The sequence below is a fragment of the Symphodus melops genome (genome assembly GCF_947650265.1).
Source record: "Symphodus melops genome assembly, chromosome: 16".
NCBI classification, from domain to species: Eukaryota; Metazoa; Chordata; class Actinopteri; order Labriformes; family Labridae; genus Symphodus; species Symphodus melops.
In genome coordinates, this window is record NC_136706.1 from 7263865 (window position 1) to 7385760 (window position 121896).

Sequence of the window (121896 nt, forward strand, 5' to 3'; positions counted from 1 at the left end):
ACCAAGGTGGTAAATCTGCACCATTAAAGAGAGTGGCTCAAACGTGAACACCAACATACCCTTTCATCTTTCATTTCTTTGGTTGAACAACTTGTACAATATCTGGCCTAGATTATAAACTCTTTCATACTTTTACCATTGTATAGTGCCACCCTGGAGTGGGTGTAACTAGTCTAGTACAAAGGCCAAGCTAACCTTGTATGTGCTTGTATAAAAATATTCGACAATCTTTTCTGAAAAGTACCAAGTTTACATGCACATACACTGTTTACAATGACTGTACTTTGAATAAAAGCTTACAAAAAAACCACATAATCGCTGACAGTAAAGCGCTGAGGTCAGTTATTATTGTGTTTTTTTCTGTAAGTCTGCATGCATGTGTGCACTCTGACATCTCATTGAACACAAATCAACAAGCAGAGTTATAGAAAAGGGAGAACAACAAATTCAGCTGGCATCATTATTGCTTTCCTGTCACAGTATCTATTCATATTTTAGAGCACATTTTGATTTTAAAGAAGCTTTTATGGATCTTTTAGAGTCCGTCCTTCCTCAAAAAGAATTAGGTTCTGAGAAGAATAAGTAAAAGACAACAATAAACCCTGATCCAACATGTCTCCCCAATCATCCACCACCTGCTGTCTGTACTCAAAGTAGGTTTCACAAAGTATAATAGATTTTAAAACACACACACACACCCACCCACACAAACAGAAAAGAATAGTACAACCTCAATACTAACATGCCCAGCTAACATCAAGAAGAGCAGACACAACCAGCTAGACCAATATCATTTTGTGGGGTCAAAGTTTCATAAAATAATTGAGTTGAATAAAGCTGCAAGCACTGTTTGGTCCTCACTCCTTTGGGCATGTCAAGATGTGTCATGTGGGGTTTGTGCTATATATGTATATATATATATATATATGATGTATTAAATGATGTGTTATTCATTAAGAGACTTTTAATCAGTCATTATTTTTAGAAACAAAGCCTATCTGAACATCAGTCTCTTGTGAATCAAACGCTTCACTGCAGAGATAAAGAGCTTATCTCCGGTAGCATAGTGTCAATCTGTTTTCAACACCTCTTGCTGTAAGCCATTATCATGTGTGATGTCATTAGTAATACAATTAAAAAGTTACATGCAGCCTGTCAGACAATTAGCGATGTGTGCATGCCTCCACATTATGCAGATCTTAGGATCATAAAGCCCTTTATGAAATCATCAAATGATGCCAGAAGAAACATCGTTGATAATCATTCAATGAGGCTGCTTCTTTGAATTGACCAAATCTGCCATTATTAGGGTTCTGACTGTCATCTGTACCACGCGAGTGTATATCTGGAAAGAACACTACACATGGTGTTGGCGAGGTTGGATCCTTTGTTGTACCATTCAATGACAACAAACAACACTGAGCCACCTGATTGGACAGGAGTTTTTTTTTTTTTTTAATACAGCCCTTGTATCCATGGAAAAAAGAACATATACTGAACAAAACTGCAGACAGATACAGAGGTCTTGTCTTTTTTTTTCTTTCCAGGGTGAATAATCCCCTCCTGTACCGGTCTCTTGATACTCCTCAGTAGTGATGTCTGTGACAGAAAGCCTGTGTGAGTGGGTCGTGTTAGCGTTCAGGTATCAGCAGTATATTTGCAGCTGAAGGTTGACTGCATGTAGGGATTAGCGGGAAGTGGTGTTTGAAGTGGGTTTTACCCTTTTTTTTTTTATTCACCTCAAGTGTATCTTTTCTTTACTTTCCTAGAGAGCCCAAGCAGTTGGAGAGAAGGGCATGGGGGGGGGGGGGGGGGGGGGTGTCAGAGGGAGAAAGAGGAAGGCCAAGTAAAAGCTGTTCATTCTGACACCTTGTTTCAACCCAACAAAGACACATACGAGCAATTCAATGTGCATGATGTGAAAAACCTGGGTTTGTATGTTCAGCAGCTGTATGTACAAGAGGGTTGTTAACCTTGTAAATGCTGTTGAACTCCCAAACCTGACAATGTTTGTTGAACGTTATCATCCTCTCTCTCTGCCAATGTTTCGTGACGCTCTCTGTTTTTTCAATCAAATAAAGGTCAAAATGTCCATTTACTATGCCATGGATTTGTCACTTAAGCCTACCCGTTTACAAAATACATGATGAGTGGATCAAATGTTTGTTTAAAGTTGTTGAAATGTCAGGAAGAAGTCAGTCTTCTGCAAATAATGTGTTGAGCTCCTAAGAAAACTTTGCCAACCAACATCCAGATTTGGAAAAAAAACAAAAAAAAGAAGAAGAAAGAAATCCATTCAAAGGAGCACAAATGTTAAAAGATGAAATATAACAAAATGTAGAACCAAATTGTGTGAATGTTGCATTACTGTGTAAGGAATCCGTTTATGGACCAGTCTCAAGTGAGAAACCAAAGAATGTAAATGAAACACTCCTTTTCATTTAAGATTTCGGATTTTATTTTTGTTGTATTTAATTGTTTGTTAGTTCAGTGAAAAAAAAGGTATCATCTTCCTGTCCCTGTATTATCTTTAATGATTGAGCTGTCCATTTGTCATAGCAATAAGCATTTAAGCTTATTCTACACCCTTCTTCCCCATACTGAATGATAAGGATTCTTTTTGTTCTTAAAGTATACTTATTAAAATAAAGATGAAAACATACAATACTTCTGAAAACTCTATGAAGTACAATGACACTGTTCCTCTTAGCTGAATAAAATACTGACTGAACCAGTTTGACTTTTGTCCGTTTTGACCTAAGAAATAAGTTTCTTCCATTTTTTGTAGTCTATTGTTTTTTTTTTTTTTATTACCTAACTCAATCTCAGAAAATGTGAAAGACATACTAGAGATCTTTGGGGACTTAAGACTGAATGCTGTTATTTCATGTTTTTCATTACGCAGTTATCCTTGAGATGGTTTTCTGAGCCTTTACAAACAGTCAAAATATAACTTCCATTAAACATGCTGAGTTCAAGTAGAAATATCACCACATGATGGCAGTGGATTATTCTCTCTGATAAAAACATGTCTACACTGATAGCTCTGAAAGGAACTTTTTTGTTTTCTAAGAACCAAGCTATCTGTGGGGGTAGATAAAATGTTTTCTAGTTCAGCAAATATATGTGGGAATATACCCTTATGCAAATATGGAATGGTATCATGTGAAGGACAAATTCCAGTCATGGTTCAGTCTGCAGTGCAGCACTGAGTCAGCTCTCCTCAGGGTGTCTAATGACCTGCTGATGTCTGTGAATTCTGCTCTTTGTTCAGTTTATTGTATTTGACCTTTCTTGTGATTGACACACAGCAGTCTCATGCAGGGCAGCAAAAATGTGTTATGGTTTCCCTGTGATTTAAGAGACATTTCCCCCCCTTAGATCTCCTCTTGTTGCTCTTGTCCATGCCTTAAGGAGGAGCATACAGCTAAATAGTAAGATGTCTAAATGAAAGAAAGATCAAGATGCTTTGTATTTATTGGCCCTTCAGATTCCATAGCACTCCTCCTGTGCATCTGACCTTCAAGCAGATATTTATTTCCAATACACTTCATGTTGGGTTTTATCTCATCTTGATATTTGACTAACAATATTTCTGGAAGTTGCAGCTTTATCTTAGATATGCTTTGAAGTTAGATTAAATTGTTAAGTTACAGATCGAGAGATAGTATTGAAAACCCTTCTCAATTCCTGCAAAACAGTTTGTCAGACTTGTGTTTCTTGCCTATAGAAAGGTATAGGCGGGATATTATATATATATATATATATATATATACAGTGTATATATTTCTGTATGCAGCCCAGTTTCATACCAACAAAGCGCCTGACTGTCTCTAAAAAAAAGGAGCATGTTGCTGATTCTGCCCAGTCCTGATGGGAACCAGTGAATTAAATGTATTTTCTTTCAGACTTATCCCTCGTAGCACAACTTGTTTAAATCTCTAAATTTATTTTTACCATATTCCACCAACATTGTTTTTTTCCTTTCCTATATCTTCGCCCTACATTATTGTTCTCATTCATTTTGAATTCTGTCAGAATTCCAGATAAATGTTTGATTGGCCAAGAATGTGTGAACCAGTGATGTAGACTTGGGTTTCGGATTCGGACTTGGGTTTCACTTAAGCCCCTGATATGACTCGAAACTGGTCTTGATCTTGCCCCTCAAAGACTTCAGACTGGACTCAGACTCGAGGTTTGGCGAAAAAAAGCATGCACAATATGCTTGTATCTTTGTCTGTACAAAATACATACATTGCTCTGGGCATCAGTTTGGTGGTGGCTAGGGTAAGTTAGGCTTAGATGGTTAGGGTTGGGTTAAAACAACCTGATGTTAAGTTACACTGGGTAAGGGATAGTGTTATGGGATTAAGGAATGGGTAGTGTTTGAAACACATCAGAGAGACAAAAAAGCCTTTCTTTATTTTGTAGCGTTGACACCCCAGAAACCTTGAAGAGTGGAAGGTATAATTTGGCAACAGAAAACTTTGAAAGGGATCATAAGAAACACAACTTTAGGCTGTATTTCATCGAAAAACGATTCTTCTTTTTTTAAAACCATGTGGATAAAAGAGCACCAGAGTTCATTTAAAAGATCTAAAAAGTCAAGAAAAAACAAAGATCTTTGTTTTACACGTTCCTTTTTCCTCCTGAACAAACCAGGTAACGGAAATTTACCTTGATCTATTTTAACCTGAGCTCAAAACAGTATCACAATATTGTTACCAGCTAAGTGTAATTCTGAATAAAACACAAACATGTACATCCCATGCACACATTTTCCCTATCATTTGCTAGCTTTCTATTATAACCTTTCATCTAGGGGAAATCATATTTGCAGATTGCATTTATAATTTGGACAAACAAGATACTGTTCAGCCTAAAAAGGAAACTTACTTAAAGAATTATCTTATCTACTGTATCATCCCATTTAATGAATGTAATTGGCCCCCAACTATGAGTCATCTCCCCCAGCAGGTGCTTTTGTCTCTTCAAATTTATTCTGGAGGACAGATAGTCCAACAGAGTGGGCTGATCATGACTAAAAAAAGCTGCGTCACCTATGAGACTTTCCAGAAACTTCAAGTCACTATCACGCAAGAGAATATTTTTTTCCAAGTGCAATTAGATTTGCATCACTGCTTTTGAAAAAACACTTTTTGTTGTGTGACATTCACCCCCCGTGAAGAAATCCAACAGAGCTCAAAGTGACTTCCATTTAAATTAATAAAAAATGCATGAGGGGAAATATGGGATGAGAGAAAAATACCAGCGATGAATCTGTAATACAGATGTATCTATCAAGACTACTGTTTGCACCTTTGCTTTATCATCTGTCTGCCTTGTTCAGGAGGTAAAATAATAAATATAAATAATAAATGAAATAATAGTCTGAGCCTATTTCCTAAAAAAAAAAAAAAGAATAACCAATCTAAGAATACTTTTTGTATTCTCCAAATGGGATCTTGCAGATGAGAACACAAAAAGTATGCCAGAGTCAGACACGCATCAACCTGACGGCTTTAAAGATAATCTGAGGAGCAAAGAAAAAGGTCTGAGAACAAAACAGGTAAAAAACTAATTTCAGATAATTGCAGTGAATCATTCCTTAAAGTAATGTGTGTTCTCTCAATTTTTCATACTTTGGATTTCGCAGAAAATATGCAAAAGATACTGCTTTAGGAGGAGGGAGAGACACCAAAACAACTCTTAATATAACTGATTTATTGACAAAAGTGATTTGTACAGGGATATTTAAACCTGTGAACATATTTAAGAATGGTCGGACATTTTTCTTCCCCACCTTGCTATGAGCGCATTTAATCTATTCACCCTGCTTAAAACATTGACTATGTCATACGAAAATATGTTTTTTGAGTGACATATGATGCACATAGTTTCAGCTTTCCCATCAGTCAACTCTTTGAACTTGTTTTATGGAGTTCCCTGTGGCACCACATGTTACTCATTGACCACGAAAGATTTTGTGCTGGTCTTAAAAATACAATAGATTTCCATAATCGGCCAATGCTTTTTAAGCATGTTCTACCGCACACACACACACACAAACACACACACACACACACACACACACACACACACACAAACAAACACGGTTTATCAGTGTTCAACAACACCGTTCATAGTTCACTAAGGCTCCTCATAACAGTTTCCAACAGGCCCCTCTGTAAGTTCTTTTTTTCCAGGGGAAATACAACAGGACTAGAGGCACGAGGTGTGATTGTGAATGAGGTTACATTTATTTCATCATGCAAAACCCCTTTTCTTTATAGTTTTAACTTGAATGATTCCACTTGTTGAAATTCAGGAAGCAGATCTGTTATTAATCTTGTCACGACTCCAGCTTCTCTTCCATCAGCACAGCCATGCACAGAGCAACTCAAATACATCAAATTAGCATATTAAAGGTATTAGAGTCATGATGCTGACAATCTGGGTTTTTTTTTGTCACTTTGCTTTGGGTTAAAGAGGACAGGTATTGGAATGTTTTAAAGTGGTTTTGAGCAGCAGAAGATAATTAAACATGGGTGATTTTTGTAGCACGTGTCGTGAACAGATTCTTGTAAGTAAACCTCAAAATTAAGAATAATTGATACTGTAATATTTAAACTGGAAATAATTCAAAATATACCATAATTCCTACTTAAATGGATACTTCACCCATTTGCATTAAGCTTTGTATCATTAGAAACATGGTAGTAGTGTTGAATGGTCATGAATCCAGCCCTCATTTTGCCCTGAGACGAGAAAAATATGTTTTTCTTTGCCTGAAAGTTTTCTTTATATGACGCAAAAATCATCATATTGTATCACGTAAAGAATGTTAGGGTGGCAGGGAAGAACTGCAATTCTAGTTTCTCATGTTTTCATCCACTGAAGCTACAGAAATATAGTCTTAACTAGAGTGTCGGTTTCCTCTGCTGCCGTATCCACCTGCAGCCAATGTAAACATCGAATTGCGTCCAAATGTCTAATCTGCAAGTGGTGAAAACTTACTTCTTGTCCTTGTTCATATTAAACAACCCGGTACAAAACAATAATTCACCATTTCAAAAGAAAAACAAACAACGTACGTTCAGAAGTCTTACTGGATCTGCAAACAAGTTAGCTTATAGCTTGTAGCCTGAAGGCTCGCTCTGGTGTTCAGTGGGATCAGTGAGAGTGGCCTGCGGCACTGTGCATTCTGGGATTTGTAGTATTTGATACAAATCAGTTTAAAATAGATTTTCAGCTTTTTCTCGGTCAAGAATAAAAAAAAAGACATTTCACATATCTACTACACATATGACCCAATTTCATTACAGATTAACGTTTCAATGGGTAAAGTATCGCTTTAAATATTACATTGTATTCATGACACTGCGAAGGATATTTGCATATGTTTTTTTCGTGATTTGAAGAGGGGAGTCAAGGCTACAATGCAAATCCCTGTTTGTACAGGGATATTTGAACCTGTGAACATATTTAAGAATGGTCTGACATTTTCCTTCCCTACCCTGCTATGAGCCTGTTTAATCTATTCACCCTTCTTACAGTGTTCTCACAGTTACACAAACATCTACTGTGTGACATCTCGACTCCAAAGCAAATAAAAAAGAATGAAGCAGGCAGCAGCTTTAATATTTGAATTGTATTTTTTCTGTGACGGTACATGAGGTCTGGCAGGGTGAATAGGTGAGAATTTTTCAGAGGGCACAACATTTTTCGTTTTCTTTTCTCAACTAATTTCATGACTGGCTGTGAAGTGGAAGTAGAGGCACAGTAGGGGGTTTGCCAAGAACTGTCTTTGATGTTAAGAACAGCAAAAAAACATATCTAGCCTGCTATGGGCTGGTTTATGTGCTACTTTTTGTGAATCTTATTAGGTTTTGGGATTGTGAAAATCCCTAATTGTGGTTAACGACAAGTTTCCTATATAAGAGATAATTAATAATAGTTTTTTTTTCCTAAAAGTACATCAGCGCATGGTTTTAGTGTGATCGACAACCAACATATAAATGGCAACGCTGACACACAAGGTGATAAATGTGAAAGTCAAGGAGTCCTACAGACAAATTGTTTAACAAGGTTTTACTAAAGACATGCTGAGGAATGTTCAATCGTGAAGTCCTACTGGTAAAAATGTGGGAAAGTTTATACTAAGCAATACTTAACATTAGAATTAAAAGACCCTATATAATCTTACTTTATAAAAACTCACAGGAAATTAAAACAGGCCTACTTGACCTGAGCATAAGGTTAGCCACTAGTGAATGCTAACTTAATGCTAACTCATCTGTCATCAGGTTTGAAACAAATGTAATATTAAACATTAAAGAGCTAATTCTACCTGGGTTTTATTAGTGGGATATTTTAGTTGGGATGGAACCCCCACCCCCCCAAAAAAAACAAAAAAACAGTGCTAACTGTTGACTGTCCAATGATTGACAGAAGAGTGCATGGCTGTTAAACCTAATAACCATGTAACCCTGCAACTTTTTTTGAATTGATTTGTCAGTTGGTAAAAGTAAAGTTGCCTGAAAGGATTAGATTTAAATGTAGAAGTATGAATTTAAACAACTACAACCTATTTTAATGAACACTGTTCTCAGACATTGCTTTTTAGCTAGCTAAGATTGTTAGTTTATTGCTAGCTGCAGTTGTCAAAATGATAGCTGCTCTCATTAACCTCCGTTTCTGTTTGACTTTTCCTTTTTCTGAAATCAAGAACACTTTAAAAGCAGGTTGATCTTAGGTAAGTGGGTTAAGTGGATAGTATTGTTTCATTTTTCTTCATTGGAAAATAATTATTGTACGATACGTACGATCATTTGAAAATATTTCAAGAATACAGTCGATGTTAAACCAAGCTTAACCATGTTTAGGCCTAACGTCTATTGGCCAAAGATAATTATAAGCAAGTGCAAATACACAAGAACCCTACATCTAAGTTGTAGCTAATTAAGGGAGAATAGTTATACATTCATTTGCCCTCTTAATGTTTGATGCTCTTATTTTTAGGCAGGTTATTTTCTGAGGCTGAAGTGTGGAAAAATGCACACAAAAATACACATATCACAAATACAAGACATTATGAGAAAGTTGAGCTTCAAACTGTTCTTGAACTTTCATTTCAAAGCCAAAAACGCTCTTGTCACATCGTTGTAATTCTCTCTGAAACATATTTTCCTTTGTTGGTTTCATGTTTTCCCTCTTTTTGGCTGCTTTACTGTGAAGTCAAAGTAACAGATCTGTTGTACAAAATGATAACACTTTTTGCTCGGGAGACAAAAACTCTCGATATAATGTTTTATTGTCCTCCTAATGATTCGAGTGCATGCAAATGTTCAAATAAATGTACTACAGCCTTTTTTCTGCACAACAACAACAGATCTATTGGTTATGCTGAAAGGCTGTCTCGAATGCGTCTTTTCTACTGCAGTACATACTCTTACATAGTCTATAGGGAACATGGTTTTCTCCACAGTGAAACTCTAAATCTCTAATGAAGTGTATGTGAGGATAAATAACTTCAATTTGAGACCCATCCCGAGTTAACTCAAATCCTAAACATTTGGTGCACTATACTAGAATCGGAAAAAATTGTATTGTTCAGTTTTTAATATACTGTAAATGTGAGCAGATGATGACTTAATCCCTCCCGTTTTCTCTCTTTTAAGGGAACCCAATGTTTTTCTGTGGTTCATGTGGAGGCTAAGAAGTTTAAAAGCTCATAATATTGACTCAATATTTTAAAAATGTTCTAATCATGATTTTTTCCCCATAAAATAATGACTTGAAGGACTCTTTAGTGTTGTAGTACTTGAAATTATTCTTGGTCTCTAGACTGGTCTTTACAACAACACTAGAGCGCCTCTCAATCTCAATGCCACTGCTCAACTATCCTGAATTTTCTTTTCATGTGAGAAATGTCATTCATCTCCATCTAGCTGCTAAAAGGATTAGAAATGACTAGTTTAATTTTCCCAAGATTCGGAGCTTCTATATTTACCTGATGGATTTTCATGGTTGTTCCTGTGTGTAATCATGATTTGGATGTACCAGCTGTTTTAGAAAGAGTTTAAATTACAACGTTAGCCTATATTGGAGGTGAGTGAAACAGTGACATGACTGTTTCTTTGATCTTATACTCTGAACAAAATTATTAGAATTGGCCATTCTCTTTTCGTAATAAAATAAAAAATAGTCCTAGAAAATGAGAATATTTCATCATGTCCATGAGATGTACCTTAGGTTCATCAACTACTGTATCTGGTGTTGTATTTATGTATTATGAGCTAACGGATCAAATATGCAAAACGAATAAAACTGAAAGAATACATGCACAGAGGAGTTGAAGAATTGGTATGACATAATACTCTGAATTTCTCTTTGCTACATTTAATTAAAGGAAATGAAGTTGTTTAATATGAGGAACAAATTCTGATGCCCTTTCGTTATACTGCTATTAAAATGCACACACCATATACACTTTTTCCAAGGATTTAATAGTTTGATTGTTATTCTTTTATTTCTTAGAGTTCCTATACCATCATCAGAAAATGTTTGGCCATGAGAAGCTTTTTAATTTCCATTTTGATTCTACAGTTTAACAATTGCGCAAATGAAACATTTTTTTATTTTTAAATGAAAAACTACCTTTTCCAGTATACTTTACTCTGAAATTGTTTCTATGAAGGTCTTACACAGGTCACAATATGGTAGTGTGCTGTAAACGCCTGACCTGAACCCCCAGCAAGGGCATGAGGACTAATTGTTAATTAAGCAGGTCTGATGAAAATGAGCTGAAGTGTAAATGAAAGTGTCAGAATGGAGGAGCTCTCAGACACTTTTTACACCTACTGAGGAACATCAGCATTCTTTTAAGCTTGACAGTGCACTCCAGCAGCTCAGATCGGCTGGTTATTATTCACGGTGAAATTAAACCTCTGATGCTGTTGATGAAAAAGAAAGTGGGAGAGAAAAATTGTAGAAAAATGCTGAGGGGGGATTAGGTTCAAATCATTGGAGACAGAGGATTTGTCTGTTGCTTTGGTTGGAAATGTGTAGAGGTAAAATAAATTGTGCCTGGGAGAAAAAGATGGAAAGAGAAATGATATTAAACCGCTCTTTTGAAGCAGAATCAAAAAATGACCACAGCGCCTTTTAATAGAAATAGAACCTCCTAGGCTTGTATGATGTTCAGCCGTCTTATCAGTGACTCTAATATCTAGCCTTTGCCTGCTCCTGTGGCCTGAGGACAGGACTGAGGCAGGTTTAAGGCAATGTCCCTCAGACTGTCTCTCTCCTCCCTGATCTCCTGTAAGTCCTGTTCAATAAGGGACAGCCGGCTGTGTTGCTCCTTAGCGGCAGACTGGAGCTTGTGGATCTTAGAGCCGAGCGCAGGGCTTTCAACACTGCCTCGGAGCATGCTCAGACGGCGTGCTGTCTCGTTCAAGATCCGGTCATATCTCTCCAGCGGCACGTTCCCATCTGGTCGGGACATGTGAGAGAGAGAGAGAGGACAGATGGAAGGAGAAAAAGGTCTGAGACTGAATTGTCTGAAGTTTTTTTTTTTTTCTTTCTTAAATAATGACTTCACTAACCTTTCAGCATTTTAACCCCTTGTGCATGTTCTCCGCCTTGCTATCTCTTTTTGTAGATTTTACAATACAATATTAAGGAAATTAGTTTAAATGAAAAGAGCAGGTCGGAAATAAACCACTTCATTATCTTAGTACCCTGAAATCAAACCACAAAGACAACACCACTCAGCTTAATGATCAGCAGTTATTCTTGCTTCACCATGGGGATAAAAATCTGGGAAATATTTCCACATTCAATGAGGTGTTAAAAAGCAGAGAGCTCTTTAGTGGTCTGACATTTGAGGTTTAATGAAGATTTATGAGTTTTAACAGTATGGAAGCCCACAAAGCAGGCACAGTGAAAATGATCTATGAGAGAGTAACTCACCAATTTTGCTGATAAGCTCAGTTAGTGTAACAGAAAAAGCCTTTAACTGGAGCTTGGCTGCTTCCATGTCTTCCTTCACCGTGGACAGAGAAACCTCAGGCTGGAGAGACAAAGATAATACTTTAAAAGCAGTCTTTAAAGTTGAAAATGATTAGAGGTATAAGTGCATGGATTCTGTTGTTCAAATTGGTGAGTCTTGTATTTTGTAAGGTACCTCTGAGGTGATCTTTGAGTTTGCTAAGTCAGTTAGCTTCTCCTGTTCTGCTAGATGGTGTAAAGCAGAGTCTAAATGGGAGCTCAGGTGGGCAGAGGAGGTCCTGGTATGCTTGGCCTGGGTCAGAATGGCTTTGGATTCCTGCAAACACATACACAAAGGACTACAATTAAAATGCTACCACAATATATCACATTGAAGATTGCAAAAGTGAAGTTATGGGGAGGACTTTAAAAAAGTATCCATGTGCTGTATAGAAAACTTGCAGTTTATCCTAATATCTCTCTTTTCTGTGGTTTTCAGGTGATGTTAATATGTACTGTTTTCAAGAGATGGATAATTAAAAAGCCGATGCTGCAGCTCTCCAGTTTTCCAAGCTCTTTATGCCCTCAAGGACTCCACGCCGGTCACGTAACTGAAAGCCACGAATACCGCGGCTCAACCAGTTGACCTCTACTGGGCAGAGTCATGCTCCAAAATGTAAAATACGTCTGTTTTTGCTTCATTTTGATGTGTTATCCATATTTGCATACACTACAGTCAATGACTGATCCAGATATTGGAAGGTGTTGGAAAACAGAAATGTCTCACATTTCCTAGACATCCAATCCAAACCTTTTTATATACAGTATTCTGCAGATTAAAAAAACACCAACCTTGACCATAATATGTACCCCACACACACACACCTTAGCCACAGCCTGTGCTGTTAGCTCCGCCTCCTTCGAGTTGTTCCTGGAGAGGCTGGAGCTCTCCAGAGCTGGTTTTATAATCTTCTCAATCTGGGCCACTTTTTTTCCGACATCAGCGAGAACTTTGTCCTCCAGGGGTTTTTCCTTTTTCACTGCAGCCCGGGTCTGGGCCTGCCGTTTTGGCCAATCCTTCACCATGTCTGAATTGAGTTGGTAGAAAGGAGGGTAGTAGATTTAAATCCCACTTGAAACTTTTTTTTGAAAGAACTCCTCTATAAAATGAGAGTGATCAATGAATCCAACATAGTTCATCTGCATCATTCTAAATGTCAGATGACTTGGTCAAATGCTGCTTCATTCGGATTGGTACATTGATTAATTTTCCAACTGAACCAACCCCTTTCAACCAGTTGAAAATGTTTTAAAAAGCTGATAAAGAAAACATGTTTTCAGACCCTCGAAGATAGTAAGATTGATAGATAGATTTAAGAATGTATTGAATTGTAAATACTCTAGCTCATACAGGTAGGAATTTCATACTGGCAGATTTTTCCCTCCACTAATACTTTGCTTATTCTTTAGAGTGATCAATTCAACAAACAATCCACTTCCTTAATTTTTTCAAACAATCTTCTGCTGCCGGTCCAAACATAACAATGCTGATCTTATTTTTAGTTTTTTATTTGAACCTTTTACTTTTAGTTTGGTCCATCCGTTTACCTCTGTTCCTCTCTCAATGCTGATGTATTTGTATTTATTTTTATATGTAAAGCACTTTGTAAACAGTTGTTGTTAAAGGTACTTATAAATAAAGTACTTATAATTATTATTTTTTATTATTATTTATTATAACAAATATGTTACTGTTACACTTGGGCATGTAGTCTCATCTTTGTTCATGTCAGCCTCAGCACTTGTCATTTCAATTTTTAAAAGAGTAACTGCGTTCAGCAACAACAACAACAATGCAGGGAGAAAGGACAATGAAATGAGTGAAAGAAGAAAATGATTAGAAAGAAGGAGACTCACTTTCTAGTTCCTTGTGCAGGGTGAGTGCGTCTGATTCCATCTCCTTCCCCGTCACCACCGACGACAAAGCCCTGACCTTGGCCCCTTCAGTGCGAGCTTGAAGCTTGAGAGGCACACAGGAGTAAACGTTACCTCAGGTGTATTCAAAGGTTACAATGACAAGATTGGCTTTAATGTAAACTGTTGAATGGACAGCTTTTAAAGAGTTTAGTTTATAGCACTGGCCTTCAGGTTTAAGTAGAGCTGAGCCAATGCTAACCACGTTCATAAAGAAACCATTGGACCTCAAACTTGCTGATTAAAAATAGTCACTAAATCGTAATCACTTTATCAAACAACTGATCATCTATTTATTTTATTTTATTGTAAAGCAATATGATCTAATAGATATAACTATTTCTATGGATTTCTGATGCATCTGGTAATATGGTATTTGTTGCATTAGCCCTGACACATGGAATCAATGTCAATGGCCAGATCAAATATGGTCTCTTCTGGATCTAGGGAAAATAAAGATGGCGATGGCCAAATTGTCAAACTTTAGATTTTGAAATGGTAATCCAAAAGACAACGGGGATCGCCTGAGTGCCTATAATCACTTTTTCAATTCAGAGATCATCTTTTCAGTCTCCAGAAATTTCCCTGGACATTTAAAAGAACACATGACGGCAACAAAAGGAAACACGTTGGACTAAGGGCTAATAAATAATTTAAAGGCAGGGTTGGTAGTATTTGGAGAACTAGCATGATTTTAAAAGTAACATTCCCTCAGTGCTTCATCTACACCAACCCCCTCCTCTGTGCTCCTTCACTTCTATGCACAAGCGCCATTGGTCCAGAAGCAGACCTCAGCTCGTTTTTAGGGGCTTGTGCTTTCAGCTTTCTTTGTTCCTTTTTCAGAGCACATAAATGATTACTTTCCTTCAGGACCTACAGACAATTTCAACCGAAATGATAAAAAGTGTATCTTGAGAAAATTACCAACCCCATTCTGCAGCGAGTGTACTTACCTTACTGATGTTATCCACCATCGTCTCTATTTTGTCACTGGTAGTCTGTTTTATAGGCTCTGTCTTCCCACTGAGCTTACTGATGACATCGTCTTGAGCCTGGATTTGTCGGTCGAGCTCCTCGGTCTGTTTTATTAGTTCTTCACCCCACTAAGCAGGAAACAGAAAACAAAAAAAAAAAAATCTGTAATCGAACTCTTAAAATGTTGGTGGATACTTGATTCTGCCATCATCGAGCCATTTCCAAAGGTAAACCAGCCTGGCGTGTCATGTGTCATTTTGTAGTGTTTGTTTGCTGCAGCAGTACATGGCCAACCACTGGAACAACATGCACCCCGATGAGCAGCAGATCCTGCCAGAATCGTCTCTCCTGTGCCTACTCAGTGCCCTCCTGTGCTTGCCAAATGTTAAATTAAGACATTTTCTTTTCCAGTGGAGTTAACTACCCACTTTTCAAAAACAAAAGAGGCACTTGTATCAGGACAAATGTCTCGTTAAATGACCTGATATGATTTTTTAACTATCATTAACACACGCAGCTATCAAACTAGCTGTAACTACACTAATTGATGCACCCTCGGGTCTGTTTTGTAACATAATAATACTTTAGATTGTGTCTGTAGCCTGCAGGTGCCGTCCACACTGACCTCTCCTGTGAGGTTTGTCGGATCCGAATGGGCCAGCTCTGGTGATGAGCTGGCGTGTGTCAGAGCCAGCTGATGAAAGGATGATGTGATGTTACCCAGGGCGAGCTGTAAACCTGCATCTTCCATTTCCAGGGCCAGATGTTTGGCTACAGTATCATTCACCTGTGCTGTTAGCGTCTCCTTCTGCTGCTGTATTTGTTTTAATCTGAAAGATGGAAGGAAGAAGAGAGCATGAAGTGGCAGTTAATTAACTATAAAAGCCACTTTAGAAAAAAATCATGTTTCTATTCATTTCAGGATCTGTTCACGTGATTTATTGGTGTTAAGATGATGAAAAGAGAGGCTGTGCTGCAGACTCATTAGAACGACACATACATTTCACATCATTCAGCAGAGTTCATTTGCTCACGCTGGAGGATTTTTAAAAGGATTGTTCGATGCCATATTGAAATCAATATAAATCTATGAAGGAGGCAATGCCGCTTGTTATAAGTGAGTGAAGAGAAAACGACATTGTGTAAACAGAGCATGATGGATTCATGAAAAGTGTTAGGCAGAGAGCGGTAGATGTTAAAGTACCATTTGTATCACCGACACAGCTGTAATGATATCCAATCTGTTACGCCTCAACAAAGCAGGAACGAAACTCCCAGTGTGCATCACATTTTGAATCCTGTGTGCAAATGAACGTGCAGTTCTCAATGTAAATAACTGATTATTGCATGAACAATTTCCAACACGCCATTGCAATGGGGAGGCTAGTGAATATCTTTCAAAACAACTAAATCTGGTAAAAATCTATTTAGGTGGAGCCGGAACAAAAAAATGCTTCAGTGGAAGAATTCTTTGCTAAATTCCAAAATGGAAAAACATCAAATACTAGATGAAGTATTAGTACTTATATAGTACTTAAAGTGTGCCCCATGTAGTGGAGGAGTAGCTGCTCTGCTCCGAGCTCCTCCCTGGTGGCCGAGCTCCTCACCCTATCTCTAAGGATGCGCCCAGCCACCCTACGGAGGAAGCTCAATTCAGCCGCTTGTATCTGGGATCGAGCTCTTTCGGTCGTGACCAAAAGCGCATGACCATAGGTGCAGCGTCTGCAGTCGGCCCGTCGTGGTGAAGAAGGAGCTAAGCCGAAAGGCGAGGCTCTCGATCTCCGTTCCTAACCTCACCAATGGTCATGAACTAAGATACAGTATCTTTAAAAAATAAACATCACCTTATGTAAATGCAGTTTAGCTTAGAAGTTAAGTCAATACACTTGCAACCCGTGGAATGTGAATCCTCTCTGTGGGTTCTTTCACTAACCTTTTGACAAGTTTTGGTGAGAAAATGACAATTTCACAATGATGACACAGACACATCTGAAACGTTAACTAAATATTTTTTTTTTTTTTTTTTTTTTTAAATTTGGAAGATGGTGGGCCTGAGCGGCCTGACGGGGAGAAGACACACCTTACTCACTTTCACTTTTACAGACGTCATGTTACTTATGCTGAGCAGCAGACGGTGGACGGAGGCTTCTATCAATGGAATAGAGGGAGGGCTACATTTCAAGGAAAGCGACATCATAATCACCCAGGTAAGAGTCAGTACATTTCTCAAGGATGCATGTACGTTCCCAGCCTCCGTTCATTCCTCTCCTTGTCAGCTGCTGAGACGCTCACCCATGCATTCATCACTTCCAGACTGGATTACAGCAAGAGTTTCATCTCAATTCATCATCCCAAAAGCTCAAGAAACCACAATATATCCAGAGTTTTGCTGCTCATCTTCTTGCACACTCATCGCCACCGTCCTTCATAACCTCTTCTGGCTCCCCATTTCCCAGAGTATCCACTTCAAAACTCCTTATCATCACCTACAAAAGCCCTCGACGACCTCGCTCCCCCCCCTAACTGTCTGAGCTCTTCCACCGGCACATTCCCACCCACACTGACACAAACCTCCTGTCCTTCTGTGCCCCATGCACGACTAACCACCAGTCCAGCTTCTGAAACTCACTCCCAAAAACCATCACGCTACCTACAGTTTCAATCAAAAAAAAAAAAAACCTTCATTTTTCTACCTTTAAAATGTGCTCTACATATTTGCACATCCGTGTTCACCTGTGTGGATGTGGATACAGATCTGTTTATATTTCTGTGGCTCTCTTGACACAAACATGCAGGAGTCTTTGTAATCCATTTCTACTGTTGATGAAGGGCTGAACACTTCTGCTGTTTCTGTTAATCCAGAAGTGTCCTCCCTATAAAACACATCTGATCAGTTTAAGTACTGGCACATGGGGAAAAATGTTCGTGAAATGCAATTTGATGGTGCCCATCTGTGCATAAACTGCTCAACACACGTCCCATAAAGTGACACATACACACAAACATTGTGCTACAGCAGTTCTCCAAAGATTAACAGAACCCTCCTGAACTGCTTTGACTACTGTTAGGAAGGCGTAATCAATTTTGAGTCGCTCGCTTCTTGCTCTCATCATGGCCACCGGAGGGCTTTTTGCATCATTCTGTCTGGCATTGGAGGATAATCCTCTGAGCAATCACACGCTAGGAGATGCAGTGAGCGTGCAGCAAATCCAAGAAAGCAATAGGCTTACAGCGGAGAGAAGCTGTCCCCCTGTGGCTAAATGTCTTACTCCTAAACTCCATCGTGCTGTGAAGAAGGGGGACCTTGAGCTGTAATACAGGGATAGGTACACTTTGTTAGAAATATACTGCAAAAGCACAATAATCCAGGGAATTTGGAAGAGAGGATGCTTTATGTGAATGGGAGACTTTTTTTTTTTTGGTGTGTGTGTGTTTTCTAGTTCTCGTCTACGTGGGCGTGTGTTTGGATTCATTGTTGTGCTCACTGCTCCGTTAGGCTCCTGATGTACTCCTCTGTGGAGTTGTCCTGCAGCAGATCCATCAGGAAACTGAAGGTCTGCTTTGAGGCGCCGACGGCCCTGCTGGCTACGGCCTCAATGTGCTCGGCGGTTTCTTTGTGACTAAAAAGGGGGAGGAGAAAAAAGGAGAAAGTGAGTAACATAAAATAACAGAGCCTTGCTGTTGCCTGAGGGGAGACTGAATGGATTTCAGCGATGTCGATGACATCCTTTCTCGCTGGCTCTCTCGTCCAGATTTCAGTAACTACCTCATAGTAGAGCTGCATGCAATGAAAGGCCAAGGTTTAACAACAATGGAAGTGACAAGCTCTGCGGAGGAAGCGGCATGTAGCTCCTTTCTTATGATTGGCCGCCGTGAGTTCACTGACCTGACTTACCTTCTCATGAGGACTTGTGACTCATTGACCATCGTGTTCCATTTGTTCGGACCCGCCTCTAACGCAAAAGGAATGATCTATGGAAAAAGTACAAGGGGAAAAAGTCAAGCCATGTTGACGTGTGTTAATGTGGGATTTTTTTTTTTCACACCATCGATGTCCGCACAGTTTTGTTTTCGGATCCGTTTGCGGTCAAGGCTACTCCTCAGAGTGCTGGTCTGTTTGAAAAACCTCTAGAAAATGTAAATGATATCAAAGAGGAAAGTCTCATCAAGCAATTACACACAACACAATATTTGATTCTGTCTCGCTCCATTCTAACAGCAGTGTGGGAGGCAACTGCATCCATTCCGTTTTGCTCATCTGTGTCAGAAACACAGGAGCATGCAGATGCTCTACTCGAACAGTTTCTCTACCTTTTTATTCACTGAATTGAATTAGCACTTAGCATACACATTCGGTGTTAGCTGAGATGCGCTATTTATTCTCACAGCTAGGAAAAAGATAGCTGATTAGTGTTAACTCGTGCCGCCTTGTGAATGAGCTAAACTCCCCGTCTCCACGTAACACATTCCTCGGAGAATATATTGACACTTACAGCGTTCGTATTTGCCCTGAGGTCAGCGCTACCGCTATGTGTAAAAAGGGGATAAGTGCCGTGTTACCAGGTGATTTAACCTCTAACCCAATCCAAAACCCTTTTGTTGATATGGACTTGATTGTTGAACATAAACTTTAAGTGACTCTGTATTACATTGTTAGAATGTCACTGTGGTATTGAGTTTCTGGGGGCTATAAATGTTCATACAGAAACTCATCCAACGAGTCTGTTGAAAAAGGTTCAAAGCAGGACCATGTCAAAAACAACCTCCTTGAAATGAAACCCCTCAAGTTTGTCCCAATAAACTTAATTTGCATCCATTTAAATGCTTCCCAGAGTGGCATTTAATTTGAAAAAATGCAAATAAAAATGCAAAATGAATCCACAATCCGCGCTTTTGCATTTTGTCGACATTTGGGCGACTCTGCTTATAAATATGAAATTAAATTGCTCCTGCTTCCAGCTAAGCCTGGTGATAAGAGAGGTACAGTGTGCCTGACTGCATACTCAGATAAAATGAAAGCTTTATACTGGCAAAACGAGCTCTCTGACATCTCCTGATACCGAGTAACATGGCAACAGCATTCATAATAGATTTCTGCGAGGTCGTGGAGAGACGGCATAAAGCCTCGCAGTGTTTGAAGAACAAGTTGTTAATTTCAGTGTCCGTCAAACATTTGCTGGATTTTCCTTTGTAGGCAGAATATGCCACTCAGAGGGAGGAAGGGGGCTGGGGTGTGTGAGAGGGGATATTGTTTTGCGGTGTTTTGTGGATCCACACAAAAGTAAGAGTAATAAGCTGGAGCAAACAGGGAGAAGAAATCAATTGCATTACAAACAACACCAGCACGTGTGCAAACAGGAGATACTTTCATTAACGGATACTTTATGTGCTCAGTAGCTGATATTTTAACAAGAGGTGTAGAGTGTGTGTTGGAGTAGCTTACCATGATGTCCAGGTCCAGTGTTGCCTGTTTTAGCTGTTTCTGAGACGCTCGGATCATGAAAAAGGTCTCGGTGAAGGTTTGACACACAGCCCTGCTTCCTCCATCCTTCCTGCTCTCCTCCCTCTCCTCCTCTGTCATGCTGATGCTGCAGTTCAAAGAAGATGTAATACCATAGAGCTGAGCCAGGAGTGTGCCTGTTGAAGCTTCCAGCAAGGAAAATTGTTTTATGAAGGCCTCCCGTGCTTCTGAAAGAACAAAGAGCACACAGCAAATATAAAAACCCCATTAAGTCCTTCACCGATTATTTCACCAAGAAAACAATGTCTCCAAGTCTTTGTGCCTAGAAAGCTGTTTTTTGACACAATCATTTTATTTCCTGTGTTTTTCTTAAACGTCCACCTCCTTTTTGCAATCTTACAACCTTAATGAAATAGTTCAGTTTGGGCTTTCTGCAGTTTAACAAACAAACAGACATGTACTTGGATGAAGAGTTATCATTATAGAAAGAAGTTGCACTTGACCACGGTCAGAGGATTCGCATCAAAGAATTAAAACGTTTGTATTTGTTCCCCATCACACAACATTATGGACTTTATTCAACCCCAATAAAGATCAAATTAATTTACAGTGGTTACAGGACAAAGGTTCTCCAGAGGCTGCTTCTTAAAACAAAAAACACAATTTAAGAATATCTGATAAAACTATACAAAGTTCAATCATATGAGAACAGACTTAGCTGTGATGCTAAATCTGCTGCAGAAAGTATTGATGAAAGTATTACAAACTTTGAATTTAGAGAGCATTCTCCTTCACAAACCTATGCTGACACCATTTTTAGCATTTATTTTTTACATGATTTGTTCTGGAAAAAAAGTGTTTTTTATAATATTGCAATTACAATACAAATGCTAGTATAGCTAGGTACCACCATGTGATGTTATTGGCCTGATAATATCCACTGATCCGTCTGTTTTTTTTATTTTTATTTTATTTTATATACTTTTGTGATTCGCACGATGTTATTGTACAGACATTCTTCACAGCGGCCTGAATCACACACATGCACAAGCAGAAACCAATGCATTAATAGAGAAATATCTAAGTGCAGCGCCCACTGGAAGCGCGTGGCTCAAGGGCACCTCGGCAGAGCTCGAGAAGTGGTCTGGCACCTTTCCAGCTGCAAGACCAACATCAGGACTTGATCCCGGTTCCCAACCCAAGTCACTACGGAATGAGTTACTTCCGCCCCCCAGGGGAATGACTGTTGGTCATCAGAAAACCTAAATTCTGCCTAAACGTTAACACATCTGGCGAATGTTCATTTTGTTGTCTGAGCTGTTTCTTGTCTAACTGGCTGCACAGACAGTTTGGGGAGACAATTAGCACAAGAGGTCCGGGTGTCTCCTGTGCCCTTTGGTGACATACTCTGCATGTCTCTTTGTCTCTGTGTCTCATAAAATGAGAGATAACAAGTGTGTGTGTGTGTGTGTGTGTGTGTGTGCGTGTGTGGGCCCCAGTGTGTCTCTCTATAAGCCTGTCACTCCCACACACTCATTAAATTATTATTGGGCCACCCAGTGCCTTAAAGAGCATTACAGGCAAATATGTGTGCATGTGTGTGTAAGTATGTCGGTGTCGGGAGGGTGGTTATTAGACAACTGTTATCGTGATTGCAACTACAACCATAATAAACCAGGGATTAGAGATGCACCGCCTGTCATATAAACAGGAATTAAGTTGGTCACACGGCGCCTTGTTCTATATTGTTATGATTTGTCTCCATTTGGCCTGTGCAGCTGAGCCTGTAAGCCATTTCCCCTCCAAAGATAATGAGGATATATCAGCATTGTGTTAAAGTAATAGGGATAGGTTTGCATTGTTGCCTGCTTCCAGATTTCACCGCTTTGTTGTGATGTTGCATGTAGAACAATGTCACACTGAAGAGACACAGACGGCGCAATGGCTCATCTGCAAAAACACCCAGGGCGGTTTTGTGTCAAATATCATAGCCGTGCTGGCTGGTCTTGTGTATACCGATTTGGCATGTTATCTCGCAGCCAAAATGTGACACAATAGTTACAAATGCACACAAGCAAGACCTCGTATTTCACAAAAGCAAAGGCTGCCAGGGGGATGACCATGAAGGAAACATTAAATGCGGTGACAGGCCAAGTGGAATTATCTCCGGCTTGTGGCTGCTGTTACCTTGGAAGGCGAGAAAATCCTCCAGAGCGTTTGGTAGAGTATCCTCCCCCTGGTGCTCATGCTCGTGAAGCTTTGCCATGTGATACTTCAGCAGGTGGTGCTGCTTCCCAGATCTGCCCCGGCAATCAAAGCGAGCCAGGAGCTTCTCCAAATCCTGCAGACGAGTCCTCAGCTTTTCCGCCTGTAATTGCGCCGAGATTTATCACTCACAGTGTCAATGAGAATACTGATTTTTAGAGAGTACAAAAACACAAGGCTGTGACAACAAATCTCCCCGACCAAAAAGTATCTATCCATCCCAATCTGTATTAATTTATTCCAACAAAGGGATTGAGATAGGACTCTTTTTCTTGGTGCACCATAACATCAAAATGTAGTATTTCAACAAAAGCAATGAATAAATGAATATCAACAGGATAAGGATGGAAGGCCTTTTTTTTTTTCTCCCCACAGCAGCATGCACTCACAACGTTCTCTGCACAGCATGTGGACGTAAATAAAGCATTAAAGGAGATAACTTTGGACTCCTTGGAAAATGAAAGTCTGGAGTTTTGAAAAGGAATCAGAGTGCCGTCTATGGCAGAAACTTGCTGTGACACACTGTTAAATTGTCTAAAAGTCAGAAGCAGTAATGTGGGCGTGCTCACACCTTCTACACCAGTACAGACGTTGCACATGTGCTTGATGACTTGGGTGCTATCCGTTTGCAGTTATATGTCAGCAAAATTTGTTAGCAAGGATAACACTAATGTGCCAGTGACATTTTAACACCACGCCTAACACATGCTGCATAAAAGATTCCCCGCAGTAATTAATTTCTGGATCTTTGCACAGTCTTCATTACTTTCTTCCATGCATTTTTTTCAGATTTCTTTTAAACATCTTCCTTGATCATGGACCGCACATGTCGACCTTGCTGTCGTTGAGCTTCATAGTGCTTCTCCTTCGTGAGGAAAATGTGAGCAGAAAGATACAGTGAGTGGGAGAGCTGGGGGAGGCTTAGGATTGAGGAGAGTAATTGCAGGTGTTCAGAGCAGACACGACTCGGGGATGTTCGCTGAATTGCTAACACTGCGGAAGTCACAGCGTGCATTCACACAGGTACTAAGGCAGTCAGGGAGGAACACAGAGCCACTTTAGTCGGAGCGAGAACATGTACAGAGAAAAACGACAGAACACGTCGCTGGGATTGGATTGGCCTTCCATGGATGCGGCACCTTAGCATACAGACGTGGGCTACAACAAATCTAAAGGGACAGAAAGAAGCAGCACAGGAGATCATTAGGGCAAATGTCGCTTTCCGTTCCACTGCACATCTTTTCTTTACTTGTAATTTACAAGTACAAAATGGGCCATGTTGTCATTATGAGGCTCTACCAAGGAAGGACGTGCTTGGTGGTGGTGGTGGTGGTGGTGGTGATGTGCTGTGCTATTTCAAGAACAAATTGCATCTCTTAGTGGTGAGAGATAAGACACATTCAGTGGGAAAAAAAACATCTCTAAGAATGTATGCAACAAACACATTATACTAAATGTAAACATGATTGATGGAAAATATAAAAGAGAATACTGATTCAAAGCAGCAACATAAGTGTATTCTCTCAGGTAATGTAGTTTTTCAATTTTCAAATACTTCATCTGAACATTCTTCTTTTACACTATTGTTGGCTTTATTATTCCAACAACTTACTTTTATGGAATTGGATATCAAGATTTTGTAAGTAAAACACTCTGAAAATTGCAAAATCACTTTTTTTTTCTTCATAAAAAGCATAGGTTTCATGAACTCTGTTTGATTATCTTGTAGTGCAGTGATGTGATATTATGGTATTCTTGATGCGTCGCTTTGGAGGTACATCTTGTGGTATCACTGTTTTTATAGTGTACTTTTTTTAAATGCTCATGCTCTATTCATGTTTTAAGATCCTTTGTGAATTTCACAGTGGATTCGTTTAATGTCATTGTTCTGTGGTCTTGTATTGTTGTGTAGATGTTGTTAGTATATTTTTTGTTTCTCATACAGAGACTGACAAGGGACTACAGATGTCATTTAGCTTATTGGTAACTCTGCTACAGATAATAGGCTGTACACTGTCTCTGTCAAAATAAAGTTAGTTCTGCCTTTTCATATTCTTATCATTAGGTTTAGACTTGAAGTTTCCGGTGTATGGACTGGACTTGTGGACTGCTGCTGTGTGCAGTCACTAGGTAAAACTTTAAGTTAATTCAGCAGATGGGGTCTGTCTGCTCCTTAAGAATCCAAATGGTAAATAAGTATTGGCTGAGTAAAAGGCTCTGAAGTTAAATGATAAAGCTAGGCTCTATCATGTATACACCTAGTGTCCTACTTATTTTAATAATAATATATAAAGTAAAGAAATATGTTCGCTTTTTTTACTTTTTAGTGGGTTTTGTTTCACCACATAACCTTGAATGGTAGAAAATGTTAAAAACTGAAATGTGTTGGGTTATAAAATTCAAGATTCCTCCTTTTCCCTTAAACTGAATAAAAAATAAATAAACATCCATTTGCTAACCTGTTTCTTGACCAGACCGTAGCAGACTGGGCATTCCTCGCACTGATGTGTGGCTCTGTTGTGGAAATAGTTCAACTCACATTGGTCACACTTATAACCTACGAAACCCTGGCGGCAGTGGCAGGTGCCGTTACTGTGACACTGCATGGAGACGGAGCCCATTGGGTCACAGTTGCATGCTGAAGGGAGGACAGGAGAGGGAAACATTTGACGGGTTAGAGAGGGCCGCATGTGTGATCTGTATTAAAGTGCATATTAAAGGATTTGACCAGTGTACACTGAAGAAAAGAAGCCTGAAGTTGTGTACCTCTGCAACCTCGTGAGGAGAATCCAAAGAAGCCTACACGGCAAGAATCACAAAGTCTTCCCTCCACTCCTGCATTACACACACACTGCCCTGTGATTGGATGACAGGCAATGGACGAGGAGCCAATCGGATTGCACTTGCACCTAAAGAAGGAAAAGAAAAATGTTCATAATTGATCAACAAATCAATCCGGCAGTCAACGAGGTACCTCTTTACCTTTCACATCCTATACGTGGTTGGAGGTTGAAGAAGCCAACTTCACAAAAACTGCAATCTTGACCAGTCACATGTCCGAGGCACTGACAGTCTCCCGTCTCAGGGTGGCATTCATTTACACGCCCAGATGTTCCGGCAGGGTTGCATCCACATGCTACAGGTGAGCAAATAACACAATAACATTATAGAGAAGTAACATTTTACTGCTAAAAGTTCTAATCATGGCAACACATCACTTTAATATCACAGTTTTTTCTACTTATTTGAACCAAGAGTGCTTAAGAGAAAAGTGGAAGAAAATAACAGACTGTACCAGGGAGACTTATCCCTTTCTGACAACGATCTGAACAGAACAGTAGTTCAACCTGAGGGTTAAAGTGGATGAGCACATCAAGCTATTACTCTTTGGGTTCACCATCTAATTCATAGAACTTTTCTTATTCTCCCAAACTTAAAGACTTTTTACACCTTTTTTTATACAGTTATCTGTTTGACTCTCACCCCTGTATTCAGCCTTTTCCCTTTCCACATTTTATTGCCCTATAGCCTACCTGTCAAATTTGAACTACCGAGCTGATTAGTCAAGTCTGTGTTGAATGCACTATTTTCTGCGTTCCTTTATAAAGTTAAACCCAAGGCCATGTAGACTTTAATGGGATTTGTTCAGAATGTTGTTCAGGCTTGAGTGAGGAGATTAAACCCAGATTTAAGGTGAGCACTGAGACACCTTCCCTCTACAACTGATGAATGAGAAAACAGTATTTCAAGCTTTCTACTCTGTACAGCGAAGGTCACAAAACCAGGTAAGTTAAGAATGACAAACTTAGAAAACACACTTTTTTAGTGTTTAAGTATCTCACAGAAAATGTATGTTTCTCTTTCTTCCATCTCTCAGTAAATAAAAAAAAAAAAGAAAAGAAAAAAGAATTGTCTGATTTAATTCAAAGTCCCCTTCCCTTCTCAGTTACTCACACTTGCACTTCTGCCTTGCTGTCTGGTTCAGGGCATTGCCGTAATAACCCCGCTGGCAGCGCTCACAGTTCTCTCCTTCGGTGTGTCCGAGACATTTAAGACATCGCCCCGTGACGTGGTCACATATCCCCAAAGCATTGAAGTCCACATTTCCGTTGCACTCGCATCTCACACACGCCCGAGCAGAGCCAGACTGTCCCAGGGGGTCTCCATAGTAACCATCTTCACACATCTGACAGCGAATCCCTACATATGGAGGAAATGGGCAGGAAGTAAATAAATGACTGAGATGGAAAACTGATGGAGGTCATATCTGTGTCACAGCAGAGTCTGTTTTGTGTATCTTAGGGCTTAATGTCATGACACAGACTCTTGCCTTTGAAAACATGATTGTGAAGGTAAATCGATTATATCCATAGCTGTGTGTAGCTGTATGTGGCTGCCTACTAAGTCAGGTGATCTTTAGTTTTTATTTATTTATTTCTAATCACATGTTCATCATTTTGGGCTGTGCTTCTTTTCTTCCCTTCCTTTAAAAATCAAAGTTAGTTGTGGATCCTACTTCATCCCATGTATTAAAGGGCACTGTAGAATGACAGTTCCTACAAATGTCCTGCTGTGCTTATAATAACAATGAATGAATACAAATAATATTTGAATAGCTCACTGCACACTAGAAATGCACCTGAAAGTGCTTTGCAGTAAGTTAAATTGCATTACTTCACAAAAAAAGTCAGACAGAAATTAGTAAAGAAAATAGAAATTAGTGTAGAAAAAATGTTACAATAATTAAAATAAGAATAACAAAATAATACAGAATACTTACCACTAAGGTAAAACATATCATTAGAAACTAAAATTACCATAAAGAACCAATTGATGCTTTAAAAAAAGGTTGACAAAACCCATTTTATAACCAAACGTTAAATTACAGTATTGAGAATTCGTTTATCATCAAGTCATTTCAAAAGACGAGCTGAAGTTTAACAGTGCAAAACATGTTTTAAAAAAACTCAGTTAAAAACACGAGTTGAACGAAAGCCAATTTTCTTGACTATGTGTGCTGTAAGGAGTGATTTCAAATAGCTGGTACTTGATCTCACCTGTCTGTCCTGTGGGGCAGTTGGTACAGACCACCTGCCCTGTCTGCGCAATTTGAGCACAGCTGGTTTGGTCCGGACAAGGGCAGGGCTGACAATCACCAGGTGTGCCAATCAAAGAGTTACCAAAGTAACCGTCCAGGCAGTGCTCACAGGTCTTTCCGGTGGTAAAGTCTGAGCACTCACACACACCTGTAACACAGAGTGGAAATAGAAAAAACAACATTTCTTTCTGTTCTAAAGACACCTGCTTAAATGTACGTCATGGTGTTTTTGGGCAGGTTGAACACAAAATATGCCACAGAGATGGTGTTGTTTTGTCCTCCGCCAGCAGAGTGCGCTGTCTCTCCTATCATAACTGCATCCCCTCCATACAAACGCTGCAGTCCACCGCTCACATTCAGCAAGAAAACATTCCCCACAGCCCACCGCAGAGAGAGGAAGACAACTAAATTCACCCTGACTATAATTGCTTTGGGAAATATAAGAGCCAAATGCAGTCGGAAAGACCTTCAAGAAGTAAAGCAATTCCCCCACCAAGAGAGGGAGAGATTACTAATTCTGTTATGTGCTCAAAACAAACTGTTGTTTCCAAGAGAAAAGCGCTAAAAGAACAACTGGCAGCTTTAAACCACTTGAAAGGATTTGTTCACGTGCAACATGTGTTGATTTACACATGAGCTAGCCGTACGCTCCAGGTCTCTGCTGAATTATTCTCTGTAATGTGAGCAGCATTCAGTCCGTTCTCTGCTTAATTTCAAATCCACAGGAAGCTCTGGGCAATATGAAAAGATAACACACAGAAGTGAAGGAACTGACTTCCCATAAACTAGCAAAACCTTTAATATTGTTGTGCAGTTCTGTGACCTGCAATGACGTTCAACGTCACAGTGAGTTGACTTTCACCCCTCAGAGGCTCCACTGTGCTTGCTAACTTTGTGCTACAGCAACTTCTGAAATGAACAAGCTGAAAGTTGACATAACACAATGTGGCATTTTAATTTAATAACTGACTGACTAAAGCTAGCAGAGGACAGCAAAGTAATAGGAGTTAACATTCTTGGAAAAACACAAAGGAAAAAAGCAACCACTGAGATGATTACAAAGCTAAATTTATCAAAAGATCATAATGAGCAGACATTCATTAAATTTGAATCAACGTCAATGCATTTAAAAACGACTATAATAGCACATTTTGTGCCACTGCAAAGTGCTACTTAGCATTCTTGCTTCACCGCATGCTATTTTAACATTCGCTGAGAGTCCTGATATCAGAACTTACAATAATTTGAATCACTTTTTTTTTCTTCTCTAAAACAGCTTCAGCTTGGTTTGATAACAATAATTATGTTGATTTTCCAGAGAACACCAATAACAGCTCGATGCATTGCAAATAATCCACAGGCGTTCACTCTTGCAGACTCCTCATTAAAATTTCCTATCACTCCCTGCATAGCCAACGGTGTGATTCAGTGTGAAGCTCTCCGCTGTGCATTTTTAAACTCAGCTCACACCACTGAATATCGGAGAAAAAAGAATTTCTCGCCTGGAGTTATGGGGGTCACTGCAACCACAACGTCTCCCGTCACAAAATAAAACCCTCGTAACATCCAACATGTAAGTCAAAAATGTGGAATAGAACAACGGCTGCAAAGCTAAATTGATCACAAAGCCATTAGGGGGAACAATTATCCTGTTGCCTGATGAAGTGTAGACCTCTGAGTAAAAATCATTAGTTCCTTGGCTGGATGGGGTGAATAATACATGACTTCCAAGCATGAAATACCAGTCATTTAAACAGAGCATTTAGTAATAATGATCATTCCTGGCATAAAGAAGTGAATCTTTCTTGAATTTCACAAGGCATTACAATGACACTGATAGTGTGCTGTGCCAATCCCCAATGAGCCGTCGTAAATTTAATGGTAGAAGAAATGTGCTGACTTTACTGGGTGTGAAGATGACTGAGCGTGATATGAGAAAGCAGAGCCACCGAGGGAGATCTTCGACAGTATTATCATTCTGATCTGCTCTTCGGAAAAGCTAACAGCACGGATCAAGAACTGTGCATGAGCTGCACGATCGGGCCTCATCGCCATGCTAATTATCATTACTTCAAAACATCCCAGCAGAATTATTCTATCAATGAATCAATGGGCTTTCAGGCTTAATGAATTGGGGATTTCTGTGAAGTTCCCTTATAGAGCTGTGTGCTCTGAATCCTTTGAGAAATTCACACAATAACGCTTTTCCTTCATTCTCTTCTTTTCAACTCCGTTTGTCTGCAGAGGTGGCAGGAATACACACTTTCTTCACTTGATTAGAAGTAGATACTTGAGTAAAAGTTGTTGGCTTAACATTAAAGGAAATACACAATGTAAAGGTATAAAGCATTCTCTTGAAGGACAATTCTACCCCGGAGTACTTTGTCAACTGAACTTAACATTGTTCACTGGACGCTAAGCGTAATTCAAACTTCAAAAATAGAAGTAAAAAGGATTTACTGAAAGAAATTAACATATGAAAAATCAGTCAGCTCTGGTTGTGAAAACGTGATTGTTGCACTAAATCTACTTTAGTGTCATTGATAAAGTTGGCTGGAAGTAGGGTTTTTCCTCTTGTCTCTTTCATCTTAATCTTTCTTTTATTTGTCATGTTTAATCAGTCAAGCCTGTTCTCATGCCCAAGACATCAAATACCAACGTTTAGACACAGCCCTTAGCGTCACATACAAACAAACATGCATCCAGTGTTTTTATGCGATGCACCAGACTTTAAAATAAGTTCAAGGTAAACCCATCAATGTCAGCTCTAGGCACTTCTAGGAAGTGCTGTCATAATGCAGTAAAAATAACCAAAATAAGTCCACCTTGGATGGAAAATTGTGACTCATGGATGTGCCATGTAAAACCCTTTGAAATCATTGTTATTGGATAAATATGGTTAAAATCTACCCCAACACTGACCTAATTGTTTTTTTGTTTTTTTGCCTTAAGCAAACAGACAGATTGAAGTAAACCACATGTTGGTCGCCCATATGAGAAACTACAGAGCATTCATTTTTGAAAATCTGGCATGTATGAAATGCACTCATGGTTACACAAGAAATAGCTTCTGATACAAGTTATTGCACCATCCAATGAGATTGGGGGGGGGGCAAAGTCCGAGTCATCCATATTTTCCTTCAAATTACAGTTGGTCTGATAACATTACATAACTACATCGGCTGCCAATAGTGGCCAGAAATTGTAAATGTAAGAGAGATGCAAAGGAAAGACACAGGAATTGAAATGAAGGTGGTAAAAGTTCAAAGTAATAGCAAAGAAGTACTCATGCACAGAAAGAAAAGTATTTCTTTTCTATGTTACTTCAAGCCTTTGCATGTCAAATAATATGACTGATGAATCCATTTTTTCTGTTTTCTTTTTACCCTCAAGTTCACCCCAGAAAAAGTGTATCTTTTTAATGGATGCCCTCCATCCCTCTCAAAAGAGCGCCTTGCTTATTGTATCTGCACCTCACCCCTCCACCGTGCTCTTCGTTGTACTCTAAATAAATACACACGTTCAAGCCTAATGCACTTCATTATTATGGAAGCACTTGTAAAGGATAGGAACACTGGAGCAGGGACAGGTACAGTTCTACACCATGAATAAAAGACTGGTGTCCTCCACCATTTTCGAACATTTCTCACTCTCACCGTGCGTCATCCAGTGTCCGCAATGAGTGGCCCTGTCAGACATAGTGATTATTTTGCGGCGGCTTATAATAGCTTTAACACGAGATGGAGAGAAAAAAAGGAATATGAGAAAGAAAATCCAAGGAGAAATGGATTTCGGCTAAGTATGTTTTTGTTTGGGCAAAGATCAGAGCGCGCCTCTCTTCTGTTATTACGTTCTTACCCCTGAAATCTAATTTATTTACCAAGATAATTGAGTTTCTAAAGGAGTTTTGCGTGACATTTCTTTGCCATCTTGGGAGGTCTTTGTGAAGGGGAAGGGCAATGTGTGGGGTCTTTGATGACTTGTGAGCTTGAAAATACAAGAAAAACAAGCGAGTGTATTCGTAGACACATGTGGCTGTGTTTAATTTGGGACACTTTTATCCCAGCTTCATATGAAAGCCTTTCAAAGGATGAGGAAGCATTTGCCAAAAGTGATAAAAAAAAAAGTTAAACTGAATGACGGCTGGTCACAATGATTCTGGATACTGCCTGTAAAGAGGATGTTTTTTGGTTTCTTTTCCATTCTGCTGTTTCCAAGTATTTGCTCATGACAGATGTTGAGTCTTTGTTATATTATTACTGTACGAAGACTACAGTCTAGACCTGCTCTTTTCAGACAGTATAAAAAAAAACATGATCATGTCATGTTAGGTTTCTTATATCTCCTCTTTGTGGGTCTCTGCACCTGTCATATCTTTATGTTATCATCAACAGAGAGCTCAAAATGAAACTTTTGCTTGGAAATCTTAGCGTGCTAATGTGGTAAAACAAGAGCTGCAGACCTACACATTTCCAGAAGGCCTTTCTACTAAGTCCAAGGGAACATTTAAAGCTTTAGGCAAAGGAAATCCATTTACTAATGCATGTGAACAACTTATTTTAATGAAGAACAGAGGAGAAGACCAAAACAATGTGACAGAAGAGAACATTTCTGTCTGCAGCTCAGAAGCCTCGAGGGTTACATTTTGGGGCAAATCTGCTGCAGGACTGTTTGACGGCTATGTGGATCTCTAATTTAACAATGATGTTGCGCCTGCTGCTGCAGATGTGATGCTTCAGCATGGTCTGAATGAGTTGCACATGAGAAAGACGAGGGTGCTAAAAGAAAAGAGGAGGGGCTGTATATATTCCGTCTTCCTCTGTATATTGTGTGCACAACAAGGATGGCATTTGGGATATGTAAGCTGGGTCTCGTAGTGGTTTCAGAAAAGCTGTATAAAAGATTGACTTTGTATAGTATTTTGATCAAATGTAAAAGAAAATTAATTATTGATTGTTTGAATATGTTGCAACTTTCTTTAACTAAATTATTAAGGGCGAAATTCCCCTTACATCAACAATGACTTGAGACATGTTATAGATCCAGACTATAGGATCTATAACATGTCTTTTAGACCTTTTTAAGTCATGGAACCAAATGGTGCATCTTCATGACTTTGTTGGACCCTGATTGCATCTCCACCATAAGAAAAACTGCTGGATTCCCATTTGATGTGGGAAAAAACACGTTCATTCAATTTACTTTACCAACTTTGGCAATCCCCCTGATTATTTGGCAAATACATGTGGTCAAAATTGTAATTTTTCAAATGCTTCACAAAATACCTGCAAATTAAAGCTAGCATGCTAAGCCGCTATACTTAGACAGTGAACATAGTTAACTTCATACCTGCTAGCATTGCATGAGTATGTTCTGAAGATACTAAGCACAGACTCACTGAGCTCCTGGCATGGCTCCCGACTCTCAGGCTGTGTTCAGACCAAAACATTATTTTCACCTCATGCTCCTGGCTCTTGGAAAAATAAACACTCTCATAGCTTGGTTCATATCACAGATAGCAAAAATGTACCTCTTTCAGGAACTGTGTCAGGATAAGCTATTTGATGTTGACTAGCTCAGAGTTTGATGACGAGCTTTAGGATGGCTGTTGCTAGTATTACTGTATATGTTGGCAGGTACAGTTTGCATCTGTTTCATGTCTTTGCTTTGACTGCGTGTGTAATTGGGCCACACAATAAACTAGCTTCCCTCGTGGTCTTAAAACACATTATGTCTTGTTTAATCTGCGAACCCGTCGGCCATCGTTTGACAAAGAATTAGCCTCATTGGACCGGCAGACTGTTAAATGCGGTTTCCACTGGAGCCAGTGATAATGGGTGGCCTGCCAAGACTTCCTTTATCATGAAGTGCCATTGTCTTCAGTCTGACTAGCAACATAAGCTAAAATGGAGTATGTGTCGAGTCATCTAAAGGGGGAATATATGCTGCACTTGCAGAGATTAATTACAGCACAATTTTCCAATAGAAGACGAGCAGTGTTCCAAGAATGTGATTTTGTTGATTGTGTTTTGTTTACCACATTTATCTATTATTCTGCGTAAAGCCAAAGCCTTTATAAACCCAAATGCAGGAGGCTACTTGGACTACATACAGTATTTGTAAGGAGACATTGCCTATGCCAAACCCTACTCCAAGCCGAAAGATTCTGATTTTTTATGTTGAATTTGTCATAAAGATTGTGTCTCGTCAGTGCTTAAAATGCAGTACTCCAACTCTAACAAAGTTTAAAGCTATTTTACAGTCACCATTTAATTGTACTCTCAGACACCTTCATTTTACATTGTACAAACAGCATCTATTACGAGTGTAAGAGTTCCTACCATGGCTCGAGCAGTGGTGGTTAAAGCTCAGCTGACCTCCTACTCTCAGTTCAAACAGGCTCTGCTTGACTCAGGGTACTTTGGGGATAACATTTCGTGTCACTTCCGTGCCAGTATGATTAGCGCTCTGGTTACCACGGCAGCATCCATGCCAGTGGACAATGTGAAAACCATGAGAGCTCTCGCTGTAGGATGCCGTGTGTAGTTAAGTTCTTTTTGGGAGATTTCTTTGGTTGTTTCTCAGGGAGGTAAACTTCTTCATGGTCATTCTGTTTATTTGTTTGTTTGATGCACCCCCCCCCCAAATTCAGTCTCTCTTTTCTAAACTTATTTGAATCAAAGGAAAGGTTGAAGCTTTTTCAAATCAGGGATTTCTAACGCTGTGACTGAAAACATGAGGCAGTCCGAGTATGCACATTGTTTATTTTTGTCTGAAATAAATGCACTGGTTTTGAGGAGATAAGTGAAGCATGCTGAATGGGATCAGCAGGAGAAATTACATGGTGAGATTCAGTCTAACTGACTACATCTGCCTTTTCCGCTCTTTCCCACTTCTCTTTTCCCTCTCACTGTCGCTGCTCATATCCCATCACGCTGGTTCAGACCCGGCATCTCAGGGCTTAGCCTGCAACAAATACAGCCCACCAGAGAGATTAGAGGGCTACATAAGCCAGGGCTAGAGCCAGCTTCCCTCTCTATCTGTTTGTTTGCCTCAACTTTCTTGCATAGATTTTTCTAACTAATGACCTTAGAGGGCTGAAGATGGCATTTAAGCAGGCATTTGGGAGATGCATGCCCTGGTATGCTCCGTCTTATTCAAAAACGGCCTTTTGCTGTTAAAAACTGACCAACAGAATACTCCTTTTTAACCTATGCATTTTAATGAGAATTGCATAAGCAGCATGTAAGGCCATTTCTTCATCTGTATCCTAATTAATGCAATGAGACAGGTACTCTGGATGATGGCCTACATCAGGCCGGCTTAAAAGAATTTCGCTGCAGGAGCCCCTGGTGGTTTATTCCTCTTCATGGAACAAGCCTGAAAAAAAAAAAGTTCCCATTTCCCAGCTTTTTCAAACTGCAGTGGGCGTGACATTTAGCTTTGCAAAACCACTGTGCTTTTTTTTCTTTTTTCTTTTTTTTCGGCCAAGAAGAAATGTCAAAGAGAGAAACCAGCACATGCTGTTGTGGAACAAAACAAGGCACAGAAAGACCTTATTTATTCCAGGGTTTGTTTAGCAGATGCATGTGCTGCACTCAGCGACTTGTGCGGTCAGCAGAAGTCAGCAAACTTAAGCTGGTCTTCTTAATAACAGCAGGGTTTAAAGTTCGATCCAAAGTAAGTTTTGACCGCGGACCGCAGCAATGAGCAGCTGTCTACACAATTCACAAGATCATAGGCCGACTACAAGATCATGTGGGAATCTAAAGAAAAATGAACAAACATGTTGCTTTGTCTTTCTAAAGATGACTTACAACCAATTCCTCGTTGTGAAGAAGCAAAAGTCAGAAGGATCACTAACGTAACTTAAACCGAAAAGTCCTTGAAATCCAAACAATAAATACTCAGGGTATTATTTTCTGGATACTCAAATTGGCGTATGTAGGACAGACAAATGTTGCCCTTGTGAAAGCCAGGTCACCTTTCCATGGCTGAAAAAGATCTGTCAAATAACAGAAGCAAAGCCTGAGGAATCCTGACTTTTAACACCCAACACATTGGAGCCCTTTAGACATTGCAATTATTCAGCGTCTTCATCTGATAACCCCAACAAAACCAACAACTTTGTCTTTAACAACCTAGTCCACCAGTTTGTAACTGAGAGTTTCTGTTGAAAAGGATAAACCCTCGCTTGCTTGAGAGAGCCAGACATAAGTGGGTAACATGTACATTGGATACACACAACTATAACAAACACTTTTTTTTTTCTCCCCTAACTATCCGCAATGCCCTCAATCTTTCATGGATATACAAGACACATCTTTGACTGACAATGTTCTCTGATTCGGTAAGTTCAAATGTGGTTCACCATGTAGAACCAACGTAGGTCTGTGAGGGAGCAGAGGAGCGCTAATACAGCGCCCTAATGTTCAATACTCAGCAGAGGCTATGCTGTTCAAGAGCATCATGTGTTTCATTAGTTTAGGTGATTAATGAGTGCTTCACTACAGTGTGGGCTGCAGAGAAAATTGAGTGTCTCCATTTTATCTACAATCATCTCTTTCCTCCCTCAACTCTCCCCCTCAAGCTTATAAATGATAGTGCGTGTATGCAATTAACACAGTGTACACACTGTATGTAAACATGAAACGTAAGTATGTCCAAATAACGCAAACACAAATCCTTTTATGAATCCAACGGACATGTGTTTAGTCTCATAAGCCCTGCAGCACAAGTGTTGGGGGAAGGGGTTGCAATTTGCGTGTTGCACCACAAATATTAACATTCCCAATCTGTTGTGTTGCGCTACAGCGGATAGAAGCGACACGACTTGGAGAGTGTTAATAAATCATGATTATGATGCACCATTGGCTGCAGTTTCCCTCGACAGCCAGTGAATAAACTCCATCCCAATTCTGTCTGTGGGCACACCCTGCATGATGATCCAAGTCGTTAAGTAATTATACAGCAATTAAGATTCTGATAGGAGAAACAGCAGGTTGGGCCGCCCCCCCTAGTGAAAAAATGCGAACAGGGTGTCTTTAATCGACTTACTTTGATAGTTCCCCTTGACCTGAACTTATGGATTTATAGAGAGCTTCCGCGGTTTGTTTGTTTGCCTCCTTCGTTTTTTTATTAAAGACAAGCCAGCAGGCCTTCAGAATTCGACATGCCATCATCATCCATTTGAAAAAGGAAACGCTAATTTTACCCAGCTAATGCTATTCAACCTGAGAGCGACACGCCAAGGGACACAACACACTGGAGATTTTTTATCCATGACTCAGAGGACACATCGGGCTTCCATATTTAACGCTCGTTCATCTTGTGCCATGTTGTATTTTTAAAACATCCTGAGAACAAGTACGTGTGTATGTGTGTGTGTGCGTTAAGAGATCCGTCACAGTCTGAGCAGATTCATCAGGGGTGAACAGGTTCGAAAATGCCTTCAATCTCAACCTGCTGAGTTTAAACTGAACTTAGCGTGATGTTTATCAGTAAACCAGGCTCATGAAGTGGGATGGGGGAATCCTACCAAAACAGCACACACAAGCACAACTGATTTCTCAAACAATGTCACCATTTTTCCACTGATTTCCGGCATGATTTTAATTTTAAATCCTGTCTTACAAAAAAAAAAAAAAAAAAAAAAAAAACTTTTACATGAAACACATCCTTTGGAAGAACTGTGGAACTTTCCAGGAATCTTTGGTAACCAGCGGCAGCATTACGTAGAGGTCACTAAGTGCATGTTGGTTCAGTTCATGCAGGACCAGGAGATGTGGAAGATCAGGATGCGACCTGTCATGGCTGACAAGAGCACACAGGCAACGACAGCCCAAAATATTCTCATGAGGAGGAAGCTGGCGCTACGTCAGATTTGAAGGTAAATGCATACACAAAAGGTCCAAACAACATACAACAACAAAAAATAAGTCAAAAACACAAACACTGGACTGTGGTTTATAGGCAAATGGAAAAGAGATGCACTGATTTTAAGGCTAAATTCAAAACCTATTTTCTCCCAAGCAAACAAATATTTACTCTTTTTGGATGTTATTGTGGTTGAATTTCTGTCATTACTTCACTAAATATGTATTGTTAACTCACTGTTCCTGATGTCAGTCAGACCTGTTACAGTTCAGCTTTGTTTAGAAACCAAGGACAGTTTGGAGTGTCAACAGCTCTTCCTGGTGTCTGCAAAGATGTTTGGGAATACTTGATGTTCACTCCAAGCTCCTAGACGCCACAGATTATTCTAGGTGGGTCAATGTGGCATGACCCTGATAATGATAATGTCTATAGAAGACCCTGATAATGATAATGTCTATAGAAGACCCGGATAATTATAATGTCTATAGAATACCTTCAGAGCCTTTGGAAGTGTCTGGCAGTTATCTTTGTGCTTGACACTGAACCGCACGTGTGACACTAAATCATGTCTCCTGCACTATTCATCTGACGTATAAACTTTCATCAACGTGAGCCATCTGAGTCTAAGGAGTCATTGTGTGGAGTCAAGTCTTGATAATTTCCTTGACAGCTATGTGCAGTCGCTCTTCAAGGTTGTATTTGATTTTCTTTCACGCTTTAAATGTTTGAGCATTGCTTTGTGGTGTGAATGGATTTACTGTATCTGGTCCATGACTGTGGAGACTATATGCTCGTGTTCCTGTTTTTACCTCAATGTAAAGCACCATGTACGACACCAATGGAATGTATATAGCTACTGTATATGCTTATTGCTAGAAAAAAATACTTTGTTTTAGTCTATGCTGTTTGACCTTTTAGAATACCAATATAGAAAATATAGGCCTATCTATGAAAGACAAGAGGACCCAAAAAAAAGAGTAGAAACAAGGAGTAGAAACTTTGTTTGACATGTCAAGGACATGTGAAAATCGCTGAGAGGAAGAAACTGAAGACTGTGAGAGGCTGACTAGGGAACCTGGGGAACAAGAAGGAGGACAAGTGTGTGTGTTTGAAAGAGAAACAGAGGGCCATCTAGATTGAGAAGAGACATAAAAGACACAGGAAATCTGTAAGCAAATTAGACATCATTAGCCAAGAGGCGGTTAACAAGCCTAATTAGAGGGGAGGCAGGCAGGCAGTGATACCAGACTCGCTTCCGGACCTCAGTCACACACACCCGCTCACACACAGAGTCCTGTAAACACACATATAGTCCCAAACATAACTCACACACTCACAGCCAAAGCTTCAGGCACCTTCTAACTAGGTCAGATCTCCGATACTTTAAGTCTGAGGGTAGGAGGGAGAGATAGAGAGGAAGAAAGAGATTGTGGAAAGATAAAAGATGGAAGGTGGGACCTTGGATTGGGGAGTCGTCTGCTCATGGTGAGATGGAGGGACTTGGTAAAAGCTGTCTGAATGAGATAGCGTGGAAAGGATTCAAGGAGAAAAAGTTACACACATACAGTACATATGAATAACGGCAAAGGTGTTGAATTGTTTACAATCCCAGCAGCTACTCTTTTATTTCTTTCAGTTACAGTACACTGCGTTAGGGATATGAATCTGGAGAGAAACTGCAGCTGCTGTTATCTCCCATAAAACGACACGTGTGCTAAATGCACTCCTCTGGTTTCCCTCTTATTATGGAGATTAGTTGCGTGAAATGAAGATATTGCCACATTAGTGCTGCCATCCACTTCTCAGTTTGAGTGATGGCAGGCCAATGCTCCTGAGGGATGACTGAGTTACATTCCCTTGAAGCGGTGATGACTGGATGGAGAGACACAGAGAAGTTTCAGTCAAACAGCCCGCATCTCTGTTTGTTCCTGCTGCTCTCTCAGAGGCACTGTGACAGAAAATATTGTCTCGGCAACCTCTGATGATCCTTCATCTTACGTAACGATGGCCGCTGAATTCAGATGAATGACTACATTGACTTAGAAGAGACTTAGATCAGTTGGATATTTTAGAATATTACAACTTTAAACGGTTGTGCTGCTTAAAAGAGAGGGCAGACATTGCTGGCACAGCAAATATCGTCTTGGTAAAAGTTTTGACTTGACTTGTAAATAGAGGTGTTTATATATATATATATATATATATAAAGAATCATTCTGATGTTTTAATTACAACCATTTTGACTCTATAACTTTAAATAGCATGAATACAAGGAAACATGTATCCTGTTATAGAGTGTAGTGCTTCCATTCAGGATAGGAAGAAGCAACCATCGTACCTGAAGCACATCAATCTAATGTGGAAATCAACAGAGATGTGCCCACCAAACCTGCAGCCGCTTAAATAACCACCTCAGGTTTGGCAACACAAGTGAGTCCCCCATAGTGCCTGTTATCTAAATACCTAACTAACTACTACACAGTGTGTTTATTAAGTTAGGTAAAGGAAACCATTTTGGCCTCAATCAGTAGTCATGACAACTGCAATGTCCTCAAATTTTTTACATGACTCACCTTTTCATTTTTACACTAGAACACTCAAGCTGCAAGTTTCATCAGTCCTACAAGCTCGTGACCTTGTTGGATGCATACAGTAAATGATCAAAAGCAGTCAGCTTGTGTGACCAAAATAAATAGAATCTCAATCTTAATCTCAACAAAGTGGTGCCAGACGCCTTTATTAGTTATCCTGTACAGTTCACGTCACTCCTTTTCGGTCAATGTACCTCTCCTTTATTTATTTTATCGATTTGATTTTCATTGTGAACTCTGTAATTTACTTGCTTCTTATCTTTGGGTTGCTGCAACGTCCAAATATCCACTCTGGAGATCAATCAAGTGCTATCTTATCTCATCTTATTTCATTTTTATGCAGCCTTTGGGCAAGTTCGATACAATCCTGAATCAAAGCAACACAAGGTGTTGGCTGGCCTGCAGCCAGTCAAAAGTGGCAGCAGTGTACATTTTCTTCTATCACCTTGAAAGCAGGGAAGCAGCTTGACGACTGCACTTTGCACTGATAGGGAAAAAAGAACATGCAATTAATGTTATTTAAAAATCATTAAAGGGGGCTGCAGGGCAAGCAGTCAGATCACGCCCCATGTACAGAGGCAATGGTCCTCCAATGGGGCCTCCTGGATTTGACTCCAATCCTATTACTTTCTCATTTTCACTATACACTGCCCTATCCAAATGATGGCATAAAACCCTAAAATCTATCTAAAAACCTCCCACAAAGTTTGTTGATTTTAGACCTAATTCACATTACCTTGTGAGCGCTGACTGATCTTTCATAAAGTATGCATCGATTGACTCTGGATACAGTGCGTTTCTTTCAGATTTAACTCTCAGTTGAATGTTTGAGGTTTCAAGCTCAAGCTGATATACTTTCTTTTTTTTCTTCATATTAATATTTTTTTTTAACTTCATCAAAGCCATAGAAGACTTTGTTCAGCTGTTTTAAGGGCAGTGGAGCACTCTTTGTGACGAGTAAATTGACTTTGGCAAAGCACCCGGATGGAGTTTAAATATAAAAAGTTCTGCACTTAATTTGTGAAATTACTTTTCAGGCTTTTTAGGTCAAACTTTGTCGAGTGGTTGCAGGAAGAAATTAAACCGTCAGTCAGTTAAACACAGTTTAGCATATGCAAAAGATACCTGTTTCTGGATGACATGTGCCATGCTGATGGCAGTTGCATGGCACACATGTAGAGAGTGGTCCCCTGCCAGGGATTTCCCGAGTGAATCCTGGGGAGCATTGCTCACAGAACTGGCCTGCAAAACCCAAAGGACAGGAACAAGATTCCACCCAATGGGCAGGAGGGCCAGCTGGACTAGATGAGATGACAGCAGAGGTCAGGGTTACCTTCGCAAGCTGCGATGTGTCTGGAGAGGATGGAAGAGAAAAAAAGCAGAAAAGTCTCTTTGTCATAAAACTGCTGCTCACAAAGGTCAGTGATAAACAGGTAATTGTTGCCTCAGGGGCCTTTTGAAGTGTTTGTGCTACCACCATTTCTCGAGAATTAGTATAACGTGTATGTGTGCTTTTGTGTAGGTGTATGTGTGAGTTTGTGGGTCTTTATCTTGTTAAGCAGCAGGTTATTAGCATTTGTTGCAGTGCTGTCCCTCCCTCCCTGTCTCATTACAGGTTCTGGCCTGTGTCTACCGTTTACAGTCACACACCTACACACACAATAACAGATTCATCCACCCACACGTGCCCATTAAATGTCACACATAAAGCTCACTAACACATGCACACGTGCACGCCCACACACACACACACACACACACACACACACACACACACACACACACACACACACACACACACACACACACACACACACACACACACACACACACACACACACACACACACACACACACACACACACACACACACACACACACACACACACACACACACACACACACACTCATCACCATGGGGAATTTTTCATAAAGCAAATGAGTAAATCACGGCAGCAGAGCAAGACGAGAAGAAAAGACATAATTCTTGCAGGAGACAAGTTACACATTGTTCCTGTGCAGTTTTCAAGATCCCCTTCTGCTCAATGAATAGCAGTGGTGGACAGTAACAAAGTAAAGTAATTGACAGTTTTTTTGAGGTTCTATATTTTACGTGAGTGTTGTTTTGTGTGCATTCATATTTTGGCTTCATCCTGTTCATTGGGTTGAGTATGACGTATGCTGTCTATTTGTATATACAGTTTATGCAACTGAGCAACACAGATAAACATTTAGCTCGCAAGTGTGATAGACATGACTCAGTTAGAGAGTTAGGTAGAGACAGCAACCTTTTCATCTATCCAGCTAGCTCGTTAGCTTTAAGCTAGCTCGGTAGGCAGCTCCAGAAAGACCATTTTCTAGACAGTCAGACAGACAGATAAACTAAATGCAAATGAATAGCTGCATAATGGGAGACATTTATGAGGACAAAACAGCGAGGACTTAGAAAGTGGAAGAACCAGGAGAGAGGATGGAGTCTTTCATTTTTACAAGTCATGATCCAGCCAATCCTTCAGCACTAATGAAACCCAGTTCATTTACACCTCTAAGGGATAATCGGTGGGCAAGACTCTCCTCTTTCCCTCTCCTTGATCCATCATAGCCTCTACCCCTTTACACTCCTCTGCCTCCTGAATTCTATTTTCTCATTCAGCGGGGGACAATGTGCAATTAAAACCGTTTTCCGACACTGTACCCTATATTTCAGTTAATTTAAAAAAAATCACTTAAAGTCAGGCAGTGCAAGTTCCCCCCATCAATCCTCGCTCCAGGAAACCTTGTCAGAAAAGTTGAGCTTTTAATACCATCGTTCACTTCCGCCCTTTGGACTATGACAATGAAGCTCTCTTTAAGTACCTGTACGTTAAGCCATTAGGCCGCAAAACTTCCAATATGCCTATATGTACCTTTAATGTCAATTCTTGAGGCAGACAAAAAGAAAGGCTATTACTATGACTGCTGTCAAAGCCTTGCCTTTATAGTCTAAAGACAATGCTGCCATTAACATAACACAGTCCTCTTGTAAAAGACTTTCTTTGCTGCAGAAGGAAATGTAACGAGTAAAGGAGAAAGATGAGAGGACAGCTTTATGGGATTTTGAAATTAAAGTTTGCCGTGCAGCCCGCAGCGATAAGACACTTCTAACACTGTTTGAGAATGTCTTTTCAAACCTAACACAAGTCATTAACAGAGTTTCTCTTCTGTGATGTGCAGTAGATGCAGTGTAAACTGTGTGTTTGACTTTGTTTGCTCAGTCGTGTGGGCGGGCGCTTACAGTAAACAGTTGGCTGGGATATGCATGGCTTTGTTTCTTTTTCTGGGTGCACAAACTTCTGTACAAGTCGTTTTTGCATGCACAGTCATAGTGTGTGTCACAATGCCTCTTCTGAGAATCTAATTAAAATGGTGTAAGTGAGTGTGAGAGAGCTGGTGATTTTGGCCAGCTGTTCCGTCTTCCCCGGGCTTTAATCTGCCTTAATGCCTCTCAGATCCCACCCGTAGTTTACAGTGACTATCAGATAGAAAGCAAGGAAGGACATGATGGAAAAATAAGAGGAGGATTTCAAGAACTAGTCCCTTACATCAGGGAATAAATGTCCTGTTTTATGCTGAGCTACATTTGGAACAGTCGAAATATTCCATGAATAACAACACTGACATTGTTTCAGGGGCAATCTCTGGTGCAGTTTTAATAATTCGTGCCTCGGTGTGATGATTTGAAGTTTTTAGAATTTTTCAGTGGCAAACTGGCTTGACATTCAGTAATATTAGAATGAGTTTTTCTCTAGCATAATGCACATGTGCTATATAGTCCCAAAGGCTGTTCAAGAAAAGAACGAGCAGGGTCTTGAGCTCCCCCGAAAAAGCTCCTCTTCCCTAAAACAAATTGTAAACATGGAGCAAAAACATGTAATATTTAACTTCACTTCATTCATAGCAAAGAATAATGCAGATGATGTCAGGGATTATCTACCGACGGTTAAGTCCAGCAGAGGGCAATGAGAAGGGGTTTGAGGAAAGGAATGTTTTGGACAAACCATGTGTTGATTTTGTACGTTTGCATCTCGAGCTGAAGGTCGGCTAATTCTCTCCTGTTCTGTGTGGCTTCAGCTAACTTTAGCTACAGCTGGCAGTCGGCTGCTAGATAGCAGCATATGTGTTTTTCCGTTTCCATTTAAAAGTAGGAAAATGCTGCTCTATATACAGTATGTGACTACAGCCAGTTCTACATTCATACTTTTAAATTTCATTAATGCTGTATTTGTTGTGTTGATGATGATTTTGGATTGTATTTGTTCTGGTTGTTGTATAAGTATTTATTTGACTGTTCTCCCTTTTGGGCCAGATTAATTATACTTGCATAACGTATCTATTTTTATGTTAATCTAGTTATACATTAACATATTATCTTTTCTTTTTATTGTAATGCCACTGCAGTGCCATCTTTCAAACAGCAGAATTTCCTGCTTTAATAATCCTGCCCTATCATAGCTCCCCACAAACACAATTTCCTGCCACTGCCGTGTCACAACCCATGGTGAAAAAAATCACTAAATGTATCGTCTAGGTTGGCAAACTGCACAGTGCAAAATATAAATGACACACAATATGAAGCCTAACAATATAAAGCCTTAGCTTATTGTCTTACATACATCAATTGAGGGCTATGTCAAGTCATTGCAGACAATAAAGGGGTGTGCAATGACACAATCATACAAACTTACAGTTGTGTCCTCCAGCGTTGCTAATGCTGAGAGCTGTCAGGTTGTGTAGGAGATGTTGGAACTCAAAGGCAGACACTGACGGTTTAAATCTTCTCTCATTTTCGTGAAGTCTAAAATGATGAGACAGAAAACACATCGTTAGCATTTTATTTGCACAGTGCTTTTGAATTCAAAAAGACTGTGACAAAACATCAACAGCATGACATTTCACAGGTAAAACAACCTCTAATAGTGTGGCTGATTTATGAACAACGGCAATAGTTTTTATAGCAATTTACTAACCGCCCCACAACTTGGAAGATAATAAATGCCCTGACACGTGCTTGACTTTTAATGGAAATTTATCTACAGCACTTCCTGCAGACACACACTGCTAAGAAAAATGTAAATGTGCTGACTTCAACACATATTCAGGGCCTTGATCATTGAGCTTTGCCATCTGCTGAAGGATGTTCTGCAAAGCCAGCCTGCATAGCTGACATCTGCCTGTTTTACTCGAGGTAGCATGAACTCTTTCCATCTTGATGAGAAGTGATGCGTCAACTCCACACAAGTGATGTTGTGTTACAATTTCATCCCCTGTACCCTTTGAACGTCCAAAAGGGGCGGAGCAGCACATGATACGTACTGTGAGCCTTATGACTACGTATAGGAAACAATTACTGTACACCTAGAACTTACTTGGCGTCTAAAAGGACTTATCACATTTCATTATTCTCCCTTTCAAATAAGCCATTTATGTGTGTTACATTTGCTGTCAAAATGTTAAAAGTAATGATTAAGGTTCAGGTTCCCTTTTGCTCTAAGAGTTAAAGGCCCATTAGGATCTAAATACCACTAGCATGGCAAAATGGATGATACTACCGTTGCCATTACTTTCATCCACACTAAAGTATATTATAACCCCTATTGAAATGTGTTCAGACATTCATGATCCACCCCTTTATATACACCTTTATACACCCTAGTTTGCTTCCAACTGTCAATGAATTTGGCTATGTAGCAGACATATGTTTCTGCTTATTTTCCTGAGCTTTAGTAAAAAATGTAAAATGATAGACTTTTCAATATGGTGAATCACAGGTGTTGGTATTCATTTTTTTTATTTTTTTTTTAAATGTCAATGTTTGAATGTCAGACGTTTTGCTCTTTGGCTTTTAAAAGTTGGAAAATGGTTTGCGTATAACCCCATAACAAGAGCAAAGAGATGTATATACAGTATCAGTGTTTAGTACTAAAGCTATTTTAACGTCTAACAAGCAGTTTGACAGAGCACATTTTCCCCTGGAGTAAAGCTTCATAGAGCTGCTACGGCTGTTGACTCTCAGTCTTTTTAATAAAGGCATTTGTTACAACTTATAAACCATAATTATGAAGGGCACCTTAGTTAAAAGAGATACGTTATTATAATAAATGAACCCTGTAATTACAAGAAAAAAAAAACTCAAAACCTTTAGTTTGTTGACCATATCAGTCAAAGTTAGACCTTCCATGTGTGAGTGTGATGGCCTCTATTTTATTAGGTCAACTGTTCTTAGTGAGACACCATCACTTTCTTGATGCTTCATTTGGTGCATGGCTTGCTTCTGTCTTAGCATTCACATTTAAACTGTGCACTCAAGTGTGCGTGTGTGCGTGTGTGTGTGTGTGTGTGTGCGTGTGCGTGTGTGTGTGTGTGTGTGTGTGTGCGTGAGTTCATCCCTGGCTTGCCACACAGAGTCACCATTTATGCGGCGGGTCCTTGTTCCCTGGCCTGACATGTAGGCACAGTAATAAAGAGAGGCAATTACAAACTGGGCCTCAAAGCCATGGTAATGGAGCTGGTCAGACAGCGATAAGCAGAGTGTGCATGAAAGTGAACAAACTCCCAGTCAGGCTTTCCCTATGGAGCGTCAGTGTCCCTTTTAATCAGCACCAAGCAGAGCGTGGAGAGCCACACTGTAATTAAGCCTGCTCCGCGGAGGATGAGGGGAGATCATCAGGAGAGAAAAGCCCAAAAGAACACAGGACACACATCCACATACAAGTATCCTTACTGAAAGCAGAGACAGAGATAAGTGGTGATCAAGAGAGAACGACATTAATGATGTGTTGAGAGAAACTTAGACATGATAGAATACAGGAGGATAATTAAACATGATAGTGAGAGTTAATCTGAAAAATATTTGAATTAAGGAATTAGAACATGTATGGGAGAATGTTATTAGCATGTTCTTAGTGTGCTAATCTTCTGTTGAAAAAACACAATTTAATTACCGTAAATTCCGTACTATTGAGCGCACCTGGATATAAGCCGCACCGGCTAAAAATAAGTAAATAAATGTATTTGTACATATATAAGCCGCACTTGATTATAAGCCGCAGGTGTCCACGCTATAACAAGAGCTATTTACACAGACGTAGGCTACCGGTAACATCCGCAAATACTGTAGCGTCCGTACGGACGTTAAAGGACGACGAGAGCGTTCAAATAATAATTTTTAATAACCCGATCACTGTCGGCCGTGACCACGCCGTTTACAGCAGAGAGCAACACATAACTTGCCGTAACAATCCAACTCTCTCCTCCAGCGTTCTCTCATACAGCCACTCAACACGTTCTCGGTGGTGCATTCACTGACTCTCCACATAATCGGAATTATGAACACATTATCAACTACTGACTTTACAACATGAACCGTTACAATACGAAGCCTAGCCGACGGTGTCTGTAACACGGCTGATGAAAAAGATGACCGTAATATATTTCACAAGAAAAAGTCCATCCATTCACTGCCTCAGAATGACTTCATTACTCACTTCCTCAGTCTCTGTTGTCGCTGTCAGTGTCATCTTAACGTGCAGCAGCTCTGTTAGCTTTTTTGACAGCCAGGTCGATCGCCTTTAACTTGAAAGCTGCATCATATGCATTTCTCCGTGTGTTTTCCATGATGAGGGTGCGTGCATGAAGCGCAAAATGACTGATATTAAGATCCGACGTGACGAAGTCAAATGTTTTTGCGGCAGAAGCTCATTGTCCCCCATAAAAAATCCATGCATTAGCCGCACCGGAGTAGAAGCCGCAGTGCTCGAAGTGTGAGAAAAAAGTAGCGGCTTATAGTCCGGAATTTACGGTAAAGTGTTTCTAAATGGAATGGCAGCTGTGAAACGCTGGCATCCTTCTCACTTTTTGAGAGTTGCTGTGTCTTGAAATTGGTCAATTTATCGTTGGCTCAGGTCCCTATCAACAAGATTTCCTCATCAGCCTTGGGGCAAAGCCCCTGTGCAGGACATGCAACTGGGAAAAAAAATGCTTTATTAAAAGTTATGGCTGACAGTTTGACAAGCATCCTGGAAATGACCAAGCTTGGATTCCTTTAAAGTAGATTGTTGATGTTTCAACCCTTACATACTGTTCATATTTGATCTTCTTATAAAGTACATCTAGCCTATCTAGCATTCATAAATGGTTAATCAATATTGAATGTTTAAGAGAGCAGGGAAAGTGTATTTTTTTAGGTTTTACACAATTAGTTTTTTTTTTATAATGACGATTTTAGGATGGTTTTGATGTTGATCAAAGCTCTCAAGAACAGATGTACTTTGCCTGAACTGTGCGTCTGATCAGACTAAAAGCTGTTTGTTCACACTTACTCACGGTTTGTATGTAATGTATTTGTATTGTAATGTATGTCACTTTAAAGTTGTAAAATTGTGGAAACATCCTACGCCCCATTCTACAAAAGACATGAAAACATTTCAAAAAGAATTATTCCACATACATTTTCCTGACAATGAAAATGGCAAGAACCATTCTGCAACTATTGGGGATTATTTTATCCATTAAAACCATGAAAACCATCGACCCCCTCAAAATCACTATTATATACTGATATCTATTTGTTGTTCATGTTACTAGAAGGAGCGCCACATTAATCAGAGTGTAACAAAAAACCTAAAGAGATTCCGGCTTTGTATGGTGTAATGTTAACAAAAGTAATTTTCACTCTTGAAAATATCGAGATAGTTTCAGGACTGCTTCGAATATTCTCCTGACCTGGCTGTTTATGCATCTCAGCTGACTATTCCTTTCAGACAGGAGCGGGGGCAGGGGGTCCCGCGAGGAAAGACTTGAAGTCAGCAGTTGATCCAATGGAGTCAAATGAGAATATTTGCCTTTATATCAATGTTATGTGTAGTTCAACGGAATCGCACTATCAACATAAGAGCGGAGAATGACATAATGGAGAACAGAAAACGCAACGCAGCCCTTTTATGACGTGCATACACTCTTTGAACTGTGCAGCGGTCACAGGATATACAGTAAACCTCACTCCCCCTCCCGTTATCTCAAGGTAAATTCTCTGGATAATATCCTGCTGCATTCTCTCATCAGCCCAGAGTTCTTACAGGATGTTTATGGACACGTGAAAGCCTTTAAAGTTCATAGATCAATTCTGCAGCCTTGCACAGAAAAGTTGCAGAATTGATCGGTGAACTCTGCTTCAAAGCTTTCTGCCATTGTTGGAGCAGCTCTCGGTTTTTTTTCCTCTGTGTAACATTAAGTTTTTGAGACGTGCACATCCAAAGCTTCACAAGACTGATGTTATGCGTTCATGTAGGCGTACTGTAGTTAAGAGCTAGTGCACCCAGTGCTTTAATGGAGACCACGAGATCAAATGTATTTTTTTTCCCACACGCTTTAATGACAAGTACAATTATTGCTCTAGAGTGAACTGTAAGATTTGACTGAATTAGTATGAACTAATTTTTCTACATGAAGTTAACAGACACACGTAATGTCTAAACAAACACTATCCATGGATGGAATGCAAATATTTACGTGAGCCCTGGCTATTCAGAGGAATATACATGCATGTACAGTATACAGAGCACAGGCCTTGTTAGGGCTGTTATTGGAGAGGGGGGGGGGGTTGATAAATGACAGACCCTGGGACATTTCATTTTCCTCCCACTTTGCTTCGGCACCGCCAGCAAAATATGTATCCTTTTGTTTATGTCGTCAGATTCCGATTTCTGCTCAACATACTGCGCTGGCCCTGATCTATGAGCAAAGTCAGTGAATTTTCAAATCGTGACAGAAATGTGCTCGGTATACCAGAAGGGACTACATGTCCCTGTTACTACAAGCACTGTGCTGATTGATGCAACACCTTCTCTTACACCTTCTAATGACGTTCATTTGCAGAGTTTCCTGAAGTACTTCTTTTGTCATGTAAAATAAAGAACAGCCGATCACCCCGACTAGCTGTATGCACAATGTGAAGAAGGTTTATCAAGCGTGTGTTAAAAAGTAGCTGAGCATCTGAGGGGCTCCTTATAGCATAAATATTATGCATGCAGGCAGGCAGCAGACATACACATACACCTACAACTAAGGCAATAAAAGCTCCCCGCCTACTGGTTTCAAGGGAACAGAAAGTGAACAGAGGGAACATCAGAGAGAAGAGTGAGTGATACCTTACATAAGCCATTCACCTCCTCCTTTCATCAATCCCTTCTGCTCAAATCCCAGAGCTTCCATATATTTTGCCTTCATCTCATTTTGAAATGATGTTTTCACCGGGTGGGAACACACAGCCACTTAACGGGTTAATATATTTGCCAGCTATGAATACAGATGCTGTCAGTCAAGAGAGATGTGGAGTGTGTGTTTTCCGCTCATGTTTATTTATGCATTCACACGCCTTTAGCAAAACACTTGGAAAATGGAACTACGCCTATTGCCATTTGTAAAACCTGATTATCATCATTAACTTTTTTTTTTTTTTTTTTTTTTTTTTACATATGGTGCATTAGATTGTTTCAAATCACACTGCCAGATGGCCACATGGATTAATGTGTTTGTGTGGAAGCTCAGGCTTGCACACGTTTTTTTTTTTTACACGTCTGCACGTTTTGTGTGACGGATAGAGGACGGGAATAGCAGAGGGAGTACGAGCGAGTGACATGGAGCATGTAGTGAAGTGCATCTGTGCGTGTACCTGAGAAGTGTAATGAGATTGTAGGAGAACTTCACCAGAGAAGAAAACTTAATGACAGTCTCTGTCCCTCAAGCTCCAGTGCATTTCAGAAAGGGAACCAAAGAGCTTCTTAAGCTCCTGCTCTTGGTGCGAAGGGGAAACTCGTTATTAGTGTGCAGACACCAGAGAAAAACATGGAGGATCTGTAAAAGACATAAAGATTGTGTCCCAGTCCACGCAGGCACTGGATTCAGTAGCACAAGCAACAAAAGCTAAAGCTGCTTCTCCATGATCTAATAATCTAATAAACTAAACTAAACTTAACAAGTGTATCATCTGGATGGTGGATGTACAACTGCAGCAGGTACCTGTTTTCAGCCAAAGAAACTCAATTACAGTTACAAGTCCACCACAATTCAGCAGATAAAACAAGTCATCAAATAAATAGCAAGCTATCTCCTGCGGTACTTTTAAAACTGAGGCCAAACCTAAACTGAGAGGATGTTGTTTCAAATCATTGAAGCTCTCAAGCAAGGACAACACCAAGACCACATCCTAAAAAAAAAAAAAACTCATCCCTCCTCCTTTTTCTCAAGTCCTTCTCTCATCCTCTTTCTTCTGTCCTTCTTTTTCTCCATAGGATCCGGAGAGAATTCGTCAATCCTGCATGCTCTAGCCAATCCCTTACAAAAAGCTCCTCAACAATTCAGACAGCAAACTGAGTGACACTGAGGAAATTTGTTTTCTTACACACATCAAGGAATTCTCTAAAACCACCTTATCTATGGTGTGGTCCTTAACTTAGCTAGTTAAGTGGTTGATGAGACCTTCAGTTATTTGTGAACGTCACAGGGGCACAAAAGAGCAGAATGAGAGGATCATTACGAGTGAATGAATTACTCTAATTGGACTATAACTATTCATCAAATGCTCTTGCCCAAAGTTGTGAATCTACAAACTCTAAGATCTGTTTCCATGCTGCCACAAATTCACAAACAAAACCCAAGATAGACGCAATATCTGCTTACATTTCTGGTATGGAAGTCCTTGCGTTCTACAGTTTTATTCTATCTGAGCTGTTCAGAGGCTTTCTCTCTTTCCTTCACATGATGCTCCAGTTGAAGTGGGCCTCCCTTTTTTCACCCAAAACACTCAAACCAGTTCGAAAAAGACTAACCTGTCCTCTGTCAATTTCTGTTTTCCCCCCTCTACATTCAACAGACCAAGTACTTCAACTACTGCTCCGATCGCCAACAATCTCAGAGAGATTGGAGCAACCCAATTGTGATAGAAGCCTCTCATAGAAAATACAAGCAGATTCAAACTTTTGTCAAGCCAGACCTTTCCTTCTTGAGGATTCTGGACAGCTCTTTGCTCATGATTTAATCATCTCCCACCTGGACTAGGGCAGCTCCGCTCTGAGTAAGGTACAACTTACTCAGAATTCTGTAACCCACTGCAACTTTTGTTCACCTTTTTCCATAAAATTGGACATATCACAGCTTTTCTTTTTGGATTCCCTACAGTGGAATTCAACAGCCAGTTGCCCATTGTGCCTAAGACTGTGAGAGTGCGATCCCCTCCAACATGTGGAGGGTTTACAGGGCTGTTTTGAGCTAATGACTGGAACATGCTCCCCTGGGTACACAGGAAGAACAATACAGTGCTCTCGGGGTGTGGAACACGTCAATTTCCATGTGGACCATTCTATTCTATTCTAATATAACAGTTGTCTGTTTAGTGTGGTTTACTTTTAAACAAAACTGGGAAAACAAAGAAAATGTAATCCTATCTTGTGGAAGAAATGGCTTCCAGGGCTGGCTTCAGGAAGGAAGTTAAGTTGCAGGAGCTGGGGAGGAGAATTTAAGATAGAAACACGGGCAGAATTAAGACAAATTGAAACAAAACAGTCTGAAGGAGGTGCTGAGTGGGATGGGAAGGATTACTGGATACAGGACGTCACGCCAAGTGGGGGAAGAGACTAGAAATAGAGTGAATGACTTAAGCCTGTTTTTTTTTTCTTCTTAAATAGAGACCAGGCCAGCTGCACCCACTCCCCGAGGTTGACAGACCCAATGAATTCTCACCACAACAATGTGACTGATTGCACTGCCGCTTCCCCACCGTTTCTCTTGCCGTGGTTCACCTTTTCAGACCTCAAGTCTGCCTCCTCCAGTCACTCCCAACACACAGATTGACCACTTAACTTTCAAGGGCAAGGAGAAAAAAGGCCAGGAGTCTTGGTAAAGAGCAAATTGGTGGAAGGAGAACCGATAACATTTCCAGCAAAGAAAGCAGTAAGGTAAAATTCTCAACACGGCTATTTGAAAAACAATGAATTCAGGGACAAAAGAAAAACAAACACTAGCTAAGCAAAATACAACTCAATCAGTCCACATTTCTGTTCCAAAATTCAGATGCTAATCAACTGTATACACAAATAACACTTTGTTTACACAAATATCTGACTGGTAATAGGTGCCCTTAAAATCATCAGCTCTGTTTGACAGAAAGTGTATCACAGCTTGATCTTGATTGTTGCCATCTTTATCACATCTCTGATTGGAGCTGTTGGAGCTATTTGGCCGTAAATAAGAACAACCCCTGCACGTCAGAAATATAAATAATACCGATGTTTTAGGCCATGTTAAAACGTACAGGTGAAGCTTTACAATGACACATGTTTGTTATGTGTTTCCTTTTTGCCTGCATTTCATACACCTATAGTGCATAGGTGTATGAATGGTACCAGGTGAGAGAATAATGTACTTGTGGGTGTCGAGGACATTGTGCATTATTCCACAGTGAATGAAACTACTTAGATATTTTAAACGTTGACTTTTTAGCTGCATATCGCTCTTTTAAGTCAGAGATGTTTGAAGTCAGACACTAAAAAAAAAAATCAGACATGATATTTAACTAAAACCTAACTTTGCCATTGAGGTTGAAAGAACACAGCAGAATGTTGAACGTGGGCTGCATGCTGCACACACGCAGTACACAGTGTGTTTCTGCACAGCCTGAAAACCCACATACACACTCTAAATCCCCCAAGGAATACATCCGACCATCAAAACCTCGACAGCTTCTAATAATGAGAACGGCTCTGCAATTTCTGCCAGATTTGATAAGGTGCAAAGCTTTTCTATATTGACTTCAATATTGTGTTCAGACGTGATGCATTGAGATAATACCTGGACACTTATGTCCTACTTAAAGTGCATTGGTATTTCATTAGTTTCATTTGTGCATTTCTCCATGTATTTTTTTTAAGTTTGGGTCAAATACAGAAATGTATTTATCTTTATTTTATGTGCTGTGTGTTGTCTTATAACCATGTAATGTAAAAGTTAGGCAGCAGCGGAAGTTTGCAAAATATTATACTGTACAGTCAGCATGAACCCCATTTCATCAATTAATAAAGCAAGAACTGTGTGTGAACCCTACATTGAACAAAAACAGTCTGATAAGTGAGCTTGTCAGTTTGCAGTTTCTTTAAGTCATTCTTTCCAAAATATTTTCAAGCCTCCCATCCCTCACCAAAGACACTGACATATATTTACAAAAGGCTGAGTTTGTGACACTCTTTGCTAACAAATTCCTTATATTTAACGAATGTACAGCATCTCAAACAAACAAACTCACCCTGTGTAGGTTCATTTTCAGCCTTCAGTTAACCAGGAAGTCCTCTCACAAAATGTGCCATGCTTCGCTTGCAGGAGATTGTTTAGTTAAGTCACGCAGTTGTTAGCATGCTATATAGTCCCTTTTGAGTCTGCTGATCACTCGGGTACTTCAGCACATGTCACAGCTACCTGGTCACACACTCATGACAAAGGCATAATGCAAATAGGGAGCAATTTGGGATTCAGTGTCTTGCCCAAGGACACTTCGACATTTAGACGGCAACAACTCAAGAATGAACTGTCAGCCTACCAATTGACTGCTGACTGTCTCGGTCAGGTCTCCCCTGAAAAAGGGGTTCTTAATCTCAATGGGACCAACCTGTTTAAACTGAGGTTAAATATTAATCTGAGGTACTATTCATACCTAATACCAACATAATAGCATTTATTCACAACCTCCCACTATTCTTTTGTACAACCTACTGTAAACTGTTGGGGGGGATCTATTGGTCTTGTTCTGCTCTGCTCTTTGATCATTGCATTGATGATTTGCGCTTCAGTTTCACCCTTTTCTTTTTCGCACTTTAGGTGACTTCTGTTATATCACCGCAGCTCAAAATCACTCCAGCTGAGGAAATCTACTAAACGTCTAAAATGTAAAAATGGAAATGTAATGCTGCTGCTCTGTACCAGCCAGATCTACATGACAGCCGGCATTTGGGGGAGCTGGCTCATCACTGTAGTCTTATCCCCCCATTCTGCAGGGAACATGACAGCACAGTCAATGCGGGTGAGCTGTAATCAGTACATGGGTGTCCTGGATAGTCTTTACTCTGTGGACTTTATATATATTCTAACAAGGAACAAGTAAGGCAATAGGGAGATGTAGACGTGGAGAAAAACAAACAATATGACATACATGAGCAGATTCAGGCTAACACTTTGGTATTTTCCAGAGAGACTCAAGTTTAACAACACAATGAAACACCCAGAGACACAAACGGACAGCTCCAACCCTGCATTCTTGTACCTGACGATGAATGTGTGCCGCGGTGCAAGGCCGGGTTCATAGTCGAGCACCAGTTGGGGTGAAAGATCCGCTGACAGGCTGCTCCTGGAGCCACGGAGGAGCAAGGTGACATGGTCGGGGAGCAGCTCGACCGTCTCAGAGGTGAAGGTGACGGAGAGGAGCTGGCCATAGCTGAAGGCTTGGTGACCCAGGAATTTCTCTAGTGGAGCGAAGCAGAGGTTGGATGTTAGAAAGGTGAGCGGAGTCAGCGTTATTATTGTTGTATGTTGTGTTGGATGCTGAACAAGTATCAATTTGTGTGGATTCAGAAATACTCCCCCTGTTTCTTCTTCTTTTAGTTTTCATATTTGTGTGTGTGTGTGTGTGTGTGTGTGTGTGTGTGTGTGTGTGTGTGTGTGTGTGTGTGTGTGTGTGTGTGTGTGTGTGTGTGTGTGTGTGTCTGCGTTTGTGTGTGTGTGTAAATGAGGGCAGAGGGGTTCAGGCTTTTTGAGCCCACACGGAGCACTGAGCCAATGTGTAATTACCCACCCCCTTATTTTAGGCTCATTACAGCGCATTAAAAGGACTTCAAAGATCTAAGCCACCACTAGACTTCCCCTGGACTCCACTCTTCAAACTGGCAAAGAGAAAAACACACACAACTTGTGCTTTTGAAATCGAAATAGACAGAAGCCTTGCCCCCCATCAATATGGAAATATGAAAAATGTAAACAACCTGTGCTGTTGTCAAAAGTCTTGCACTAGTTATGCCTTCAAAATGAGAAAATCATAACAATTTGTGGGGAAAAAAACAACTCCGCTGCCATTCTCTGCCAGCTCAGGGTGGGTGAGTGGACAAAACTGACAGTTTGCACGCTTGGTTGCCACCTTGTTTTCGAGCGTAATCGTGTGTGAAGTACATCCTGAGCCCTTCTGGGGGTTTGGAGGGCTAAGGAGTAGAGAGGGTGATTTTTTTTTTTCATTTATGAGGTACCTCTGGCGTCAGATGGAGCAAGTCAACTGTCTGATAGTGTAATATTTGCTCAACCAACAGCCCTCTTTTATCATCTCTGCCGGGCTCACACTCTGTGAAGTCCACAGCCAGGTTAATAAATTCCATGAGCACTTAATGACATCTTGTACTCAGGATTTTGCTCCGGCTGATAATGTACTAATCAGTAATGTGTTGAAGTAATTAGTGGAAGTAACATGTTATTACTTGTTAAGGAAAATCCAATGTAATAATAATTTCAGTTAAGCCTTTTTTTTCTTCATTTCATGGATTTTATTGCAGATTTTTCTTTTACAATTCATTTTGTTTATTAATTGTATTATTGCATTAGCATTTCTGTGTATCAGGAAGCTTTACTTCCAGCTTTTAAAAAAATAAAAATAAATGTTCTTTTGACAAATCACACTTTTTAATAAGCCGCATATCATCACCATGTACAAAGTGACAAAAGGGGGGGCAGATTTTTTTTTTTTACAGATTTGAAAAATAGGCCTTACCATAAACAAAGATTCCTTTTAGAATAAATTGCTACTTACAGTTCAGTTTTAGTGTGAAGCTACATGACTCAATGACACACAATGCATTGTTTCATAAATGTTTATCAATCATTTATGGAAATGCTATTGTAGAAAATGAAAAACAGGTTATTATTAAAAAGGCAAAGCCTCAAATGACATGATGAATCAATAGCAATAGCAATTTCTTTACCAGGCTCAATATAGCATCTTTCACATGGATGTGACTTTGCAGTCAATACGAATAGATGATTACAGCCAATGGGGAAGAGGGGGAGAAGCTTGGTAGCACGCAATAACACCCAGAATCACCCAGAAAGACAAAACACTTTATCATATGAAATGAGCTGTCACACATCTCAGTGCAGTTTCACAATCAATACTTATTGATGAGAAAGAATAAAAAGGAAATCAGTCAGTCTGGAAAGAAAAGAGGCTTTGATTAATTCTGTCACCAATTAGGAGGGGATGTCTTCAATGGGCCCTCTCACTCAATACACCTAAACCAGTGATTAAACAACTGATTTGTGTGTGACGATTGAATTACATAACTGATCAATACACACTCCTCAGTCCAACAAGGCACCGCTCATAAAATAAACACATTTGGCCATAGGCTGTATTCTACATGCATGTAGTCTTGGTGAAGTCAACGACTGGTTTCTGAAGAGGTGCTATCAAGGGCAATTATTGGTGTCACCATTTAAGAAAATCCTGATTCCAACTAGTTTCTAGTTCTTCAGAAACAGGCAAAGAGGTAGAGTTAAGACAAAAGACAAGCACAGCCTCTTGACAAGCAGCTACAACAGTAAGCATGTATAAATTCTTAATAGATTCTTAAAAATAGAGGAAGGAAATGAACTATGGAGACATCATCCTGTTTTTTTTTTTTTTTTTTACGAATGCTAATAACATGTTTATCTCTGCTGTAAAGTTGGACCCTTCAACATGGAGCTCTACTGACATTTACTCACTTTTGGAACCAGCCTCATGCGGATACTCAAGCAGTTGCAGTCCATTGCACGACTGCACTGGCTCAGTTTCCAACACCAGAGTTTACAGCTTGATTTAGAAGCTTAGATATAAATTTACCCCCTAAAAATCTTTTCCCATGTCCACAGTAGCTACAAAAACGGTCTACACTGCCGTCTATGGATTATCCATCGTCAAAGATAGCTCGCTATTTTGGCGAGAAAAAATTCTTCATCAAACAAAAGTTTTACCCATAACCGCCGTTGAAGTGATAGCTTGCAACCCCAACGACACCTCACACCACTCCATAAGAAAGCCATGAAATACTTTCTTTGAACAATTTAAGTTACTTATGTTTATGTTAACTTGTTTTAATTTCAGCAAATCACACGTGTCTTTTAAATGTTTTACTCTTTGCTGGATCATTTTTTGAACTTTGAAATTAATCTCAAAACGCTCAACTACAATTTTTTTTTTTTACAGAACAAGATGGCTCGAACACACCAGGGCTCCAATATTACAGAAAATGTGCGTCACCGGACAAGTGGCGTTTCCAACAACCTGCTCTTCATAAGACTGCTGTTAAGAAAACATTTAAAGCAGTTTGCAAAATCAGTACCCAAGGAAACATATTTGTGCGCACAATTTTGCAAACTGTCAACACAGCTCTATAAACTGTGTGCCAATATTTGCATTGTGCTGCGTAAGTTCTGTATGTTGGCAATTTTTTTCATGCAGCATGGTAAGGGGATGGGTGGTCCATCCTACACTCAAGCACTCTGCACTGTACAGAATAGCATCTGCCATCAGTTGCATTCAATTTGAGAACAGTCTCAGCTGGGCCACTTATTTGGGGAAACATGCAGAAAGGGGACAATAACCTGTATTTGGGAAGTGACACGCTATAATAATGAGTTATGTTAGAACCTCGCGACTTATATTTCTTTTTAAATAATTAAAAAAAAAGAAATGTATCCTGCACACTCCTTGCATAACGGTGGGTAATGAGCCTGGTAATGCTATTGTGTGACCAAGCTAATATTCTCTCATAAAGTGCTCCCTTATGGTTGCAAGTGGTTATGTTTCAGATGAAGCTTGCTGGTCATTATTTTGCTGGGGACTGATTTGCATCAGTGTGGTTCCTGGTTGTGTTCTCTCTCCATCTGTGATCATGGAAAAACCAAAGCTTAATTACTCATAACCCTAATAGACGATTCAGCAAAGGCCCCACTGGAGGGTCCCTCTCCAAAGTAATGAATCACCATAATAAAACAATCAAAGGATTATTCATGTGTAATTGTGATCTTCTGTCTGTGTATTGCCATAGATTTATATTCATTATTGTATATCACATGACAAATTGGAGGGAATTAAAAAGTAATGCTATCTCTGAATACCACGATGAGTCGTCTGGACATGTTAAAGAATAATGCTAGAACACTAAGACTTAAATATTTGTGAACTCATTCATTACAATGTTGAAATTAAAGGGAATGTTCAAAAATCTCAGGGCAAGGAAACAGTTAGCCTAACTTAGCATATAGCTGTAAGCAGAGGAAAATGGCTATTGTAGCTTCATTTAAAACATACATCTGCTGACCAGCACTTTCAAAGTATTTAGATTAACATGTCATAGAGCAATGGCTTTGATAACATGATGTGATTATACCAACAAAGTATAATATTTTTTAATAATTATACTTTTTAATTTTTGGATATAGGGCCAGCTGTCTGCCAAATCCAAATGCCAATGCTTCAAGGCATGCATGTTACTCAAGAACTATGCTTTAACCAGTGCCCATTCTATTTCCACTTTGTTTCTATAATTCACTCTGAATGATCTGGACTCTACTGACTGTGCTGCACTCTGCCAGGAACGAATAAAGCTGCCATCCCAACAGGTGATAGATGCCTGAATAACTTTTGGGAAATGGCAGAGGAACTCACAATCAATCAAGGGCTTTAGACTCTGCTCCAACCAAATTAAATCAACTCTATTTCAATTAAATCACAACTGCTTTGCACTAACACGAGTCCCACTGAGGCTCAAACATCGACCAACATCCAGACAGTCTGAGTGTAAAGGCTAGATGGAAAAACTTTTAAAGAGGGGCCAACACTGCCAGGACACTGCGCTGAAATGCCTGCAGTCACAAAATGCACGACCTGAAATCTAATCACATATGAGTGAGGTAGGTGTCCTTCATATTCTAGAGTATTTCTCAAGCAATGAAATTCAGATATACATCTAATCTATCCGTTTATCATTTACGAATGCAGCAGACATATTACAACAATTTTTCTTTCCGCAAACTAATTTTCCACTATATGCATTTTTTTTTTACAGCATCAATAAAACAACTATCAAAATGAGTTTATTTTTGTAACACAATTCCTTACAGAAAAACAGATGATTTTATTTGTAATGATTTAAGATAAGTTAACATTCAACATTATGGTGTCATTTATTCGTGAAGTCCCCAGGGGAACCCTGTCAGTTGCCTTATTCCAAGGACGTGGCTTAAAATAATCAAACAATTGAGTTTCTTTTTTGGGTGTATGTAGACCTATGTAAAAAGTTATTTGTGTAAAACACACGAAGTGTTCGCCAGCACTTTCAACCATTGCACTAATGGATGAAAACAGTGGTCCAAAAAGAATGACTACGTTCTCTTTTGGGCAAAATTTTGCAATTGTTTCTAACAAGCCTCAAAGCCACAATTTGTGAGACTGTGCCTAATTGTCCAAACTCCCAAAAGTTGGAATTGGTCCAACAACTTTTTTAATGAAACTGTATTCCAACAATCGTTTTAATTGTGATGTCTCTGTCAATCTTCCTTTTTCATTTCCTCACACAACTACTTCTATCCCTTTCAAATATCTGCAACCAAGTGCAACACCTGAATGAGAATGAAGAGACTGTCCACACTGCACTGTGTTAAGACAACAAAACACACACAGACTGCCGAGTTCTTGGAGGGGAGATGGTTGAATACGGCAAAAGGGGAGTCTCTGATGGCATTCTTGTCGACAAGCCTTTGAGTGTTGCCATTTCGAATGGGAACCAACACTTTCACCTTTAGACTTTGTCAGAGAACACATCTTACAACTGAGTTTGTTCCAGGCATACTGAACTCTATATTCTCTCCACTCGAGTCTCTCTCTCAAGCACTCCTTCAACTTCCACAGAAGTTGCTGCTTCTCTTGGTTTCTGCCCTTTTACTCCCTGGTGTTCTCTCTTATGCCCTCTTCCTCAAACCAGTCGAATCAAATCAAATTTCCTCTTGCTTCATCTCCTTTCTGTTCTACTTATGTTTCCACATGACATGGCCAACACTGGACTGGTTTGCATAAAGACCTTGAAGCAGGTAACTCTCAGGTACAGTAGTGTGGGGCTCCAAGCAGCAATTACAGCTTGAATCAGGTAGCCTGGAGCTGTTCTGGTGGAGCTTTGCTCTTGTTTCTCTGTCTGCTACTTCTTGAGTGTGCACAAAAGCATCCATAAGCAGCTTTTTTTTTTTGCCTACTAGAGGGTACCTTTATTAAAATTCTTTATTTTCCATCTGTCTTCCACTTCCATCCTCTTTTCTTTCTTTTTTCTCCCCGCCGCTTCAGGCTTGGCAGGTTGGTCTGGACTGTAGTCATGAAAAAGGATCAACATTGCAAGCTTCTCAACAGATGGCTGTAAGGACTTATGTTCCATGATGCCCCCTTCAGCATGAAAAGCAGCTCAGCCAAGAGAGCCGCAATCACTGTCCAGCAGATTCAAGTGGTGACCACAGTTGTTGGAGGCAGGTCAAAGTGACTGTTTAGGGGAGGTACTTCGTGCTTGTCTATGATAGTTCCTGGCAGCTGCGCTCAAGTGTTCAGTCTGTTGAGTCACCGCAGGGGACTTAAACTCAGCCTGTGTCAACCATCAAGCAGATGTCCAAGATCAAGGGAGGACAAGTGGCAGTGAGTAGGATTCACAGGAAAGAATGGATTCATGTTCACATAACTATCTACATTTACAACCTTGGAAAATATGACATGTAAAAGGAAAGATAGAAGAAATCTAGATGGATACAGAAATTACATAAATTGTATTGGTAAGTTTAAGACCGCATTAACATTAATGCAATGATGTCTAGTGATTGTGGTAATGGATAGGAGGTCAAAAATACACCTTTGTGCCTTTTGTAATTGTTGGTATTGAATTTACATTCATGTTAATGCAAGGGACCACGGATGTAAATGAGCTATATCCACAACTACAGTTCAACTTTTGAACTAAACTCAAGCATAATGTCGTACTATGTTTATTTTTCTTAAAAGTCTGTATATATTAATAGAAATAAACTTTATTAGACATACACTAGTCGTTTTTTTTATCCAAAATGTATCGAAATCTTCGCAAGGTAAACCATGTTTTAATTACCATAACTACAAAGGTCCCCTTATATTCTGTCCTACGCTGCAGTGCTTCATTTGGACGTTGTTGCGTTTGTGTTCATAACAGTTGATGGCGATGCATCTTCAGGCCAACTTTTAGGTGAAGTTAACCTTATTTTAAGCATTGCAAGGCAGAAAGGCAGTGGTAATAATGGAATAAAATACTTTTAGTTGTCACTTCACATCTGAACTGTGTCTATAATGAAATGATGAAAAGCACCAAGGCTTAAGTTCCATGTTGGCTTGATTTTCATGGGAAATTTAGCACACTCAACTGACGGTCTGAATTCCATTCCATTTCTAACAACTCATTTTCCAGGCAATTTTTAAGAGGATATCAGTGGCTTCTTGACCTCTGCAAAGGCTGTTATTTCTGTAGATGGATGAGCTTCACAGATCCCAAATACTCCTCTCTTTACTAATTCAATTTTCAAAATAAGCATCCAGTGATTGAATCCTGTCCCGCCTGCCACAGCTGAAGCCCAAGAGAAACTGCTGTGACAAATGCATTCGCAAAAATCACAGAAATGGCATTTTGTAAGATGTTCCACGTCGGGTTGTCACTCAGAATTATCTTTTACTTTGGTGAGGAACACAGTGGAGGGATTTCTGCATAAATACAAATTAAAAGTAGCAAAAAAGAAGAGACATTGGCAGTGAGAGAGAGAGAGAGAGAGAGAGAATTTCAGAGCTGCTTTCCAAAGCTACTGCCACTCTGGTTTTAATCTTTAAAGCAACCGTACATATGCAAAACTACAGGGGAAAGGCGGGAGGAAATGAGATCATTAATAGGGATGGCAAGGCAATAGATTTGTGTATTTATTATGTGTGGAAACAACATAAACAAGCACTGGCCATAGTAGATAAGCAGGCTGCCATAAAGCTGCTCTCAGCGAGCTGGGCCACTAATCTGTGCGTCGTGGCCTACAGAGACATCAACGTAGAATGTGTGCAGAAGAAAGCAACTTAAGAAGACGCTATTAATGATGCACATTTATAATTAAATGTACATATACTTGGAAAAGTATGGAAGAAATTGTCATGGATGTGTATACACGCATATGCTTGAAAAAAAAGTCACTTGCACATCAGGGACTTCCAAATGCATTTATAATGACGTTCCAGCCTGACCACCACAACCCGCTGTAAGCATTTCATCTTTCTAAATAAAGATCCTTCCAAATGGAGTCGTTCTCTGCTTGTTTGGGCATTAGACCTCCAGGATGCGGAGTTAATGGGATTGCTCCTGTTTTGCCTCTAGCTGCGGGCTGCATGGACGCTGGAGGGGCTGCGAGTTGACGCCGAGAAGCGACTTAGCCGAGAAACCAAGCCAATTTTTACTTTGCTGTCTCTCCAGCACGGCCAAGACATCCAATTCCATCAGGCCTTTTCCTGCTGGGCCGGATGATAGAAATGGGCCTTAAGTCCTGCAGCCGGGCCAGCTTATTCCCTTATCTTCTAATGGCTCTGATAACGGATTGGACGGAACGGTGTCAGAATAACTGCTGTATGACCCGCTGCCAAAGAGCCTGATTAATCTCACTGAGGAACAACAGGAACAAGCTACGGCTATTACAAACATTCTCAAAAGCTAATATCATTTACATATTTGCTAGAAGAGCAACAACTGGAGGATTTATTATCTCATAACATAACTGTCAACAATACCAAATATCACCCCCGGGGGCTGTAACTCACCCATTTGACCCAACCAGAGGTAAAAATCAATGATGTATGACTCGAAATCTCTATTATTTAGCATTTTGCCTCACCAGGGGCTTTGTAGAAACCGATGTCTTCCTCTGTTAGTGGCAGCAGGTAGACTTCCCCTTCCTTCCACAGCAGGGGGTACTCCTGCCCTGCAGAGAACTTGCCCACCCAGCCGTCCTGATCTGGTGATAAAAGAAGAGAAAACATGAATCTTCGCTATATCTCCTTTGCATCACAGGCAGTCAGAATCAACATGTAAGGTAAATATTAGTGTTCAAATGGTACTTTGCTGTGGTGTTATGGGAGATGTTCAGATATTTTTTCAATTTCTGTGATCAACAGAAAAAAAAAACTGTGCATGTTGGCCTTCAAACCTAAGCAGACTGAATACATGAAGGAAATGACGAAAACACAAGTATGGAAAACGCTGCAAATACAACACATATGACCATATAAGGAACAACAATCAACTAAGAAATCCCTACACCTTCAACTAAAGCCGAACTGAGGCAAAAAATACATTTACTGGTGGACAAAAATCAATGATAATTTTAAAAGGCTTTTTTTTAAAAAAGGAGACTGCATGTGTGAATGTGTGAAGTGGAGAAATGCATTGTCAAAATATCATCTGAAAAAGATACGATTGGTGAACATGTCATCTGAATTCTAAAACTGAAATAAACCTAGATTGTTTCAACTCGTAATGCTTTTAGAAGTTTTGCATAAAATACATCCGTTTTTTTGTTGTTTTTGTACTTGCAGCTCATTTTATGCCTCCCACTTACTGTCAAATTTGTGAGTGTGTTTTTCAGTACACCTGTGTTTTATTGCCTTGCAGAGTCCCTCTCTTAAATCAACGTTGATTTATTCTCAAACCAAAGAAAAGAGTTCCATAATTGGCTCTGTGTTGTTTTCTATTCGCCTTTCCATGTTAGAAGGAACTCTAACTTTAAAACATCCGAACATGTCTAACTAGGATTGCATTTACAAAGGAGCAGCAGTGTGTAAGACAGTGCAGGACATGTTTACTAAAAAATACAAATAGCAAAGTAGGATGTGGCGGTTACATTCTGGCAGAACAAGGAAAAGATTGTCAGTCTTGCTAATTTTAGCTAACAGGAACCAAGGGGATCTCATTAGCAGCTGGTTCACAAAATTAAATACCTTCAGTGAAATCAGAGGTGATGTTGACAGCAGTGTAGTGATTGGACGAGGAGCAGGCCTGCGAGTGTCCGAAGCAGAAACACTGCTGGCAGCCTGCTTCGTTTTCTCGCTGCAGGTTGAAAAAGCCTGGTATGCATCTGCAGAAACACACAAAAACCTTCAAGCGTTGAAAGTTATTAACATGCATATGATGCAGCACGTAGCTATTTATCACTGCATTCGTGTGGTGTGCTTTTTTAATCTCCCTCTCCCTGCAGCAGACACAGTGCTGGTCTGCAGCGTTTCAGGAGTAAGGGACCAAGTGAATCTCAGCTGCAGAGGCCCCAAGAGGAAAGCGCTGACCTACAGACGCTCACTGGCATATGGGTGGGACAGGAACACTGCTTAAAATCAGCCCCAACACTAGTCACATTACACAGGAGAGGGGCCCGCCCAATGAGGCATGAAATCAGGGATAAAAAAAAAAAAAAAAGTCAACAAACAGGGAGAGGAGGATTATTCAATAGGGTGAGACCTTGGGGCTGTGTGTGTGTTGCTGATGTCACAGTGAGTTTATCAGTATGATACCAGAGAAACATAATAGGAACAGACAGAGACCTGGTTACTGATGTACCATGTACAAACTGTCAGTCTGTCCAAGAAAACAAAAAGACAGATAGGACCACATCTAAGAGCTATTTTAAGACTTACTCAATCAAATATGGCTTTTCAATCTCTTCTTAAAATAACACATTTTCTCCGTTTAAGGTATTTTTAGGCTCTCCTTTTCCAGCAATTGTATGATTTCATTTTAAAAGTGACACATTATAATCATAAATGTGTTATCCTTAATAACTAAGATTATCGAGCACCATTTATACAGACAAGTAAGTGCACAAACCACTCATCAAAGCTTCAGTTGCACCATTGCTGAGGGCTTTAACTGTTGCCTTGGCAACCAGAGGTCATGCATGCACACACGTGACGTAAGCAACAGTCATATTGCACACACCTGTCACAGCTCTGGCCCTCCACATTCGGCTTACAGTGACATCGTCCATCCAAAGGAGAGCAGACGTCCAAACTGCCGCTGGGGTCACACTCACATGGCCTAAAGACGACAAGTGATTCAAAGATTTACGATTTTAAAAAATCCACTGTAAAAGATGCGTACCGTGACTTCGAAATATGGGTCATTTCATTGTGATGACTTTAATGATATGTACCAAGGTGATTGGAGAGTGAGGCGCTTGAGGAGGTCAAGGAGTATAGAGTAGTATGCGTGCTTGATTAAAATAATTAGCCAGATGCAATTCTGCTGTTTCCTTCCATGAAACTGATGAAAGTCTTTCAGATCACAAACGTCATGAAACCTTAGCTTGAGTCTCGAACGTGGGGTCCAAAAACATTAAAGTGGGTTTTAATCAACACTTCACCACTTCTTGTTAAAGCATTAAGATGGTTGATTTAGCACACAATCTCTCAGTAAAATTAAAAAGGCTCAGTAAACAACCTTGGTTAAAATAAATGAGGTGTATGGATCAGTAGTGACTTGGATTATGTCAAAAAAGATTTGATCACCATCATTGATTAATTACTTTTAGTGTGAAACTGTAACACAGAATCTGTTTTTTTAATGAGGAGCTATTAGAAATAATTCAATTATCTCAAAGCTTGCAGTCTCTGCTTGTTTCTGCTCCAGTGATCTGTGTAATTCACACCTCAGCTCAACAGCCTGGTTTTGCTGCATGAATGACAAAAAACAGTGCGTGTGTAAGCGTTTGTGCATGCTGCTGTCATGTGTAGCCTACATGTGTGATAATAGAGTTTGGTGTTTTAAATAAGTCCACGCTTAAAGATACAATGTGTCGATTTTTTTGCCAGGGTCAATCAATACAGCAACAAAAGATGACGTTCAGGCTAGTGGAGAATCATGGGAGTTTTTTGGTGTTTTGGTTATTCCCAGGGCTTTTTTGGGGGGAAATCAGAAGTGACTATGGGTAGTGTTGTAGTCCAAATCGGTCTTGGCCTCAAGCTCGGTTGGTCTTAGACTGTGTGGACTCCAAATTTTAAATCAATAGCAGTCATGCCATCCCCCGGATATGTCCACAACTTTCCCAGTGAAGTGAGTGACATTCCTGTTGCACACAAGATGATGATTTATCATTGCCGTGTATGGTCTTGGTCTCTCCCCGCCTTGGTTTCGGTCTTGACTCAGTCTCGGAGCACTCTGGTTAGTGTGGTTTTGACTCCAACACTAACAATAAGTTAACAAATGGGAGATTTGGTGATGTTTGATTACATCTTAATCCATGTCCACAGGGCCTATTGGGGTGCGTGTCAATTACAGACAGACAAAAGCTAAAAAGCATTCAGCTTTATTGTTAATTTTACTCTTAATGGCACCATAATGAAGAAATAAACATAACACTGAATTTACGAGGGCATAAAACTGGTGATAGAAAGCAAAAACTCATTAGAGAAATATTGACTGAGGTAATAGATAAATTAGGATGAAGGTTCACATCAGATCTGGTTTGTGCAGTCCCCCACTATAATAATACAAAACGATGTAGGTTTAAAACTTCCTATGGACTACATAATAAACAAATATAAATATGTATAAATGATTACCTATACTCATTTTCCGTTTTTCTGTTGAACAGTTCCGACCATATCCACAGATATTTTGTACAAGTAATAAAACTGCAACAGTCATTGATATGCAATCCGACACCATCACAACTTAGTATTCCCTCTGCAAGTAGAGCGGGTCAGGAGGAGTTAGGCTGAACCTCTTATGAATATAAATACTACGACTTCATTCTTGCACGAACACCATACATGTGGCAGCCTATACACTTTTTCTCACATACTCATACGTATGCAGACTCTTTATGAGAGCTCCCAGGTCAGATAAAGGTGGACGTTGCTTTCTTATCATAAAGACAGATGTATGCAGCATGGAGAGTACGTAGTGCATCCTCAAACAACAAAGGATGCATGAAAACACCAAGGCTAAGTAAGTGACAGTCTGAAACCCTAACGGTCAATCAAGCTCAAGTGAAGGGAATGAAACAAATAAGTATTAAGTTCAATTCTAACCTGCCAATGTTGTTGATGTAGCACAATGCTATAATTAGAATCAAGTTGACTACAATAACTGAAAAACAATATTTAATTAGTTGCATTTTGTTCTTTTTTTAGGTTCTTCTTGAATAAATACTGAACAAATGTAATGAAACACTGATTTAACTATTGTGGGGCTTTCCCAAATCAGCCAATTAGTTTGTCTCTACCAAGACACCAAACAATGCCTCTTTATAATTGAAAACATTTATTGACTGCATGCTAGAAAAATCCAACTCATGAATGAAGTGACAAAAATGTAGTTAGCTTTGTATTACATGTTGAATTCTGGTCTATAAAAATGCCTTGGACCACAGGGACAAGGTCAGAGGGGTGTGCAGGGGTGGCTTGGGCCCCCCTAGAAAACTCAATGGTCACCCCAGGTGCCACTCCAGAAGTCCTTAACCATAATTGGCTATTTGTCTTGAAAGAGGTCGGACTTGTTTTCAAAGCCACTATTCAGGGTGTGTTGCAATGGACAGCTCACAGTTTTGAGTTTTTAGATGGGTTTTTTTGTGACTTGGACAGACATATTTTCTTGAGTCCTTCCAAACAGAAAGGGTAAAGTAAGTCAGTGCCCCAGTTGGGCCACCCCAGTCCAAAAATTCTGTGCTACTCAAACCAGACTAAAATGGAGGTAATGTTATAACTAGTTTACAATCACATATGTCATGACCAGCTATTAAGAATGTTTCCTTTAGATGGGAAAGTTTCTCTTTGGCTGCAGTTAAGGCTGTTTTCCGACGTTTCTGAAGGCTGCTACGTTGGATTCGATCAGTATGTGATAAATGGAAGAAATGGTCCCTGCTTGCTTCGAAAAGGTCTTCGTGCACCGTCTTCATCCTCCTTGTCAGCTCTCTCCCAAACCCAAACTCTGATTGTGTGCAGCAGGAGATAAAATGTCAGAAGTTGGGATTTCTAAAACAAACTAAACAAACGGCTGGTCACCAAGGAGGGCAACAGTTGGACATGTAATCCAAAATCCTTAAAATACTAAAAGGTTTAATTAAATAGTTTGATGAACGATTTATTTTTTATTTTTTATCAATGGTTTTTGTTTGGAGACTAAATATGGATTTTTTTCTGAAAAAAGATGGGAGGATGTTTTTTAATGAGATATTTTTGCTTTGAGTAATGACTCTAATGAAAAGTATCAACCGCCTTGTATTTTTTAATTTCTCAAGGCATTGAAAGAGAAGGACCTCTTTTGTCTTTGTCTTTAAAAGAAACACAGAGACGGGTTCTTGCTGATAAATGAGGACATTTATTCACATATAAATGCCTACTTGAGGATGAATATGAATTTTTAAAGGAGAAAATACAAAATGAAAAAGACAGATTTAAACTCACTTGAGCATGAATGAAAAACAATATCTGATTATATACAGACATCAGACTTATTAACGAGTTGACTGGATAGCTTATTTCATACTTAGCTTTAAGGTGGAGAGGTTACATTATCAACGGTTCTTACAAAAAATGTGATTTGATTTATTTCAATTCATCAGTTAAATTACCCTGATATCATTCATCAAAGTTTCTAAGGTTACATTGCTGGGCTCGAGTCCCTCTGAGCCAATTTGGAATTGGATGATAGAACTTCATTAGTGTGTTTTGAATTTCCTGTTGGCCATGCCTCTTTTGTAGGTGTGTCGACAAGTTTAATTTCCTTTTTTTTTTAAATTTTTTATATACTTTATTAATCCCCATGGGGAAAATTCTGGTTTGCACTCTTATTGTAGAGACATGCTTCTCACACACACAGGCCTAAATCTCACACATGCACAAGCAGGACCTTGGGGACATGCATTAATGGAGAGATGTCAGGGAGTAGCTGCAGGCCACAGGACGCGCCCCCTGAGCTGGTGGGGAGTTCGGTGCCTTGCTCAAGGGCACCTCGGCAGTGCTCGATAAGTGGTCTTGCATCTCTCCAGCTACCGGACTTCCATATATTGGTTGGCATCGGGACCAACATATGACCCTCCGGTTTCCAACCCAATTCTTAATCTAATCTAAACTAATTTTAAAAGTTGTGATGTTGCAAGTCAGCCATTTCAAGTAAACCAATCCCTGCACCCTTTCTTCAACAACCATCCCATTTTAAGAAGTACAACACCAATTTTCCATTAGACTCTTTCTAACAACCACAGGTGACCTGTAGATTACCGTATGAGCATTAGGATAGCATTGAAAATGGAACGGCCTGTGAGAAATCAGATTTCCATGGCAATAAACTTTAGATTAATTTGGTTTCCCCACATTATACAAATCATCTTGAGGCTGAAATTGACCTGAATTGATGTTGAAGCGACACAGCTCGCTCAGCCAAGACACTGTCCCAGATGCTCACAAAAAAAAAAGCATCAAAATATGACAACAAAGGCTGTCACAAACCCGGGATATTGGGACACAACAACAAAAGAAAAGGCCTGTGAGAGAGGGACTGTTTAATTATTATACTAGTTGTTTTTTTTCTGGGGTGTTTTTCTGCCGTCACATTATCTTTACAAAAACTTGTCTAATTTAGAAGGGACTCTATACTTAGTGGTCTGACATGTTTACTACTGAAGAGATAGACAGGTCTTCTTGAGTACTGAAAAGCTGGATTTTGAAGTGAAGACGATAGTTCATATTTGGAGTCTCTGGAGATTTGTGGACTTCTCACAAACAAGGGTAGTTCAGCTTTCACTGAAAGCAATACATATGACAAAGATGAGAATACACCAGAAAGTTGTGTGGCTGTTAAAACACATTTACACTAAACATACAGTCATTGATCCATTGTTAATGTAGAATACTGTAATGCAATATAGATCCCTTATATCATGTAGTCATGCAGTCCATTCCTGTTTAATCTGATGAGACGTATTGAAGCAAACAGCAGTTATTTAAGTAGTGGAACCCCCCTTATACGACCTGTTTGGAGTTTGATTTAAATAACATTTCAGTGATTTGATTAAATTAAATGTCTTTTTTCATGTTTCCTCAGCAAAACATAAAGTTCTCTGGGTTAGTTTGCTTGTTTGAATGATTGTTAGCACTTTGATACTGCATTTGGCACAACCTGGTGCCTGCTGATAAGGAGGTCACTAATTCACAGCTGTGTCACACGGAAAAATGAGAATCCTCTTGTTTACGGCTGCTTTGCCGTTTGATAAATTCATGCTGGGGGATGTTAGATGGTGTAACTTCAAAACAGCGTTGATACATTAAGTATGTTTATGTAACCTGTTTATTTCTGAAAAAGCCTACCTTATTTGAATAGGACTTGTTTTTTTTTTTTTTTTACCTTTTTTTAATTTAATTTTGAGATTACTTTGTTTGTGTTTGGGTGCCTGTCATCTGTGCTTATAATGCTGCATGTGTGGCTCACCTGCAGCCACCAGGGCCAAGGGAGTGGAAGCCAGCCTGGCATGTGTCACACTTGTCTCCTGTCACACCAACACGGCATGCACACTTTCCTTCAACATCACACTGCAGACCCACTGAACCTAGGAAGGACAAAAGAGAAATCACGCAGGAAGAAATAGAGGTTATACAAAGCGGACAAAATCTGTCGAGATTACTGTTAATTTACCAGAAATTACCAATAACCAAGTGGACCTGCAAGAGCAGGATACACTTAACCCTCACAACCACACTGCAGCACATGTAACTTCAGTTAATGGAGAAAAAAGACCAGCCAGGGATATGAAGAAAGGAAGCTTTAACCTTTTATCAATATAATGGACTCCTACAGCTCTGTGCAATCAGTTTATACTGTTCAGAAACTTTGGAGGAAAAGGAAGCTGGTGTTTTTGTTCATTTCCCCCCCTGGGTGTCTCTCTTTATACACTGATGATGGTATAATTAAATGTACCAAATATTTAATGCCCCTCAACCTAAAATTAGACTCTACTTAATGACCACTGAGTGTCTTCATTGATAATGCTCAGTGAGTCAACTGGATCAATTTACAAGCAGCAGGGCTGAGTAAAGGCATGGATGTCTTTAATGGTCTTTTGGGAGGCTGAGGCGAGGATATATCTGATGAGATGTTAGACATGAGATGAACAAGATTGTATAAATTATGAATCAGAAAAGATTCAACTCTTCGGCATGGTTTGGCAGACAAGTAGAGGATGTGTAAACCTTAATATTGATATTATGTTGTTAATAATTTAAACAAAATTGGCCATGAAATTTGCAACTCTGATTTGTTCTGAAGCCAGAGGAAACAGGCATGTAAGTAATGACATTAGAAAGGATTATAGTCACAATTTTTTAGGTTTCAAGGCAATTCAGGGTTTAGCACCCACAGCTTACCATTAATATTGCAGTTGCAGGGCAGGCAGGGTTCCTCAGCGGATTTCCTGTAGTGGTTCCCTTTGCAGCGCTCACAATGGGGCCCATCAGTGTTGTCTCTGCAGCTCACACAGCGCCCCCCACTGTCAGTGCTCCGGTACTGCTCCATGTCGAATACGCAATCGCCTGACCTTCCACTGCAGTTACACTCTGGGAGGGAGGGGAGAGAGAGAGCGAGGGAAAAAAAAAAAGAAAAGAGCAAAAGGTCAAGAGGGGAGACAAGGAGACTCAGGAAAAAGACGCAGCAGGAGGAAGATAAAGGCAGAAAGAGGCAGCGAGGTTAAAAAAGAAACCGAAGACAGAAATAGATGAGAAGAAAGAGGACTGAGGGGGTTTATATGTGTGAGAGATTATGTGTTCTGGGATTGGATCATAATTTAGAGGCTCGTTGCTAATCTCATTTCACAGAGGCCTAATGAGGAGCCAATCAGCTGTCAGGGGGCACTTAGATAACAGTAATTCATGTTTATACAAGAACAAATTACTCGAGTGATAACACACCAACCACAGCTCTCATACCCCTTCACATCAAATCCCTCCTCAGTTTACCAGTTACCCTGAGGGGGGATTTAGGTGAAATTGCCCATTTTATTTTGCATCAAGCGCTTCGTTGTGCTTGCAATAACCATATAATTACTCCTCCCTCTTAATAAGGCATCTCAGAGGTGTGCACCTTATTTCAATGATTAAAAATAAGAATCTGTTGCTTTAAACCTAACATGGTATAAACTTTAGAATGAGAGTGAAAAACTTTAAATAAAGATTTAATGAAGATTTCAATGTGGCATACACTTTTCGAAATGCATCAATTATCTTCAGGAAATGATGGTTCACACAGTCCGAGAGAAGCCCACAGTCTTTAAATTAAGATTCCTCTGAAATGTATTAAAACGTCGGACAAGCAACAAGCTGTTTATTGACTGCTTTAACCGACGATAAAAGTTCAAAACTTTTCTTTAGCCTTTTTTGGTCTTTCAAATCCAAAGGAATTAGCTTGTTCTTTAGCAGTTAAATAAGTCACTGCTGCTCTAATGGACTTCAGAGGAATTATCTTTTAGAAACGTGTGTAATGTTAACCCTTTGGACTGAGGAAGGATATGCAAATGTTGATCCAAACAAATTAACATACTACATTCTGATACAAAGTCTGTTAATAACCTAAAAACTTTCTAACGAACATCATACATTACGGCTTGTTGGGTAGTCCCAAATTCAAAGGCAAAAGACTTTTGAACAGAAGGAGAAGAAAATTACGTAGAGCTTTGAAAGAACTGAACTTTGCTTACTACATTTTTACAGAAAGGAGACTTCAGTGTTACACTGTTAAAATAATGATGCAAATTAAGATTATTCATAGTACAGACATGTATTACAGTAAGTTGTCCATTAGTCATAGAACCGGTGATTCTTTTGGTGAAAGTGTGAATAAGAGGGAACATGCTAAATGCTTTGCCTACAGAGGCGAAGGTGCAGGTCTATTATGAATGTACAATAGAGCCCAATTATCTCCCACATTGTAGTTATTTGTGATCAGTTCCATTTTTACAGACTTCTCTACATGGAGCCCAAATTGCAATGCAGTTCATGTGGACGCAGCTGAGGCGGAAAGGACTCAGCGGGAAATGAAGTGGAATGAAGTCAGTAGTTACCAATTTTTCTTTTTTGGTCTTTCAAATCCAAAGGAATTAGCTTACTCTTTAGCAGTCAAATAAGTCACTGCGTTCATCAGCTAGTCAGTCACTAAAGTTGCATGGAATTAGTCTGGAGCCCTGTAGCAGTGTGTGGGTGTTACACTGAACTAACTGGTAACAATAATGTGATGTTTCTCATCTATTAATGAAGAAATGCTGGGGTTTATAGTATTTAGCTAAATTAAAAATGGAATTTCTAATAATCCATTTTAAACAACAGACTCATTTTGTGGTGTTAGCTTGTATAGCCTATTGCCTTATGAGTTCAGTGGACAAACTGGTCAAACAATCTATTGAACATTGTGTACAGTGAATTTATCTGAGGCTAGTTAATCTGAGAGCTGTTCTGAGATACAGCTCTCAAGCCACTCTCAACATCAAGGCAAACCTCATGTGTACACCACCCATTGGCACATCGGACGGTTTTACATCACGTCCCGTGTTTGTTTCATGATTCAAATCCTATACTGACTTTTGAATTTTGAAACCAGTGGTGGAAAGTGACGGTAATGTAATTGAGTCGCTTTTTTGTACTTTGTTAATTATTTTACGCATATCATGTGACAACCAGGAGCATGGATGGATTGCTGAGAAGAAAAATACGCCTACTGACACTTAAATCAGAGGATACAGATGAGAGAAGTGAGAGTAAAAAAATGCTTCAAAATTCATACTCTTCATTTGGATTTGAACAAATGTAGCATGCTAGGTTTACTGTTTATGCTCATACTATGCCGCATTCACTTCTTCACGCATGCTCACGCATTTTCTTGTATCCATCAGCTGTTTGTATCACTTGGTCGCATGTATCAAATACACCGCTCTAATACCTCGTTGTTAGCTTATGAAATTGCTTTCTCTCTCACGAGTTCAATCATGCCATCGATATGTGAAACCCTCCACCTCCTCTTCACCACTCATCCCCTCAGGCTCAGATTACATCATCAGCCGTCATCCGGTCAACCCCCGTCTTTTGCAGTTTGGTCAACCTATTCATCCCCTCAGCCTCAGATGACATCGTCAGCAGCTAGGTTAACCCTGTTCTTCAGTTACATCAGCGTTTCATCCCCTCAACCTCAGATGACATCATCAACCACCTTCACATTAAGCCCAGTCTTCACAGATCAATCAGCTTGGTCATCCCATCAGCCCAGACGAAAACACGAGCTAACGCCTCCACCAACAGTGTCTGGACTCCACGGGGGGGAAAGATCTTGCTGCTGCTGAGGGCTGACATCTTGGTTTATCGTATCTTCCTGTAGAGTTCAAGCGCCAAAGATCCTTAAACAATAATTCAGTATCGCGGATGTAGACAAATATTTAACTTTGATTCATTTTCTTGTCTCTCCTGATTGAAATGTTAATTGGTGAAACTTTAACCGTCTACTTTGACATTCTGATTGATGAAACTATAATAGCAACCAGTAGCCTTTGCATAGCTAGTAGCATCCTTTTTGAACAAGGATACATCTCATGACAAATGCTGAGCCTTCGCATTTGCAGTCATTCTGCTCCGAGGGAAACATATTCTGACAAATACTGACACAATACATACCAAGTCCCTGCAGCATGACTCAGCTGTGATTGACACTGGTGGGCATCTGGAGCACAAATGGGACCAGTCGTCTCCACCTGTCAGCTCACATGCTCTCTATCTATATGGTACAAGCTGGTGAGGCTGACACTGCTGGACTGACAGGTAGCTGGTAGCCAGGTTGCAGAAGTGTCCACAAATCCCTGAGCCTGGGTTGTTTGTTCTTTATTGATACAAATTCATGTTGACCCTTACAACATGTCATAAAGAGGATGATACCCTGTCATATGTTTATGTTATCTCTTAAACCAGAGTGAGAGTAGAGTTTTATTCCCTCATCATGGATTCACGTTTTGATTGGGATACAATGACGTCTGTTTCATTGCAGTCCTGGAATGTTTAAATGTTCCAAGCATGAATAAGGACTTCATAACTTTTTGTTTAAGTTGTGCATTATAGAAATATTTCATAATCACAATTTTGTAATCGCTCACTTAACCGTATTCCCATTATAGGTTAGCTCAAAAGAAAGTTTACAAGTGAACAAAAGCAAGAATCATTGGTTGTTCAAACATGATACGTCATTATAATGCCCTTGTTTTAAATGTTACAGTAATACATCACCAGCAATTGATTGATATTGTTGCAATTTTGAACCTGTCAATGCCTTGACTGAAGGACCATCGTGCCATAACTATGAGCATGTTAAATGCTGCAGATAGAGGAGAGAACATTAAGTGAGGCAGAAGAGTTCATATACGTGGGATGAAGATTGCTACAAGCAGTGAACACAAACAGCAGAAGCAGACTGAGACAGAGCAAATCACTTAAAGCTGTTTTTCAACAGGTTTAACAAGAAGACCTCGACACAGCTTTCCACAGCTCGTGTCAAGCCATCTTGACCACATTTAGATCTGCCCGCCCACAACAACCTCCTTTTCCACATGTTTTTTCTCAACTCTGTCCTAGAATCAGACAGACTGAACATTACTTCCATGAAAGAGGCTATGTACTGCAGTAAAGATGAAGACTTGTCTCCACACTCAGTACGAGAACATTTTAGCACTTTTCCAAGTTTTTTTCCCGATATTAAGAAATAAAATCTGTAGATTTACAAGAAGTACCTTAAAAGCAGGTTAGTTTCGTTGATGACCTGTTTGGTTTTTATTCATTAAGTCTTATTGTGTCTTAACAACATAGATGCAGGGATATGTCTTTTCGGATTACCTTCTGCGAATGTAAACAACAAAAAAGACTGGAGCACAAAGCTTTATATATCTTTAATGTGATTGGGGGTTCAATCCCTGGCTACTGGAGTGTGCATACTGTAATATTGTTGGTCAAGATACTGACTCCCTAGCTCCCAAAGCCTTCTATGTGAATATATACCACAGGGTGACAAGTTTTGCACTGAACCCATTTTCTTAATATATTTCCCAAGTTGCAAGATGTGAATGCATGAGCAAAATGTATATATTCATGGTTTTTCCACTAAAAATAGTGACAATATCTGCTGCTAGAAACTAAAGCCTGTCTGCAGATAGATGTGTTCCAAGAGGGTAAGACACAACTTGTTTAATATAAAAATAATTGGAAAGTTGCACTTTTTCCAACTTTCTAACGTCAGTAGCCTTTTTTCCCCTCGTTCTCACTGGAAGAACTTTGATTGATTGTAGGTGGTGGTGGTCACACATTTGATCCCTTAGCGCAAATAATATAATGTTAGTTTCTAAAGAGATAAGTTGAAGCTCTGTCCTTTTGTTCCTCTTCTCCCTCTCCTTTCATTTACTTTTCTTTTTCCTCTCATAAAAAAATCAGCAGTGGCGGAATATATTTAAGGAGAGGCGCACCACCACTGCTAAATGCATTTTGGGGAATCACTGTAATGACAAAGTAGATGAATTGCTGGACCTTGGTCTTTGTTTAATGTGTCATGTTTTTCTTCTTTGTTAAATTTATTAGCGGCGTAGGCTACATTGTGTCACGCTGCTCTAATGTCACGCTTTTACGTAGCTGACAAGCCTCAAGGCATCCGGCTTAGACGCCGCCTACCAAATAGGGCACGCTTTGGCTGTGGAAACGCGAATAGGGTCAGGGTATACCGAATCAAACCAAACCAAACCAAACCAAACTGTTCTGATCCATACCGGTTCGCTTTGTGGAAATGGGGCTTTAGTTTTGTAGTGCTTCTTGGTGATTTCTAGCACAAAGTAACCATGACTAACATGATTTGCAGTGACTGCCCTGAACGTGTATGTTTTTGTTAACCAATAACATACACAAGACAATGCACTGCATAACAAAAAAAAACAATGCAAATGTGCCAACAGTGTATTCTAAATTCACATGTCTCCTTCCGTCCTCCGTTATGATCAAGAACTTTCTGATCTAAAACAACCACCGAGCCATGACCAATATATACCCTCAGCAAAGGACAAAAAGGTGCATGGGGTTGAAAAACAGGGACAGTAGTCAGGTATGTGTATGAACAGTTAATCATGTGTTTCTTCTGTTATGCAGTTTGCTTTTTAACAGTACAGTACAAGTCAGGAATCCAAAGACTAAGAAAAGTCCCCATCCAAAAAAGACTTCTCACAACTTTCCTGTGCCGTCTCCTCTACAGAGAAACTCCCAGCTTCTTTGAATAAAAAGAGATGGCTCAGTGCTTTCAGTGACACTGAAACTGGACACTAACCTCCTGCAGCATTTCAGACTCCTGCTGGGTACTTCCATGTTGGACTCTCTAATTTGCATATCATGCCAATATAGGCGTGGATGCTGCCCTCGTATTGCTCCTTGGGGCTGTGTCTCACAGAGATTAGGCAGGACACATTGTGACAAGCCATGCTCTTCCCTAGTGAAAGTTTCAGAAGTACATACTGTAACAACAGTGTTCTTGGCCTCAGAGCCCAAGAACACTTTTAATAGCAGTGGTTGTAGCTGTTCAGTCAAAAAATACATCAATGAATTCAAGAAAATGCTAAATGTTAATTCATTCATTAATCATCTACATTGCTTGTCCTATTAGGGTTATGGACTAGATGTATGCAAGCAAAAACCCACCATCTTATCTCTTTACGTGAATCATTTCTTGGTACAGTTAAAAATGCATTGCAGGGAGTGCCGAGTATCTCTGCAGGGACAGTAATTTCTCAATTTTTACATCGAATTTTCTGGACGAATGAGATGTCGGACTTGCCAAGAGAGGAGAACAGTAGCAGCAGATAAGAAAGCAGTCTATGAAGGATCACGCTGCAGGTATCTCTACGACTTTTAGTGTAATGTTACGGACAAATCAGACCTCTACCCCAAAAAATATTACAGCTTTCCATTTATGTCTAGATTAATAGTGTGAATTCTAATAAGGCAGCATTTTTACATTTTATGATTTTTACATGCCCCAATCCAGTTGTTCCAACAGGGTGGTTGCCAGATCATTTCAGAGGCGGGGGGGATCTTGATGAGAATGACATCCCACGGCAGCATAGGTACACACAATTTACACGCAAACAAGCTTACTAAAAGCTCTTATATGACCCTTTGCATGTTTCTTCATGTCTATTCACGGACCCAGAAAGAAAAGAGAAAACTCAGAGGCTGCCTGTAGCCTCGTGGTTCAGTGGTAAACTTTTATCATCTCTAATGGCATTTACTGTCAAAAAAGCCTACATAATTGCATTGCACACATTTTGACTTGCTACCTTTCAAACTGTCTGTTTTGTGCCTCCATAATCGTAGAGGATGTTGTGAAGTGTTTGTGAATTAGATGCCACATCTTATTTGCATGGATGCTTCATACATAACTGCATCCCTGTCAGGCGCTGTTGTTGTTGGATGTCGGTTATTGTTGTGGTTCTCAGCATGAGTGAAAGGTTTAAAGAACTGATATTAAAATCATTAAAACTTAGAAATTTAGTTTTTTTGGCACAACTGTGTATGAAGTTTAGAAACATGCTCGTACAAAGCTTAATATGAAGCTAAAGCTCTCAGCTATGTAAACTGTGCAGAAAGAATGGTCTTATGGGAAAAAACCCAGCCCATTCTTAGAAGTTACACTCATAAATAAAATCTAAAACATCAAACATGGAAGGTTTGACGTGTCTATAAAATGTGGAAAAAAGTTGTTCATCAATGTAACTCACAAGTCACAAAAATGTTTATGTTGGATATACTAGAATTTATCACGTTGACTGAAAACACATTTTATATACTTGATAGTGGTTATTTGATGACGCTTACATATTAAGCTCTTTTTCCTTTGATTTTAAAGCAGTGCCCTGAGGTGCATGTAAATCAAGTCTTATTACTTAATATGATGATTAATCATTTGCTGGCTTTATTAATTATTGCTCATAGACCAGTTTGATCCGAAGGTCTTGAAATAGTGCATGTTACCAGTAGCTGCATATACGATGTAAAAGTCAAAGATGAGCAAAGCATTCATATTAAAGTTAAGCAAATTAATGCAAGCTGCAAAAATATTGAAATAGACAACTCTACCTTTGGCTTTAAACATTTTCTCCGACTTCTGAGGATCATGTTCCCTCACTGTTCGATCAGGCTGGCTTTATATATTCTGAAATTGCAGCTCATGCCTTCTAAAATGACATGCAGCCAGAGCTCTCTCACGCTGCAAATGGAGCTGCTGCTGCCCCTCCGAACGTGGTTATCAGGTATAACTAGGAGTCTCAGCCACCTGAAGGCCACACACTTTTCACGCCTCGGACCCTCTGACAGCACAGGCTGGGTTTGTTAGCAAGACATCTCTGCCATAACTAGCTATAGTCGAGCAGACTATCTTGACATTACTTCACCTCTGTGTGCACTGTGAGCAATTTTTTCTGATAGAGGAACAACACAGTAAAAACAAACTAAAACAAAAAAGTTAGTACAGACGCAACATTAAGCACGTTGAGCTACTTCTGTATTGTCTTTCAGAAAGTTTATATATCATGAAAGACATGACGGTCTCCACCTTTTGAATCAATGTGCAGTTGATTTTTTTAATCAGATTTAATTTCTTCAATCTTTCAAGTATTTTACTTTAAAATATTTCTGTTTCAAGATGTTATAAATTATGTAAAATCTCTTAAAATTTGATTCTCCATGTTTAAATTAACACTTTTGGATTGGATGTCCGTTCTTTTTATAAAGTGCTTTAATGCAATGACTGCTTCTCAAACCGGGGTGCAAGGTGCTGCAGTGGTTAGCACTGTTGCGTCACAGCGAGGAGGTTCCTGGTTTGAATCCCCTTCAGACAGTGCCACTCTGTGTGGAGTTGGATGTTCTCTACGGGTACTCCAGCTTCCTCCCACAGTCCAAACACATGCTCTTTAGGTTATAGTGACTCTACATTGTCTGTGCATATAAGTGTTACTGGTTGTCTTTCTCTAAATGGTTGGATGTGAGCCCTGTGATTGGCTTGTGAACCGACCAGAGTGTACCCCACCGCTTGTAAAACGACAGCTGAGATCTGCTTGAACCCCTGTGACCCAAAACGAGAAAAAAGGTATACTGTATATAATAGATGGATAGATGTTTCTCAAACATATACGTTCTATTGTCATTATTTCTACACTTTGCTTTTATTTTTACTATTGGTGTTATTTACTGATGCAGATTTGCACAACATGCAAACAAGAAAGGGTGCACCTTCAAAGAAAGTCTTTTAAACAAATGTCTTTTTTAAACTGTAGTAAACACTAAAGACTTGTTTTTCCAAACTTTTTCCCCATAATTTGTTGTTTTAAAAACAAACATTTCTGGTGAATTTAAAACCTTGTTTGTAAAAAGTATAGTGATGCCTTTTATCTTTGCACGTTTATGTTTTTTAAATAATTATTCATGACGCAAATAATACTTTCATGATTGTCTTTGAAGATTAATATAGAAGCCAGTTCTGTTTATAAAGTATAATTTAACACTAATAATATAACACTTTGATGTTTACTAGGTTTTTAATTTAGTTTATATTATAACAGTGTCAATAAACTGTATTTCATTTCCTTTGCTGATGCTAATCATCATAAGATAAAGCTTCCATGCCATACAAATACACTGTATAGTGGCTGCTCCAGTCAGCAACCTTTTTCAAATATAAAATGTTTGCATGGCAAACTGTGGCAAAATGAGTTTGGTGTGAGATAGAGACGTGCAATTACACATGCATTCATTGTTATGCTTCCACTTTAACATGCAGTGTTAGTTGTTAATATACTGCACTGATTACGTTGGGTGCACCGGTCTATTTCAGATGCCATCTGCTTGAAAGCAAGAGTAAGAGTAATTAAAACAAGCTGGCTGCTTAATATAATTCAGTATAAAAAAGAAACAGATTCAATTTGTGAGCAACTCGTCTTAAAGTTTTTAAATTTTTAATTTGAAATACTTCATTAATCCCTGAGGGAAATTTGGGTTTTACACTGTTATTTGAGAGACATGCTTCTCACACACATAGGCCCAAATCCCACACATGCACTAAGAGGACCTGTGGACATAAATTAATGGAGAGATGTCAGATCTAAGCAGGGAGCACACCAGAGCAGTTTTGGGGTGTGAGGCCTTGCTCAAGTGCACCTCGGCAGTGCTCAAGAAGTACTCTGGCACCTCTCAAGCTACCAGAACAACTTCCGTATTTTGGTCTGCACCAGCACTCCTTGTGTGTGTATATATTTTTTTAATTATTAATTTTTCCCTACATTTCATTTTTTTCAACCTGGTGTTGATTTGGTTCAAATTTAAAGCTGCTGTGATTTTAAGTGGATATGGCTTGTTTACGTGCATTGGTTCATGTATAGATTTTGCATGACCTTTGACAGGCTGAGATTGTCACTTTCAATTCAAACACTAAACTACAGATTGTGCAGCAAGCCTTATCAATTTAGTCAGCGTGCTACTCACTCAGACACTCATTGGCCGAGTCCCCCGTGGCCCTGGCCCAGGGTCTGTCCTGGTAGAACGGGTGACATCTCTGGCAGTCATCTCCCACTGTGTGATGTTGGCAGGAACAGACCAGGCTGCCGTGTTCTCCCTCTACGCACTCGCTGGCATGACCGTTACACTTACATCTGAAGGAAACACAGACCGAGTTATGTAAAGGATGAAGGTACAATTACTTCTATACTACTCTCTATCTCCTTCTGCTTCTTCATACTGACTAAATTGTAGACATGCTGCATTTTTTCATTGACACAGTGACTTGAGTAGAAAGCAGAGGAGAAGAAAGTGAGAAGGTGCTTCCACTGTCAGGAGTTCAAATGTCACTTCAAATTACTTATGACAGGAATAAACATGGCCTGAGTTTAGATGGGCTTTTCGCTCCGCTGGAGAAACGGCACTGTTCTGTACTCTCAGTCTTATAATGCTCACAATGTCCTCGAGGGTAAGGGACATTGGATGTATGATTAAAGTGGGCCCAGCCACAGTGTGAACCTTCAGGTTTATTGTTTTGACAAAACATGTTTGACTTATATGCTGCAATGGTAGTCAGCCAAAGGTAGAAGCACCCTAACAAATATCCCACTTTACTGTTAATTTGACTCTAAATGGTATAACAATTCCTACAACAACCATGATGCAATATTGAAGAACACTTGAAACCATTACTTTAGCCGAAAAGGGAAGATGAAAATGTTCAATGGAGTGAAAAATATATTGAGAGGCAGTCTTTTCTGGTAGACTTTCAATTAATCAGGTGTCTTTTCCAGCCGATGGATTCCCCCCTGCTGGCCACTGAAAATAATGCGGCTTTTAGGTTTCACATTTTTTTTAAACTAAGACTATGCCGACTTTTGCCAATTTGTCCTATTTGAGTGTCCTAACAGTCAACGAGTGATGCAACAGGAAGGATTTTTTAAAAATTGTTTATATCCTGAAGTCCCATTTTCACCTCTATTTTTATCCCTGTCGATTGCATACTTTAGATACGGACAAAGGATTATTAATCAGGAACAAGGAAGATCAAAAAGCCTCTGGGACAGTCCGACAAGAAACATTTTTTTTTTATTTTGACTTGTCTCGCCTCACAGAGTGTCTTGGGTTGTTTGACAAAGCAGAAATAGTGGTCTATTATATATTACTCATATCTGTGATTTTAACACTATATTCCAAGTGGGCCCCTCCTCCTCTAGGTCTCATGACCACCTAATACTCATGCCCACTGCAGCCACCCAAGTTATGATTTAGTGGCATTACTACGACATTTGTATCAGTCCATATTTATTGTTGTCGTGCTTTGTCAGTCAATACATCCCCCATCAATGTCTCGTTAATGCAAAGCACCAGATGTCACAGTGTTTGCACACTGAAATTCACAGAGCAGGAAAGTGAATATTTAACGAATGCAGTGTGGAAACACTGTGGCGCCTGTCAATGCAAAGTGACTCTCGTATGCCATCAGAACACGCTGTTATATACAATCTATGGTAAAATAAAGCAACCAACATGCATCGTTGTTAGCATTTGTGGAAAACAATAAAAAAATACTGCATGTTTTAAAACATTTTTAAAAAATCCAAAGAGTCAATAATAATAAATAAACAGGATTCATTGGATCAATTTTTAAACGTGCTTCTCTCCCTGTGTTTTGAAATGTTACCGTGTCCTCTGAGGCCCAATGGCGGCTCTCCTAGTGTAATATTTCCTGGCAGTGCCGATGGCTTTTGTCAAGTGGCTGTGATAGAGGACAGGGACTTGTCACTGACTGGCAGGCTCTGTCAAATTTAGCCAGCTGTCCTGGATCCACACGCGTGCTTGCCTGAGGCTCAGACCCAGTTATTTCTGCTGTCGCTGAGACAACAAACCAGTCAATCCAAAGGGCTTCCAATCATTATATCACATCTCTATGCTTGAGGAGAGCCGAGCTTTACGTTCCTCTCTCGAGGGTTATTTCACACTCAACTGTGTCAGGTTTTTTTTTCCTTCCCGTTTAACAGTGATATTATAAAACATCCAGATTAATTTGTTGGTTAAATCCTGGACCACATGTTAATGATAACTGAATGTGCATTAAATAGTATTTGTCATTTTATGAGGAGAGTTATAACTACAAGTACCATTTGTTTTCATGGCAGCCCACCTTACGTAGGTGTTTCAGTGATAATAAATCCTAAGAAAATGTTTTTACAGCATCTGTCAGCAGGGATGGAGGACTTGTTGAGGTCTAGCACTGAGGTGTCAAGGCATGGGTACACACACAGAAGGTACTGGTACAAGGCTAACATGTTTCCGTGTGGTCACTCCCCGGGGTGTTGCGGCATTGGTGGGTAATTTGTCATGCCGTTTCAGCGATGCTAAGTGTTTATGACAGGTGTCAGATCAAATTTATATTCTTCCTGAAGGCTTCATCTCAACTACTTAATTGTCCACTTCTAATCTGCGGCACTAAGGTGCTGCCTGGTCCTTGGCGCCGTGTCCTCTCTCATTATTCTGAGTAATAAACCAACAGAGGTGGAAGGAGGACATGATTATCTTGGTGTACTCTCATCTGATGACCACTTGACAGACAGCAATGTGGTGCTTTTTTCTTTATCGGCAAGACAGCTGAAGAAGCTCATTAAGATTGCTTGTGTTGCTTTACACATAAACTATCCGTGTTACACAACCTTGCACCCACAAAGAGAAGCTGAAATCAACATGCTCTCAGTAGTCCCAACACATCAAACATGGCAGCTTGATCCAAAGCCTTACACTTGAACACATAGCAAAGAAAGTTAGAATCCTACACCTGTCCTCACTTGTTTTTAAAGCCTTAAGGCCTCTTCTGAGGATTTGCTACCTCCTATTGGCCTGTCCACTGTTCCTGGAACTCAACTTTTTACAAAAGCAGGGATCCAATTTTAAAGTCCTGCATCCACATGCAACCTTAAGGCTCAGTATCGAAACTCGGGACCCGACACCCACAATTATCCCCATGTGAAATCCAGACCAGCCCAGACACACAATATAAGACCCGTGACTTGACCTGACTTGTGATTAAAAACAAAAGCTCCTTTTATTATCACTTTATTATGCTTAATCTTAATTCCTGCTCACTCAAACTCTGGCAGAACGGCAGCGCTGCACATTCGAGCACTTTCACACATCCCATTGCATGCAGACATTTAAGCAGTCACAAATACTATAGCAATGTTTCTCACATTAACGCACACTCTCTCATTCATTCTTAATGAAGGCATACTGTAATAGAAGATACATATTGCAAATCATTTTCAATTCAAATTTTAGTTTATTTTTAACTGTGCCCGTAGCAGCAGGTTACTTAATCGATGTAATGTATGCTATGTATCTAATTTTCATAAACTATGGAATTAAAGTATTAACGTTGTATAACTGACAATTTATTAATTTGAAAAGTTTAACACTGATGGTTGTTTTCAAATAATCTCCTGTCGTAAATTCAGGAAAGTGGGTTTGACAAATTCAGCGCCAACCTATGCAGAATTTTGAAATCGTCATATAATATTGCCTAATCTGAAGGCATCATTTAGATATTTTTAAAGTGGGATTGTATGAGGCACTTCATAAGTGTTTTAGCCACAGGAGATGCTGCCCTTGTCAGCTTGGCCCTTTTATTGAGAAGACCAGACTGAGCGCTGGCACAGAAGCTAAGGGCTTTACATCTCTGCAGACGGGGCCATTTGTACCACGCAATTGAGCTACATTCAGACATCAAAAATGCAGAACTATCCCTTTGAACAGCAATGCAATAAGCTATAGGAATTGAATATCCCCTCACAGGATATTTGATTATTTAATCAATTATTTAAGTACATCTTTATAATGTATATCTTGTAAGCTTCCAAAAATGATGCTACTACTGCTTTTTATTTTGATTTTTGTGAGATACAGCTGTTCACAAACTCTTAGTTTTATTACTTTGTATCATCAAAGCATACTTTTTTTCTTCTTATCCACAATTACTGCAAAGACAATGTTGTAATGGAATAGATCTGAAAATGAGCGTCTCATTGTTTGACTCTGAAACCTTCAAAGCAACAAAACAACAGATGGGACATGCTGATTTAAAAACTGTCTTTTGCCAAAACCACAATATTTCCCAGACCTTGAATGGTTGCCTTCGGAGTCACACTTATGTGATGTTAGAAAAGAACCATGGATGTCAAACTCTGTGCTCTGTTTATTCAACCATCCAACCTTTTCAGACAGCTTCTGCGGCTTCACCCAAACAAGTAGTAAGGAATATACATTCAGAAACCAGACGATTCTGGGTTTTCATTCAATTTCACTGTTCCCAGCTTAAAGTTCAAGTGAGAGGATGTTAATGTTTTCAGATCATTTCAGTTAAACAGAATGACATTGTCCATTTTTAGGTGTCTCTTACCTTCCACCCACAGAGAAATCTGAGATGGCATAGTAGTACGAGCGCAACACTTTGGCGTCCTTGAAGAACTCATCTCCAAAGGTGTTGAGCCTGTCTAAGGAGATGAGCAGGTCAGTGGCTGTCACCCATTCCTGGAAAAGAAAAAAAAAAGGTATAAGGAAGAAGAAAGGACCAACAAGGTGAGAGGAACGATAGAATTCACCTTTTGAGGTCAAACACTTCAAAAAAAACCAAAAAAACCAAGACCTTGGAGAGATGCAATGTCAGCTGCTGTCATTCTTAAAACACGAGGAAGGTGACAGAAAGTAAGAAAGTGAGGAACCCAAACTTGGCTCAAGAAATGAAAAAGGTTGATACATAAGACAGGAAGAGCAAAGACGAGAAGAAGTGGGAATGAAAGGTTTGGGATCAAGGAAAAGGGTACAGGGGGTGACGGTGTAAGAGCAGGGGCTGGAGTATATGTAATGAGGATAAAATGAGGATGGTGCAGGAAATTGAATAAATGTCAGAAAGAGCAGCAAAGAAAGAAAGTGATTCGCAAAAATTCAAGCTGAAATATGAAAGAAACACAACAAAAGAGACAACACTGCAGCATGACTTCAGTATAATGGATGATATGTGGTAAAACTTGCTTCCCTTATATGATTTAGACTCCTCTGTTTGAGCCCGCTGCAAAGGTAAAGACAGGAAGACGCAAGAGTGTGGGCAGAAAGTAAAGAGGGATAACACAGACGGAGGAAAAGCAAACGGGAAGTGCAATAGTAGGGCTGGAAGATGAAAGTGAGGCCAGGTAAAGGAAGAACAATTGACATGAGGAATCTCTTACCAACTGAAGAGAAGCAACTTTAAAACAAATAGCTAGAGTGAAACTTTCTGTCTGTTTCTTGGCTGGGTCTCAGTGGCAGTCCTGAAAAAGTCTGTAATGCTGTACGTTTTGAAGCCGCTCCCCAGAGGTGTCTTTGAAGTGTGTCGGTGGGAGAAAAGGAGGTTTGAGCGGAAGGGCCTCAGACTTTAAAAAAAAAAAAAATTAGTGATAGGTTCATTCATTCATGCTTTCCACAAGTGCTACAGATAGTCTTTGTAGTACCAAATCCCAGTGGACTGGAACCTTTTGGCCAATAACAAAGTAGTTTTGTGTACTTTATAAATACAAAGAATTTATAGACAAAAGGAGCAGGAGCCATGAAGACTTTTTGTAGTTATCACATACAGTACATGAGGGCTCTTTGGGCACTAAGGGTTAGCCATGCTAAATTCATCTTGTGAAGGGACTGCATGGGTTTTTTTTTGTTGTTTTTTTTTAAAGAGAGTTAAATCAATAAATAAAAAAACTGCAACTTTCCTTCTACAATCAATTTGCTCATTGATATGTATGTGTGAATTAAAAATCCTTTATTTTACTTTACTTGAATTTTCCTCGGGATCAATAAAGTATCTATCCATCTATCTATCTATCTATGACAAGATACATTTAGAAAAGGGGGCTGTAGCGTACCATTGCAAGCACTCAGCAGTCTTACACACCTACTGTATGTTAAGTTGTGCTAATTGGTTGAGGGGTGTCTTTTTAAGGTCTAATAATATATTTTGTTTATTGTGTTTGGTGGCTCGTTGTTTGTGTGAAGCTCTTAACTGTGCTGCTGCCTCTCTTGGCTGAGACACTGAAAAGAGATTCTTTCCTGGTTTAATTAGAATATAAAAGGTGGAACCAAGCCTAACAGACTGTATCCTGCCAGCCCCAAGGTAAAAAGGTGTGTGTGATGTTTGATGGAAGCCCAATTTTCAGAAGCGTTTTGTTAGTGCTTGGGTGCCGATTCAATTCATACTGCGCCTCTGAATTATTGCGAAACAACACGAACCGGATTGGATAGTAGGGGTGTTGAAGTCAGTCATTTCTACGATGCCTCCTGATGTGGACTTCAAGGATTCTGAAACGATGCATGGACAGAACATAACCGGAGTTGACCCCACAGTGACTTACAAACATCTTTCTTTAGTCCAAAAAACTGAAGGCAAAGTGATTTTATTTTTATGACTCAAACTGTTGAGAGGATAATTGAAATCAAATAAACATGATCTCGTTTTACCTATAAAAAGGAAGTTTTCTCTTATCACCGTTACTTGCTAAAGTTTACCAGGTGCCTTGCTCATGGTGGATTTATGTGTCTTGAAATGGCATTTGTTATAAATGGCATTAATTCAAGGCATTCAAAATGACCTTACAGAAGTCTTGTCACTGATGGTCTCATTTGCTTTTATAAGTCATTTAGAGACATCAGTGTAAAGTAATTTTGTTTCATGTTGTATTGATTTTACTGAAATAATGAAAAACCAAACAACTTATTTTTCAATATCCGATCCCACTGTTTGCAACATGTGCGAAAGGACAAATCTGGACCTGCTGCTCTGAAGATTATCCAGAGTTCATGTGTGGAAACAAATCAACTGACTTTATCAATCCCTGATCTAGCCCTAACAACATGTTGACAATTTGGCTTATAAGAGTTCAAAAGTATTGGAAGGATTTCCAGCAAAGTTGGAACTGCTATATCTGGGCCTGAAGGATTTCACAATAAATCCATGGCCCCTGTGACTTTCCATCAAGCACCAGTATCTGTCAGCTTTAGGATGGATTGCATGCCCCCATTAGAATAAGGTTTAAAGCCAAACTAAATCTCTGTATTTATTTAACCACCAGGTCAACGTTGAATTAATACAGTATAATCACTAGTTTGTGACTAAGCAACTGCAAGTCAATGACAAGTTTTTGCAAAGTATTCTTACGCTATTTTAAGCTTTGGAACGGTCTTGAACATTCATTTAAAATGTTTGTGAACTTTTTCAAATGCAACTAAAAGCCCATCAGTTTCTTCTCTTCCCAAACATATTGATGTTTAACATTAGTATAGGTTATAGTTATTACAAATGATGTACATTTTTAAAATTAGAGCTGGTTGATATCACAATGTTAATATTTATAGTAAGCATGCAGACATTTGCATTTAGCTTAAAGTGTAGCTGTTCCTAAACAGAATTTCTCAGAGCCACTCACGTCTGGAGACTAAGTCTGGTTTGAGATTGATTTCCCACCTCTAAGGCAGGTATTGGCTTCTTGTCACTGCAGTGTTAGTGAACTTGTATAGATGTAAAACTTGCTAAAAGACAAACAAGACATCTCAGTGAACAAATAGTCCAGCGTATGCCTTTGTAAAAGTTGCAGCTACTGGACGTTGAATGCACAATCCTTAAACGTTTCACTACGAAAACATGGCTCTTTTTTTTCCAAATTGAGATGGACAATGGCTTGAGTTGCTGCTATCATGGAAATGGCTGCTGTTTGACAGGCTGTTTAAATCGGATAGCTGAAAACAAAAATCCAGAAACTTTTCAAAACTGCAACTACTGGGTCAATTATCAGTCTCAAGCAAATTTGAAATGCCTGAAGGTGGGTTTTAAGTGCTGCACAGAAAGAAAGAAGTGACAAAATTTGTCTCAAGGTTGTAAAGTTAGTTCAACAACCTTTATGTTATCAGGGTTCACATCAACAGCATTGCAACACTTTAAACTATATTTCTCTTAGTTCAGCAAGTGGCTTAATTAGCTGGTAACAAAAATAATAATGATCTCGCAATAAGCCCTCAAAGTGTTCGTAATAGTTACCTAATGACATATTTCTCACATCTTCATATAGCCTGAGCAGCAAACGTTAAGAACTAAGTTTTCTTTAGAAGAGCTGTGTCTTGGGGCCTTTGTCGAGTCATACCCCCATTTCAAAAGGAAAGGCTCTTGGGATTCAGACCACCTGCGTGGTTCTAGCGAGCAGTTCTTCGAGACATACTGCTGGGCCATCAACAGGTCATATGGCCTTTCAGGAACATCTGGTTTGAGTATGCTGCACATGTGTTCCTCATTGGTTTAACCCTTACATGAAAGGTGTTAGCATGACTACTGGATTTCAGTGCCGCCTGTGGGTTAGCCGTGTCAGTGAAAAGTGGGGGAATATTTTAACGATCAATTTTCATTCAGTGTCGCAGTGAATAAAAATCTCTAATTAACAGGTCTTTTAATTTTAATTAGGCCAACTAGTGGCTCCCCTTCAGCAAAGTTCTGCAGTTGTTCATCCCCTCTTTAGTGTTCTTACCTGAATTGCCTGCTCACTTTACCTTCTCTCTTTGTTTCCCCTTTCTCTTCCTCTGCCAGCCTTATCTACACTCTCCTGCTAGCTGGAGTGCACTTCAGGATTTCCAGACAATTCTGTACCTTGGCAGCCTATTGAAGACTACAGAGCTGCTTTTTAGAGTGTTGCACGGTTGAGTGCAGTTAGACGGCATGAAATAGTTCTGGCCCTTCGCTTATCGACTTTGATCCTCTTGACATGGCTCGGCTGGCTAATAGTGTTTGGAATATACTATGTGACCCTGATGCACTGTAGTTTCCAGGAAAAACAGATGCTCGTTCTTCATTTTATTTTACACTAGCTGGACATTATTTTCATCTGTGGTCTTAAAGAAGAACTGTGCAGTTTGCGATACAGTAGGGAACTCAGCTGCCAGCCAAAACCTAAGGTTAAAGTGAAGGGGTGGCAAGATTGATAATACAGGGAGGATGTAGATAAAAGACATCATGGTGTTACTTTTAGATAGACAAACAGTGGTCAAAACAAAGCGAAATAGCACAAAAGGAAGATATAATAACTCAAATTCTTTGCGACCTGATTTCAAAATGTCTCCATGCCTTATTTTCTTTGGGTGTATAGGTTCAATGCTAACATCATGCCTTTTAGGGCCCATCATTGCGATTATTTGATAGCCTGCTTTTCAAAAACACATTGACATGAATAAAATGTCTTCCAATGTCCTCATAAGATTAATAATACATGCCAAGTGCTTGATAAATGAGGAGTTAATGTGGTAAATTTGGAGAATGACTCCAATACAAAGGACAGATACCTGTGTTGCATGGTGATGACTGACTGAATGTTAGAATCACTGCTTTTGAAGTAAAGAAACTACAAAAGGACATCTGAGACTAAAGTTTGGGCTAAGTGCTATTATTAGCGTGCCGCAATTCTTGCATTGGCCATTCTGGGATTTGGACAGGAATCAAAGTACTGGCAACAAGAAACCAATCAAGACGTTTGAAGAAACCTGTGGGAAACGCATATCGAGTACAAAATATAGTATTTGCAGAAGAATGTAGAGAATTGTCTACTCATTTAAAAGTAATCCAAAGAGATTTATAACTTTGGAGGGAATGAAAAAGCAACTCAAACATGAGAAAATAAATGCACTCTCAGAGATAAGTGTATAGGTTCATATTTAATAGTGCACTATAATGGTGTAAAACTGCACGTTTACTGAATTTTTAATGCCTTTCATTAGAATGTTTTCTTTGAAGCTTGAATGTAGTCCTCTCCCTTGTTATGATCTGTTAACACTTGGCTTTAATGTACATTTTAGTGATCGTGGACAGCACACACAACTATTAACACATTTGTCGATGAGGTGTCCTAACATCCGACGTTCATATTGAACTTGTGTCCACATTACTTCCTCTTTAAGGTTAAACCACCCAAATCCCAATGAATGTGTCCACCTTAGGACACATTCATAGGCACGTATTAGGTCTCACATGTGAATTAGGCTAGCTAACAAAAACACCATAAACATCATAAACACCATAACTTCATATGTCTGTGTGAAGATACATTTTTGTGTTCCACATATCGTCACAGGTTGAAAACAACAGGGAAAAGGACCCAATTGCAGGAACACAAAAATATGTATTAAACCAAAAGAAAAATCTAAAACTTAATCCAACAGAAGAGAATATGGGAAGTCACCGGCACAAAGAACATACAACAGCAAACTCTGACATCAGACTGGTACAAAAAACTGACACAGAAGGGAAGAAACACAGAGACTAAATAATTAGGGTAATTAGACACAGGTGAGAATAATGACACAGCTGAGGCTAATCAGGGTAATCAAGACAGGAGGGAAACAGAGAGGCAGGAAACAAGACAACAATGAGAACTACGAAGTGAAACATGAAACACTGAAGAAACACAGGGAAGTGAAAAATGTAAGAAAACAGAGAGGCCCGGGGAGAAGACATTACAAATTAAAACAGGAAACACTAAAGACCAAACAAGTAAACACAATAACACTACACTAGGAAACAATCAACATTAGGAAACATTCACACAGAAACACTCAAACACACTGAGAACTAAAACAAGACAGGAAATCAAAACTCTATCAAGACACACATGCAAAGAACAGTTTAAGAGATGCGTGGGCAAATAAGAGCTGTAAGCTGTGGAAACTTCTTAGAAAGATGTTAATGAAGAAAAAAATTATGCAATCAGATCTTGGCTGTTTCCAATAAATAACAAGGACAGGACATAAAGGACATGACCTGCCCTTTTGTTAAATAATTAAAAAAATGATTTGCATATACTGATCATCATTAATGTTAAATGTATGAGATTAACATCTTTGCTAATGAGGGCCCTCTCTGAACCCTGCTGCCGTATTTCCATTGTGTCCAACAACCAGCGCTCACACTCTAAAACACACACCCACACACACACACACACACAGATGATAAAATGTTCTGAATGCATTGTAAGCATTTCAGAAAAGCAAAAATACTCTCTTCCATTTATCACAGAGTATGAGACCATTATCATGTGGAGGAGTTATTAGTTATGCTTGGTGGAACGGTGTTAATTGTGTAAGGAAAAGCAGACATACTTCCAAATATCACTTACTGCACTGAAAGGAAGCAGTTTCTTAGGGTTAATTAGTAGTCAGCCCATTACTTATCATTTGTGCAAACCACAGCAAAAGCTTAATTAACTTTGATTCTCGCTCCCTTGGAATTTGGCCTCACAATACAACAATGATGCTGACTTAAGGATAGGATAAGTGTGGCAATGAGCCAGTCCTTTGCTTAGGACAATACGGGTTTAATGATCAAATGTGCATGTTCACACATATACATAGAAATTAGTCAGGCTACAAAAGGCAGCCTGTGTGATGGTATCAAACATCAATCTGGAGGACATCTCTGCTTAAGGGCTAAGTAACCTTCCCCCTCACTCTCAAAAACTCTTTTTTTCTCCCCCCTCCCCATAGTCTGTCTTTACCTCCTCTTTTCGCTACATGCCCGTCTCCCTCTCTCCTCTCACCCGTCTTCCTTTTCCAGTGTGAAGTACCTTGACCTCTGAAGCCTCTGGCTGCAGGCTGTGACAGGAAAGAGAGCAGTGTCCCTCATTCCAAAGTTAATAACTTTTTTTTAATTTAATTGCTTAAGTTCACTGTGCCCTCAATATGCATTTCTCCCCCTTTTTTTTTTTTCCTTCCTCATTGTCATTCAATGCCGGAGCTCCAATTTGCCACACAGCTTTCTGTAGGGAGAGTGAGGGGGAGAGAAAAAAAAGAGAGAGGCAGGGAGGACGGACTGGTGGCAGGGGAGACAGACAAACCGTTTTAATGGATGACTGAACAAATTAAATTTGAATTCATGCAGCAGCTTTCATCTTCCGCGTGATTATTGAAAAAAAAAAAAAAGAGGGAGCTTTACGAACTTGACAACAGAGCCCCCTTTGAAGCCATGACTTTAGAGAAAACATGTGAGTGGCTCATTAGAAGGTTTGTGTTTATTCGAAACCAAAATCATCTACACGCAACACGTGAGATTGCTTGTATGAACAGAAAACTAAATGTACGTCCATGACCTGTACATGAAAGGAACACCTGTGCATTTAGGTGTCATAGGTTGTGTATCCTTTTTTTCATTTCGCTTTGACCTTTTAAGACGACATAGATATTTTTAAAAGCTGCAGATGAAGCGTGTGAAGTCTCTATATTGGAAGTACGCACTCGTCAGGCTGAGGCGCAAGCGGTGAATCTGCAGAGGAATTAAAATGCTAATAAAACAGGCTGGATGCAATTCCTGTTTTAAACCTCATGAAATATGCATAGCTCTGTATGAGCCATATGCAGAAGGAACGGCACGCTACAGAGACGAACAGGGATCATTTAATGCTCTGTTGAGGCAGAGTAGCTTTAACCCCTGACACTAACGCCCAACCTTTATCTCCCTGAAAGGAAAGACAATTGATCAAAAAGGATTTCTATGAATAAAAAGTCCTTAAGAAATCAATCTATCCACACATGTATATGACACTGAAGAATGTTAGACACATACATTTAGCCAGGAAGCAAATATTTACCTTCTTGATTTAAAGCCTCTGGGAATTTGGCTTTGAATAGTAAAATGATGTTAAATTTGAGTACCTGCATTAAGTACCTGCAAAAGGTTCTGCTAATATTATATCCTTGAGAACAAAGATAACCTCATTCAAACACCACCCCTTGCCCCCCTTTATTACCATTATTCAAAACTGTGAGGGCATGGCAGATTTTGATTGTAATCTCTTTACCTACACACACAGCAACAGTGCAAGTTAAAACCAGTGCCGCCCCATACAGTCTGTCTGGGGCTGCACTGGTCTGACTGTTCTGAGTGAGAATCTGAGTGAGACTCTGGCAAAGTTGTCCTGTACACTGCTTAAGCTTATGTGTCCCCCCTCCCCATTGGCTGTCCCGCGTTTGTACTGCTCCAGGACTAACCGGGCCTGAGCAAGGTTACCGCTTGTACATGACGTTATGATACAACACATGCATCTCCTTACCTGATCATGAAGTGTGCTTAAGTCCACAAGGCAGACAAATAAAGAGAAAAAAAAAGGAACGCTCTCGGGTTTGCGTCCACACATCAGACAACGAAATTTTACTGATTTCGTAATTTATTGTAGTGAGATACTGCCATAACACTCCAGGATTTCTCTTTGATGAAGGCTGGCAACATTGTGTACCCATGCTTGTGCCGATGCATGAACTGTGCCGTGCGGAAGTACATCTCTTCGAAGCGTGCACAGGCCAACAAAGTGCTTGAGCGCGGATTGGAGCACTCATACTAGTCTAACAAACAGGACCATAAGGGTGAAGTGTGCTTGGGCACGATAAGGATTGCCCTAAAAAAAGAAAGCAGGTCCCCTGACATCTGTTAATGATTATTTCTATCTGAATGTATCTGAATATTTAGTTAAAAATGCAATGAACCTAATATACTAGTTAGCAGTGAGCTATCATTTGCAAGACTCCTGAAGTACTCCCATTAGTTCCAAAGCTTCAAACACTGTATTATTTCAAACCATACACTATCCATGAAGACACTCACCACTACCCAAAAGTAGATCAACATCAGCCTGTAAACTCCCCCAGCTAAAAAAAACATCACTTTCACCTCTCAACACCTGCATTGCACTAACTAATCAAACTCATATTACACTTATCCTCAACGAGCAGATTCCTATGAGAGGTGTGGAGAGCACATTATGAACAATGTGTACATCCAAAGCTCTATAGACTTAATATGAAGAATTTTGATAAAAACTTTTTTCTGAATATGCTTGTAGTTGTCATGCACATTAGATCTAAACTGTATTGTTTGGAGGCCACTGTGGATTCAGATCTCCAGTAATATGTAATAAGTCCTAACTATAATATGAATTGGAAGCATTTAAAAACGGGTATGCCAAAAGAAGAAGTTGTGACTGACTAACATTGGGCTGTTACTGCAATGCTGACGCTGTATTTTAAAGGCATACTTTTAAGTGTTCTTATGGTCTGGCATCAGAAAACAGTGTCGGTCAGACGGACACAATAATGTTGACTATGGCCTCTTTAGTACCTTGGGGATATGATTTTACAGCATTAACTGGATCACTGCTCATGCCTTTAAAGTAGAAATGCAATATTACAAGAAACAAACAGAAGATGCAAAAAAGGGGCAGTATAGTGCTCAGGGCATTTACTTTGATTACATCAACTTTATGAATACCACATTCTGCCTATGAGAAGGAAAAATATCAGGGACTAAGGCTCGTTTTATATAGCTGTGTTTTCAATTAGGCTAATCAGTGATTGTATTCACAGCGTGGATGCTTTTTTTCTACTTTTCTTTCGCTTGCACAATAGTTCTTCAGAGGGTTTCTGAGGAATAAAAGAGTTCAATTTGAGACACCTAACCGCAGGGCACTTCAGAGTGTTCGCTGACTTCATTACCTCGAGAAGACATGAGAAAAGGTCAACTCATAACAGAGACAATGTGGGGTCATCACATGTGGCTTGTGAGAGTAAAAAAAAGAGTCAAATGTGAAACGTATCCCATTCTTCCTTTTCTCCTGTACTACCCACCCCTCATCAGTCATTCTATAATCCTCTCACTCAGCCAATATCACCAGTGTATTGCAATATAATCATATTCACACAAGGTTCGACTTAATTAAAGGTCATCTGAAGCTGCAGAACTTCTTCAGGGAACACTAAATCTACAAATGCTCTATTTAGCACAAGAGTCAGGACCAACAGATGGCAACAGATGTGCACTTACGTAGACAACATAATTACAAAAATCTATTGAGACTGAGCATAATTTAAGTATTAGTATGTATTGTCTTGGGGTTGTGTGCTCAACAACATGTTATCTCGGGGTAATTCATACTAAAAACAAATTACAGCTGAGGCTGATGGGAATGTTATTTGGCAGATTGGTTAAACCAATGTATTGTGCAATTATATTAGAATTAGACAAGAGCAAGAGTAATTTGGATTTATTGTCTGGGAAATATTTATTCTTGTACTTAAGTAAGTGGCAATGCATCCAGTAAGTCATTGAGAGATGGACCCTTGATCCGATGGTAGCAGTAATAGAAAAGCAAGGGAATCACACAATTCTGCTTGAAGCTTTTGGACATAGACTGTGTAAAAGAAGTTACCACTGTGAGGGTTCGCCAATTGGTTTTAGTACCGTCGTTTTTAGACTCAGATTTTGGATTATTGCCGTCACAATCTTTATTTTAATTATTTAAGTCAGATGTCACAGCATTTCAACTCTTATGTCCTGTTTGAAGAGTCAACTTGGTAGCTGGTCGTAGAATAAAGGTTATTGACGCACAAGGTAACGAAAACATAATGTCTTAACGAAACATATTGTATTCAATAAATGCCATGTTAAATCAAAGAGGACTTGGAAGACTGTAAACTCCCCCTGCAGGCCACTGAAGAAAAGGCAGACACTCCAACATTTGGCTTCACTTTTGCTCAATTTGCACAAAAAGTCTGTGTTTTTTGTCAGACTGAAGGACAGGAACTGTCACATCTTTTCAACACAATACCCCCACAATTCCCAAAAGGAATATTTTGTTGAACTGAACCACCAGCTGCTAATGTTCGCACAAAGCCAGTGGCAAAGGCGCTGGGGAGGCTGCACACACATGTCCTGCAGCCACAAATCCCTGCAGCCCAAAAGGCTGTATGACAGAGCAGCCAGCAGTATAATGATGATATGTGGGATCAGCTGGATGGGTCCATGAGGGCACAAACGAGTCCACAGGCTCTCAAATACAAAGTACATTTTCCACATAAGTATACTTTATTAAGAGACGGCACTGATGTTTTAATAGCCTTATTTTTTATTGTTTATTTTAAATGCAATGGCTCTCTGGATAGCAGAATTAGTACTGAGAGGATTATTTCGTAAAATACAACCACTTTTTATCCTAAAGAACAAAAGAGAGGCCTTTTGGATCCGTATATTGGTTGTATATTTTGTTTTAAACAAGCAGTAGTTATATTCCTGCATATACCTCCCTCCCTTTTTTCTTCTCCTTCCTCCAAATGTGAATAAATATATGCAATACATTTACATTCATCAGTGCTGCCCCCAACCCCTCCCCTGGTATTGAGTAATCTATTTTCTCCTTGTTTTTGTAGCATTTGTACATGAAGCAAGAACAAGTGCATCACCAATAGGAAGAGTACGCCCCTCCATCTTTTGAATACTCTTTTGAATTCAGCTGCCTTTGTTTTTCGCATAAAAGGGGGATGGCTGATGTGTTTTTTTTGTCTATGCTATACCCATCTGTCCTATCACCCTTAAAATAGAGGGGGGATGAGAGATTTAATGAAAAGAAATGGTGCAATTGATCTGCCTCTTATTCTAATGGGACACAGATCACAGTCAATTATGGGCCCTCTCATCGTGTTGTTTGAGAGGAAAGCAAAGAGGAGGAGGCGGGTGAAGGAGAGAGTGTGTTTGGCTGCTATGTTGAGAGATTTGCCACCCAATCTATGTATTCCTGGCTTATATTGATCCCACACAGCTTTAGAATCACTGGGTCGATGTCATCCACGGCATACTGAAATACAGAGAGCATGCAGCATTAGTAGTCAGATTTTAATGTAACGAGTGCTTGATCACTCACCCAGCTTGTGTCTTTCATCACATGAAACGTCTGAGGTTTCAGCAGGATGATGAGACAATATTCCCTGTCGTTATCAAAAGAGTATGGAAGCTGTGTGACAGGTAAAGTGGAAAAAAATCTATTTTTATGATCACTAGGAAATACCTGATTGTTTTTCTCTTTAAACATTAATTAGATAAAATGAAAGCTTCAATGCCCAAAGAGATGGCAATCCATACAAGACTTCATAGCAAGATGTAATTATTTGATGAGTTCTAATTTAAAGTAACATCAGAAGTAGCTTATGGGAAAATCCTTTAACTTGCCAACCTACATAGTCATAACAGCTGTTATCCATAGGAAAGTAATTCAATAACTATGAATCTCACGGTATGTTTGGTTGCACCTGTGGTGACAAGTGGTACTGCACAAGTGTTTAGATTTAGACATTAGCTCCGTTTCCACCAAGTGGTCTGGTATAGATCAGTACAGCTTGGCATGGTTTGATTCGGTAAAGCCAGATCCGGTTTGCGTTTCGAACAGCCAACTGTGCCCTTTTTGGTAAGCGGCATGTAAGCCAGATGTCGATAGCCACGTCATCAACGTAACAGCATTACATCATAGCAGCTAATCGCTAACAGCTACCTCAATAAATTCAACAAAGGAGAAAAGCGCAAAACAGTAAACAAAGACCAACGATGGAACAACATCCAGTAATTCATCTACTTTGTTATTGGCATGTCGCTCTTTGTTACAAAACACAATCAAGCTTTGTTTTAAAGAAGGCTGTGTGCCACAAGGAGAAATACAGACGAAAAACAAGTGACGATTCTTTTGACCATTCAATGGACTGCAGTGTTTAGCTCCACCTTTTAGGTTGGATCAATATACTTGGCACTCCAACAAAGGGGTACCAAAAAGTAGGAGGGAAGGGGTTGGCAATTTGGGGATCTTTCCCAGCTTTAGTCTATGGAAACTCCACAAAATGTGTGCCATACCAAGATGAACCAAACTGAACCGCTTGGTGGAAACGGGGGTATTAGCAGAGGCCAGATAAAAATTGTTTTCTTCTATCTTCTCTGGTAGAAGCAACCCCTGCTGGAGTTAAAAAAAAAAAGCATCATCAAGCAAGCAAGAAAACATTCCAACCATAGTCCACTTCAACATACTGTAAGTGCCAATGCCATCAGTGGTGGATTCCCCATTTTCAATGACAGATAAGGACTATTTCAAGAAAAATCTTCATGATCAGTCGATCTTATCTTAGCTATTGTATGCAAAAAAGTAGAAAAAAAAGCTTTCAAGGCCACTCTCCTCTGCCTCACTTTATTTTGCAAGTAAGTTCACAAGAGTATTACTAGTCAGGGTGTATCATATCAAACTATCTTTTCCTGCCTTGTGCAATCAGCTTGTTGCTTTAGCTTGCTAAAGAATTTACAAGTAGGTGCATGCATGGGCAGAATGAGTAAGTGTAGACATTATGTAGTCATGACATTTTTTAAGGTCCAAAAGAATGGACTGGACAATCTTAATCCATGTACAATTCCTTTTTCTTTTAAAAAAAAAAAAAAAAATTCAGTATATTTAATATTCCCATTTTCAGTTGATCCAGGGATGATGGAAGTCTGTTTTAGTGAGGGCTCCTGAGAGATGCCAAACTATCATATGCATGGATAAACTCAACATTTTATTGATTAGTTTGAATGTTAAGGATAATTAAAACTCACATACTCAAAGCAATTCATGCTATTTTAGATCATTTTACCCTTTAAGAGACAACAAATCTCACGAACACATGACTCATAAATAGTTCAGGTGCATTTGGTTTCTTAAATGGGTTTCGAACCTCTGTATGCACAAAGATTAGAAGTATTATCAACAAGTTACAGAACGTATAGAAAAAAGCCATGACACATATCGTTGTGAAATGTTTTTATAAGCCAATGATTCTACTGCAACCTCAGCACCCCTTCTTCCCGCATCCTGGAAATCATTCAAGAAATTGCTTCTTGTAATGAGCCTTTAAAAACAAATTAAGGACAGAAAGTGTGTATGTACTACATGCTGTTCATCATTTATCATCACTGATCACTATCTATTTTAAAGCTGTGCCACACGCATTAAACTTGCCAAGTCTACAAACCTGCTATTAATTTTTTCCCGTTTTCACTCTTTTTTTTCTTTTTTTTCATTTCATGTTTGTTGAGATTTTTAACACACATGAGAAGTGCATCGATAAGAATGGTCGCCTGACATTTAATGTGAATTCTTGCTGGATTAACACTCAAATGTGATGCACGGCACACATGAAAAACACCCAGATTTCCTAGGTAATGTATTGAATTGATTTTCCTGACATTGAAAAATCCAATTATTTCTCCCTCTGCAATAACATTTTTTGCATAACAGCATTCAGTTTGGACTACATGATATCTGATATGGATTTGTGATTATGATCTTACTCATTTACACAATGTAAATTATTTAAACTTTATGTAATACTTTACCACAGGAGAAATGCTGCAGAATTAAGTCCTTCCAGTGACTGAAAAAATTGAATAGCTGCTGACTGACATTTGCAGGCCAACCTAATTATTTTGTGTACACTAAATAATGTTGAGCTTTTCCCACACACTGAATAATGCATAAGTTTTATTGATTTTTCTGTCCAGCTGGTCACAGCAAAGTCCCACATATACACTAAACGGCAGGAATGATCACAGGATGTGGACCAAGGAACAGAGACCAGAATCAAAAAAGCCCATTGCTGTTCCTAACTCAGACTAAGAGCTATGATGCTGCTGACCTGGGCACGCAGAGACAAAAACAAGCTAGTGCATTGGTCAGACACACCTGGGAATCTAACTCTGCCAGATAAACAAGCAGACGAATGAGTCTTATGAAGTGTGAAAATAAAATCAGTTGAAAAGAATGAGTCATGAGGGTGTTTATTGGACCAGCGTTGCATGTGTGTTTAGCAAGTCCATTCAGATCCATTAAAAACTCTCATCTGAAGTAAAAAGGGTCATCATGTAGGCGGCTAAAACAGAGCTGTACTGGAAAAGATTTCACTTCATGTAAAGAACATTTTTTTGTGTGAATCAAACTTATAGTATTCAATGCTTGTTAATTTCTTTTCATTTTTTTAACATATGCTTTTGTACATTGCCAGAGTCGACCTACAAGTGAAATGGAGCTCAGTGTAAGTTCAAGCAGGAACACTGGTTATATTCTCTCATTCTCTATTATATTCTCTCTCATAATTGTTTTCTTCATTCAACTTAGCCACTCCCTCTCTCCCACCTCCACCATCTCTCTGCTGTGGTGATCAGCTGATTTGGGACATTTAGTCCCAACTAATTAATAATCCAACCCGATTCTGCCACAGCCTCTTTCAACCAATCATCCTGGCTTTAAATTAAAAAAAAACAAAACAACCTGTTCTCGCTCTTCCGCAGTCAGTTTGTCATTTCAGTGCAATCGCTGTGACTCTCGTACGCGCCAGTCACCTCCTTTCCAGCTCAGCAGAGTTCAGAGACAGCCTCAGAAACCCACTCCTCAGGGGGGTATCCTATCCTGCTGTCGACCTCATTACCGCTCCGACGATATGGAGTTGTCATAAATGAGTCGAATAGCCAAAGACTTGGCAAATTTATTTCCTAAATTGTTAAATAGATAGTTTATTCAAAATTATGTTTTCTCTCCTGATTGAAATAGTTTCAAGTGAAGTACTATTTGGCTAATAATGACAAGGTTCCTCAGTCGTGCTGGTCGTCCTGTAAGGAAGTATTTAGGAACAGGAATGCTTTAAGCTAAAACAACATGCTAACAACCTTGCATGCTCAACACTTGTTCTGACAGCAAGCCAGCGCTGAACATGTCTTATTTAGTTTATGTGTACCGTGGCCTTCATCTCCCCAGAGCCTCCTTTATTTTTACTATCCACTCAGAATGCTGCTAGCTGTTATGGGCTGGTGAGAGGTCACTCATTGGTTGAAAAATGTTCTCATTATTGATCTTCACAATTTGAAGACACTAATAGTAAAACCTCTGAACAAATATTGAACAACATATGGGCCAACAGTAAAATCTGATTGGTCACCCCAGGTACCACCTCATAAACTATAATTTGTTTGTTTTCTCCTGGTGGTACCTTCTTCCTATGACCCTTTGATTATATCATTGATAACTCATTTGTTGCCACCATGACACATTCCTTTTAAGAAAAACACTCACTGGAATGTGACATCTGAGTGATAATTTTACGTTAATGGTTAGAGTAGTTGTGATTAGTTGAGATACATCGTAAGTAACTATCAGACAAGTGTGTGTGCAGCTGCTTTAGTCAGCATACCACTAAGCGGACCGATAAAAATCCTAGGACTTTCGTCCAGAATAGGGAGCCATTATCTACTATAAAACATTCATAATCTTATTCTGACTTTGGAACACTCTCCACAAATGTAAAATCCATATGGTGAGCTATTTCAAAACAAGAGATGTCCATCTGATGGTTGCGAGAAGCAAAGTATGAGGAATATAAAGATTCTTTGGTTATGAGCAAAGAACCATGAATGTGTGTTCAAATGTTAGCCACTCATTTAGTTTAGGAACATTCAAGGCACAGTCACAGACACAAAAAAGTTATTTTCTTAACTTATATAACACCTAAGGTGTGATAACACATCACAAGGCACAGGAAAATAAGTGATTTAAACCCATGTGTGACTCATTATTCAAAGTGCTAAAAAAAACAAAAAAGCTATTCTCATGTTTTACACCTTTGAGATAAAATAATAGGGTGATGTCAATGCGCAATTCAGTGTGGACTCGCACAGTAGAATAACATACAAACCAAACTGAACTATGGCAGCAGCACAAAAGTTTGTCCTGTGGAAAGTGAAGAAATAAAGACAAAACCGAGTTTAAATCAACCTCTGTAACAGTTAGGGCCATGGACAAATAAATAGGTTTTGTGACGAGATTTGAGACGAAAGAGAAAAAAAAGAAATGTAGCAAAAAAAACCCCACCTTGTTATTGTACATAGGTCATTAGAGATTAAGGCAAGTGTTCACCACTATGATCACATTGCTCTTTTCTTCTTCTAACACTATTGTTGACTCTTAGAATACCTGTTTCCACCCATGCCTCCCTTGAATAATCCTTGGTCCCTTAAATCCTTAATCCCACTTAATCCTTTCAAGGAGAGAAGTCGTTTTTCCTTGCTTTGTTCATGCTTGGAGCCTGCATTTCAAACTCAGGATATTTTAACTTTAACAAAATAGACACCAGTATCAATTCAAACTCGAGACTTTACGTTGCTATTGTTCCTGTCTGGCAGGATTATAGAACAGATAGATTGAATGGAAGAAATTGCACAAAGCAAGATACATGATTTATCTGTGAACTTGAGAACCAAGCAGAGGCTAAGCTTTCCTGCAAAAAATGGAATTAAATAAGATATGTCAAACAGTAAGAAAGGGTGGCAATGTAGGGAATTATGGGACTGAGAGAATTATTGTGTGTTTGCATTTATATTTCCTTTTAGAGGGTTAATAATGTAAATAAACATCTTATCAATGACACATTTAATTTTCTAGGGCCCTTTAGTGGTTGGAAGTTTGAAGATGAAATCAGGGAAACAAAAAGCTGTAATATAACTGCTTTCGTACTGTATATGCAACTCATAATTCAAGATAAAATGTTGAACTAGCAGCACGGAGCAACAAAATAGAGCTTCTGTGCTAGTTGAATTACATTACTGTTTACTCCAAAACACTGAATACACACAACAATCTCTGAACCATCATCTCAATGGTAAAATATAGTTCTGCAGATTACTCTCCTGCCGACATATGTCACGTCACTGACAGTAGCATGCCACACAGTGCCCCAAACCAATAACACAAATGCTGATCCCATAGTGAATTCAACATCTATTTTCACTTTTTCAAGACCCAAGAGGACCTCAAACATGGCACAAATGACAGAAAAAAAACAATCTTTATCATGCATCGCTGTCTGGCTTAGCATGTGTTTCAGAGCTGATGTGACTTCACCATCGCTGTCTGTCCTCCATCTCTTCCGATTTTAAAAGGGATCCCTCTCGAGAAGATCACGCCTGTATTTAGACTGTAGGAGGCTGCAGAGATGTCACACATTCAAAGTGTCGGGGGTTGATGAGAGGGGAGGTTTTATGAGGAGACAGCATCCGGCATGGCAAGACAGAAAGCATATGTGTGTGTGTTATAGTGGGAGGGGTGTGGGGGTGGGGTTAAGGTATAAGTAAAGGCAGAGATACCAGATGTAGCCCTAAGGGCCTGTCAGCTGCATCACGCTGTTTTGCTTTTGAAACTGCTCAGCTTAGGGAGGTGTAAGAGTGCAAATTGAACATCAGTTCCAGACTATGAGAATCAGCATATATTATTCTGTATTTATGAAAAAGAAATTGGATTAGGTAGGTGTTATTTATCATGGTGTTATCCATTCCAACTTTTCTGTATAACAGCTTTTATATACCATTTGATTAAGAGGCTGAATTCATTCATCATTGTAATAGCACCAAAGTCAGCAGGTAAAAATCTATTTCTCTGCTTAAAAACAATTTTTTTCAGTGCACTTTTTTCTTTCAGAGATTTGAAACAACATATTATACAGTTCAATTTCAAAACGTCAAGCGTGTGCATGCTGGGAGAAATATTGGCTTTCTGGTACGCTAAAGCTAAATCATCTCTAAATTGATTCATAACAGTCATCTACTCGAAAGCGCAAATACACAGGCAGGCTGAACAACACACACCCCGCAGAAAAATCCCCTCATTATCATTTTTTTAAGATCTGGAAGCTGTTTTTTTTTTTTTTTCTCTAGGAGGGGGCTCATTGTAAGGCAGGGTTACACTGAGGCTGCATATCCTCCACATATCCTCTGAAAGACACCCTCGCCCTTCCTATTTAATGATGTGGAGGAGGACAGCTCCCTTTAAGAAAAATGTGTCTTGCATTGCCAGATCCCTTTTTTTTTTTTTGCACTCCATTTCAGGAAAAAGGGAACACGTTAAAACATGTAAGCAGCATCGCTCATAGATAAAGGGTGCATGACTGTGGAATGGTCATCGGGAGGGATAGTTCCTGAAAGATTATTGTTGAAGATACATATTCATTACATGGAAGGATTTTTGATTGTAGAGACAGGGATAAAAATAGTGCCTCCCACATTGTGTGTTGGACAGTGAAAAAGAATGCAGAAATAAAAAACACCTGGCCGGTGCACAGGAGGTATAAGATGTCCACATCTCTTGGATCAGGTTACAAGTTGTTCTTGCAACCATTTCTATGAAACAATGAAATATATCCTTTTTATTATGCTCCTGCTGTGCTGTGTCATTTGCATTGTTTTCCTCTATTATTTCTGTTCTCCTGGCTTTTAACGACAGCAACATGGCAGCAGTGCAGTTCATTTGATGAGCAGGCAATAAAAGGATGCTGCAAGCACGTCTGCTGGAGATTACTTTGTTACTGATGCTTCATTTCTTGCGAACATAATGCCTGACTAACAGTTGTGTAAATCTATTGAGTAAATGTTTGAATTAACTTAATGAAATCTGTCATTCTGATTGTATTCTATTTCTTTTTCCTACTGCGATCCATTTCTGGAATACAATCTCTGTTTGCACCAAGTTAAACATCCCTTTTCAAGCACTAAGTAGAGAGTTGAGGTTAGATGAAAATTTTGTTCTTTGATTTAATATTAAAAAAGGCCGCCCTGACTTTGACCAGAAAACATGACCTCTAGAAAATGTAATATTTATCTGAAACCATGAGTCACACTCAGGACTCAGGGAAAACTCCTAAATCTAGAGCGCGTCCCAGACTGCAAAAGCTCACCAAGCATCCTAACCACATCCCTACTGCATCTGAGTGTGGCAAGAAATCTACAACTTCCTTCCTTTTTTCTCTACATCTTTTTTGTATCCTTTTTCACTCCTCAACTGCTTATGGTTTTTAACCTCGTGAGCAGGCACAAAGGACCCTGTTGTGTACTGTAGGTATGACATTCTTTCAAACGCTGTCTTTCAAATGCTCTCTGTTACTGCAGGAGGTCCCACCGATGACGGTCTCCATGCTGGAAATGCTATCTCTAGGACACTTTATGAATACATCCCCTGGTCATTCTGACATAACCTCAAGTCTTTCTTACCTTTGTGCATGATTTGAACACTTCTAGAAAAACATGGTTTAAATTGAACCAATACATGCTCCCTACAAGAAAATGTTTCCGTTCACTTCAAACGCAATCATTAGAACAAGGGATTTTACAGTAAAGGGGTCACCAATTTAAGGCTTAAGGGTTGAAACCCTAAAAACACATCTGCTAGTGTCTCAAAATAACTGCAGCTTTCTGCATCTGATTCAGAAGCTGCTCTGTGGGCATATACACCAAATTAAACAGACATGCCTGTTTCCAGATCCACTTGTCTTTGGAGTAGGAGCATTGAATAAATACTTCCTAACCCTTTTCTTCTGCTTTTGTCCCTACATACTCATGAGTCATCAGCTTGAAAAATTAAAACATTAAGATGAATCTCGCTTAAATGATCCTGTAAAATCTTTGTTTCAATTGGTTTACTTAATGTGTTGTGCCAAGGTTACTGTTACCGTATATTTTAGTCCTTTACAAGTTACAGGAAGCTATACTGATACCTGCCAAAATAATATGAACGAACATGTAACATAAAGGATAGGATAATCACGACCCCCCCAAAAAATGTTGAATTATTAAGAGCGCATGCGTGTACAAATGTACTCATGCCTTCTCACAGCCCCGAGACAGATAAAGGAGTGGTAGTATTAAGAGCCTTTTGCTTGTTTTTAGCAGCATGTTTTGCTGTGCCCACCCCTTCCAGACGCCCTCTCAAGAGGCTTCCATTAATTCAGCACAGCCCTCTAAGAGCTTCATCAATGTTAATCAGATCCCTTCAGATGATTTTTAAAATAGGCTTGGAGTCATGTTTGTACATGTGCAAAGAGTATGTTTGCTTGTGTTAAGGTTTTGGGGGAGTGGAACAGTTTTGATAATCCGTCTCATGCTTGACGGTCTAGCCATGAGCATCATGTGTTACAACAAACCTTCTACGTGAGATTGAGAGTTTTCCCTGAAGGAAATTAAAAGCCCCAGTCTATCTTCTTCCTCATTTTATTATGCATCTGCAGTGTTGGACAACGCTTGACACAAAGCGTAGGGACTAATTCTTAATTTAGCCGTTACCGGCTGGTAGTGTGAACAAAGTGTCTGACGTGTACGCAGTTTAACTGAAATAAGTAAACTAAAATAAATGAATAAACTACAAAACAAAACCCGGAGCACAGTCGAAACTACTTACTCCCTTCACTACCATCCTTACATATAAATTACAGCATCTTAAAAACACCTGTAGCCACCCTGAGCCTGCACAAGGCGGCACCCCAGCCTGACCTCTGGAGGCCTGGGATAAACAATCATGGCTCTTACACAAAGGTTTTCATATCGAACAACTGCTTCACTGTAGCAGCTTTGCATCTGATGTAACTTGTATAAAGAGAAGTGTAAGTTGTTTGTTCTTGTTTAACCTATATATGAGGCTGCTGATGTCTTCTTCGAGTATCAGCACTCCAGATTCTACCTCTTGTTGTTGTTGTGGAAAGTCACTTGCGTTGCCTCCCCATGTGTTGTTTGTGTGTTTATGCGTTTCTGAAAAATGGGAGTGCTAGAAAAAAAAAAACATGTGTTCGATCAAAATTGCAAATACATGAAGATTTGTACATTTGTTAATTTTTATTGCACATATTTAAAACAAGAAAGATTTGTGCACAAATATGTTCACGAATCTCATTTTCAAAAATGTGTTTGTATTTATACGGTATATTGATTGAAGCATATTTGTGTGTGCATTGAAAATGCATTTGTGTCGACTCACAAATACTGTACATTTGTGAATCTTTTTTCAAGCATTTATTTGTGTGCATTTATTCATTATGACACATTTTCTGGCTCCATACTTCTTGTGGAACAAATAGGTTCAAACGTGTTTTTACTGTATTTAGTTTTGAGAAAAATGGAGAGCTTGTGTCTGCCTTCTTTGCACTCTACCTATTTTTTTAAAGTAAGTATGTGAGAGCTTTTTTGTTAATTCTGATCTTTCAGTAAAAAATCCCCATGTGGAACAATAAAAGCCAGACTGGACGAATTATGTGGAGCAAAGAATAATAGTGAGAACCTAAAAAAAACAAAAAAACAAAAAACAAATTGCTGACTCACCTTTAGCACCAGGCTTTGGTCAAAGTTGTACGCACTAGGCCGTCCCTCCAGCGTTGAGAAAGCCACATTTCCTCCAGTGAGTGGAGAGATATCGCTGAACTCATCCGTACATAAAGCGGTCCTCTCATCATCTCCTGGCCGGATGTAACCCTTTGCATCCTTCCGATAGGTCTTCCTACATGAGGCGCTGTAATACTGGTAAGGCAACCAGGGCCCATCCTCTTGAGTGCGCTTGTAGATGGCGAAACTCTCCGGCCGACTGGTGTAGAATTTCAATCGTATATAGGTTATCTCGAAAGCCTTTCCTGTGGGAAAAACAGATATGATTAGCTCTGAATGGAATCATGGGAATTGATCTGATAGAACTGGATCCATTGTAGTCACACAGTAAGATCAGGGCTGCTTATGTAAGAGACAAATACAGCAGGGGGACGGTTTAGGGCCCAGAAGCAAAGAAAAAAAACCCAGACATAATTGCATTATAGAAAGTAGAAAAAACAATGGGGGATAGGCTTAATTTCCCGTGCCTCCATGCCGGGTAAATGAATATCATTCCTACAGGAGAAGAATAATACTCCAGATTATTTTCTCATTATCCAGATCATAATAGGCCCCACAAGAGAAACATAGGTCAAAGGGAAAGAGACAAAAAGTCATTTTCTTCTTACATTAACTGTGGGGCTGAATTTGCCATTGAGTGCAAAACAGAAGGAAAAAAGTGCCAGTATTTGTGAATTGCTGGTTCATATGCTGGCTGATGCAACAATTAAGGGTTTGACAGAGGATATCTGATCAATAGATGTGTGATAGGGCAAATACTAATGAGTCTCACGGGGGGCTAAGAATGGCACTGAATTAAACACATTGATTGACTGATATAACTAAGGTGAGCTTTCAGTGGTGCATCAGCTATTCAGGGGCATGTCGATGAGCGAGTAACAGAGGTACGACTTTTCATAACTTTGAATTTTCCCTTAAGCAGCGATTCGGCTTCAATCTGTGAAAAAGCATAAAGTGGTTTCGGAGCAAAGTCTCTAGATGTGGAAGAACACGAGGAAATATAGCAGGATTCCATTAGGTGTTAAGGGATTTGGCAGATCCGACTTAGTTTCGCTGTAATTGGTGTTGCATTGTAACTCAAGAAATGTGTATGAAGTCATTTTTTTGCAGGTGCATAATAATTGCAGGGACAAGTCTCCCAGGTACATGTTTAATTTAATGAGAGGAATGGTTGGGGAAAGAAAAGGAATATTTGGGGCATTTTGTGCACACTGCATTCTCACATGGCTTAAATTAAATTGTGACAGGGAAGTCATCGATTTTCTGCAGAGCCGTTGTCCATATTTGCTTTTGTAGGGAGTCTAACATCATCTTCCCGTAATCTCAAAGCAAACAGAGGAGCTTCATTTTGATTGAGAGGCATCATTCTTCGCTATGTTTACCCTCTGTGGTAGCATCACACAATAATATTGCAGCCATATCAGCAGATCTTGCAAAGGCATACTTCCTTGCCATAAATACGCACTGGGCTTTATGAGGGATTTACTGGACGGACACACACTGAAGTCATATTGAGACATGAGTGTGAAGCAACATGCTGTAACTCTCTGAACAGGCTTCGTCATTGCACTCATGGGGATTTTTCTCCTACATCGTTAGAGACTAAGTCTCAGCCGCTCAGTGCATTCATAGAGGGATGCCATCCACAGCTACAGCCATAATGACATCTGTTGCTTAAACTCTGCCAAGTCTGAACGAGGCGTCTCCGTCTCTCGTCTCTGCAGCAATCTCTAATGGTATCGTTCCTTCAGGAGAACTACGATCATTTAGCTTTCATTTACTCCCTGCATGAGGTGAGCTCAGCCCTGCTGAGACCGAGGCAAAAACATAAGACGAGGTAGAAGATGAAACATTTGTTGGATATCCCCCGTGATGAGGTGCAGACTAATTGCAAGAGGTATTTATATGTTCTTTGCATCAGGTTTAATGAGTTGTGATTCATGCGCTTTCACTAGAGCATACTTATTCATTAAAGTTCTTACGAGCGCAACGGCTGGCTTTTTCAAGCTGTTAACTTAGAATCTAATAAAAACATTTGTCGAGAGAATATGAACCCTGGTGTTGAAATCGCACATTTATTTCACAGTTCCGACAGAAAACTAGTCTCTTTAGTCACCAAGTTACAATTTATTGAATGGTGACAGTTTAGAAACGCATTAAAATAGCATGCTGTGACATAAGACGGCCGAACAAGAAAACCCGAGCCAGGGCCAGTCATGCTACTCCCGGATACATTAATAACATGACTATTTTAATGGGTTTGAGGCAGGCTGAAATGTGGCTTCATATGGTTCAAAGGTTTTGGGGATATCAAGGCTGGGAGATTTTGGGAATTTTTCCCTTTTTAATGATAACGAAACATGACCTATTTGATATCATTTAAAAACAACATTGTCACAAATAATGTGAATTATGATGAACATTTTACAGATTACAGATTATGCATTTATAAGTACATGGAGTGAGGAGGTTCACTGACATGGACGCTGTGCTCTTATTGTATTGTCATTTTTTTGCTGTAGAAACACCAAAGCACACTGACATTGTCCCCAACAAGCAAATATGAATGATGCAATTTTGAAGAATCATTCTAATCAATAATGAACAAGTCACATGAAATGAACTGACGTCAACTGACAACAACTCAACTCTTTCTCCTGGTCTGCAGGGACTTAAGACTGGTTCTCACGTAGTCACACTCATCAGGGGAGATTGCAGCAGAGGCTATAGTCAGTATGTTTTGCATCTTTGCCTCAGACACAACTTCTCAACAACCGTTAATTTTGTCCTGAAGGCCAAACCTCCACTCTGTTGACACAATGAAGAATGGAATTACCTGCGCTGCTTCAGACTAAACTAAATATCTTTTCAGGACTATTTTCTCCTATTAAAGTGATCAGAAAACAAAACTCTCTGAATGTTGGATTTACTAGTCCTGCGAGCACTCGCCTCAGCAGGAGTAACTCATGCAGCATGCTGCCTTCTGGACCACAAAGGCAGCTTCTGCCCCCTATAAACAACCCATAATAGTCACAGAACCTCTCAAAGATCTGAGCACTTAAACGGGCTGTCAGCGTCGAGATTCACAAACACGATCTATCCAGGATAGTGATAATGCCATGCTTTGCAAGGAATCTTTGTATTTTGTATCAATGGACATTTGTTTTGGATGGAAAAATATTCGATTTACACAAACTCTGGTTGGCTATATAAAACCCTATATATATATATATATATATATATATATATATATATATATATATATATATATATATATATATATATAGGGTTTTTAAATAATCTGCTAATTATTTTAAAAATACTGTGGGAGAAGGAGCTCATGTTAGCATTGAGCTCCGATTTGCTGCGTTATAGCTTGGAATGCAATTATGAATGACATTTCACTGATATCATCATCTGCACCACCAGTGGCTGTCCATCACAAGCACTCGCAAACATTGGTTCAATGAGAATTTGTAGCTCAGCTTTATCTGTGCTCAACCACACCTAATTGAAATCCAGTTTCTTAAAGGCTTAAATAAAATGAAAATAGGGTTAGGCAATGCTTTGACACAATTTTGATGCAGATAAAGCTTAAGCTAGCAGCAACCTTCAAATTAATGTGTGCTAGTTTATTAGTGATTATTATTTTTTTAAAAGTGGTTTGATACAGAAGTGACATATGGTAAAGACAGATACTTTAAGAACAGAAGAAACTGGAGATCTAATATGCATCTTTTTTTTTAATCTTCATTTGTCACCCTTCATCAGTACCACACCATTTACCAATGTTACTGCATATTTTTGCAGGCCGAGTTGAAAGTTAAAGCTGGGAGCAGCACGGCACAGCGTCTGACCTGCGCTGAGTCATGGTGTCAACCTAACACAGCTGCACTTGTGTGGCCAGACTGAGACTAAACCCACCACAAGTTATGTAGACTCAACATTTACAATCTATTTACTCCAAGCGGAGCTTCCTGTGATCAGCAAATACACAGATGATTATTTATGTTCTTATCATGTTTCTTATTAAAATTTCCCAAAAATAGCCCCTTTATTACATTTATACTTATAACCTTGCTGTTAAAGTTTTATGCCAACTGTGGCAGAATTGTATCATTGTTTAACATCCGAGACAGGATGTCGCTTTTCTTTGATGGTGCTGAATGAGAACCAGCTGCAGACATCAATGTGTGTTGTGTGTGTGTGTGTGTCTCAAGTATTTGTGGGAAAAAAAACCAAAAAAAACCTGACCCCAATTCCTTACCAGCAAACCACCCGGCATTTTCTTTTCCCCCCTTCTTCCTTATTATGTTTTGTTTACTCCCCTTGAAGCATCAGGACTCACTCCCACATTTCTTTCTGCTCTTCCACGGACCCACTCTGTGACATGGCTGCAGTATCCTACCACTGTGTTTATCATCCCGGCATTTGCCTGTTTTTCTTTAAGAGACGGCTTGTTTTGTTTGGAGAGGCAAAAGAAAACAGTGATGTTGAAGACACCCCCCAACCGGCAACCCAGATGGATCAGAGAGCTTTATAACGGACCAAAGAAATGCCACCGCATGCAATATTCAGACATGTTCAGTTCACAAGAAATTTTGTGTGAGAAAAACAAACTCATCCTTTCCTGCTAGAATCCTGGAACCATCCAGAGGCATTACCTACTGAGAAACACATGTTTGAGAAATGTGCAAAAAAAGGTACAAAGGTCAACTTAGTCTGATGGACACAGACCTGTGGGTGTCGGTTTCGTCTAAAGAAATAACAAACTCTCAAGACTATGTAAAACATACCTCTGCAGTGGCAGCAGTATTGGCACCTTTTCCCAAGAAAAAGGAACTAGCCTAAGATTATAAACAACAAAGTCTCAGAACAACAGCAAACATCTTATTTCTATTGGAAATCAATTTTCTCCATGTGACACAGGCATGCTTGTGATGTAACTGTTCCTTAATGGTCAAAGTGCTGACATTCTTATAGCTGCTGTGATCATTTGGTCCCTATCTCATGTTCCTTTGAAGATGAGTTTTCGATACGGAGTGCCCTCTCTCCCCCTCCAGACGAGGAGGGAGGAGATCTGACCCGTCGCGAAACATTTCCAGTTTAAAGTAAGAACTGTCTCCACAGACTCTTTATGTTCAATGAAACACACAGACACACACAAGATAGAGTGAATTTTGTATGACATTAACATCACAAATACATTGAAAGAACCAGATGCGTGAGGTGAGCATTTTAGAACACGTGATCATTTTTTAACAGTTGTCCACGGGATGCTTTTAAGAAAAAATAAAAATTATAGTAATGAGAAAGAAAAATATTCTAAAGAGAATAAAATGGAGAGAGAAACCTACATATTAAAATGTACAACATAAGGAGAAATTAATTAAAAACTTACAAACATATACACGCTCTAAAACAAAGGAGACATGAACAGACAATTAACCACAAGCTTTTCATGTGAGCACTGTTGTTTTGATTTTAGCCATTGGTTGAGTGCTCAGTTTAAAGCATTACTATTGGTTGCTAACTTTTTATTGGTGGGTAACGCTTTCCAAAGTGCAGAGAAAGCAGACTGACCAAAAGAGGTCTTGTACATTGGGACAATCCGCACTAATGGACGTGATTATTTACTTCTTGTTCCTCATTTTCCTTTTTACTGTTTTGATTCAGCCCAACCACTTTCATACTCATCTTTATATGGTCACAGCAAGCAGCATTTTCTGCCTAAAAGCCCTAAAAACCCAGTGGCTTCTTGTTAATGCCAGACGGACTGAACTAACAGCGAGCTGGTTAACATGATGTGGCCTTTAGTAATTTAAGTATCAGAGTAGCTGCTGGACACAAAAGCAGACACAGCAAAAGGAGGGTGAATTGGACTCACGTTACTAAAAACTCTTTGCTTTATTATCCTTTTCATCTGTTTGCTTACAAGTTTGCCATAACAACTAAAATAGTTATGTCTATAGTGAATATACAAGACAAATAGGACGGTAAAGGTTTTGCTGGTCTAATAATATCTTTCACTGTGGCTGCATATAAAGCGACAGTTAATTAAAAATCTCTTCTACAATCAAATTAAATCATATTCCTCATAGTTATGCCTTGTACAAGTGGTAGTTTTAGTCATAGCTAAATCCATCTATTTATTTTTAACCCCATGTTATTTACAGTATTGGAAGAGAAAGTCTTTTCCACCAGTTGGATGAAATCAGGCTTCTACCTAAATGGTAGCTAACATCAATTCTTAAAGCTGAGTCTAAGACTGTACATGTAAGTTTCCTCACATTGGACAGCTGTTTTTAATAAATAGCACAGTTATAGTCGCTTTTTCGAACTTCAGAAAAGTTTGACATTTTGGTAAATCCTCTTATTTTGTCAGAGTGATGCACAAGGGGAGAGATTTAAAAGTCAGAGTGTCCTAGAAGAAGAACAATGCAGTTATTTATTGACAAATGTGAAGAAAAAAAGCATAAAGGTATTGATAGAAAGTCCAAAGAGAGCCCAGGATGAATCCAGGTAACAAGAAGATGATAGAAAAAAAGGTGAAGGCAGTTGTTTATTTATGCTAGCTTCAGGATAAAAGATACAGGTAGCTGTAAAAATAAGCAAATAGCACAGGACATTCTCTCCAGAAATAACATTTTACCAAAATGTTCTTTTTTTTTTTCCCTTAAGTATCAAACTGTGAATTAATTGTTGGCTTTCTAACTCTGGCAGCTTGTCGCCTGTGGCAGAGTGCAGAAAAATCAGAGCATACTGCTTTTGATTTGGTAATCTAGTCAATATTTGGATATGCTGTTTGTCATTAGAAGAGCCAGAGGAGAGTAAAACCAAAATTAGGATTGATTAGATTGCATGCCGTTTTAAACCTCTGTATTTAAAGGGATACTTCATCCATTTACATGAAGCTTTGTATCATTAGAAACATGGTAGTGGTGTTGAATGGTTGCGAGTCCAACCCTCATTTTGCCCTGAGATGAGAAAAATATGTTTTTCTTTGCCTGGAAGTTTTCTTCATGTGATGCAATATGACACTTTTTGCATCACATGAAGAAAACTTTCATGTGATGCAAGCTGTGTTTCTAATGATACACAGCTTCATGTAAATGGGTGAAGTATCCCTTTAAGCTCAGAATATAATAAATATATCAAATATGTTCTTGCATAAAAATGCATTACTATTTATTTTGAATAAACTTAGTTCATTTATAGAGGGGAGCCTATAGTGAACATTCATTGTTATCCTTTGTAAGCCTTATTTGAAACCCTCTGCAGACCTGCTGCAGAAAATAAACAAAAACTTACATTTTATCTCGAGAATATTATTTTAATCTTACAACTCTCCTTTTCATAGAGCAAAGTTTAACATTAAATGTTATGACTTTGTGAAGTTGACATACAATATGACCCCATATAGTGTCCCCGAGATGTGACCATGCAAACAGTCTCCACAATGTCCCTTATACAAGATACAGACACGCTCAAGATGCACATGCGCACAAACACACACACAGCTCATCAAATCAATGGAAGCAGGAAACGTTATTCAACAGAAAGATTTCTATTAAAGCTTTGTAACATTAATTGCCACAGTTTAATTCAGTAACAGTGACAAATGTGGTCTCTTACTCATTTCAGCAGTTTTCCATGACATGTTAATGGGAGAATGATGCAAATGGCTCAAGCTGGTCTCATAATATTTAGGGCTATGAGGAATGTTTTCAAATGCAAACTGTGTGCACAGTGTATGAAGCAGTGTGCAATGCATTTTGTCAAAGGAAAAGAGAGTGTGAAGACACATTCATAAAACATGTCATAAGGACAACTAGAGTAACTGAATTTACATTGAAAGTTTAGTCTATAACTGTTTCAAATGTCAGTTTTGCACCATGAAAATTAACTTTAACTGCATGGTCTGTACATATGAAGAGTTACATTAACTAAGGATTTTCTTTTTTACTATAACAAAACACCCAACCTAACCTGCTGGTGCCAAGCTCAAACTCAGCATTAACCAGTTATTGCCACAGCCATTACTGACCTTTTGTTGACCTTCCTCCTTTCTTAGTTTCTGAATTTTACACAAACAAATCCCCATTATTGTGAAATGTACTTAGAACAATGTCAATACATAGCTAGTTCCCAGCCTTACATCCATAGTTGGACCCTTCTGGGTGTTAAAACAGGGGCTTAAATCCAAAGGTGATTGTGCTTTCTGTCATCAGGGTCTTACTTCTTTGCAGCTGCCTGCCTGAGGAGAAAAGACTGCCAGAATTGGGGACTTCTTGTAAATCACTTCTATAAAAAGCCATTTCATAGAGTCACTTTTATGTGATGTTGTATTTTTATTTCATTGTATTACTTTCATTTTTCTTCTATATGTTTATTTTTTTACAATTCATTTTGTCAAGCCTTGCTGCTTAGCTGTCTGTGGCTGTTTGAATGTCCAACGTTTACTTGGCTGGTCAAAGCACTTGGTCATTTATGTAAATGCATGTATTATTTTTAATTTATCACATTTTATCTGAACAGTTTAACTTTAACAAAAGGTTGAGGGACGACATTTTAAAACTTCTAACCGAAACATCTTGCCCGAGGGCTTTTAGTTACTGTCCAATGTTTGGGGAAAACTTTCATAACGTCCAGGCAAGGGGAACATTTTGCATAGTTTGAAGTGACGATAAATCTGCTGACAAAGCCTGTGCATATTCAAAATTACTCTGGCTGAGGGGTTAACGCAGTGATTCTCAAATTGTCATTCCAGCCCTTGCAGTATGAAAAAACAATGTTGATAAATCAAATTAATGACAAATAGTTTTAATGTGATGCATTAATTACTTTATCTTAGCTTCCTTTTGAAGTCTTATTCCTGGCACACTTTTTTCCCCCGCAGGTTATTAGCGTTTATTTATGAAAGGATAACACTGCATTGACTGTCTAGCACAAGAGTAATCTTAAACAAGATGCAATACATGCAAAATGTGGATTTAAAAAAGGTATAATATGGTGAATTCTATGACAATGTTTACATTAAAACATCTAAAGGATTTAAAATATACTAAAGATATGTGATATATATGTTTTAGTTAAACACTAACGTTACATCATATGTTTCAAACAGTTGTCAAAGCCAGGGAAATACATAACAGTTGTCACGGGATTCGTCTTGTCGCGGCAGCCGCCAAGACATCGTTGCCAAGGAAACATCAGATGTTATGCCAAAGACCACTGCATAAGGAAGTAGGCGCTGCAGCTAAAAGCTGTTGTGCTGTATCTGTATGTGCTGCTGTGATAAAAACATATTCTCAGGTCTGTTTTTAGCCTGTATCATACCTTAAAAAAGACTTATCATGTAAACTTGAGATTGTGGCACCAAGATTTAAGCGGTATAACTTTGGCAGTATGTGGGCTGAATAAAAGTAAACATGGGCCAACTCTTGACCATCAGTCAGTTTCTTTCTATGCACATCAGATGCAACTCTGTGTACACTTAACTTGAAATCCAACCAAATTCTCAGACATGCCCTTGTGGCTATGAGCTCATAAACACTCCCAAGTCTAAGCCATGTCTGGGCCAGGGGTTGTTTATGAAGGCAGCTCTGAGCCTCTACTGAAAAATACAAACGTTTTTGGTGTCATACACAGCTGTTTAGTATAAAGAGATCACCATTCATTTACAAAACACTATGGAGAAGCATGTCACACGGAAAAGAAAGATCCTATCACAAGCCCATATTAAATCAAGGAATTAGGCTTGAGATCTTCTAAAAAGTAGACATGATATCATGATATAATTATTGAGCATTAGAAAGCCTAGAACCCAAAAAGGCTCATTTTGCTGTTAAGATCTTTTCTCCCCTTGCTTCACAAACAGCATTGACCAATTGGCTTAATTTGACATTAAGCCTTGTTCAAGCTGTAACAGTATGCAAGAGTTATATTGTCAGATGAGAGAGTAAAACATTACAAAATGTTTTGCTGTCAATATCATATTTACTAAATTGCATTAAAGCATTGTGAGCTGAGACATCCCTATATATTCGCTTTGAACTGAATTTTAATTAGTAGTCATTTGGCATTATCTGCTTCTGCAGTATTTCCTTTACCACGAACACACCGACTCATAACACTAGTCTCAGATAATAGTCCAACATGGCCAACTCCAAAAACTCTGGACTGTTACTATGATGGGATTGCAAAAATAATAATAAAAAAAAGTTAAATATCCAAGCTTAACTTTGCCAAATTCAAATCCAATATCAAGGATGTTTGCCAAATCTAAATAATTACAATAATTGAACTTTGGGTTGGAAGTGGTTTCTTACTCTCTGATGCTTATTGTTGTAAACGTAATACCCAATGTGATAAGAAAGCTATTGTGGATGTGGAAATGTGGACAGCTTTATAGCTCCCAAGCTTGACAACTGGGGAACATATCGAGTTCCACTATTCATATTCTATTCTTGGACACAGAAAATTCTGGTAAATATAAAATGGTTCAAGTCCTTAAAAATCAGGCTTTATACAAGACATTATGTGAACCGAGTTTCATAATTTAACCTCGAGCATACAAATACTTGACCTAGATGACTCAGTCAGCAACAAACCACAGCGGAAGTTAAAGAAAAGTCAAAACTAAAGAATTCTGGGAGTCAAATTGAACTAAGAAAATGCTGCTGTGCTCTTACCAAGGTGGAGGGTGAGGTTGACAGAATTTGGATGCTGGACACCAAAGAACATGGACTGGCTCTGCCACCATGTGGGCTCTTCATTCCTGTGGAAGTCTGTCAGGAGGCCAGTATGGTGACTTAGATCAGGGTCTGACGCATTGCAGTAGTGACATGACCGTGTTGAGCCGGTCTGCATACAGAAGTCCTCAGGTGGGGAACCGCACTCGTTTGATGCCACCACAGTACGATTGAAAGCAATATTTTCAAACTTGGGCATGCAACGGCTTGGAGTGCCTTCTTCATCATAACAGGAATCCATTGCAGCCTGAACCAGACGGAAGTTATGGTTTAGGCTGAGAGAGAGTACTAGTGCAAGGAAAAGAGAGCTCACACCAAAGGATGCATCCATGTCTACAAAAAGTTTCAATTACATTTACACTTCTTACAAACTCTCACACTCATCTACAAAAAAAACCCCTCTACAAAAGCCTGAAGACCCTAACGTGAGAGAAGTAATCCAACCCCGAGAAATATTTCCAGTCTGAGAGCTTTAGAAGTTTTCTCTTTCTGTTTGGTCTCTGTTGAGGCTCAAACATGTGTTCCCCCTCTGTGGAGTGGAATGAAGTTTGTGCAGGAACTCCTCTCATCAGTGGCAGCATGAAACACTCAGAGGAGGGCCGGGGGAGGGGTAAAAGAGTGCATCAAAACCATCCTCCACCTTCTGGTCAACATGAGCACTGCACCTCCACACGCTTGAGATGTAAAGTACTTGAGTTAAAGGACCTCATTTGACTGGGGAAACCCTTTCTATACCATCTTTTATATATGCACCTCTGGGGTATTGAGGTAGTCAGTACTAAAGCACCTGCATTCACCACTTACAGGAACGCACAATATCATCGATATGGTAATACATTCACTTGGCGGCAGGCCCCTACAGCAGGATGTTCTGGTAAATGCTGACTCCAGTGATTCACGGTGGAAATCTAGAGGTGCTAAAACTGTCTGGAATATTTCAGCAGGAAAGGGTCATCTCCATGAAAGAATGCTGCTCGGGGGAGTTTTGTAACCTACAGGGATAATTTATGTATTAAAATAGTGTGAGGGTTAAAGTTGTAATGCTTTATGTAGAACATGTCAGTAATTCATAATTTGAAGTCCTATGCAACCC

General features: G+C 39.4%; 1 protein-coding gene across 1 annotated transcript; it reads right to left on the minus strand.

Moving 5' to 3' along the window:
• Positions 1–8478: 8478 nt before the first annotated feature.
• Positions 8479–121339, minus strand: lamc3 (laminin, gamma 3). The gene is made up of 29 exons (XM_079364220.1): positions 120744–121339; positions 109990–110294; positions 87376–87506; positions 82935–83101; positions 72771–72959; positions 71839–71956; positions 66349–66447; positions 65358–65494; positions 64256–64375; positions 55575–55773; positions 44956–45065; positions 41357–41584; positions 27724–27912; positions 26621–26866; positions 25649–25802; positions 25433–25575; positions 25126–25304; positions 22589–22769; positions 20384–20628; positions 18836–18912; positions 18426–18560; positions 15566–15770; positions 14919–15068; positions 13909–14011; positions 12877–13079; positions 12188–12328; positions 11974–12073; positions 10484–11493; positions 8479–10451 (listed from the first exon to the last, which is right to left on the minus strand). Exons 1-28 carry the CDS (start codon positions 121132–121134, stop codon positions 11231–11233), a joined length of 4908 nt encoding a protein of 1635 aa, XP_079220346.1. The 5' UTR covers positions 121135–121339; the 3' UTR covers positions 8479–10451; positions 10484–11230.
• Positions 121340–121896: the final 557 nt, after the last annotated feature.

Bases quoted from the DNA above. Each gene is read 5' to 3' on its own strand.
- lamc3 (XM_079364220.1), bottom strand. From the start codon at position 121,134: ATGGATGCATCCTTTGGTGTGAGCTCTCTTTTCCTTGCACTAGTACTC. The intron at 20,629-22,588 runs GTAACAGCAGCC...TTGTTCTTTCAG, and splicing joins GGATTTTCTCGCCTTCCAAG to AAGCACGGGAGGCCTTCATA. The intron at 15,069-15,565 runs GTCAGTGTGGAC...TTTCCTGCTTAG, and splicing joins CGACAAACCTCACAGGAGAG to TGGGGTGAAGAACTAATAAA.